This window comes from Coregonus clupeaformis, unplaced genomic scaffold (assembly GCF_020615455.1).
Source record: "Coregonus clupeaformis isolate EN_2021a unplaced genomic scaffold, ASM2061545v1 scaf1540, whole genome shotgun sequence".
Taxonomy (NCBI): Eukaryota; Metazoa; Chordata; class Actinopteri; order Salmoniformes; family Salmonidae; genus Coregonus; species Coregonus clupeaformis.
This window is the reverse complement of record NW_025534994.1, coordinates 7,999-130,046: the sequence shown is the minus strand read 5'-3', so window position 1 is coordinate 130,046 and position 122,048 is coordinate 7,999. Positions and strand designations below refer to the sequence as shown.

Sequence of the window (122,048 nt, the reverse complement as noted above, 5' to 3'; positions counted from 1 at the left end):
ATCTATACATACTTTGAATTGTTTGCGATATCAGACATATCACTATAATCAGTGTTCATTTTCGGAAGTTGCTTTCATTTCAGTGCATCTAATTTGTCAACATTTCAACCGAAGCAAATTATTACTTTTTTTCAATTCCACAAAAATGGACACCCATCAAAATAAAGTGATCTTTCTTCTCTTTCTTGTGATGTAAGTGTTGAGATGATGTGTTACATCCCCGAAGAAGCTTTAGTGTTCTTATATATGCAACAGAAAGACAATGTATTCCATTCAGCCCATTTCAGACGTTACCGGGGTGTGTTTGACAGGTCATTACAAACATTTCTGCGGCTGTAACGTTAATGAATGAAAAAGACAGGCACAAGCAAAGTATGAAAGAGTCGCAGGAGGAAAGTGAAAGCAATCAATCCAACGAGATTTAAGTTACAAGTGGATTTTGCACCCCTCAAACACAGGAAATAGATGGCTGAAAAAGACAGATCCTCAGGTGGGCGCGGGCATGCACGTTTGCTACAGACGGGTGTTAGCCTTTTGTGTGTCTGAGGGGGCGAACGACAGGAGGGAGTGATGAGTATGATAGACAGGAAGTTCCTTGGTCAGGACACTTTCTGATTTGTACAGTTTGTATACTTAATTTATAGTCCAAACTACCTGGTTTCTGTGGGTGACTCTGCTGTTTTTCTACCTCTATGTAACTGCTGTAGTATGTGACAGTGGTTGGTTCACTGTCCTCAACATTTCTTCCGATGTCAAATCTTATTTCAATGCCATAGTCAACAAGAATTCTACAAAGACTAACAGCCCTGGCTAAAGACCTTGAAAAGACACAGAACATTACTTTCTATTTGTTGTTCCCCAGAATATGAGTGATGCTATGGCGGTGCTGCACAAGCTGCAGACGGGGCTGGATGTCAACGTGAAGTTCACAGGGGTGCGGGTCTTTGAGTACACCCCAGAGTGCATCGTCTTTGACCTGCTGGACATCCCTCTCTACCACGGCTGGCTGGTGGACCCGCAGGTGAGAACCCCCCTCTCTCAGCCCCTCTTTAAAAGTAGACTCAGTGTTTCATGTAAATGCACAAAGAAAACAGCAGTAGTGGGTCAATTTCCGCAATAACTCAGAGCGTTTAAGCGCGAGGCTGAACTTCTCCGCTGTTTTGGTCCTGTAGCTACCACATTGTAGCAGCTTGAAGCGAACCCGTGCACATGCCCAGATACTCTGTGTGACTGAAAGCAAAATATTCCTTCGGGCTCATTGCAATAACTGCGGTGCTGCTCACGGCAACATCATAACGCTAAGTCTACCTTTAACCAATGTAGCTATTACTATGATATACAGGCAAATATATTGTTAAAAATCACCTTGTCCTAAAGAGATTTACAAGGTTAACAAAACATCACGCCAGGGTAAGCCTACACGAAACACAGCCCTTATATGAAGTGTTTCTAAAATCCCCTATGGGAATAATGAATGGTGAAAAAACGATTGGAACCATTTCCCTGTTTGACCGCTAGGTTTTATGGGTATTATGACATACTGTGGTACTCTAAAGCCGTTTTGTCATACAGACAATAAACCAACTCCACACATTATTTATGAAAGAAATGACTTCAGAATGACTGATTAGCATGCAGCTCCTCCTGAGTATTTTTCTTTTGAAAACATGACAATATGCTCTAGTCATTTAGCAGACGCTCTTATCCAGAGCGACTTACAGGAGCAATTAGGGTTAAGTGCCTTGCTCAAGGGCACATCGACAGATTTTTCACCTAGTTGACTCGGGGATTAGAACCAGCGACCTTTCGGTTACTGGCACAACGCTCTTAACCACTAAGCTACCTGCCGCCCCTCACTGCATAGTAGAACACAACAATGGTTGATGAATGCTCTCTCTCTCGTCTATGTTCCCTCCAGATGGGCGACATGGAGAAGGCAGTGGGTAACTGCAGCTACAACCAGCTGGTGGAGAAGATAATCTCCTGCAAACAGTCGGACAGCAGCGAGCTGGCTGGGGAAGGTGGGTGGACCGACCGACTGGGGGGATGTATTGCTTTCTTTCTTTCTCTCCGCTGCTTCCTCCCTCGACTACACATCCCGGGCTGCTTGATAAGACCGACATTTCACTCCATTTCCTCCTTTTGCGCTGAGCAGATAAACGGAGGGAGCGCCTGGGCTAAACATTCCTTTGGACAACAGACTTTAGTTGAGCTCTTTTCCTTTTCGTCTCTCTCACGCTGCTCGTATTGCTCACCCTGGGCAGGTCACATGTATTCCTGTCAGAGGCACGTTTTCTTCTGGTTGGAATGTTTTATGCTTTTAGCATCAAGTTTATTTTAAATTTTTTATATATACAGGATACGCATGGTATACATCGTCCAACGAAATGCTTACTTGCAGGTTCCTTCTCGTTCCTACGAACATAAAGTAAATGGCTCAGTAGAATAGAATAAACATTTTAGCATCATCACATAAATAACCAAATAACGAAAGAGTGAGTCAGTTAGCGGGGCGGAGAGCTGCATCTCAGTTTCTCTCATCCTCTCCAGTGCTTCTCCACCGTCTGTCTAGTTGTCTCCTTGTCTTATTTAGAATATCACCCTGCCTCTCCCTGTCACAATACAACTCTGTCTATATCTCTCTCTCTCTCTCTCTCTGTGTCTCAGTCTATAGGTCAGTGTGTCTATCTCCTGGTCCGTCTGTACATCACTTTGTATCAGTCTCTAAGTCTTTGTCTGTATGTCAGCCTGTCTATCATTGTCGGTCTTGTGTGTCTGTCTGTCTCTCACTGACTCACTCTATCTCCTGACTTCTCTCTCTCTCTCCCCCTCTCTCTCTATGCCTGCAGGCTTTGTAGCGGAGCAGTTTCTGCACAGCACGGCCACCCAGCTGACGTACCACGGCCTGTGTGAGCTAACGTCCACCGTGCAGGAAGGAGAGCTCTGTGTGTTCTTCAGGAACAACCACTTCAGCACCATGATCAAGTTCAAGGTGACTGACCACTCAAATCATTGCCGCCTTTATCCACTGGTTATGACAAATGGGGCCTTGAAATACTGTTTACTGTGAATGGTTCTTCCTTACTTTCCTCTACTACAGCGTCCCCTAACCACCATCCATTATGAACAAAACAAGTCAAGTCTGCCTTGTCCTCTTAGTAGTGGGAAAGGGTGTTTTATAAATTAATTGCACAATGTTACTGAATTCATATCACTCAGTCCCAGATAAGCCTTTATTTCAAATGTATAGCTAACTTCCGGATCAGATCACCCCATTGTATGTATGGTGGGTTGTTGACACATGGGACTTTCTTTCATCCAAGTCTTTCCAACCATCTGTTAACAGCTGAGCACTGGTAGTGCATTCCCCTCTCCCCGTCCTCCCCCTCCCAATAGAGCTCCCCACACCCCAGTCCCAGGTTATGCAATGTTCAGTACACAGGGTTCTGTGGCTGGGGTGAGGGCATAAATACAAATGCCCCTAGGAGCATGGCAGACACGTGATGGGGACCTATTCAGCACCTAGAGAGTTTGAATCCTATCTACGATGGTTTCATCCGCCTTGTGCTCCCTCCCCTTATCACTGCAGCTGGGACAGGCTCTTCCTGTTATCTATAGCAGCGCAAGTGGAGCAGGCCTGTCTGTGTGTGTGAGAGTGTGTGTGTGTGTGTGTGTGTGTGTGTGTGTGTGTGTGTGTGTGTGTGTGTGTGAGCATGCTTGCCAAGTGAAGCAAGCTGTGTGTAGCATGCATGACCCCAAGAGAAATGCTTACCAGTACCAAAGCCACCCTCCTTTAAACACACACACACAGAGAGAGACTCATTATTCCGGGTGTAACCTACTACAGGAATAAGAGGGTGTGTAGATGTGTTTGCTGGCAGTGATAAGACGTGTGTGTGTGTATAACGTGTGTGTCTCTGTGTGCTCAGGGCCAGCTGTACCTCCTGGTGACAGACCAGGGCTTCCTGACGGAGGAGAAGGTGGTGTGGGAGAGCCTACACAACGTGGACGGGGATGGCAACTTCTGTGACTCTGAGTTCCGCCTGCGACCCCCGTCAGACCCAGAGACGGTGTACCGCGGACAGCAGGACCAGATAGACCAGGTCAGACCACTAGACCACTACCCTAATTGGGCTCTCTGATCCAATTCCACTTCATTAATGGGAGCAATGACAAACAATGCTGAACACCCATCTAGCTTAATCATGGCAGCCATTTAGCACTATTGGGTTCACCACATATCTCTTGCAGAGGATGTATACCAGTCACAGTGCAGTCCCTATATTGTTATTTATTTTGCTCATTTGTACCCCAGTATCTCTATTTGCACATCATCTCTTGCACATCTATCATTCCAGTGTTAATACTAATTGTAATTATTTTGCACTATAGCCTATTTATTGCCTTACCTCCATAACTTGCTACATTTGCACACACTGTATATATATTTTCTGTTGTATTTTTGACTTTGTTTTGTTTTACCCCATATGTAACTCTGTGTTGTTGTTTTTATCGCACTGCTTTGCTTTATCTTGGCCAGGTCGCAGTTGTAAATGAGAACTTGTTCTCAACTGGTTTACCTGGTTAAATAAAGGTGAAATAAAATAAAAATAAAATAAAATAATTATAAACACACTAGGTCAGGGTGAGTCACAATGACAGAGTGTACCTGAAGATAAACAGAGTGGATTGTATAAAGGGTACAGTAAATATTACACACATCCTCTCTATATGGGCTCTGTTTTCCCCGTGGCTTCCTAGCCTGCTCCATCTGCACTCAGCTCTACCCTGGAGAAGTAGCAGGGGAAAGATGTCCAAAGCTCCCCTGCTCCCCTGCTCTCCCGTTAACCCCCCACACACACTCAGGGTTTTGATGTCTGAATGCCTGATCAGGAGATGACCGTGACATGTGGCGCCTCTCTCTGTACTGTGCTGCGTCACGCTGCACTTCGATTGGCTGTTTAATAATGCATGATGTGGTTTGTGTCCCCTGTGCAGCCGACAGCTGATTGGCTGTCCCGTTAGGCCTGGTGGCAGGGCTGCCCAGCAGCTTGTTCCTCTGCCAGGGTCCACATCACCACCCTCACCCAGTACAGAGAGGGAGGGAGTCATCACTACTCACACTCTCATCCACTCAGACCCAGACACTCTTATGCTTGAGAGGGCATATCATAGCGCCAACAATTAAGACAATCTGCTGCTGCACTCAGGAAAAGATTGGTTTCACTCTACATGAGGGTTATAAATGAATAAAGAGGTGTTTAGCCCTGACTTTAAAATGGGTGGTGTTTTGTAGCTTACAACTAGGCTTACTTAACCACTTGGCAGTGGCACATCACTCTGGTAACAGTGTAAACACCATGAAGTGAAACGCATTGACCTGGTCCTATTTTCTCTCTCTCTCTCTCTCTCTCTCTCTCTCTCTCTCTCTGTATGCAGGACTACCTGATGGCGTTGTCGCTGCAGCAGAGTCAGGACCTGCAGTGGGAGCAGCTCCCCGAGGGCATCAGTGACCTGGAGCTGGCAAAGAAGCTGCAGGAGGAGGAGGACCGCCGAGCCTCCCAGTACTACCAGGAACAGGAGCAGGAGCAGGCTGCCGCAGCACGAGCACAGGTCAGGGAAGGAGCCACGAAGGAAAGAAGGAAGGGAGGGAGGGAGGGAGGGAGGGAGGGAGGGAGGGGGAGCTTGTGAGAAGGAGGGAGGGAAGATGGGAGGAGTGGAATTGAATGAGCAACATGATGAGAGAAAGATGCGTAGGGAAAAATGAGGAATGAGAATGAGAAAAAGGGTAAGGGTTGTCAGTTTATATAGATATAGCAGAGTCAGGGGTTTAGTCAGATAGAAATGAAATCTATAGCTGACATGAATCTGTTGGACACAGTACATGTTCTATCTGAATGTATCTCTATGTTTAATGTAATGTTGTTGTGATGTAATGTTGCTTATTCACCCGCTTGAATGAGCCACAGGTAGGTATTATGGTTGAGCCACAGGTAGGTATTATGAATGAGCCACAGGTAGGTATTATGGATGAGCCACAGGTAGGTATTATGGATGAGCCACAGGTAGGTATTATGAATGAGCCACAGGTAGGTATTATGGTTGACGCTCCTGTCTGTTGTGCAGCAGCCAGCAGAGGGCAGTGACGAAGCAGACAGAGCAGCAGCAGAAGCAGCATCATCATCATCGGCAGCAGCATCATCAAGAGCAGCTGGAGCCACGCCCAGCCCTGGGAAGCAGCCCTCTGCCGGGGAGCGCAAACCCAAAAAAGAGCCCAAGGATAAAGACAAATGTGTTATATTGTAACAGAGGATGGGTGTGTGTTTGTGTGAGAGAGAGAGAGAAAGAGGGGGGCCGCATTTCTTTTCACATTGACCTGACACCTACGCACAGCCCCTTTTTAAGAGCGAGAGATAGCGACGAGACAAACTGAGGAGTAGCCGTTCCCAAGCCACTGGTGCCTGCCATCCTCTACCCTCAGTGGGCCCGGACAACAGAGGAAGGGACGCTATGACAACTACCACTAATATTTCGTACAGTTGGCCAAACTTTGTTACAAGTCGCACAGTGCACTATATTTGTGATCTGAGGGTCAAGGTTATTGGGGGTGATTTTATAGCAAAATGAGAAATCCCAGAAACAGGATTCTGGGACGGAAAGCATTCAGAATCTGAAATATCTCCTCTCATAGCACCAACTTTTTTCAAGGAAACCATTTTTCATTTTCATTATTCTTGCAGTTGATAAGCTATTTTTTTTTTTTTTACAGCACATATGTGTAGATATGCCTGCTTTGATTCAGTTCCGTTTTTGAGCATTATACTTTTTACTGAAAACACGTAACATTTGCTGGTTTGTTGGTTGGTGGGGGTCAATTAGCTCCTTCCAATTGGAGATAATCAACAGTTTGGTCAGAGTCCTATTGGGATAGAGATGAGGTGATGGGGACATCAGTGAGTGTAATATCTAAGCACACCTGTCTCTTCGCCACATTAATGGATGCCAAATTACTACTTTAAGTGTGTTTTTGCGTGTGTGAGAGTATTTTAGAGATTTTATTTAGGTATATACTTAAATTGAAAGGGATTCATTTATGTTTTTGCCAGTTAGAAATTAATGTAAGACCCTGTTGTGACAAGCCTTTTGTATATCCCACTAAACACTAACCACATCCCTGTTCTTCCTGAGAGGCCTGGAAGTCACAGTTCCATACTCTGGTAAGTGCTGTGTCTGCCAACCCTCATCTGCCATTAATACTCGCCCTATCCAGATTGACCGTACCAGAGTATGGCAGTGTTGAATTCTGGTGTGTGTGTGTATGGCATTGGTGTCTACAGCGTGTATGTGTGGCTGATATGCTCAGCTGCATTGATTTATGCTCTTAATTTCAACTTGGAAATAACCTAACATCATCAACAACAAAAAAGTTGTACGATGTATATGAGCAGTTGGATTGAAAGATATGCCATGTATTTAATTTCATATTTCCTTTATATGCTTCACATCCAGTACAATCACACAGACATAACCATGGAAACACAGGACAGTGCACCTGACCTAATTTGACTTCTGTCGCTCACTCTTACGCTGTCCCTGAGAGACTTGGCTGGTTATTGGTTATTGGCTGCAGAGGCAGAGTGATAGTAGGATCCCACACTAATAGTCTGAAGTGCCCAATGTCACACAGCTCTGCCGGCAGTTTAACTGCTGGTCACACACCATAAAAAGTTGACAGAGATGGTGTCAATATGGGAAGCCTCATGACCTCCTAGTTGAGTTATGGAAGTAAGATTTTTCTACTGTAGCCATGTTTGAATCCATGTGCTCCTCCTACAATATCTGACTTTCAGACAAATTTATATACATTGTGTACATACCTAATGCGCATTTATGACAGAGCTAGCTAGTAGTTTGTGCCATTGTCCTACTATGGTACTGCCACCTCCTGAGAAATTAACAGTTTTCTATCTATACATTCCAGCTGGATGCCTTGACTCAAGCCTTGTGTTGTACGTCAGACTTAGAAACACAGTTCCAGGGGAGACTCTTTGCAGTGCTGCTAGTTAAGGGGTCTCCCATTTTTATCTGTTACATTTTGTTCTCATTGTCCAGAAATTGACAACCCCAGCCTTCAAGGACAAGTCCAGTACTTAGTATTTATTTTTGCCTGGCAACTGGCTGCATCTTGGAGCAGTAGGCTACCTGACTAATCAGTAGGAAGGCTTATCTGCTGGCTGGACTTGAGGACTGGGGTTAGCTCAGCCTGTCTATACGGCCCTCACGAGGCCACACTTACTCTGTATATAAAATGCCTTACAACATTTACAATATCTTTTATAAGGATGAACGGAAACAGGTGTATTACCAGAATGAGACAATCTGTAGATTTGAACCTAGACATCAGAAATACTCTCAGGCCTTCTCTGAAGGGACATATCCTTGAGTGTCTTTTGTAAATTGTTTGATGTGTATTTGCTGCCTTGGCAACAGCAATGATTGATATATATACCATTGTAAAGTATTTAATATACCCTGTAGTAACTCCCTCGAGAATGTGTTGTAATGTAAATGTGTAACCACATATAGGTATCAGTAACAACTTATTTCAACACATGGTTAACTAGGTCAACTTCATATTATCAGGCTGTGCATAATTATTGCTAGTTAGTTACATTACCAGTCAAAAGTTTGGACACCTACTCATTCAAGGGTTTTTCTTTATTTTTACTATTTTCTACATTGTAGAATAATAGTGAAGACATCAAAACGATGAAATAACACATATGGAATCATGTAGTAACCAAAAAAGTGTTAAACAAATCAAAATATATTTTATATTTGAGATTCTTCAAATAGCCACCCTTTACCTTGATGACAGCTTTGCACACTCTTGGCATTTCTCTCAAGCAGTTTCACCTGGAATGCTTTTCCAATAGTCTTGAAGGAGTTCCCACATATGCTTAGCACTTTTTGGCTGCTTTTCCTTCCGTCAGACTCATCCCAAACCATCTCAATTGGGTTTAGGTCGGGGGATTGTGGAGGTCAGGTCATCTGATGCAGCACTCCATCACTCTCCTTCTTGGTAAAATAGCCCTTACACAGCCTGGAGGTTTGTTGGGTCATTGTCCTGTTGAAAAACAAATGATAGTCCCACTAAGCCCAAACCAGATGGGAAGGCGTATCGCTGCAGAATGCTGTGGTAGCCATGCTGGTTAAGCGTGCCTTGAATTCTAAATAAATCACACAGTGTCACCAGCAAAGCACCCCCACACCATAACACCTCCTACTCCATGCTTTACGGTGGGAACTGCACATGCGAAGATCATCCGTTCACCCACACCGCGTCTCACAAAGACACGGTGGTTGGAACCAGAAATCTCAGATTTGGACTCCAGACCAAAGGTCAAATTTCCACCGGTCTAATGTCAATTGCTTGTGTTTCTTGGCCCAAGCAGGTCTCTTCTTATTGGTGTACTTTAGTAGTGGTTTATTTGCAGCAATTCGACCATGAAGGCCTGATTCACACAGTCCCTCTGAACAGTTGATGTTGAGATGTGTCTGTTACTTGAACTCTGTGAAGCATTTATTTGGGCTGCAATTTCTGAGGCTGGTAACTAATGAACTTATCCTCTGCAGCAGAGGTAACTCTGGGTCTTCCATTCCTGTGGTGGTCCTCATGAGAGCCAGTTTCATCGTAGCGCTTGATGTTTTTTGTGACTGCACTTGAAGAAACTTTCAAAGTTCTTGAAATGTTCCGTATTGACTGACGTTCATGTCTTAAAGTAATGATGGACTGTCGTTTCTCTTTGCTATTTGAGCTGTTCTTGCCATAATATGGAGTTGGTCTTTTACCAAATAGGACTATCTTCTGTATATCCCCTTACCTTGTCACAACACAACTGATTGGCTCAAACGCATTAAGTTAATTCCACAAATTAACTTAAGGCACACCTGTTAATTGAAATGCATTACAGGTGACTACCTCATGAAGCTGGTTGAGAGAATGCCAAGGTGTGCAAAGCTGTCATCAAGGCAAAGGGTGGCTATTTGAAGAATCTCAAATATAAAATATATTTTGATTTGTTTAACACTTTTTTGGTTACTACATGATTCCATATGTGCTATTTCAGTGTTTGTCTTCACTATTATTGTACAATGTAGAAAATAGTAAAAAGAAAGAAAAACCCTTGAATGAGTAGGTGTGTCCAAACTTTTGACTGGTAGTGTATGTTCATGGATATAATTCTCTCTCAGAAATGGCATAACACGATGGGTTTCTGAGCTTCTTTCAGGCCTACCAAGTCATAGGAATTCACTATGACTTTACACTAGAATAAGTTTGCCCCTTGTAACGGAATTCAAGGCTCCTTTTAGAAAATGAATTAAGCTGCTGCTGCTTTTATGTTCACAATGACTACCCAAAAAGTAATATATGACTGAAATGACAGGGTTTAAAGAGAAACACCTATGTTGAAGCAGCGTGTACATCCTGTGTATGGTGTGCTACAGTATGTCCTTAACATTAATGACTAGAGTGATTTTGTGAAAGTTTGGGGGATAGGCGAAGGACCATGTCCCTTTGAGTGTCAGGGACACAATCCATACTCTGTTGTTTATTTTGTAAAATAACCAATTTAAAGTTACCCGTCACACTACAGCTAGAATTACTTGTTAATGTGGTCAACCTTCCCAATGGCCTAAACCCCATACATAATGACATTCAAAAGGCAACTAGTAGTGAGTATTATGAACAGAACCTCACATAGGGCCACTATCTAATTACTTTGAGGTTTTTTGGGGGAGCAACAAGATGTTTCATGTATGCCACACACACTTTTTTATAGTGCATAAGCTTGCTTTTGGAGTAATTTACATTGCATTATTTGCCAGTATCTAGACATTTTGTTTTGTGTTTCAGCTTCAATGTTGTTCCTCAAATTAATTGATAAGGATTTTGTTTGTGGAATGCCTCAAGTGAATATTTGTAAGCCTTGTTATAGTGCTTGTGGGGTAAATACTGTACAAACAGTCTTAACAAGGTAGTCCTTGAACATAGTCATTGTAATTGGTTTTGCACTGTTACATTGATATGCACTACTAAGGCTGCGTTTGGACAGGCATAATTCTGATATTCTTTCCACTAATCACATCTGATTGGTCAAAAGACATAGTGAAAGAAAATGTTCAGAATTGGTCTGCCTGTGTAAACGCAACCTAAGAGAAGAGAAAATACCTCATTTTATACAGAATTAGAAATTTTGCTCGAGTGCTATTGTTCTTTGGGTACCTTGTAAAAATGGAATACTGTCAATAATGCCTGGAATTGCTATAACAGTAGCTCTTCAACAGTCAGTTGAATATGAAATACTCAATTGTTTCTTTATGGTATGAAAGGGCTGGTTAAATATTTTGGCTAAAAGTACATTAAGTACTGTGTAGCCCCTTTCAATAAAAGTTCATGCAACTTGAACTTCAGGTAGCTGTTCCCCCATTTATCTGCTAAGGCCATAATTGTTTTATTGCATTTGCGTAGCTTTTCACACTAATAAAAATGTCACTAATATGCCGCTAAGGTGTACAGTAAATGCCACTGGCTGGTCATCTAGAGGGAAACTGAAGGGATTTAAAAGTTAAAACTTGGCTATTTTGACATTCATACTGTATAGATTGGAGAAAATTGTTAATTCCCTAGTAGTTTCATATGGGAAATGTGTAAGAGCAGATATTCTACAGAAAATATTCTGGAGCACAGAACATGAATGCAATTTCTCATATTGATTGAATGTTCTGTATAGGTTTCCCTTTGTTCTGTTGAGATTAAATGCAATTGTATTAATCCCAATGTTATTGTGATGCATGTAATGCTGAATGAAACAAAGGCATACTAATGACATTTAGCGGAGTATCATTTCAATTATGTTAATATTTTCACTTATGTTTAACCACATGCACAAAGGAACCACCTGTTAAATTGTGAATATGAAAAAGGTAAATCCTCGTGTTGGAAGGTTCAAATGTTTTTCTATATACATACAGTGGGGAGAACAGAAGTATTTGATACACTGCCGATTTAGCAGGTTTTCCTACTTACAAAGCATGTAGAGGTCTGTCATTTTTATCATAGGTACACTTCAACTGTGAGAGACGGAATCTAAAACAAAAATCCAGAAAATCACATTGTATGATTTTTAAGTAATTAATTTGCTTTTTATTGCATGACATAAGTATGTGATACATCAGAAAAGCAGAACTTAATATTTGGTACAGAAACCTGTTTGCAATTACAGAGATCATACGTTTCCTGTTGGTCTTGACCAGGTTTGCACACACTGCAGCAGGGATTTTGGCCCACTCCTCCATACAGACCTTCTCCAGATCCTTCAGGTTTTGGGGCTGTCGCTGGGCAATACAGACTTTCAGCTCCCTCCAAAGATGTTCTATTGGGTTCAGGTCTGGAGACTGGCTAGGCCACTCCAGGACCTTGAGATGCTTCTTACAGAGCCACTCCTTAGTTGCCCTGGCTGTGTGTTTTGGGTCGTTGTCATGCTGGAAGACCCAGCCACGACCCATCTTCAATGCTCTTACTGAGGGAAGGAGGTTGTTGGCCAAGATCTCACAATACATGGCCCCTTCCATCCTCCCCTCAATACGGTGCAGTCGTCCTGTCCCCTTTGCAGAAAAGCATCCCAAAATAATGATTTTTCCACCTCCATGCTTCACGGTTGGGATGGTGTTCTTGGGGTTGTACTCATCATTCTTCTTCCTCCAAACACGGCGAGTGGAGTTTAGACCAAAAAGCTCAATTTTTGTCTCATCAGACCACATGACCTTCTCCCATTCCTCCTCTGGATCATCCAGATGGTCATTGGCAAACTTCAGACGGGCCTGGACATGCGCTGGCTTGAGCAGGGGGACCTTGCGTGCGCTGCAGGATTTTAATCCATGACGGCGTAGTGTGTTACTAATGGTTTTCTTTGAGACTGTGGTCCCAGCTCTCTTCAGGTCCTGCCGTGTAGTTCTGGGCTGATTCCTCACCTTCCTCATGATCATTGATGCCCCACGAGGTGAGATCTTGCATGGAGCCCCAGACCGATGTTGATTGACCGTCATCTTGAACTTCTTCCATTTTCTAATAATTGCGCCAACAGTTGTTGCCTTCTCACCAAGCTGCTTGCCTATTGTCCTGTAGACCATCCCAGCCTTGTGCAGGTCTACAATTTTATCCCTGATGTCCTTACACAGCTCTCTGGTCTTGGCCATTGTGGAGAGGTTGGAGTCTGTTTGATTGAGTGTGTGGACAGGTGTCTTTTATACAGGTAACGAGTTCAAAACAGGTGCAGTTAATACAGGTAATGAGTGGAGAACAGGAGGGCTTCTTAAAGAAAAACTAACAGGTCTGTGAGAGCCGGAATTCTTACTGGTTGGTAGGTGATCAAATACTTATGTCATGTAATAAAATGCAAATTAATTACTTAAAAATCATACAATGTGATTTTCTGGATTTTTGTTTTAGATTCCGTCTCTCACAGTTGAAGTGTACCTATGATAAAAATTACAGACCTCTACATGCTTTGGAAGTAGGAAAACCTGCAAAATCGGCAGTGTATCAAATACTTGTTCAACCCACTGTATGACCAAATAATGTATGTAGCCTATCACAGTACCGTTGCAAAATGTAGATGGGGTTTCTTCTGAAACAGAATGCCTTAGACAAGGGACATTTAGCCTGATTATTAAAGTACCTGGACAATAAAAAAAAAAAGTGGGTTTTCTTTTCACAACCACTCAATTTGTGTGATGTCTTGTATGTGCACTTCATGAGTCAAATGTAGGCGCGAAGACAAATTAGCAACATGTATAATTTAATAACCTTCAGAAGCACCAGGAGCATAACTAAAAATGATGGTTAAAGAATACATTGATCTGCTGACATTGTACATGAGTTTCAGTTAGGGTTAGAGTTAGGGGAAGAGCAGTTAACATCAAACTTATACAAATAACTAAAGCTGTACAATTCTATCCTAAAGGTAAGTTGAACATTATGTGCACAAGGTTGTTTAAGTCACAGCAGAACTGTTAGGAAACCATACATTGAGGTAATCTATACAAAACAAGTCTATATCAACCTTAAGGCTAGAAACCAGCCTCTTAAAACAATACTCAACTGAAAGAAATGATGTTTTTAAAAAAAATGTATTTTTGAAAAATAAGCTTAAACTGATCTGGGGAGAGGCAGTTAGAACCTTCTAGGTGCTCCTTTGAAGGGCTTGAATCCACCAACACTGGACATGGAACTGTTCGTGATCTGCACGATTCTGTTCATTGCAGACGAAGAGTGGCTGGAGAAACAAAAATAAACATTTCTGCCTAAAACATCCTGTAGCATACAGTAAATGAGTAAAGACTCAAACTCAATATGGCTTCACTATAATCCCAAAACATTTTTCTTTTATTTATTTTTTACATACATTGTACTTTTTTATTTACATAATATCACAACATTTTTATTTGATATACACATTTGGATTCATTGGAATTTTTTACATTTGGTTTCATAGTTGGCTTGGGATAATACCGTATACCGGGGTATATGGAAATAGCCACGGGATGGTTTTTCCATACCGCCAATACAGTTGAATTTTAATATTTGTACCTACTTTAAGTAAATACCTGCAGTCAACTTGTGCAATCAATTATGAGAACGAAGAACGTGGTCATTTCACCTGTCACAATTTTTCATTATGAAGCTTACCGGTAGTCCCCAGTCACGTGGTGTTTGTTTACAAGCACACAACAACGGGAGACCGGAGCCTTATGAGTCACTCACCGTTGTGCAGCACATGCCAAGTGATCTAGTTAGTTATCGTATACCTATTAACTGTCTAAAATGTGCTAAATGCTCTGTAGTTGTGCATTTGGTTTGCTAATTTAGTAGCTAGTTAGCCATCTAGCTAAGTGGTTAGCTTCATCCAAAATCAAGCTTTGCTTGGTAACAGCAGAGAATCCGTTCCTGGATCAAGAGCCTTGCTGTCTAATATTTGTTTTGTGCATGCAGCAAACTGTGAGTAGCATTTTTGAGTTACTTGTATAACTTTAGAGCTGGGATGTCTGTCCTGCAAATACTTTAGGTCAGAGACCGTATAAGATGTTCACAATGTCCTCTTTAGTATTTAGTTAGCGTTCTCTATGGGATGTTAAATGTACTTGTTAGCATTGCTAACCTTAGGATTTCAGAGGATCAGTGGGTTTTGAAAATAGTGCACTTGGTGTTCAGTGCCGGTATTACGGAATATCCAGGCTTGGCACAATGTCGGTATGAAAATCTGGATACTGCCCAAGCCTAATTCATTGTGCTCAGACAAGTCCGGTACACATTATATATATATTAATTTCAGTCACAACTATTACAGATTAAATCCACCCCTCGGCTTCTCTCACCCCATCCCACCGATCTCCATAGACCACCCTCTCTTGATTTCTTGTGCCATTTATTTTTCAACTGTTCTGTGATGTCTTACACAGATTCTCAAACCTTTCTAAATGGGATATTATCAATAGATGTGATTTAAAAATATATATTTTGTTGTTGATTGATTGACTATGGCTTTCCTGATCGCCCAACAGTGCTATTTGTAGGGTCCATTTTGGAACAATGTTATGACCGTTTAGCCACTCCTGAACCTGTGACCAGAAACAGGCTACATAGGAGCAATACCAGAATAAGTGGTCGAATGATTGTCTCTTCGCAGCTAAATCTGCATAGCTGACATGGTTGTATGCCCCATATACATAACATTCTTATTTTGGTGGAAAGAATTTTGTATAATAATTTACATTGAAAAAGTATGTTTTGAGTCAAGCGTTGTTTTGTGTATCTGTTTATAAACCATGTGCCGTGGAATCAGCACATCGAAAATCTCTTCCCAAGTATTTTGCAACCTGTATGGCACCGCATTTTGGTCCTCAAATGAAATTTTTTTCTATTTATCACAATTTTTTTATCTCCAAAGGCCAGACAAACCCCTTCCCCTTTTTCTCCCCCTTCCACTTGCCTCCTCCATTTTTGCGGTAATGCACCAATCAGTTGTCTGTAATTTTGGATAGAGCTAACAATTCCATATATTTATGTTAACTGCACATGTGACATAACTACCTTTCCTATTCATAATTTCATTAACAAATATATTTTCCCCAGATTTTTATTTTATTTTTTAATCAATTAGTATATTTCAGTTTAGCCATAATATGTGTTGTAATATTTGTTCTGTCTTTTCTGGAGGATGAAACTGGAATTGCAACCAGCTTTGTATGGCTTGTTTCAGAAAAGGGTGATATTTAGAAAAAGGTTCCAGTTTCAATTAACTGAAAGTGAGAGGTTGCAATCTGGATGAAGAGAAAAGCACACAGTCAATGCAACTGCAGTGAATACCTTGCGTGTGGGGCCATCATGCTGCCACGGCTGTCTCCCATCCTGCGGCTGTCTGGGAAGCCCCCTCCCTGGGATCCAGCCCCACCGTGCCACTCCTTCCTGGGGGCCGGCTGGTCCCGGCCATGCCGCTCCACCACCACCTGGCGGCCAGAGCTGAAATGCTGGGTAGAGAACAGGGGAGATTGTAGTTATGAATTCCCTATCTGAAATGTAACAAAAATAGAGGAAATGGAGGGTATTGCATGTGTAGATTTAGTTATGGGGGATTTGTGAGGTGCTGACCTGGTCTGCTATGACCATGGGTCTTCCTCCATCTCGGCCACTGAAGTTGGATCTTCCTCGGCTGGCTGTGGAGCCTCCTCTGAGGGCAGGCCCCTGGCCATCTCTGCCTGAACGCTCTGGACGCATACCCCCAGTACGCACAGCTCCACTACACACCACAACCACAGAGACAGGATTATTACCACACGGATTACAACAAAAGGCCGTTGTCTACAACCTTAATCAAACAAGCACACTAGGCATCCATCCATTCTCACCGTATGTCCCCCTTAGGTGCACTCATGCCGCCGTCATTCTTCCATCCTGCATGCCCAGTATGAGTAGCATGACCAGCGTGCCCGGTGCCTCTGGGGGAGCGGCCGGTATGAGACATGCCAGGCATGGGTGCTCTGCCCCCGGCTGGGCGCTCGGTCATGGGCACGGCCCGCCGCTCGGTCATGGGCACGGCTCGCCGCTCGGTCATGGGCACGGCTCGCCGCTCGTCCCTGTCTCGGATCGCTCTGCGGTCTGTGTCACGGATGTCTGCGCGTGGAGTTGGAGGAGGCTCGGCCCTGCGGACAGTCTCAAAGTTCTTGGGGTAGCGCTCAAACCCAGAGCTGTCCCTGCGAGCAGCGGGGCGGGCCTTCTTTGCCTCAGGCTCACTGTTGAAGCGGTTACGTCTGAAAAACCCCCCCACCCAAAATGGATTGTCAGATTCTGTCAAGAGCTGACTGTTACTGGGTGGGGGGATAGACTTGCTAAACTGCTATGTGGGCTGTGTGCAGCTTGCCCTTTGCCAGTTTAGGTCCAGGTTGCTGTATTTGCAAAAAGCACTATATAAATAAGAGGGCTTATCAAAGAGGGCCTACCTCTCAATAGTGTTGGGCTCCGCGGCTGCAGCCTCGGGGAAGCCTCTGCCTCTCTCTCGGGGGCTGAACTCAGTGAAACGGTTCTGCTGGCGGTTGTAGTCCGAGCCCTGGTTGAGACGGCCCTCAGACTCAGTCTGAATCTTCTTGTTGCCATTCCAGTAGGGATCATCCCTCCGGCTGAAACATTCAATGGAGAACATGTTTTAACTGGGCAACAAGGAAACTGGCATGGAATACCACTTTTTGAGCTTGGTCAGATATGATACCAAAATGTATCTTTCACTTTTCAGTTGATGGTCAAATTGACATCTGCTGGTCATGTCTGAGACCAAGCATTCCTGCCTGCTATGGGATGCAGACAGACCAGGATAGTATGAGAGACAAGTATCTGTGCATGGGGGACGACAAAGCAGTACTGCACAAGCTGCTCTAACTTATCCTACAACTTCATGGACATAATGGTGGAAGCTGGTTGTCCACGATCAGAGCCTCAACTACACAGAGCAAAACCCAGACAAACATCCCATCCCCATCCACAGTGTGGCCTTGTGTACCTGTGGTCCACATCACGACCTCTCTTCAGGTTGTTTCTCTTCTCCTGCTCGTAGCGGAGCTGCTCTTGCTGCCTCCTCAGCTCCTCCCGCTCACGAGCCATACGCTCTGCCTCTTTACGCCGCTCCTGCATCACAGAGATAACGTTGGCATTACATTATCAATCCACTAAATGGTTTGCTCACCATTAGCTGCTCAAAATGCTCCTGAGATCTTTTGAAAGATCACCAGAACGAACAATGAGTAGACAACTGTCACCTTCCTCCTTTCGTTTTTACAGCAATAAACTAAGGTACAGCCTAGTTGGCTAAACATCCTTAATGATTTGAATCCAAGCACAGCCCAAGTACCTGCTCTATGCGGATCCTTTCTCTCTCCAGCCTTTCCCTCTCCATGCGCTCCCTCTCCAGTTTCTGCCTCTCCATCTCCAGCCTCTGGCGTTCCCTGAGCAGGTTCTCCCTCTCCTCCCGCTCCCGAATCAGACTGATACGCTCACGCTCCCGGCGTTCCCGCTCAGCTATCTCACGCCGCCTGATGGGACAGAAAGTCACAGAAACATTAGTACCCAGCATCCTCACAGTACTACAGAGAACAACAATTACAGTACGAGTTTGTGTTTCAGGCTGACCTGCGAAGCTCCATAGTTCTGCGGACGCGCTCCAGCCGGACCATACGCACACGCAACCTCTGCTCTTTGATAAGATGAAAGGGGAGGATGTCTTTGCTGCCTCCCTTGTTGGGGAAAACGCTCCCTCTATTCATCTCCATCTAGGAGAGACAAGCATGTAGACGTGAACATTGAAAAAAGAAAGTTCCATGATCAAACTTTGTCGGATAGAAAAAACTGCAACAAACCTCTTCGGGAGGCATGAAATATCTGGGTCTCCGCTGCATCATGTTGTTGTTGGTGAAACCCGGCTTGTCAAATCTCCCCCTCCTGAAAGGCGGTCTCACTTTGTTGAGGTCTCCTTTGGCATGATCAATCACCACCATCTTGCCAGGACTCTTGGTCCCTACACAACAGGACAGATATTTTAATTTTTACTACCCTACAACACAATACAGAAAAAGGAACCTGAGAGAGGGAGCATTCATACTTCCTCCATGCTTTTTATCATCTTTCTTGGAGGCATCTGGGCCTGAGCTGGATGTTGTGCTTTTAGACTCCTGCTTCTTGGATGAATCCTTGCCGTCTTTGTCTGATGGCTTGTCGGACTTCTTCTCCTCTTTTTTGGAGGATGGCTGGGTTCTTTAGGGGGGAAAAGAGCAGGCACATAAATGAACATTTCTTTCAAATTTCCCCATTCTGAAAAAGACAGATTTTGTTTCTTCCTCACTTACTTGCTAGTGCTAGTCTTGCTTGTCGACACAAACGCACTACGTTTGTCACTCGATGATTTGCTGGAGCTGGTTCTGTCATCCGCTTCCTTCTTTGAAGGTTCTTTCTTGAAGGGATCACTTTTAACCTGAAAAGACAACATAAATACTCCGTCACAGTATTTAAAGGCTCCGTCACAATTCTGAAGCAATGTAATTTCAATTAATTGAACAAAAAGGACCCTGAACCTTTTTTCTCTCTACAATGAAAATTACAGAGCGCATGTTGGCTCAATGGTTCAGAGGAGAATCTCAGCCAATGTTGTTCTGCAGAAAACTCTCAAAATGGAATCTTAGAATCGTCAAGAGTTCTGGAGGTTTTATGACGTCACAAAAGATAGACGTCAGAGACAAGATTCTGAACCGTAAAATTGTAATCCTGCTCTGAACATTCTAGCTGAACAATGTGCAAAACAACTGTTTCTTTGTCAGCTTACCCTTTCAACAGATATCTGCTGGCTGTGGAGTTCTGTGCGGTCCAGGTGGGAGATGCACCTTCCCACCTCTGCACTGGAAGACATTGTCACCAAGCCATAACATTTGGCTCCAGGACTGCGAGCATTAGTAACCACTTTGGCACTAAAAACCTGTGGAGACAGGAATTTGTTTAGAGGCGGAGCATCTACATGCTGCTTGTAGTGAACCAGTAAATTGTTTCCAATAAGTCAAAGCAAAACCATGACGCCCATACAGTAAGAAACATCAAACCATTCAAACCCCAGTACCCCACCACAAGAAACAATTTATGGATGCTTTAAGCTCTAGGCTTACCTTCCCATATTTGCCAAAGAGGTTCTTCAAATCAGCTGCTTTGGTGTTGGAGGACAGGCCGCTCACCCATATGTTTCGAGTGGAGCTGCTTGCACTACTACTGCTGATACTTCCTGAAATAGGGTAGTTTCAAAACATACATGCATGCACTGTAGGGGCTTTTACATGAAAAAAATGTCTACACATTGTAACAAACATATCTCTAAGAGCCTAATGTTACTTAACGGTTACATGTTAAAATGCAGGTGCTTTTGAAAAAATGAAATCATTTCAGACACCTTTAAATGCCAAAGAAATGTACTTTTTAGATACGCAGATTACACCAGTGGTACTAATATTTCAAGATCAATTCTATTTTTTCTGATGCTTGAGAAAATAATGCCATTTTGGCTGTCCAGTCAATACTGCACATTGCTTATATGCACTACATAAAGAGCTATGCTTGACCATCATTGTCTGATCATTAGTAGTGACATCTCGAGAAATGCATTTGTAAAATGCTTACCTTTGTCATCTTTTGTGGCCTTTCCATCTCTGTCCTTTGAAGAACTACAAAGCAGATTTCGCAAACAAATAAAAAGAAACAAGAAATGAGTGCCAGTATATGAAAGCCCCTGCGGAATATGACGTACACCAGGTCAAACAACTTTTTTTGCTTTATGTATAACATTTTTTATAAAAAAATCCCCACAGGCAAGGCTTGCATTTGGACAAAACTCCCTTAATGGCTTTTTTCATTGCTTTTCCACGGGTGATATGGGTCATGTTCTCAGCCAATTTACTCCCTGGACCAATGAAATCTTCAGTATTGCGTTCGACTTCACAGCGAACCATTTCATATTTTCTGACAAACTGACATCACAGGGACAACTGCCCTTTTAAAAAGCCCTACATGGAAACTGGAAAAGGCAAACGTGCTGGAAAGGTGAAAGTAACATCTGTTTTCAGCTCCTGGTTAATGACACAAATTACCCAACTTCAGAAAAACAACCAAATGAAAGTAACAAATGGGAGGCTCATTAGGTACATCAACGAACATTTCTCATTAGGGAAAAAAATAAAAAAATTCTTGAGGCTACCCACAATGCTGCGTTCACAGTGAGCTGGAACTTGGTAGTAGTATCTTAAAGAACTGACATAGCTAGAAAGACAAACCTCTTTCCTTGACCTGATGCCCCAGTAGACGAGGGGCCTTTCTTCCCAGAATCCTTGTCTTTGTCTCCCATTTCAGCTTTCTTCGAGGCCTCTCTGCTTTCCTTCTTAGAGGAGTCAACCTTCGTCCCGTCATCCTTCTTACCATCTTTATGGCCTTCCACTTCCATCTTCATGGCATCCTTGGGGCTCGTCTTAGCAGAGGCCTCTGGATCGTCACAGCCCTTGTCTGCCTCTGAATCTGGAAGTTTCACATGTTTACCTGTTTCCAGGAGGTCATCGCCATCAACATCCAGCGTGATCGCATCTTCATTCTGGAGTGTGACGGATATGTTATCGTCCTCGTCTTCTTTAGCGGAGACGGCAACTTCAGTTTCGATCTCCTCCACTTGTTCGGCCTCCGCCTCGGCTTCTGCCTCAATCTCGGCCTCTGGGAGGCCGTCCTCACTGGGTGGAGGTTTAGAATTTTCGCGAGTACCATCATCTGTATCAGTTACATCTGAGGGATTTAATAAGGATAAAACATGGCAAAAAACACAATGTTTAACATTGACATGTCTGTTACTTGACCTAGAAAGTAGAATAGAAAGCAAGTTTAGTATTAGTGGTCATCGAAGGGTTGAAGACCACAGGAACACACAAAACATACATTCCTCATTGAAAAATGGTTGTGCGGTTCAATAATCTTCATGTCATTTTCAACACCAATACTTCTTTTGCGATCCTTACAGTTATGAGTACTGTACAGTGAAGTTACTCTTCAATGCGCCTGTCATTTGGAGCTCCATTCCCGTTCTTCAGTTTGAATAGAGGGCATTTGTTCAAATGAAAGGAAAAGAGCATCTGTCCAACTTCTTCCGTAACCAAAACACATCTGTGCACAAAGCCATGGAGTTCAAATTCAGTCTCATTTTATGGCCGTTCTACTGCCCAGGGCTCTCTCATGTCTTCTTTCCCTTGTAAAAATGTCTTAAGTGACTTGGGATGGTTGGACAAAAAAAATAGATGTCATCTTTAATCGTCCTTGTGACTGTAGTGACTGGCTCAAGTCCTTAGCAAATGTGTCCTCTAGTCTGAACATCATGTCCTGGTTGGTCTTTGAGCATTCTCAGTGATGATTTATTCTCTCCGTCTGAGACATCTGTAATGCAGTTGGGGTGCTACAGGAGGATGGGCCCCGATGGGCAGAAGTCCCCCATGGTCTCCTCAGCACACACTGGATCTCCCTCTCACTCAGCTTTCCATCTTCAGTGCATACCTTTCCCTCACCTTGAAGAAGCCTGTTGATTCCAGAGCTTTTTATCTTGAGGGAATGTACCATGCCGTCTGTATGGTTGATGGAGCCCTCTTGCATCTCAGGCCTGGAAGGGTAGGTAACATCCCACCCTCAAAAAAATACTGTGACAAAAAGAAGCAAGAGTCCTCCACAAACAGGATGTCCCTTCTATGTTGTATTCATGTACTATGAGTCCTGAATAGGTGGCTGGCTGGCTGAGTGTCTAGCCAGCAGACAAAAGAAATGGAAGGCATAAAGGAGAGAGGGGACATAGAAGATTCTTACCTTCACACAAAGGGGGCTACCTGCAAACCCCCCCCCAAAAAAAAGTCATCAATTCAATAGGGTGTGTGCACAAACATACCTTTTTCAACGTCATCCTCGTCGCCCTCCTGAAAAAGAGACCAACAAGAAAAGTAAATACAAATATAAAGATAGTTTTAGTCTAATGCCTTACTAAAACCGGGTTAACCGATCTGAATACCAACATTTAATTTTTAAAACAATATCTGATCATGTTATGGTAACCTAATGATCTCTAGTCTACTGTGAGAGTGGGGTATACACAAACCTAACACAAACGTAAACGTATTCATGTGACTCACCTTGGAAAGAGATTGGTCTTCCTTGGAAAAAGCTTCATCTTTCTTAGTAGCAGATTCCTCTTCCTTGGTGGTAGCGTCCTCTGCCTTGGTTTGAGTGTCTTCTTCCTTGGTAGGAGATTCTTCTTCCTTGGTAGGAGATTCTTCTTCCTTGGTAGGAGATTCTTCTTCCTTGGTAGGAGATTCTTCTTCCTTGGTAGGAGATTCTTCTTCCTTGGTAGGAGATTCTTCTTCCTTTGAGAAGGACTCATCTTCCTTGGAGAAGGACTCATCTTCCATTGGATTGTCAGTGTCAGAGTCCACTTTCTTTCCTAAAGAAGTAATGGTGTCATATCATCCAAACTGGAAACAGAAATATTGAACAGTAATTTAAATATTAGGAATGTCAAATTACCTTTGGTTTTTGCATTTGCATTTTTTCTAGTAGGCGTGTCTGCTGGGAGTGGAATTTCAATGGTCTCTGGATCTCCACCTTCCTCCTCAATGGCCTGAGAAAGTAAAAAATATAAATAAATCACTTGATTGTAGTTAGTCATTTATCTGACTTTCATTTAGCTGCATGTCCAGACCTATTTAGTCTCACAATGAAGTGTTTTACCATTTTATTTTCAGGACAACCAGGGCTACAAGTAGAACACAAAACAAATTGACATAAAACCGTTGCATTCATAAGCTTTACTGACAAATGTCAAAAAATTGGTCCGCCAAAGCATAAACTTGATTAAAATAAATGTATATGAATGCTGTAAGTACAGAAATTGTTTGCTCAATGGGAAATGAATATCCAACTAGTCAGTGACAACTGTGTGGAGTTTGTGACAGCAACTATGTGAGCTTATTACAGTATTATTACACCATGTCACTATGATATTCTAGGTAGGTACCCCTTACCTTTAACGACTCGTGTAGCTTGTGAGCGTCATAGTGCAAAACATGTTACATGTGCATGTTCGTGAGAGTCTCACCTTCTTATAGATAATAGTTTGTAGCTCAAACCATTCGGACTCTACATACGTTTTTGTAAAAAGACCCGGCCCTGGGCACCTTCGGGATCCACCCATGTCTCAAACACCGCTCTACCTCCAATGTAAATCACTCACGTCCCAAGGATCCCGGATAGCACTAACCTTACTGCCATGGACAGGTCGGAAGTCTACATCGGCTCAACACATTGGAGCTGCCGAAGAGGTATTGTTTAGGCCTACATACCTGGTTGTCACTAGTTACCACAGGCACAAAGTCATAAGCCCCGCCTATTTCTACAATTTAACTTATTTAAATCGTATTTAAAACCTAGCAGCTAACCCTAACCACACCGCTAACCTTATGCCTAACCCTAAATCAGTGGTGGTCGGTGCTGTTTAAGGTGAGGGAGGAAAAATGTTTAAATGATCCCGCCCTTAACATTTGTCTCATCTGTGATATTTTTGTTCAAAAATGAAATTAAACAATATAACACTACTTCTTACTAGTAATACATTTATTGTTTTAGAAACATTACAAAGCATGCTCATCCGTTTTGTGTTTTATTTTAGCAGCAAAAATATTTTGCCAGGTAGATTTTTTTGGTGGACCAAAAAATCAATTTGATGCCCTGCTTGGAAGTTTTCTAGTGTTGGATAGCCATAGCCAGCTAAACATAACATCCCTCTGTTTGTGCCGGGTGTTTGAGTAGGCTAAATTAGCTAGCTGCATTCGCTAGCTAAGTTAAAGTGAGAAAAAAACACTACGAAATATAGCTAGCTCTCGCACATCCGTCTCCTTAACTTTAAGAAATTAATTTGTTAACTGTTCAACTGTTGTCGCTCTCTCTGAGTCAACTTCTCACCACATGTTATGCACTGCAAAGCTAGCTAGATGTAGCTTACGCTTTCAGTACTAGATTCATTCTCTGATCCTTTGATTGGATGGACAACATGTCACTTCATGATGTAAGAGCTCTAATAAGTTGGATGACGTGTAGGTTTATGGAAGGGGGTGAGAACCATGAGCCTCCTAGGTTTTGTATTGAAGTCAATGTACCCAGATGAGGACGGAAAGGCAACACCATAGTGCTACCCTACAGAGTGCTGTTGAAGCTACTGTAGACCATTCCAAAACAATGTGTTTTAATAAATTATTTGGTGACATGTGAATATATTTAGTATAGTTTTACTTAAAAATGATAACTAATGTTTCACTATTTTTATGAAATTCACTTTGGATGGCCCTCCCCTTCCTCCTTTGAGGAACCTCCACTGCTCTAAATTAAGACCAAAAATATCATTTTTGTTTTCATTAATGTTTATGATATATACCATTTTGTGGCTGTGCTATCTAGCGGAAACCTACATACCGGCTTATTTCGTGAGTAACTACCGTATTTTGACATCATTTAACTTGAGAAGCTGGTGATTGCAAGTTGAATGGCTGCTTCCTGGGTTTAAAGGAGATTTGCCATATCAACGTCGCCTGTAAAGCCAGATTATAGTTAATTATATGTAAAAAATAATAATACTTTAGTTTATTTAGTAAATATTTTCTTAACTCTTATTTTTCTTAAAACTGAATTGTTGGTTAAGGCCTTCCTTGTAAGTAAGCATTTCACGGTAAGGTCTACACCTGTTTTATTCGGCGCATGTGACAAATACAATTAGATTTTTGATTTGAATTATAAACGTTAGTTAACTCTGATTAAGGTATTTCGCGAAATTAGTTAGCTAGTTAACGTTGGGATGCGCGTGGGCCTAAAGTAACCTAGTTTTCTAAAGGAGACATGTAAGCAGCTAGTTAGCTGTGCACTTCCTGAATGCGATCGATGTCATGGCCAGCTAGCTTGCAACGCCCCCACATCGGCTGCATCGATGCAGGATTGTGGGCTACCTTGTTAACCTGACGAAACAAAGCCAGGCCGCGTGCACGCAGTACCGCAGTTGGAAAACAAGTCAGCAGCCAACGGTAACGTTAGCTAGCAGGCTTACTGTCTTAGTTGGCAACTACGAAAATAGCAAGCTGTTCATAGATACATATTAATTCCATAACAAGTTGAATAGCAAACCAGTAACTAAACTATCTAGCTGGCAGCCGTTGGGGACGGCCTCAATCAAATTCGTACCACAACTGTTTGGTAGCTAACATTAGCTAGCGGTCGTCAGCTTTGAGTTCGCCATGTAAAAATAAATTAAGCTCGTTACCTGTTTCAGTCTGGCAATTAGAACATTCTTCACACCAGCGACATCTAAATTCCTTCGCTTGAGTTCAGATTTGAGATCTATAACTCGTAAATCTGTTATTCTCTTTGACTCCATTGAAATGGCACCCGACGCCATTTTACCTCGCTGCCTGGATGTGTTGTTGTGAACTTGTATGTGCAGAAGGGAAGCACGCAATGCCCCAAAAGATATTCTTCTTAAGATTTGTATTGGCGGATCGCAGCCAACTGAAAGATGCGTACACTGCCACCTACTGTACTGGAGTGTGAGGCTGGTCACCGCCTCCTTATTCATCTTTCTTCTTCTTCTATGATATCTTGGCGGTCCGCAAACAAACGTTTAAAGTGCATGCTGCCACCTTATTCGTCTATTGCTCTTATCTAGCCCTTTGTTTCCACCTACTGTTCTGGAGTGTGAATTCATTACACTTTGTGACACAAAAGGGAAGGGCAAAAGGGAAGAAAAATCGCACTACAAACTAACCCTACACCCATTAAAAACGTACCACTATTCCACTACTTTGCCCTATCTGATCCTACACCAGGCTGGCAGCCTGGGAGGACTGGACACTATCGTTCAACACACCTTGTAACTCCTCTGCAACAAAGTCTTGTACACCCAAGTACTTCTCTGCAGCTGCCACCCCAACATCTATTTTCTGTGATTTACGTTCCATTTCTGCAGTACAGTTTATGTTCCTTTTGATGGCGTAGAAGGCCCTTCTTACCTTGTCTATTAGATTGTTCACAGCCTTGTGGAAGTTACCTGCAGTGTTGATGTTTAGGCCGAGGTAGGTATAGTTATTTGTGTGCTCTAGGGCAACGGTGTCTAGATATAATTTGTATTTGTTGTCCTGGCTATTGGACCTTTTTTGGAGCACCATTATTTTTGTCTTACTGAGATTCACTTTCAGGGCTCAAGTCTGACAAAATCTGTGCAGAAGATTTAGGTGCTGCTTTAGGCCCTCCTTGGTTGGGGACAGAAGTACCACATCATCTGCAAACAGTAGACATTTGATAACCGAGTCCAGTAGGGTGAGGCCAGGTGCTGCAGACTGTTCTAGTGCCCTCGCCAATTCATTGATAAATACACTGTGTGTACAAAACTTTATGAACACCTTCCTAATATTGAGCTGCACTCACTTATGCCCTCAGAACAGCCTCAATTCGTTGGGGCATGGACTCTACAAGGTGCGAAAGCGTTCTACAGGGATGCTGGCCCATGTTGACTCCAATGCTTCCCACAGTTGTGTCAAGTTGGCTGGATGTCCTTTGGGTGGTGGACCATTCTTGATACACACAGGAAACTGTTGAGCAGGAAATATCCAGCAGCGTTGCAGTTCTTGACACATTCAAACCGGTGTGCCTGTCACCTACTACCATACCCCATTCAAAGGCACTTAAATATTTTGTCTTGCCCATTCACCCTCTGAATGGCACACATACACAATCTATGTCTCAAGGCTTAAAAATCCTCCTGTAACCTGTCTCCTCCCGTTCATTTACACTGATTGAAGTGGATTTAACAAGTGACATCAATAAGGGATCATAGCTTTCCCCTGGATTCACCTGGTCAGTCTGTCATGGAAATGTCTAATGTTTTGTACACTGAAGAGGGTGGGGCTCAAGGTGCATCCCTGTCTCACCCCACGGCCCTGAGGAAAGAAATCTGTGTGTATATTGCCAATTTTAACTGCACACTTGTTTGTGTACATTGATTTTATAATGTCCAATTTTTTTCTTCCAACACTGCTTTCTATCCATTTGTATAGCAGAGTCTCATGCCAAATTGAGTCAAAAGCTTTTTTGAAATCAACAAAGCATGAGAAGACTTTGCTTTTGTTTTGTTTGTTTGTCAATAAGGGTGTGCAGGGTGTATACGTGGTCTGTCATACGGTATTTTGGTAAGAATCCAATTTAACATTTGCTCAGGACATTGTTTCACTGAGAAAATGTCTGCTGTTGATGATATTGCAGAGGATTTTTCAGAGATTGCTGTTGACGCAGATTCCACTGTAATTATTGGGGTAAAATCTGTCTCCACTTTTGTGGATTGGGGTGATCAGTCCTTGGTTCCAAATATTGGGGAAGATGCCAGAGCTGAGGATGATGTTAACGAGTTTAAGTATAGCCAGTTGGAATTTGTGGTCTGTATGTTTTATAATTTCATTTAGGATACCATCAACACCACAGGCCTTTTTGGGTTGGAGGGTTTGTATTTTGTCCTGTAAATCATTCCATGTAATTGGAGAATCCAGTGTGTTCTGGTCATCTTTAATAGCTGATTCTAAGATTTGTAGTTGATCATGTACATATGTTTTTGCTGTTTGTTCTTTGGTATAGAGCCAAAAAGATTTGAGAAGTGGTTTATCCATACATCTCCATTTAGGATAGGTAGCTCTTCTTGTTGTTGGTTTAGTGTGTTTCAATTTTCCAAGATGTGGTTAGATTCTATGGATTCTTAAATTACATTGAGCTGATTACTGACGTGCTTTTCCTTATTTTTTTCTTAGTGTATTTCTGTATTGTATGAAAATAAAGAAAAAGGTATGCACTCACTAACTGTAAGTCGCTCTGGATAAGAGCGTCTGCTAAATGACTAAAATGTAAAATGTAAAAATGTATTGTTTTAGTGTTCTGTATTGTTTTAGTGTTTGAAGGCATAGGCTCAGGTTTTCTGGGTCTCTGTGCTTTTGGTTGGATACAGTGGGGGAAAAAATTATTTAGTCAGCCACCAATTGTGCAAGTTCTCCCACTTAAAAAGATGAGAGAGGCCTATACTTTTCATCATAGGTACACGTCAACTATGACAGACAAATTGAGGAAATCAAATCCAGGAAATCACATTGTAGGATTTTTAATGAATTTATTTGCAAATTATGGTGGAAAATAAGTATTTGGTCACCTACAAACAAGCAAGATTTCTGGCTCTCACAGACCTGTAACTTCTTCTTTAAGAGGCTCCTCTGTCCTCCACTCGTTACCTGTATTAATGGCACCTGTTTGAACTTGTTATCAGTATAAAAGACACCTGTCCACAACCTCAAACAGTCACACTCCAAACTCCACTATGGCCAAGACCAAAGAGCTGTCAAAGGACACCAGAAACAAAATTGTAGACCTGCACGAGGCTGGGAAGACTGAATCTGCAATAGGTAAGCAGCTTGGTTTGAAGAAATCAACTCTGGGAGCAATTATTAGGAAAAGGAAGACATACAAGACCACTGATAATCTCCCTCGATCTGGGGCTCCACGCAAGATCTCACCCCGTGGGGTCAAAATGATCACAAGAACGGTGAGCAAAAATCCCAGAACCACACGGGGGGACCTAGTGAATGACCTGCAGAGAGCTGGGACCAAAGTAACAAAGCCTACCATCAGTAACACACTACGCCGCCAGGGACTCAAATCCTGCAGTGCCAGACGTGTCCCCCTGCTTAAGCCAGTACATGTCCAGGCCCGTCTGAAGTTTGCTAGAGTGCATTTGGATGATCCAGAAGAGGATTGGGAGAATGTCATATGGTCAGATGAAACCAAAATAGAATAGTCTTAGCTCTCTCGAATAACACCTGTGACTACTTTATGCCTCTCTCCCATGTCAATATGCCTTGCCTATTGCTGTTTCGGTTAGTTCTAACTGTACTTTTTCAATGTAGAGCCCCCAGTCCTGCTCAACCTGTCTCAGATAGCACACACGCGGAGACCGGGTCAATCGGTGCCTCCAGTGATGCTATCTCTTTCATCTGTACCCAATGCTTAGGTTTACCTCCACTGTACTCATATCCTTCCATATCCTTGTCTGTACATAATGCCCTGAATCTATTCTACAACGCCCGGAAATCTGCCCCTTTTTTTCTCTGTACCCAACGCACTAGAAGACCAGTTCTTAAAGCCTTTAGCCGTATCCTTATTCTACTCCTCCTCTGTTCCTCTGGTGATGTAGAGGCTAACCCAGGCCCTGTAGCCCCCAGTATCACTCCTGCTCCCCAGGCGCTATCATTTGTTGACTTCTGTAACCGCAAAAGCCTTGGTTTCTTGCATGTTAACATCAGAAGCCTCCTCCCTAAGTTTGAGTTATTCACTGCGTTAGCACACTCCGCCAACCCTGATGTTCTAGCAGTGTCTGAATCCTGGCTTAGGAAGGCCACCAAAGATTCTGAAATTTCCATTCCCAACTACAACATTTTCCGTCTAGATAGAACTGCCAAAGGGGGCGGAGTTGTAGAGATAGCCTGCAGAGCGCTATCATACTATCCAGGTCTGTGCCCAAACAGTTTGAGCTTCTACTTCTAAAAATCCACCTTTCCAGAAATAAGTCTCTCACTGTTGCCGCTTGCTACAGCCCCCCCTCAGCCCCCAGCTGTGCCCTGAACACCATATGTGAATTGATTGCCCCCCGTCTATCCTCAGAGTTCGTATTGCTTGGTGACCTAAACTGGGATATGCATAACACCCCGGCCGTCCTACAATCTAAACTAGATGCCCTCAATCTAACACAAATTATCATGGAACCTACCAGGTACACTCCTAAATCCATTAACATGAGCACCCTCATAGATATCATCCTGACTAATTTACCCTCTAAATACACCTCCGCTGTCTTTAACCAGGATCTCAGCGATCACTGCCTCATTGCCTGCGTCCGTAATGGGTCCGCGGTCAAACGACCACCCCTCATCACTGTCAAACGCTCCCTAAAACACTTCAGCGAGCAGGCCTTTCTAATTGACCTGGCCTGGGTATCCTGGATGGATATTGACCTCATTCCGTCAGTAGAGGATGCCTGGTTGTTCTTTAAAAGTGCTTTCCTCTCCATCTTAAATAAGCATGCCCCACTCAAAAAAATCAGAACTAATATCAGATATAGCCCCTGGTTCACCCCAGACTTGACTGCCCTTGACCAGCACAAAAACATCCTGTTGCGTACTGCATTAGCATCGAACATCCCCCGTGATATGCAACTTTTCAGGGAAGTCAGGAACCAATATACACAATCAGTTAGGAAAGCAAAGGCTAATTTTTCTTAACAGAAATGTGCATCCTGTAGCACTAACTCCAAAAAGTTTTGGGACACTGTAAAGTCCATGGAGAATAAGAGCACCTCCTCCCAGCTGCCCACTGCACTGAGGCTAGGAAACACTGTCACTACTGATAAATCTACGATAATCGAAAATTTCAACAAGCATTTTGCTACGGCTGGCCATGCTTTCCACCTGGCTACCCCTACCCTGGCCACCAGCTCTGCACCCTCCGCTGCAAATTGTCCATGCCCCCCCATCCTGCCCTGCCTTTCAAAAGTATTTGAAAGACAAGTTAACAAACAGATCACCGACCATTTCGAATCCCATGTCAAAAATTTTATAAATTGATTAGCATTTTAATGAGGGAAATAAGTATTTGACCCCTCTGCAAAACATTACTTAGTACTTGGTGGCAAAACCCTTGTTGGCAATCACAGACGTCAGACGTTTCTTGTAGTTGGCCACCAGGTTTGCACACATCTCAGGAGGGATTTTGTCCCACTCCTCTTTGCAGATCTTCTCCAAGTCATTAAGTTTCGAGCCTGACGTTTGGCAACTCGAACCTTCAGCTCCCTCCACAGATTTCCTATGGGATTACGGTCTGGAGACTGGCTAGGCCACTCCAGGACCTTAATGTGCTTCTTCTTGAGCCACTCCTTTGTTGCCTTGGCCGTGTGTTTTGGGTCATTGTCATACTGGAATACCCATCCACGACCCATTTTCAATGCCCTGGCTGAGGGAAGGAGGTTCTCACCCAAGATTTGACGGTACATGGCGCCGTCCATCATCCCTTTGATGCGGTGAAGTTGTCCTGTCCCTTTAGCAGAAAAACACCCCCAAAGCATAATGTTTCCACCTCCATGTTTGATGGTGGGATGGTGTTCTTGGGGTCATAGGCAGCATTCCTCCTCCTCCAAACACGGCGAGTTGAGTTGATGCCAAAGAGCTCGATTTTGGTCTCATCTGACCACAACACTTTCACCCAGTTCTCCTCTGAATCATTCAGATGTTCATTGGCAAACTTCAGACGGGCCTGTATATGTGCTTTCTTGAGCAGGGGGAACTTGCGGGCGCTGCAGGATTTCAGTCCTTCACGGCGTAGTGTGTTACCAATTGTTTTCTTGGTGACTATGGTCCCAGCTGCCTTGAGATCATTGACAAGATCCTCCCGTGTAGTTCTGGGTTGATTCCTTGCCGTTCTCATGATCATTGCAACTCCACGAGGTGAGATCTTGCATGGAGCCCCAGGCCGAGGGAGATTGACAGTTATTTTATGTTTCTTCCATTTGCGAATAATCGCACCAACTGTTGTCACCTTCTCACCAAGCTGCTTGGCAATGGTCTTGTAGCCCATTCCAGCCTTGTGTAGGTCTACAATCTTGTCCCTGACATCCTTGGAGAGCTCTTTGGTCTTGGCCATGGTGGAGAGTTTGGAATCTTGATTGATTGCTTCTGTGGACAGGTGTCTTTTATACAGGTAACCAGCTAAGATTAGGAGCAATCCCTTTAAGAGTGTGCTCCTAATCTCAGCTCGTTACCTGTATAAAAGACACCTGGGAGCCAGAAATCTTTCTCATTGAGAGGGGGTCAAATACTTATTTCCCTCATTAAAATGCAAATCAATTCATAACATTTTTGACATGCGTTTTTTTCTGGATTTTTTTGTTGTTATTCTGTCTGTCACTGTTCAAATAAACCTACCATTGAAATTATAGACTGATCATGTCTTTGTCAGTGGGCAAACGTACAAAATCAGCAGGGGATCAAATACTTTTTTCCCTCACTGTATATCTCACTGGTCATCCCCAAAGCCAACACCTCCTTTGGTCGCCATTCCTTCCAGTTCTCTGCTGCAAATGACTGGAACGAACTGCAAAAATCTCTGAAGCTGGAGACACTTATCTCCCTCACTATCTTTAAGCATCAGTTGTCAGAGCAGCTTACCGGTCACTGCACCTGTACACAGCCCATCTGTAATTAGCCCACCCAACTACCTCATCCCCATATTGTTATTTACATTGTTATTTATTTTGCTCATTTGCACCCCAGTATCTCTATTTGCACATCATCTTCTGTACATCTATCACTCCATTGTTAATACTAAATTGTAATTGTAATTATTTTGCACTATGGTCTATTTATTGCCTTACCTCCATAACTTACTACATTTGCACACACTCTATATAGATTTTCTATTGTGTTATTGACTGTACGTTTTGTTTATTCCATATGTAACTCTGTGTTGTTGTTGTTTTTACCGCACTGCTTTGCTTTATCTTGGCCAGGTCGCAGTTGTAAATGAGAACTTGTTCTCAACTGGCTTACCTGGTTAAATAAAGGTGAAATAAAATAAAAATAAAGTATGGGGATTCTAGTGGGGGGATATAGGTAGCACACAGGAGGACATTTTACTCTGTTGAGATAATTTCCTTTAGAATTTCTAGCCAAATGTAAAATGTTCCTGTTTTGATTAATTTAATGGAGTGGGTTAAGTCTGATCTTTACAAAATTAGCATACCACACGAGTCTCTTCCCTGTGTAACACCTGGTAGTTTGGTGGATGGCACTACCAGCTCCCTGTTACCTAGAGGGCAACCTGTGGGTCCATCTCCTCTATACCATGTTTCTTGCAGGATGACAATGTCTGTATTTCTGATTTCTTTGGTGAAGTCTGGGTTCCTGCTCTTTAGGCCAAAAGCAGATTACCTCAGACCTTGTATATTCCAGGATGAGATAGTAAAAGCTTTGTGGTCCATAGTGTCCAGTGTTGTTATTTGTGTGGTTTAGGCTTGGACCAATAGTTGTGAGCAGAGCATGCTGAGCATCTGATACATGCCTCTTAGGTCGCAGGATGGGGCTTGGGTGGGTGTAGGAGTGGGGGTTCTGCCTATCACTCTATTGGGGTCAGCCTACTCACAGGGAGCCTCTTAGGATCCCTTGCGCTGGACCCATCTTCATCTACTACTCTCTTCACTGCCTCAGCATACAACACCTTCTGTACTACCTCGACCTGCCTTTCTCTCACCAGACACTTCTGATCTCCAGCACCATGGGTACCCCTACAGATAACATACAGCTTTTTCCACCGATACTACACATTCCTTTGTCTCATGCCCTCCTGCACACTTTCACATTTAGGAATCTCCCTCCTACATACTGCTGCAACATGACCATAAGCTTGGCACCTAAAACACAGTAATGGGTTTGGGACAAAAGCTCTCACGGGATAACTGACACATCCTAACTTGACTTGGCATCAAAACTCAGCAGGACAGACAGTGTCTTCTCTGTTTCACCACGCTCTCCACCGGGTCTGTGTCGCACCAAACGGCAGTTGTCTCAGACACTGGGAATCTTACATTTCAGTTGGTCCTCCTCAACACTTAACTCCAGTTAGCACTCCTTTCGACGGTACCCTGCTCCAGAGAGCAAAGCAAGTCACAGGTCTTGTCCTGAGGCGCGTGGTGCGGAGGGCCCACTCCCTCTGGACAGAAGACACACAGTAAATCATCACCAGTCCACTTCGAGTTACTTTCACTGATTCAACAGTCTCCAACCTCCTCTCCACCCATCCTGACACCACATATGGTTCAGCCAGAAGGCAAGGATCCATTCGCTCCAAAAATCTCACTCCCACTGGGCCAGAATCATCCTTGTCATCATCGAGAAGAGGCCAGTACTCTGCGTCTTCACCGCACCTGCCACCGCAGGTAATTCATCCTTTCTGAGTTACTGGAGTGCATTTTTTTCTTTTTGTACTTGACGCCAATCTTCCTCACCACACAGCTTCCTTCTACACTCAACTGCTTTCTTTCTTCCTCGCTATCCATTTCCACATCTCCATGCTTTTTCCGCTCCTTCATCCGCTATCATAGCAAACTGTTTAAATGGTTCTTGTATCTTGAATTTGCCGCCATGTCGCTTCGACTCAAAAAGCTCTACCAGCCGCCATTACTCCTCACGGCTCGCAATGTTGACGTAGCTATCGTGCATTATCACCAATATCTGTATATATTACCACGCATAATTGCAGAAAGTTAACCAGAGGCGGTATAGAAACCTTCCTCTAATACAGGGGTATCAAACTCATTTTGCCCCCGGGGGCCAGATTTGGTCTTGAATGAGGTCCGGAAGCCCGCACTGAAAATTGTATATATTTCCTTGCCATCCAAATTTGTAAAAGATAGTCCTCTATCCATCATTTTTGAAAATGTCGATGCTCCCTGACTGTCTAGCTTTCATTTTGGTGAATATTAGCGAGCAGGACAGTCAAACTGTATGAATGTAGACTGTGCTTGACTTGGACTGAAATAGGGACTTCGACACCTACTGTGTATTGACATTCATATTGCTATGTACAGCCTTACCTGTGGATCATCGTCTTGGGTCCATGAAATGGGGTATCAGCCTACTCAGTGACACCCACAGAACACGACTGTGAAGAGTTTACACAAATATTATTGCAGGACTTTGACTGTGTGAAATCACCTCCCCAGTCAGTCTATTGTGCGTATTGGACATTCATATTGCAATGTAGCCTACAGCCTTACCTATGGATCTTGGGTCCATGAAATGGGGTATCAGCCTACTCGGTGACACCAATCAAAACACCACTGTAAAGAGTGTACACATATATTAGAGTCATAGCACTTATTGCGGGACTTTGACACCAGTGTGGACTGAGCCACATTAGCTCACCAGTCAACCTACTATGTGTATTGACATTCATATTGCACGGTACACCCTTACCTAGGGTTCCATTAAATGGGATATCAGCTTACAAAAGACAATAAGTAGTTAATTTTACTACAAAAAAAAAAAGTGTTCTGTGGGTGTCACGAGTAGGCTGATACCCCATTTCATGGACACAAGATCAATAGGTAAGGCTGTGCAGAGCATATACGTATGCACCCAACGCAATTCTGAAGTCTAATACATCCACAGCGCGACTTACATTTTTTTGTGTCAAATTAACTACTTATTGTCTTTTGTTGAATTTAATTAACAACATTCCAACCTTGTTTAGCAGTATCTATTCCAAATATGGAATTATTCCACAATTTTATCAGTTTTCATGTGTCAATTGGGAACTTTTATTTTGAAGGCGAACCGCAAATTCCAGGCACTAGTGTGGCTAATCCTTATTGTGGCTAGCTTCACACAGGTCCAGCAACCCAACCTAGGTGTCAGCGAGAGTAGACGGACGACTCGACCTGGGTAAACAAGAGTGGACGCCTCGAAGAGGCAGGAATGGGGACTTCATCGAGGGCCCTGATGGGGAATGGGATTTGTGTTTTATCGTAGAAAAAACAGTATGTATTGCCTAGCGTGTTAATATGCCACATAAAGCCAAAAAAAATAGTATTATTTTTTTTCTCTCTCGGGTTTTTAGCCAGGCGCTTATTTGTAACGACGTTGGTTATTGCGACGGGCCCACTTCGATTTTGTTCCTGTTGTCAGTTTCACAACCCGGTGACTGTCGGTCGATCGCGATTTACTTGTGTCTATTATTTAAGTTCATCCAGGGCATATGCAATTCAACGGGAGCCAAGAAATAACACAGAAGCCCATTTCCAAGAGAGTACAGGTATGTGTTGAGTCAGTAGAGCTAGCTAGTTAACTGTCTTTGTTTTTCTCTCAACGTTAGCTGGCTAACACGGCCAGGCAGTAGCCAGCGTACTGTAGCTAGCAAGCTATTGTTTGCTCTGAAGATTCAGTAGTTAACGTTAGCTAGCCAAGTTAGCTTGGTACGGTAGTGTGGTGGGAGCTAATCTGTGGTGGTAGCTAATTGTTGTGAGCCATTTTGGGGTTGGCTAACTAACGAACTAGGTAGCTAGCTACATTGGTTATTAACAAATAGGATCTCATCAGCGAGTTCATTAGAAACCCAACCTTTGAATGTGAAGCCTTGCAGCCCTGCCATCTTGCTAACTAAGTAAACTAGTTAGCTAGCTAGTTAGCCAAGGCCATGTAGCTATAGCCGTTTATTTATTACATTTTACGATGAACTCTGACGTAACCCAAATAGCTAAGTTAACCAAATACGACCATTCCATGTTAAACTTACTTAATTAAACGTTAGCTTACTAGTGCTGGCTAACGTTGGGCAACATCAAAATATTTTGAATTTGTGACTGACACATCAGAGAGGGTGATGATGATGATGATGATGATGAATGTTCATCACATTATTTTCAAGTAATGAAACTGCGCTGTCAAATCAGCCTGGGAGCGTGTTGGGTTTGTTGACTTAAGTTAATATTGCTAGAGAAGAAAACAAACTGCTGAAGACACTTGCAGCAGTCTATTTCAAATTTGGTATGGCTTTGGTTACTATCTTTATGCATTGCTAATAAAGATGAAATAGACAGGCTTGGAAAATTAGTAGGGTTACGTACCTAAAAGAGCCAGAGACCAAATGAGGAAATATCTCAGACTGAGGCCTAGTACAAGCCAGAAAACATTAGGCAAATAGGCTTGCTGTCACAATGGTTGTATTTTATTATTTTCTTTCATTAAGGAGAACATTGTCAACCGAATGACTCCTTATTAGGAAACTTAATGTGTACACTTGGGACCAGTCAATCGTTATCCTGCCCTAAATTCTCTGTACTGTTCCAGTATAAGCACCCATAATTCTTCCCTCATGAAATGTTTTGATTTGTGTTCACGATGTTGATGCCACTAATTTTGCGTGGATACCACTCTTTATCTATGATAGAAGACACCCCATCTCATAGTCACAATTTGGAGAACAATAACACATCACTGGATTGATTTAAAGCTGCAATATGTAACTTTTTGGGCGACCCGAACAAATTCACATAGAAATGTGAGTTGTAGATCTGTCATTCTCATTGAAAGCGAGACTAAAGCCCCGTTTCAATTGGCACTTTGAAGTCAACCCAGGCTGGGCTGGCCTTGGTGGGCTAGCTCAAATTGCGTGTCCGCTGCCTCCAGAAATTAGAAATGATGTAATGTTGCTAGGTAGCCAAATGTGACTGCAGCTGGCTTCGCTAATGTTGCTAGCTAGCAAGATGTTGAAGAATTTAATTCACCCTCACCATGCTGTAACTAACATTACCCCATAGTGCCAGCCAGACTCAGAGCCATGTATTTAGCTTGCTGACGTTCGCTAACGTTTAGGCTAGCTAGTTACAGTGGCTTAATTCCTACATTGATTGCCATGGCATTGGCTATTAGCCAGCTAACCTAGCAAACCATACGACAGGTTTGATATAATGTAGCTAGCTTTCAATACGACCGGGCCAGCAAAAATTCCTGCTCGCTTACGTTAGCTAGGATGTTTCAACTCTGATTTGCTAGCTAATGTTAGGTAGCTAGCATTTGAGGGCTAACAGTTCTCATAAAAGTTTATTGTGTAGTGCAAAAATGAATGAAGGATCCAGCTATGGTGGTAATTCGTGTCATGTCTGGCTACTGCAGTACTGCTTGTCTATGTGCTAACTAACAGCAGCAAGCCCAGACAAGCTAGCTAAACGTTGTATCAGCATCCAGCAGTGATCAGCATGGTGGTTGCATAGTAATGGCGTCACCAGCCCCAATTCGAATTGAGCTGACACCAGGTGTGTAACTGGGCTGCGCTTGCCCTGGTTTCTGTCGACCCAGCGCGAATTTGTGAATTCAATTCGAGCCCGCTCAAATTAGGCCCACATTTTAATTGCCAGTGGAAATGTGGCTTTGGATGCAGTAGCTCTGATCTATGTGTTCTATTTCTATGCTTCCCGTTCTTAAATTTAGTTCTTGCATCTTTTATTTTCGGTTTTGTACACCAGCTTCAAGCAGCTGAAAATACTATAGTTTTGGTTATGGAAAATATATTTCACAGCGGTTTAGATAGTACAATGATTCTCTACACTATACTTGCTTGTTTTTTCACATAAACTGAAATTAGGCGAACTATTATAATTTTAGGAAATGTCAGAGCACCTTTAAAATGATATGAGCTAGAAATAAACTTAATTGTAGTTACACACATTCCCTTGTAACTATGGCAGCTTCTACAACCCACAGGATGCCATATTGCAGAGCAGTGGCACAGTTATAGAATGATAATAGTGGGGCCCATTTCAGCATTTCCCCTCAGCACATTAGCATGTTTTTTTGTGGTTTTTGTCAGTTTTAGTTTGACTTGATAAAAACAGTGATATGACTGTTCATCAGAAGTAATCACGTCTGTTCTGCCCACAGAATTGTAGTTGTATTGAAATAGGCCTACATCATGGCACTATTCTCTCAAGCCTGTATTTGAGATGTCAAAACCTTTTTATCAAGGATGTAGTATATAGTACCGAGCGCTAATAGGAAACCAATGCTTAATCCCTCAAAGGTTGTTGTCTAGGTGTTCCATCTTCTTTGTATGCAGAAATTAGTTTAAACAAATGGCCATTCCTGTGAGTGCATTAGGGGATTTTCATCCCCTTTCTAGTATGTAATGCTGTCAATGTTAGCGGTGCTGGTTGGTTCATAAGGCATTAGATTGAAGAATCCCTGTGATGAGGATGACATCTTCGCTTCTCAGAAGGGCCTGTTATCATAGCGGCAATGTATGAAGCACTGTGCTTGCTTACTCAAAGCTGTGAGCTTTTTGGTATCTTGGCTAACATGTTGGATACCTTTTTGTAGAGACAAGAATGTGTAACAGAACACATTGACAAACCTGCACTCAAAATAGAAAAAGCTAAATTAGGTAAAGGTTTGGGATAGGTTAATAGTTAATGTGTGTCCTTGCGTAGGTGGTAGATTTGGTTTTTCTGCAGCCATTGCTGAAACTGTGTGCTGTGAAGCTCAAGATAGGTCTGCGTTGTCCTCCTCAAGGAATGAATTAAAGCAGTTTCCCATAAACGCCCTCTCCTCTTTTGAAATGTCTCCACCTTGGTGCCAGGGGGGATTGATTGCCAAGGTGGCTGTCCTCTGAGGCTGCTTTGTGTCATGGCACTGCTCGCTCTGTGGCACAGGGGCTCATCAGTGGCTCACAGGGGGAGCCCCAGAGGATCATGGGTTGGGGCTTTGATTCCCTGGCAGCAGTTCTACATCGGAACCCAGGGAGGGGGCATCTCAGAACGCCCCCACCCCCTTCCCCCCCTAGCCCCTGTTCCCAGAAGTCTCCACCTGTGGCATCCTCTTCCTTCTCTTTGCTCATGAGATGAAAACACAGACATGATACATTAGTGTTTTCATGAATACTGTATCAGGTATTTGTTCAGTGCTTCTCTCAATGTTTGTTTGCTTTAGTATGGATGTAGGCTAGGCTACACATTGAGGGCTCCTGTTATTCTATTTCTGGTGAGCAGACAATGGCCATGCTCTGTTTTCGTATGAAGTTGTTGATGTCTTGTCGCCAGATACCCTCTCCTGTTGTCTAGTTTGTGAGGTGGATATCATGTTTTCATGGTAGTCAACTCCGGGCTACACTTGTTTTTCGAGCCTAGCTGTGGAGGATTCGTGAGGAAACTTGTCAGTTCGGATTCCAGACCTACCGGCATTAACTGACTTCAGTCCTCAGCCAGCATACATGGCAGTGTTTCTACACCAACCTGTGCTTACTTTGGCTGGAAGGTCTGCTCAGTTTATATTGGGTAAATGCAGGTTTTGAGTGCTTTGCTACCTACTGTGATGATCCCTAGTGATTTTTACCCACTCAGGGTTCAGTTGCAGTTTGAAGACAAGCACCCACACAATCCTTATGTTTCCTGCAGGCCTCAACCTACTTATGGGTCACTGGGGTTTAATATGCATATGGATAATTCCAGCGTAAGGTCAACCTTATAAAACAATTATTTTTTCATTTTAAAGTGATACCAAAATGGCAATATTGTATACTCTCCCCCCAAGGGGTACTATAGACACACACATCAAACATTTAATTTCTATTTTGTTTGTCCAGTCTGTGAGACATTTAAAGTTGTGGTTTTGCATGCAAATGTAACATCCATAGCTCTGGAATCACTCTTGTCCAAGCAATGGGTGGGGGAAGTGGCTTCCACCCCAGGCACTCACTGACTGACTGGGTTTTGCAGTAGGTTTGCATTCTAGTGCATGCTCATGAACACACCAAATTACACACTGCACTACTTCCCTGGTGCAGGCTTTCACACACTTTACGATCATTAAATAAGCTAATAGTGCTGCATGCTCATGTCTTGTGGTGTTGTGTAACATCAAGATCTCAGGGTCAACGAATGGAATGCAACAGACTGGATAGTATTGCAGTATTTGCTATAGCTACGGTGAAAACAGTGTGACCTGACCACAGTTGCTTGGTGCTTTTCTTTTTCTTTGCCTGAGATGTGCTAACATAGGGCCCCATAAAATCAGTTCATGTTTGGGATAAAAAAAATTCTCTACCAAATTCTGTTTTCTCTGAATTTTTCCAGGTTTCTGAGTTTTTCCTGTTTTGTCAGGTTTTCGCTTTCAAAACCACACTTTCTAATAGAAAAACAACAAAATTGGATGTTCTAAGTCCACAACAATGCTTAAATCACACCAGGAGTCTGGGAAAAATCGTAAGATATTTAGATTTTAATTCAAGTGAGCACCTGTCAAGTGAATTTCTATCTCTAATTCAACCTAAGCTTGAATCATTACCAGAGGTTGTAAAGCTCTGGTTTTAATCATCAATGATTCAAGGTCCACAATCCACAAGTAATTATCGGTAAATTTTATTCAAGGAGAGCTCTGCTCAAAAACACAAATATCCTGTTTTTTATACCCCTTGACAAACAAAGACACTATGCTCCTCCCACCTTTAGGTGGCTTTCTTAAACAGTTCCCGCCTTCCCCCTTGAATGGTTAGTAATGCCCCCTCTGTTAGTGGGTTGACACTACATGATAATTCTAACATTTATACTGTGTTTGGGGTGAAATTCTTTAGTCATTATTCTTAAAATCCAAATTAATCTAACAATCCACCCCTTTGACTAAATATTCCCACATTCAGGATAAATGTATTTTTCAAGCATGATTAATCTCAGAGATCACATCAGAACTAATAAACATTTCATCCAATTGCGGTCTTTCAGGGTCCAAATCCTCGTCATCCACCAAGCCTGGAGGATTGTTTTTCACATTCCCCTGGTCAGAGTCCGAGTCAGTCCATCTCTCATCATTGTTTAGATACTGCATTTCACCAACGCCTGACTCACCAATCCTCGGACACAGGGAACAAGACAACAACCACATAATACAAGAATACCCATACAAACACTGATCGCTCCTAAGATGGTGGCTGCTAGGGTTTTCCATTTACCAAATATTTAATCAAACCACCCTATCCACAATGTACTAACTTCTGAGTTCAGTTCATCCTTCACTTAGTGCAGTTAAATCTGTAAGAGCTCTGGTGACTGTCCCATCCAGTGTGGTGTTGTTAGGGATAAATGTGCAACAATGGCTTATCTTTCTATAGACACCGGCCCTTTCTGCCTGATCTAGAACCAACCTCTACTAAGTTATGAGCAGGATGGCGGATAATCGCTCAGAGATCCCCTTTACTGCATCTCTAGTCTGGTCAATAAATCGTTGTTGGTTGTAATAGATATAATTTATCCAATCCATATTTTTGTTTGTCCCCCACCAGAAAAATGTTGTAGTAAAACTCTCCCATATTTGATTTATAGCTTTGTATTCGTCTGGAACACCCCTGGGGATGTCTATACCATCTATCCAAATTGGGCTATTTCCTTCCTGACTTATTTATTTTTCTCCTAATTATTCTTCCTGTCACTGGTCTTTGATGACCAATTCTTACAGGTTGGACCAACAATACTGGTGCACAAGTACCCACGCATCCCTCTGGTAATGTCTGCCGAATGCTCCCTTTTTTAGTGCATGCCCACCACACATCAGTCAAAGGGATGGTTAGGTTCCTAATTTTTTTTCCCTTCCTTCCTTATCTAAATCAGTCACATTAATTATCTCCTTACAGCCATCAAAATCACCCAAGTTACGGGTGCCATTTCTATGTCTGTAACACTGGTATTCGCCAGGAGTTAAAGTGAATCTAGGTGGGCTGGCCGAGTATGTCAATTTTGCCAGCCCAATCCCTGTGCAATTTGGCTCTTTTTGATTGGACCCCAGGTCTAATACACAGGGAAACATTGCCTTTGGCATTGGGGCGGTCAACATTGTTGGTCGCCCAATGGAGCATGCATAACAATTGGTCTCCCCCAAGGCCCTAGCGGTGTATTTCATCCACTTTAACCAGAGATTCTCATCAGGGACCCCCTCCACTTCCCCATTGTTCCATTCTTGGAGGAGAAAATCTTTCATAGTGGACGGGTTAGTTGAATTGACTCCGTCATCCCTTGACTGATTTACTCGGTCTATTGCTGTTAGTGGATTAATGACAGTACCTGCTCCCTCTATATCTTTTGACTCCATCAAATATAATCTTAGACAAGTATCCCGTCCGTATACGTCCGCGCAAGCCCAGTAAGTTCTTCTCATGTCCTCATGTCCTCTTTAGTGACTTTTACTATTGTTACTACCATTTCCGTGGGGATGTCGTTATACCTTCTTATCCTCCATCTTGACGTCCAGCCCCCCCCGTCTCATCTCTCCGTCCCCCAGTATATCTAAATACCTGAGCCCAGGAACAATCTGCCGAGGGAGCTGAACATAAATACAACGGGATCTTATAATCCCCTGTTGCTTGCTTATCCGCTCTGATAAGATCCCTAATCCTAATTTTGAATCTTACTCCCCACCCATCACTCGCCCTTGACGGTCAGTATGTCGGGTCGCTTCCCTTTATTTCTTAAAAATGTTGTAAGGCCATAGCGTAATTGGTGCGAGGTGTTGGTGGATTTTGACCTACCACGACTATTGCCGAGACTATGATGCAGCTCAGGGTCACCCATATTCCCAAAAACCGCCAACCCTCTCCTGTCTTGAGTCCTTCTGCTCGGTACCACCCCATACTCACACCCTAGGAACACACTACAGTGATGATAGGTCTGGGTAGGAGATCTTCGTTGACAGAGATGACCCCCGCACCCTGTGGCGCAGTTCCGCTCGTCAACTCTGCGTGTGCTAAGCGGTGCTTGTATGTGGTCCTACCTTCTTGCAGTGGGTAACATGGACCCAGGTTCCTCTCTCTGCTATTCTAATGGCCAAGGTGGTTACCAACATAACCTGATAGGGCCCTTCCCAACAGGCCCGCTTCCAGTTTTCCTTCTAGTGACTGGATGCTCACCAGTCACCTGGTTAGATAGTGGGTCACCTTCTCCTTTAGTTCACCTGTGGGGCACAAAACCTCTGACATACGGGTGTGGTTAATAAACTATCTTCACACATGTTCAGATTAATGTAACAATTTCTGACTGCATTCTCTTTTTAGACTATCTAAAAAATGTTTTTTTTTTAAAAGTATTTTGTCCTCTCCTTCGTATATTATCTAATACAATTAGCCTCTTCCCCCCTCTTGACACATAGTTCTGCTTATGTGTCAATTTTTTCCACCTTCCTAAACATTCCCTTAGGTTATTTATCAACCAATTGCCATGCCTTTCATTTTTGAGATTGTCTTTTGCTTCTTTATTGCTCCTCCCACTTCCTTTGTCTTTATGGCGGCTAAATTCGACTTTCATTCAGTTCAGAATCAATTAGTAATCCAATCAAACAATCTCTTATCTTGTAAAAACACTTATGTTTAGTTCAACCTCTGTTCTACCCCGGCTCTCCCGGGCTTGACCTGAAGACTGATTGTTGGACATGACAAGTCAAATTTTTTTTTTTTAGGTCACCTAAGTATTCTGCCTAGCAACAAAGAATAAAAACCTCTATGTTCGTGATTAACCCAGTTATCTCTAATAGCCCACCAAAAAAACCCATCATCTTTAAACCACGACCAATGTCATCCCTCTTTACTCTCTACCATTTGGGTAACATCCCTGCTATATTTATGAAAAGCTAAGACTGTTTGGGAAGAGAGCAACAACATAACCTGTTCTTCCTCCTCAGAGTTCCAAATGATTTTACCATGGGCTGCCATTGCCTTCCCATAGATAAGATCACTTGATTTACCCGTATGCAGTACATAATGACGACCCAAGCTTTACAGCAGTCTATCCTTACCAAAAAGCTCATCATTCTTCATCTAATTATTTTTTTTTTTTTCTAGTCCTTATCTACCTGACCCTATTGCTAAATCAATGATCTAGGCAATAGTTGTCTCGCCTTAGATTGTACATTCTTCTGATTACTGCAGCTTATTCCATGAATTTAGTTTCAAATATCACCCAATAAACCGTTCCATCCCACAGCATAGTAAACACCACCTATGAACTGTTGAAAATTCCCTAAATTCAACATAACAACCCTTTATAAACATCATGCTGGGTGTGTTTTTATTTTATTTGAAAAACCCAATTGAAAAATAACAATCAAAGATAGTTAGGCTCAACTTAATTTGGTAGCTCCCTCTTATGACCTAAATACTGCCTAACTTCATAAAATCCCTCAAAATTTCTCGAGTATACAATGATTATTTAATTGATTACTCTAAATCTGCTACATGTGATCTCATTCAAATGATCCATTATCAATTATTTGATCCACCCCCTAGTAAAATCTCTCTCCTCTTCTATCCTGGAGTTCTACCTCTCCCAGCTATTTCCCCTAGTGGCCATTAAATACTCTGCTCTCGTCTGTTCCTTTTCTTACTCTGTTAGTCTCTGCTTTTCAAGCTCCAGAAACTGTTATCTCTGTCTCTCAGCCTGCTTGTTTTTCAATCCTAAACAGTTTCCTTCTCTCTTTTTCTTTTATTCTCTCCCTCTCTAACTTCCTCTGTCTCTCTAAGTCTGTCTCTGCCTCTCCTTTTTCCCGCCAACCAGAGCCACAAATCATTCTCCTTGTCCTTAACTCAACCCTCACAGCTCTATCGCTACTTCCCTCCTATCATTACTGAATCAATGATAATACATTTACATTCTAGTCACCCAGCAGACGCTCCTATCCAGAGAAACCTAGTGAATACATTTTTATTATTTTTATCTTTATCTTTTTTTTTTTACTGGCCTCCCCCCGTGGGAATCGAACCCATAACCCCGGCGTTGCAATCACCATGCTCTATCAACTGAGCTCCATCCCTGCCGGCCATTTTCCCCCCTACCCTGGATGACGCTGGGCCAATTGTGCGCCGCCCATGAGTCTCCCGGTCGCTGTCGGCTGCGACAGAGCCTGGATCCGAACCAGGATCTCTAGTGGCACAGTTAGCCCTGCGATGCAGTGCCTCAGACCACTGCGCCACTCAGGATAATAATAACTGCAATAACTATCAATAATAATTATAATAACTATTACGAATTATATTGTCCTTTTTCTGATGTTCCAATTGTAGTCTATTCATTTTAGTTTAAAATATAAAGTTATTTATAACAAATCCAGAACCCACCACAGGCTGGCGCTATTCCCCCAGCACAACAGCCAATGCCACTTGCTTCCCTGTAACGAAAATAAATTATCGCTTTTAAAATCTTCCAACCATTTGTATTTTCCTGTCTCTCACTCCCCCCCCCTCTCCTGCTCCTTCCTACATTATGGGGGAGGCGCGGGAAACTTCCCTACAATCTACCTTCTTAGGAAATAATGTCATTCGTACTTGTAACATATTTTCATAGATTATTTAGAATACTACTAGTTATCTTATGCAACTTTTAATACACGTAAAAACTCTCTCTCCACCCATTCTCTATTGAATAAGTGCGTCTTCCTAGTTACCCCATAACCACGCCTCAAATCTTTTATTTAGCATTTAACCAACCAAATACTAAGTAGTATCCGGTTATCATTTATACCCGCCGTTGAAATTCCTCATACACACATATTTCACCTTATGCCATTCAAATGCCCAACACAACAGAATAGTTCAATTCAACTCTCTATTGGTTTTTCAAGTCGCTCCGGACCAGAGCGTCTGCCAACTGACCAAAAACGCAAATATTCTCCACCTTCTCACCCATTACGTACGTCTACGTTTGAGTGCGAAAGTTCAGACACATGCATAATAATATGCCATCTAGCAGACGCTTCTATCCAAAGCGACTTACAGTCATGCGTGCATAATTTTTTTATTATGGGTGGTCCCGGGGATCGAACCCACTACCTTGGCGTTACAAGCGCCGTGCTCTACCAGCTGAGCTACAGAGGACCACATCGTTGGACTTTATAGGTACCTCTCAAATAATCGCTTTGTGGTGTTTTTAGCCAATTCTTAATTGACACTAATCATTTTTTCAAACATTTTACCCGTTGAACCAAATATATTGACTGTCATCCTCCTTTTCCCATGCAGTCACGATGGTTAAATATTCCTTTGTCCCCGTTAAAGCATTTTCGCGCTTAAAAAAAAACACACTCGCTGTCTCTAGCCCCTCCTTTCGATGTTTTATTTTTCAAATTCATTTGATATGCATCTGCCTACTAACTTTTTTACTTCGAGATGCCCAATAAATTCATACCTCTTCTCCCAAATGGTTCCATAACACATATTTCTTCGATCTCCTTAGAAGTTTTATTTCCCACGGTGGAGAAATAAAAATCCTCCCTTTAGTAATAATTCCCAGAATTATTGTTCTAGGAGCTATTATTTTAGTGCGTCTTTTGAGCCAACGTATGATTTGCTTTTGTAATTAACCATTTAAAATTATTTAACCCCTAACCCAGAGCTTTTATTTAAAACTCCGGTTTCACGAAAGGGGTCGATAACCATTTTTTCTCACGCGACCTATTTTTTTAGCTCCTTCCTAGAAATAATTATCACGTATACTGATGGATTCTTAAGTCTCACACGTACACAACATTATACAATCATTTGCTAAACCTATTTGTAACCTAGAGGTCGTAACTGCTCTAGTTTCATGAAACACACAGAGTTCTAGCAAATCCCCAGCCGTATACGCGACTTTTGAACCGTCCATCCATAGCACACGACGAAAATCATCCCTTTCCCTGTTTATCGTAGTACTGTACCCAATACAGTCTCAATAAAAAACTAGTTTACATTGGTGATGGCCTTCACCCCTTGTCATTTCGGACTAGATTATTCTGGTAATAGCTATTTACCTAGGGTCAATTGCGGACCCTCCCTGTTTCGTAATAATTATTACTTCCTTTGACTTTGGTAACTAAGTTCAACTCATTTTACCAAAATCCATGAATAAAAATGACTGACCTTTTCCTCGCAGTCTGGATTAAAATGCTTTTTCAAACTTGTTAACGTCTTTATCGTTCATAAAGAGTAATCACCGGCCTGTTTTATAACCTTAACGTCGAAGGCCAGGACTATTCTCCACGGATGTAATCACCCGGCCGTGCACGGACTTCGGTGTCTTTAGAACGATAAAGATGTATTAAGCTCCGCTCAGAAGGACCAATCTGTCAAGTGAATTTCTATCTCTAATTCAACCTAAGCTTGAATCATTACCAGAGGTTGTAAAGCTCTGGTTTTAATCATCAATGATTCAAGGTCCACAATCCACAAGTAATTATCGGTAAATTTTATTCAAGGAGAGCTCTGCTCAAAAACACAAATATCCTGTTTTTTATACCCCTTGACAAACAAAGACACTATGCTCCTCCCACCTTTAGGTGGCTTTCTTAAACAGTTCCCGCCTTCCCCCTTGAATGGTTAGTAACGCCCCCTCTGTTAGTGGGTTGACACTACATGATAATTCTAACATTTATACTGTGTTTGGGGTGAAATTCTTTAGTCATTATTCTTAAAATCCAAATTAATCTAACAGCACCTACCAAGAGAATGTTGTTTTTGTAGTAGACATGATGGTAGAGTTTGCTCAACAAATACTCATGATATCATTCGGCCAGGTAAGCATAGGCTACTTTGTAGTTAACATTAATTGAGAAAGTTTGGGAAAGCCTTTCCATCTATCAGAAGACAGGTTTTCATTAGCATCATCGCTAACGGCAACACAAAGTGGTAGACGCTCGCACCTCACACAGACGGGCATTCTCGTTGCCTCTTCAGAAAGTTGCAGGAAATACAAATCATTGATGCATTCTGTTCATGTCTTATGATAAACTTGGGCAAATGTATTACTTTTCAATACATTTACTTGATTCCCTACTAAATTCAATACGTTTTTGAATATTGTTGAATTGCGTTTTGATGTCTGGATTCGGTGATTCCGCCATCATTCTCCACATCGGGGATTTTATAGGGCCCGACTAACAGCAAATACATGGGTTTGATGCTTAGACAGAACAGAACCTTCACTTACTAGAATGTGTGCTTGTGTGTTGTGGGTGCATTCTTATAGCCTATGCCACTAAAGCCGTGTTCACATTGGCAGTTTGAAGTGATTCAAATCCAATTTATTTTGCATCTCCGATTCGAATCTGTCATTTTCCTGCATTCTGAACAGCCAAAAAGGACATGGAATCTGAAATTACAAGTCACCTTCGTATGTGGTTTGAAATCTGATACAAATCTGATTCCTGGCCTTGCGACTTGTCTGAACGGTCAAATCTGATTTATTTGCCCTCAAGTGGTATTTAGACTGCTATTTGGCATATCTCAAATCAAATCAAATGTTATTGGCCACATGCGCCGAATACAACAGGTGCAGACATTACAGTGAAATGCTTACTTACAGCCCTTAACCAACAGTGCATTTATTTTTAATAAAAAAGTAAAATAAAACAAAAAAGTGTTGAGAAAAAAAGAGCAGAAGTAAAATAAAATAACAGTAGGGAGGCTATATATACAGGGGGTACCGGTGCAGAGTCAATGTGCGGGGGCACCGGCTAGTTGAGGTATTTGAAGTAATATGTACATGTGGGTAGAGTTAAAGTGACTATGCATAAATAATTAACAGAATAGCAGCAGCGTAAAAAGATGGGGGTGGGGGGGGGGCAGTGCAAATAGTCCGGGTAGCCATGATTAGCTGTTCAGGAGTCTTATGGCTTGGGGGTAGAAGCTGTTGAGAAGTCTTTTGGACCTAGACTTGGCACTCCAGTACCGCTTGCCGTGCGGTAGCAGAGAGAACAGTCTATGACTAGGGTGGCTGGAGTCTTTGACAATTTTGAGGGCCTTCTTGTTGCTTGCTAGCTACTCTGACAGTTTGACAAGAACATGTTAGTTTGACAACAACACAAACAAATTAGTGAATGTGCTAGAAAGCTAAATGGCTAGCTAGTTGACTGCTGTGGCGAGCCTAAAAAGACTTGTTTTGAAAGTTGGATCATGTCAGCAAAATAATTTTGACTGAACTCCCACACATCCGATTTGGTCACTTGTAACTTGCTGTTTGGACAGTCAGTATTCCAAAGTGGTTTTGAAAAACAAAACTGATTTGAGCGTTAAGGCCTGCAGTGTGAACAAGGCTTTACAACGTAGAGTTCATTGTTTTCATACTGAGCCTTGTGTCAATACACAGGATATTGCAGGCTGGAGAATGGCAATTAGTATGTCTTTACACATTACTGTTTAATCAGTACGGCTTCATTAGGCCAACCATTATAAGGCTTCTAAAGGATAGCTTACAATGTCCAATTCAGTTCACTTGTGTCAGTAAATAAAATACATCTCATAAAATGGGATTTTATTCAGAATCTTAGTTTGAGGTGTTTACTGGTGGCTCAAGTATAGGAAAACACCACACTGCCAGCTGTGTGTGCACGTTATACCACTCCACCACACCAAGAAGTAGGCTAATGAACGGAGCCAACGTGCCTTTTTAAACAGATGGCTGCTTTCATAATTCAAAGGAAAGGACTTGAAGCAGAAGACATTTTATTTAGTCCTCCCCTTGGTGAAAGGCTTCTTTTTTGAAGTAGAAACAGTGTGATTAGACTAGACCATTTTAGGAAAAGAGGATGTGTGATAAATGGTGAGGGATGGAGAGGGGAAGCATGATAAATGAAGAGGGGGGAAAGCGGTGAGATTAGGCCTATACGATTTTAGGCCTAGAATCTGGCATTTTGGTAAGAGTTTGTGCTAGGCTAGTGCTTTGACGTCAGCATGCTTGTTTTTATTTACAAGATCTATATCAAAGGGATGCATGCTTAGCATTGGTTGCTTGTAACCTGGTACATTCTGAAGATATAGATTAGCGAGTTCTCCGGTCCATTCTGTTCCGGTAATGCCATTATGAAAATGTCTCCTAATCTCCCCACGCAGCCTTCCCATGGTTTTATCATTCTACAATAGAGAGTTGAGCTGGAGACATTAAACTGGTAAAATAGATGCTCTAGTGTTTTTTCCCCCCCTTTTCCATATTGCCAGGCTGCATGACCTTACTCTGCTCATCAGTTTCCTTCATTACAGCATCAAGCCTAGCGAGCGTACTGTGATTAGTCCTAGATTACCATCCAGTCTGAGTCATGCACTGCCAGGAATGGATAATAAAAAAAATGCTACACAACTGACTCAGCCCAAGGCCTCAATTCATTTGCTCTCACAAACAAACCATGGTGCACTGTTTTTGCCTTTCTCCTCGTACACAACGAGATAGCGAGCACCTCTATATTACCACAGCATGTAATTATTATCATAATACATTTAGCCCATCTTTCTGTTTATAAATTGCCTCCATTGAAAAATAATGATTACACTTTGTGATGTGTGTCTAACGTTTATCTTCTCTTGTTTCACAGCACTAGGTTAGTTGCAGTGCAGCCAATGGACCTATAGGAGCTGGTGGAAGTTTACTTGGCGTTGCGTCTGCGTGGACCAGGCAGCATGAAGAGCGAGGTGCCCTCTGAGGCCCAGGGCAGACAGGAGCACCTGAAGGGTCCGCTGGCCAACCCAGAGCCCATGGAGACAGCCAAGAGCTTCCCTGCCAACATGGAGGTGATCGGCAAGGCAGGCAGCGAGTTTGCACCGCTGTGTGCCGAGACCAGGCACCGGCCCCTGAGGGACACAGTGGCCCGCAGAGACCCAGACAGGGGCCTGCCCGGACGCAAAAAGCGCAAGAGCCAACAGCCAGGGCCCTCGGACTGCTCCCTGAAGGAGGGTCGTGTCAGTGAGGGCTCTCTTCCCCTTCAGCGCCACCAGCCAGATCTCTTGGAGCGCCGCAGCGAGGATGAACGCAACCCAGAGTCCTCGTTCAGTGACTGTGCCTCCTCTCCCTCCTCCAGCCTGCGCTTCAGGGACTCGGACACTCTGAGCTCAGAGGAAGAGGTGGAGGCTGGAGGGACGGGATCAGCAGGGGGACCACAGCCCCCACAGCAGGCGCCGGTCTCCACCACAGGGGGCGGGACAGGGGTGGGGCTGCGCACCATTCTGGGTCGGACTCGGGGAAGCCGCTCTCATAAGTGGGCACGGTCAGAGGCGGAGCCGGTGCCGGTGCTGCTGAAGCGGCCATGTCTGAGCGGGCGGCGGCCACTGCATAGGAAGCGGTTTGTGAAGGCTGGGCCCGGCGGCATCCAGCGGACTCAGAAGCAGAAGGAGCGCCTGCTTCTCCAGAGGAAGAAGCGGGAGGTAATCGCTCGCCAGAAGTACGCGCTGCTCCACAGCACAAGCAGCTCCAGTGAGGAGCTGACCAGCGAGTCATCCTCGCCCTCGTCCACAGAGGCAGAGGACGAGCTGTATGTGGACATCAGCAGCAGTAGCAGCAGCCAGCCAAGCAGCGCAGCTGTGGCCACAGGTAAACTCACCATCCGTGCTTCAGACCTTTTCTCTTGCACACACACATTTTAAATACTTTATTTGAATTACGCATTATAGTCGAGATGTAGTCAAACATTTCATAGGTCATGGGTATATGGACACTTATGATGTTGCAGAGACAAACATCTCATACTTTTGTCCACATTAGTAAAAGTCTGTGTTGCATCACACCACAGTAATATGTGTTGTCAAATTCATTCATGTCAAATGAATATAATGCAAGCTAATTTCTGTGAATCCACTTTGCTCAGAATTGAGATCAGTTGATATTTTTAGTCTCAGAGAAAAGACTGAGCAAAGGAATGCATGAATGGCCTTCAGAATGTACATTTACAATGTGTACACAGCCTAGTCCTATAGTTTTATTCAGTCTCACTGTAACTGTATTGGGGGGAATATACACTGCAAAAAAAAGAAAGGGAACACTTAAACAACACAATGTAACTCCAAGTCAATCACACTTCTGTGAAATCAAACTGTCCACTTAGGAAGCAACACTGATTGACAATATATTTCACATGCTGTTGTGCAAATGGAATAGACAACAGGTGGAAATTATAGGCAAATAGCAAGACACCCCCAATAAAGGACTGGTTTTGCAGGTGGTGACCACAGACCACTTCTCAGTTCCTATGCTTCCTGGCTGATGTTTTGGTCACTTTTGAATGCTGGCGGTGCTTTCACTCTAGTGGTAGCACGAGACGGAGTCTACAACCCACACAAGTGGCTCAGGTAGTGCAGCTCATCCAGGATGGCACATCAATGCAAGCTGTGGCAAGAAGGTTTGCTGTGTCTGTTAGCGTAGTGTCCAGAGCATGGAGGCGCTACCAGGAGACAGGCCAGTACATCAGGAGACGTGGAGGAGGCCGTAGGAGGGCAACAACCCAGCAGCACGACTGCTACCTCCGCCTTTGTGCAAGGAGGAGCAGGAGGAGCACTGCCAGAGCCCTGCAAAATGACCTCCAGCAGGCCACAAATGTGCATGTGTCTGCTCAAACGGTCAGAAACAGACTCCATGAGGGTGGTATGAGGGCCCGACGTCCACAGGTGGGGGTTGTGCTTACAGCCCAACACTGTGCAGGACGTTTGGCATTTGCCAGAGAACACCAAGATTGGCAAATTCGCCACTGGCGCCCTGTGCTCTTCACAGATGAAAACAGGTTCACACTGAGCACACGTGACAGAGTCTGGAGACGCCGTGGAGAACGTTCTGCTGCCTGCAACATCCTCCAGCATGACCGGTTTGGCGGTGGGTCAGTCATGGTGTGGGGTGGCATTTCTTTGGGGGGCCGCACAGCCCTCCATGTGCTCGCCAGAGGTAGCCTGACTGCCATTAGGTACCGAGATGAGATCCTCAGACCCCTTGTGAGACCATATGCTGGTGCGGTTGGCCCTGGGTTCCTCCTAATGCAAGACAATGCTAGACCTCATGTGGCTGGAGTGTGTCAGCAGTTCCTGCAAGAGGAAGGCATTGATGCTATGGACTGGCCCGCCCGTTCCCCAGACCTGAATCCAATTGAGCACATCTGGGACATCATGTCTCGCTCCATCCACCAACGCCACGTTGCACCACAGACTGTCCAGGAGTTGGCGGATGCTTTAGTCCAGGTCTGGGAGGAGATCCCTCAGGAGACCATCCGCCACCTCATCAGGAGCATGCCCAGGCGTTGTAGGGAGGTCATACAGGCACGTGGAGGCCACACACACTACTGAGCCTCATTTTGACTTGTTTTAAGGACATTACATCAAAGTTGGATCAGCCTGTAGTGTGGTTTTCCACTTTAATTTTGAGGGTGACTCCAAATCCAGACCTCCATGGGTTGATAAATTTGATTTCCATTGATAATTTTTGTGTGATTTTTGTTGTCAGCACATTCAACTATGTAAAGAAAAAAGTATTTAATAAGATTATTTCATTCATTCAGATCTAGGATGTGTTATTTTAGTGTTCCCTTAATTTTTTTGAGCAGTGTATTTGGCCTTTGTGTTATTATTCTCTGTTATTATTCTCTGGAAGTGAGATGTGTAGCCTGGGGGCCAAGCAACCATTAAAATGTTTTTGTTCCAGCTTGCTGAAAGATGTCCTACCAGGGCTATTTGAAGACACTCAGAATTGGGATTTCGTTTTTAATTTGGTTTCTTTCACCAGGCCAGCAGCACTTTCGCTGTCTCTCTCTCTAGCCAGAACTGTGTTTTGTTTGCTGTCCCCCTCTCCTCCATTATTTGGAAAAACACTTGATTTGGCAGTGAACATCAACCGAATGTTCGTTACACTCTAAAACACATGACTACAGTAAAATGTTACGTTGTTCAGAGAAAATGATCAAAAGATACATTCCTCCTCTGATCGTGGAAGAGACATTTTAATCCCTGAGCCTAGTTTGGGTTGTGCCAGTCCTTCCCTGCTCTGTGTGCTCAACAGCAATGAGAAAAGCTGCCTAAATATTGATTGATTGAATTAGCTCAGTCAGAGTTAGGCTATTTTATGAACAAAGCACAATATCACAGGACTAGGATTGGTGTGGGTATATCTGTGGGTGTATCTGTGAAGATTGAATAATCAGATTTTTTTTTTTTTAATTCTATCCACAGTGTTTGAGCTCTGTGCAGCTTTGTAGGCGCCAGGGGTAGTGGAAAAAGTCCAGCATTTTCCATTATTTTCAAATCAAATCCAATTTTTATTTATCACATGCGCCGAATACAACAGGTGGAGACCTTACAGGTACTGGATTAGATGTTCAGGAGTCTGGATTAGATGTTCAGGAGTCTTATGGCTTGGGGGTAGAAGCTGTTTAGAAGCCTCTTGGACCTAGACTTGGCGCACCGGTACCACTTGCCGTGCGGTAGCAGAGAGAACATTCAATGACTAGGGTGGCTGGAGTCTTTGACAATTTTTAGGGCCTTCCTCTGACACCGCCTGGTATAGAGGTCCTGGATGGCAGGAAGCTTGGCCCCAGTGATGTACTGAGCCGTACGCACTACCCTCTGTAGTGCCTTGTGGTTGGAGGCCGAGCAGTTGCCATACCAGGCAGTGATGCAATCAGTCAGGATGCTCTCGATGGTGCAGCTGTAGAACCTTTTGATGCCAAATCTTTTCAGTCTCCTTAGGGGGAATAGGTTTTGTTGTGCCCTCTTCACGACTATCTTGGTGTGCTTCGACCATGTTAGTTTGTTGGTGATGTGGACACCAAGGCACTTGAAGCTCTCAACCTGCTCCACTACAGCCCTGTCGATGAGAATGGAGGCGTGCTCGGTCCTCTTGTTTTTCCTGTAGTCCACAATCATCTCCTTTGTCTTGATCACGTTGAGGGAGAGGTTGTTGTCCTGGCATCACACGGCCAGTTCTCTGACCTCGTCGTTGTCGGTGATCAGGCCTACCACTGTTGTATCATCAACAAACTTAATGATGGTGTTGGAGTCGTGCCTGGCCATGCAGTCATGAGTGAACAGGGAGTACAGGAGGGGACTGAGCACGCACCCCTGAGGGGCCCCAGTGTTGAGGATCAGCGTGGCGGATGTGTTGTTACCTACCCTTACCACCTGGGGGCGGCCCGTCAGGAAGTCCAGCATCCAGTTACAGAGGGAGGTGTTTAGTCCCAGGGTCCTTAGCTTGGTGATGAGCTTTGAGGGCACTATGGTGTTGAACGCTGAGCTGTAGTCAATGAATAGCACTCTCACATAGGTGTTCCTTTTGTCCAGGTGTGAAAGGGCAGTGTGGAGCGCAATAGAGATTGCATCATCTATGGATCTGTTGGGGCGGTATGCAAATTGGAGTGGGCCTAGGGTTGGTCAGAGCATGCTCTGAGTACACGTCCTGGTAATCCGTCTGACCCTGCGGCCTTGTGAATGTTGACCTGTTTAAAGGTCTTACTCACATCCGCTACGGAGAGCGTGATCACACAGTCGTCCGGAACAGCTGATGCTCTCATGCATGTTTCAGTGTTACTTGCCTCGAAGCGAGCATAGAAGTAATTTAACTCTGGTAGGCTCGTGTCACTGGGCAGCTCGCGGCTGTGCTTCCCTTTGTAGTCTGTAATAGTTTGCAAGCCCTGCCACATCCGACGAGCGTCGGAGCCGGTGTAGTACGATTCGATCTTAGTCCTGTATTGACGCTTTGCCTGTTTGATGGTTCGTCGGAGGGCATAGCGGGATTTCTTATAAGCTTCCGAGTTAGAGTCCCGCTCCTTGAAAGCGGCTGCTCTACCCTTTAGCTCAGTGCGGATGTTGCCTGTAATCCATGGCTTCTGTTTGGGGTATGTACGTACAGTCACTGTGGGGACGACGTGGTGTACTCCTCTATGCCATCGGAAGAATCCGGAACATATTCCAGTCTGTGCTAGCGAAACAGTCTTGTAGCTTAGCATCTGCTTCATAGCTCTTGTGCAGTGGAATACACACAGACAAGTTAAGCCCAAGGGTTTGCTGGAATATGACCCCTGGGCCATGGCCAAGCCTTTTAGGCTGAAAATGCCTGAAACAAAGAGGGCTATGTTCAAGAGACATTTCCGTTTTTTCCTCTCGTATTCATATACCTCTTTATGAACCTCTGAGGCCAGCTCTTCAGCAGTTACCATGAACATACATGCTTTGATGGAGCTCTAATGTATGTGTTTCACTTTGAGACTTACAAATGAGGGCTGTGCGTCGCTCGCTATAGAATGGTCCGGCGCTGCACACGCACATTTCAAGTTTCAGACTATGTATGCACATTTGAATTTCCTGTTGAGTAGCAATAGCACCTTCCCTCCCACATATCTCACTCATTATTATGTAGCACATTCGCTTTGTTCTACCAAGGTCACTCACTGGCTCCTCTCGATCACACCTCTGAGTCACCCTGACCTGTGAATACCTGTGGAAAATAGACTTTGCATGCAAGGTGGGTAGGTATTGCTGATGGGGGATAACCGACCTCGCACCAAAAGGGCAATGTCCACGTCCCCGCTCTGCTACCCGGAGCTCCAACCCAGGCAGCCCAGAAACCTGTGTCTGAGCTGCAGGTGTCTGGGTTTATGCACCCAGCTTGTCTTACCCATATCACACCACAGTACAGCAGAGGAGAGGAGCGCAGCACGCCTCTGACAACCACCTGCTGTTTCCTGAGCTGCACCGCTACAACACTTGACAAAGAATGTACTTTTTCAAGAAACTCTTAATTTTCCATTCCTACTTTCCCCTCTTTCCCCTCTCTCAGTTGAATGTCTTCATGTACCTAAGCTGTAATAGTGTTTCCACTAAGTGGCCCTGGGGAAGGATCGACGGGGTCATGGGGAGAGTCTTTGCTATGGGAAGTAGGTGGGTGGAGAGGACTGACAAGCACTGAGCTCTAAGCCCCACTGTAGCCTGCTTGGAAACAACAAGGGCTCTCAGAGGAGAAACTATGCCAATGTTTATAGCAGAGGAGAGGAGGGAGGCAGTCGGTAGAGATGGCTCTCTATTGGCTAGAGGAGGGGGTGAATGTAATGGACATATAAAGGCCCAATCACAGAGCTGCCTATAGTCATCAGACTTCAAATACATGGACATGACAGGAGTGTTTTAGTACTGTAATTCCTGTATTCATGTCACAATATAGACATATGCCCTGCAGTAGGGTACACAAATCATGACAGTTCTATACATGACATTTCTATCGGCAACTGATCATACTTTGTGTTACGCTAAACTGCATACACCCCTGAGGTCACAATCTGCCTTCTCTCAACTGCAAAATGGAGAATACAAACACTACACACTGAAATAAATCTCTATTCAAAGCAAGCAGCCAGGACATTTCTCTTATTTGTCCATGTCAATAGTCACATCGGCCATTGTTCAGTTTAGATGTGAGGTCATATAGTCTTCTTATTTACATTCCCTGAACCAGGAAGTGTTTGTGTAGAGCTGTATGTTTCATGAGGGAGAGGGGTAGCTAGGCTAGGAGAGGGTTGCTGCACCCACTGGACCACTGCAATAGAACTCACTCAGGGGAGTACTGATGTTCACTAGAGCAACAAAGCACTGCTCACTGCACAGAGACACACAAACAACACAGCATCAATGAGGCAATACATGGCACAGTTGAACCTAATGTAAATAATACACAGTTGACTAGAATTAATTTTTTTAATCTGTAAAGATATGGCTGTAGATCAAACAGACAGCGAGTATAAGGGTCACATTTAGAACTAGCTGTTTGGGGTGGTGTGACAAAAACAACAAGCCTCTTGCCTTCCTGGTTGCAACGTGATGAAATGTTAAGTGTATTGAACACACCCGGGCCTCTTCCTGACAGTGAGGACAGGTCAGGCAGGGCTGGAATGAGAACTGGAACGAGAGATACTGGAATGGGGGACCAATCAAAGTGCAGATGCAGAGATTGCACTGCAAATCCCCAATCCTGCAAACAGTGGAGAGCGGAGCAGCATTTACTGACCTACATTTCACACAGGCCCAGTACACAGACTGTTAGCCTGCACACAGACGCCACAATCACTATTCATTTATACTGATACTGATACTCCTTCCTATTTAGCTTTGGGTGTGTTTCTCCCCTGGTGAGGAAGAAACACCAGAGGATGCTGGTGGAGGTTGTTTATGTTGCTGTGGAACACATGAGCTGATGCGTTGTCAACCAGCCATCTTAGCAACAGAGCCTGCTATATACAGCTACAGACATGTCTAACCTCTCTGGAATTAACTGCATACTAAAACGGCTACAATTTTATTTAAGTGAAGTGAATTTCCGGCCACTTTATATGAATACAGTCCAAGGTTCTCAGGTAGCAAAGAATCTTATTTTTATCAGTTCAAAAATGTCTACATCAGAAGTTACAGGTCAAATTGACGGATCTCTCTCCGCAGTATACTCTTATTATTATCTATCTGGATGCCTAGTCACTTTACCCTGCCTTCATGTAGATACACTACATGACCAAAAGTATGTGGGCTGTGGACACCTGCTCGTCGAACATCTCATTCCAAAATCATGGCCATTAATATGTTGGTCCCCCCTTTGCTGCTATAACAGCCTCCACTCTTCTTTGAAGGCTTTCCACTAGATTGCTGCTGGAGACTTGCTTCCATTCAGCCATGAGCAATAGTGAGGGTGGTCACTGATGTTGGGCGATTAGGCCTGGCTCGCAGTCGGCGTTCCAATTCATCCCAAAGGTGTTTGATAAGGTTGAGGTCAGGGCTTTGTGCAGGCCAGTCAAGTTCTTCTAAACCGATCTCGACAAACCATTTCTGTATGGACCTCGCTTTGTGCACGGGGCATTGTCATGCTGAAACAGGAATGGGCCTTCCCCAAACTGTTGCCACGAATTTGAAAGCACAGAATCGTCTAGAATGTCATTGTATGCTGTAGCGTTAAGATTTCCCTTCACTGGAACTAAGGGGCCTAGCCCAAACTGTGAAAAACCCCAGACCATTATTCCTCCTCCACCAAACTTTACAGTTGGCACTATGCATTCGGGCAGGTAGCGTTCTCCTGGCATCCAGATAGTGAAGCGTAATTCATCACTCCAGAGCCACTCCAGTGGCAGTGAGCTTTACACCACTCTAGCCAGCCGACGCTTGGCATTGCGCATGGTGATCTTAGGCTTGTGTGCGGCTGCTGTGCCATGGAAACCCATTTCATGAAGCTCCCGAATAACAGTTTTTGTGTTGACGTTACGCTTACAGTTGACCGGGGCAGCTCTAGCAGGGCAGAAATTTGACGAACTGACTTGTTGGAAAGGTGGCATTCTATGACGGTAACACGTTGAAAGTCACTGAGCTCTTCAGTAAGGCTATTCTACTGCCAGTGTTTGTCTATGGAGATTGCATGGCTGTGTGCTCGATTTTATACACCTGTCAGCAACGGGTGTGGCTGAAATACCCGAATCCACTAATTTGAAGGGGTGTCCACATACTTTTGTGTATATATAGTGTATCTACCTCAAGTACCTCGTACCCCAGCACATTGATCTGGTACTGGTACTCCCTGTATATAGATCCATTCTTGTGTATTTTATTGTATTCCTCGTGTTAGTTACTGTTTATTTTTCTATTTTACTCTGCCTCGTTGGGAAAGGTTCTTAAGCAAGTGTTTCACTATAAAGTCTACACCAGTTGTATCCGGCGCATGTGATTAATAACATTTGATTTGACTGTGTGTTGTGTTCTAGGTTCTCTGGATGAGGACGTGGTGGTGATCGAGGCGACCCCTGCACCCCCTGTCCCAGCCAGCGAGGAGATCAACGTCACCTCCACCGACAGCGAGGTGGAGATAGTCAACGTAGGAGATGGCTTCAGGTGAGCACCTTCCCCTGTCTCCTCTCTGAGGAGATCAATCTGTACAGAGATAATGAACCACAGTGGAAAATTGAATGTAAGTCGATGGTAAAGTAATTTGGCTGTGAAATCCTCTTTCTCGGGAGAAAAAACATCCATCTCAATATTTCCCCGCTTTTAAGCTGTGAAAGCAGTCAAAATGGCAGCAGCCTTCATTGGTGTCCTGAGACAGCCTGGCCCTGCAGTATTGACAGTACTTTATCACCGTGGCTCTGTCGATATAATCACAGTCAACTGTGGTGGGTCTAGTAGAGGCTCGCTGAGCACTGGCTTCTCATCAAGTGTCATAACATTTACTGAGACTGCTGAATAGGGCTGGGGTAGTGTTTTCCAGGGTACCTCAGAAATGCCGTGTAGGCTCTCAGTGTTGTTTGGCCCCTATGGAGAAGCTGCTTGTATCACTATGGCAGGGGAGATATTGCACATCTGGGATTGGCCGTGAAGCTGGCAGGCTGCATCATTGCGCTGGCATTCCACAGCTCTCCAAGCTGTTGCTATCGGTGTCTTTTTCAAGGGCAAGGCTTCCAGACAGTAATACACAAGCTCTCTCCCCATCCTCCATGAAAAATCTAACGAGAGACCCTCTCTCCCCCCAGGGCATTCTCATCTAACCCTCAGTTCACTCTGATCCAGGCCCAGTTACCTCTGATCCCCCTGTCAGGGAACTCCAGGTCCAGTTCAAGGGTCTCTCTTGTACAGTCTGATCTAGAGAACCAGGACATCAGATCCAGGTGGATTTGCTTTTCTCCTCTCCTCGCGGCACGCTCTCCTGAACCGATATGATTACTAAAACATGGGAAATAAATGCCAGCTGGTTACAGGTTACCAGGGCTTTTGGCAGGCTTTGTGAAGTGGGTACCGTCAGAGGCCTCTAGTCAAATCCCAGAGTGTAGTCTTTCTACATAGACCTTGGCCTACATGATTTCTCTATCTGACTCCTGTGAGATGTCTTCTGAAAATGCTCTCTGCCATGACCTGAGGAGAGTTGATCTCATGCATTGGGACTTTTACAGCAGTGCAAGTGTGAGTGCGCTATGCTACGGTATATCTGTTCTGTTTCACTGTTATAGTGGCATTCCTCTCTGAGTTGTTTCTGTTTATTGTCGTTCCCCGTGTCTTTCTCTCCTTGAACCCCTCTCCTCTCTTTAATTGTTATTGAGGTGCCTTGGTGCATAGCGCTGAGAGTCATTTCCACCAGCTTGATTCCATTATCCCACCCTCTGCTGCCAGAAATAGCAAGGCCTGTGAATTTCACTCCTGCCAGCAAAGTCACTCTGTCAACCCAAATGAATTGCTCTCTGTTTGTGATATGCGTTGTCTCTCGTGAGACAAATGAGCAGAATTCCAATCAAAGGGTCAGTTTCAGTTACTGTAGCGTTTATGTTGTATGTGATGGCTAGATATCAGGGGAGTAAAGTAAACAAATAAACCTGCATAGGTGATTTTCTTTATCCTTTTTAGCCCATTGCTGGTCAAAATACTGTTCTGACACTTAAAAATACTTGAACAAGCAACATCGTGCATGTTTACTGAATAGGCAAATTATCTCAACGCTGTGCCTGTCACGAATCTCTAGATGTCCACAAAGCATACCATAGGCCTAAAGATCAGGAGTGGCCAGTCCACTGAGCCCAGTGCATTTGAATGTGTTTTCCATTGAATCTGAATGGTATTCAGATGTTCAGGGTGGTAGTAAGGCCTATTGATGAGGGGAATGGATGGCTGACTGGAGAGGAGAGAGAGAGAGAGAGAGAGGCTGCTAGTAATCCCAGGTGAGCCTCCAAGCTGCTGTGTCCTTGACTGAGACACTAATTTGCTTCAGTAAATACTCAGCTAACTACATTAATGCTAACTTAATGAGGCTGTCATTCACTTGCATGTTAGGGGATTGGTTGGTTCCTGTCGCTGTATAGTGTGTTAACTTGCTAGCTAATCCACCTTGTGTAATTATGCTCCTAACTAATGTAATCCATGGCATAGCATACTAGCATTGTTAGCCATAAGCTTATGTTATGTTTTGTTAAGCCCCGTCATTATGCTTTCAGGAAGACAATCATCCAAATATGGCCTCCTCTCTGCTGGCTAGAGAGGAGATACACAGCACAGCCATGTCATGGAGTGTTCTGTGTAAACAGGCCCGTTGGGGCCAGAGAAGGTTCTAGAAGCCTCTCAGTCTCTCTGGTATGACCATTCATGTGGCATCACTCCCCATTATTTTCAGGATGAGGAGCCCCCTCCTCACTCTACAGACAACACTAAAATATAATATAATACATTGTGTCTGCAAGGAAAGTGATCATGTTGTTTTCGAGGGTAGGTTTTTAGATGTAGGATATTTGTGCTGTGAGTGGAATGCAGGGAGTGGGTGAAAGTGGGGTGGGGGGGAACCAGAGCAGGAAGACAAGAAGAGTAATAACATACTGTTGATTAGTAGTGTTGAGGAAGTGTGAGGCCTTCTGAATGAGCAGTTAAAGAACAGGTTTAGAGACTAGTTAAGGCTGCTGTGGAGTGGAATAACAGGGGGCCATGCAGGGTCTCTCCATAGCTCTACATAGTGCATAGCATACCCAGAGAAGAGCAGCACTGGGGAGCAGACCACATGCCTCCGGTTGTTTTTAGCAGTGAAGCCAAGTACCCCCCCCTTCCAGAGGCCAGCTCATCTGACCACTCTCTGGGCCCACCATCTCAGTGAGCCCATTCTGCAGGTCTGGAACCCCAATGGAGAATTTCACCCACTTGGCTTGACTGACTGGAGTGGCCCTGTTAATTTCTCCCATTCTCTCTCTCCTCTCTCTCTTCATTCTCTCTCTCCCCATGTTCCCTCTGTCCCACAGACACGCGATTAGCTTGCCCGTGATTGATTGTTCCCTGACAGTGCTCCTCTGTAGATTCATTCAGGTTGTGCAGAGTGACTTATTTTAAACGTCGTTATCCAGGAGTTGATAAGGCAAAACGTGCCTGGCCTTTTCAGAAATATTCAGGGGGGAAGAGATCAGTAAGGGCCTTCAAGAAATTAAAAAAGTATGTCTCTTTCTGAGAACTTCTAAATATTTGGAGTGTGATACAGATGGGTTTACGTAAGCATTGCTCTCTCTCTCCCTCAATATCTTGGTCTTCCCTGGCACCCCATCCCTCTCTCTCAATCTCCATCCTCCCTCTTTGGTGCTTCCTCACTTGCTCTATCACTCTTCCTCCCTCACCCTCTCGCTCTCCCTTAATCTCCCTCCCTCCGCTCTCTATTTCTCTCTTTCTCTCTCCCTTTATCTCCCTCCCTCCCATGGCTCTCTCTCGCCACTTCTCTCGCTCTCTCCCTCCTCTATCTTCCTTCTCTCCCTCTCTCTTCATGCTAGGTTGACCATATTCTCCCTAGGTATTTCCGGGAAGTGAATGAGCAGAGTGTAGTTAGGGGAGGTTGTGTGTGTGTGTTTTTATCTCCCCATCTCTGCCTGCACCTCCCAGAGATGCTCTGGCTTGCAGGAGAATGCAGAGAAGGGCCGTTTCTGAAGGGGGAGGGCTAGCGAGGAGCACTAGGTGTGGGGGTCAAAGGGCAGCAGGATGAGCAATGACGGTTTTCCGCTGAAAGATTCTTTGTTTACAGTGCAGAGGCCAATGGGTGGGATAGAGGGTGTGTGTATGTGTCTGTATGCCTGCGTGCCATATTCAGTATCAGCGAATGCTTTGGATTTTGGTGCAGAACATGCAGCTCACTCTTCCGTCTTGCTGCGATGTAGTGCCAGATGTTTCCTATTGTTTATGGTTTCCACACAGTCCATTTAGTTCCCTTAATTGTGTTGCCCCTCCCCCTCCCCCCACTACCATAGCCTTTGTACACAGTCCATAGATCCCGTCCCTGCAGTTAGCCCAACATTAGCGCACTGTCGAGCGTTCTTTAAGCCCCCAGGCATTTGGCAGAGAGTGCGTGGAGATGTCAAAAACCTGGTCCTGCCAAGCCCCCAGTTCCCACAGTGTTCATGTTTACTGTGTTCTGTTTTCCCCTCGCCTCCACCCCTCAGAGGCCACGGTGGTAAACAGGTATTTACAAAATAATCCCAGGTCTACGTTGTGGGTAATTAGGTGCTTGTCCCTGGTGGGCTGGCCTGCTCCCTAGGCCCCGAGGAGGGAGACAGGAGGAGGTGGGCTGGCCTGTTCCCTGGGCCCAGAGGTGGGAGAGAGGAGGAGCAGGTGCCAATTACACTGCAATCAAGCCACATCTCTACTGGTTCTCTGTGTGTACCACCCTCACTGCTCCACATGGTGTGTGTGCGAGTGTGAACTGCCCCATGGGACATGCCGTCAGAAGTTGCACTAATAGGTTTTTGTTGCCTTCCGTTCCTTTTCCTTTGTTGTGAAGCTTGTCCGTCTGACAGGAAATGGAATGGGCTGCAGTATGAGCTAATGGGAATCCCCCCACAGCACAGCACCGATGCAGCCCACAGCAGTGAGAATGGCATTTCCTCTGCTGAATGGTGTGAGTGGACACTCTCACAGCACTCTCTCCCATGCCTGCTTATTATAAGGACTTCTTAGGCCTACATGGCCTTTGTGTGTGTGTATGGCCTTGCTATTGTTGTGTGCACACACACACTGGTCTCACTGGAATATCAGCAGCCCACCATGCTTGTCTGTAATCGTATTGTTTGGCGGTTTTAATGACGCAACCTGTGGTTAAGGGGTTCCAGCAGCAGCCCTGTGTTGAGAGGATCTCTTGGCACTCCCCTTCCCTTAGCCTGGTTTACTGCTCTCTCTCTGGGAAAAACACTGCTGTTCCCCAGCCTCGTCTCTCCATGTCTCCATGACGGGCTGCTTTACGGCAGGCACTCTATCCCCTAGGCTCCTCCCCCCCATCCTGCTTTACGGCACACTGATACTCTCTGGACTCCCACATCACTCCGAGAGAGAGAGGGAGGAGGAAAGAGTGAGGCAGTGAGATGGGGGGAGAGAGGAAGACTGCAAAAGGGAGAGGAGAGAGAAAGAGAGAGCACAGTCAATTATGCACAATGGTTGTGACTTGAGCAAATGTGCGTGGTAGATGAGGCTAAACGAGGTAGATGTGTTGGATGTTGAATTGTGTTTTCCACAAGGTTGTTTTGCAGTTTGTTAGTGGGTGTGGTGGATGAAACCACGTGTTTAAAACAAACGTGATATTTCTGTGTGGTTCTCAAAGGTGTGCACAGCTGTGTGTGTGTCTCTCTCATGCACACGGCTGTGTGTAACCTATGTCTTTTTGAATTAGCTGCAGCTCCAGCTCTCATGTCAGCTGGCTCTTATTTACATTCCAGCCGAGCATTCCAGCAGCTCCCAAAGTGAGCCTGATTGTGCTCAACACACAGAAAGAGCAGTGTGGCCCATCCCCCACCTCCAAATGACAACGCTTCAACTTTCATTTTACTACATGATAAATGACATCATAAAATGATCCGTTCTTCATATATTTATTTATACAAGAGATTGCTTCGGGAGGAAAAACGGGCTGAATTGTCTGGATTTTCACACTTCTCCATGAAGTCCTATGGACTGGATCTCATCCACTGTGTGGTCATCAATATCATAGAATTGTTACAATATCATAGCCCAAGCCCAGGGTCCATATAACCTGGCATTATCAGCTTGATCCCAGTCAGTCTGAAAACTAAAGCCTTGTTTAATCTGGTTGTTTGCCCCCCTCATCTCTCCTCTCCTCCATCTCTAACTGGCTGTGTTTGTGTCCACAGGCCTCGCTCGGTGGGAGGCCATGGCAGGATGTACTGGGGCCCCAGCTGCTCCCAGAACCGGCCCCAGGAGTCACGCGGCCGCCACCGCCTCTCTACCGTCATCCAGCCGCTGCGCCAGAGCGCCGGGGAGGTGGTGGACCTCACAGTGGACGAGGATGGTGAGCATGATGATGCGCCGACCCCCAATACCACTCTGAGATGGACTATATGATATAACAGCCACATAGAGCTCCTAGACTTAGACTCAGGCCTCTGTTTTTCCACTGTCTTTTCTTTCAAAGCTAGGCTCATTCGTCTTTCAACACAAAGGCGAGTTTACTGTAGTCCTTTGAGGCATTTGTCCTCTTAAGAAGGACAAAGTCATTTTCCTGTGAACAACATACAAAGGGTTGCATATACTGTGTGTGTGTGTGTGTCTCACACACACACACACACACACACACACACACACACACACACACACACACACACACACACACAGATACAGAGAAGCAAGTTTACTCTTGAGGCAGAAAGAAAATAGATCTGGTGATTATATGTGTAAAAACTCAATTACATTGGGAACAGCTTTTTCATAGATGCTGCATACGATAGCCGGCCTGTCGCACAGCATATGAATGTGGCCATCCAATACTAGGATTTAGATGAGTTTAATGCTTTCTTACATGATCTGGCTCAACACTGCGTAGGGGGTTGGGAAATATTACATGTCAAATTTAAATACTCTCATTTACACGCTATTGTTTAATAGGATTATCTAGCTTCTTCCACACATCTCTCCAAACTTGGGAGCGAGTGGGTGTCGCTAACTTGAATAAGAATTGTCCGGTCATCACAATTCAATTTGAAATGTTCCCGTAAGCGAGCACCGTTAATAATGATGAATCTATCTTTTCATCAAATGGAGGAATATTAATAGCGACCGTGCCCCTTAGAGCGACTTCTCTTTCATTGGTTGGTTTTACACATCAACCCAATGTCGTTTCATACTGTAAATCCTATCACGTTTGTTACTTGATAAAATGTCCCAGTAATGCCAGCCACCTGGAGCAGTAGCCATAAGCATGCTCTTCATTGTAACTGTATAGGCATTAGGCACAATGAATGAAATACACCTGGCAGTATTAAAGCTTATGTGGGTTAAGGGTTTCACTCTGGATTCAGGGGAACTACAGCCGACTCCTGATGAGTATAGCCTACATTGAATACAAAGTCCATTGAAGAGCTGTGTATTTAATCATCCCCAATTCAAATACGTACATTATTCTCACCAGACGTATAGGCCTACTCCAGTGCAGTTCATTCATTCATGACAGCCCCAAGCCATTGCATATAGGTGCTGTTCAATAAATTAGAATATTGTGGAAAGGTTAAATATTTTCAATAATTAAATTGACAAAGTGAAACTCATATATATCGTGGATTAATTACACAAAAAGTGAAATAGTTCAAGGCTGTATTTGTTTTAATCTTGATGATTATGGCTTACAGCTCATGAAAACCCAAAATTCAGTATCTCAGAAAATTAGAATATTGTGAAAAAGTTCAATATTGTAGACTCAAGGTGTCACACTCTAATCAGCTAACTAACTCAAAACACCTGCAAAGGTTTCCTGAGCCTTTAAATGGTCTCTCAGTCCAGTTCAGTAGGCTTCACAATCATGGGGAAGACTGCTGACTTGACAGTTGTGCAGAAGACAGTCATCAACACCCTCCACAAGGAGGGAAAGGCTGAAAAGATCATTGCTAAAGAAGCTGGCTGTTCACAGAGTGCTGTATCCAAGCATATTCATGGAAAGTCGAGTGGAAGGAAGAAGTGTGGTAGGAAAAGGTGCACAAGCAACAGGGATAACCGGAGCCTTGAGAGGATTGTCAAGCAAAGGCCATTCAAAAATGTGGGGGAGCTTCACAAGGAGTGGACTGAGGCAGGAGTCAGTGCATCAAGACGTATCCAGGAAATGGGCTACAACTGTCGCATTCCTCGTGTCAAGCCACTCCTGAACCAGAGGCAACGGCAGAAGCGTCTTACCTGGGCTAAGGAGAAAAAGAACTGGTCTGTCGCTCAGTGGTCCAAAGTCCTCTTTTCAGATGAAAGTACATTTTGCAATTCATTTGCCAATCAAGGTCCCAGAGTCTGGAGGAAGAGTGGAGAGGCACAGAATCCAAGTTGCTTGAAGTCCAGTGTGAAGTTTCTACAGTCAGTGATGATTTGGGGAGCCATGTCATCTTCTGGTGTTGGTCCACTGTGTTTCATCAAGTCCAAAGTCAACTCAGCCGTCTACCAGGAAATGTTAGAGCACTTCATGCTTCCTTCTGCTGACAAGCTTTATGGAGATGCTGATCTAATTTTCCAGCAGGACTTGGCACCTGCCCACACTGCCAAAGGTACCAATACCTGGTTCAATGACCATGGGATTACTGTGCTTGATTGGCCAGCAAACTCGCCTGATCTGAACCCCATAGAGAATTTATGGGGTGTTGTCAAGAGGAAGATGAGAGACACGAGATCCAACAATGCAGACGAGCTGAAGGCCGCTATCGAAGCAACCTGGGCTTCCATAACACCACAGCAGTGCCACAGGCTGATCGACTCCATGCCACGCCGCATAGATGCAGTGATTCATGCAAAAGGAGCCCCAACCAAGTACTGCCTGCATGTACAAGAACATACTTTTCAGAAGGCTGACTTGTCTGTATTACTTTTCCTTTTTTCACTGGTCTTATGTCATATTCTAATTTTCGGAGATACTGAATTTGGGGTGTTCATGAGCTGTAAGCCGTAATCATCAAGATTAAAACAAATACAGGCTTAAACTATTTCACTTTTTGTGTAATTAATCCACGATATATATGTGTTTCACTTTGTCAATTGAATTATTTAAATTACTTAACTTTTCCACAATATTCTAATTTATTGAGCTTCACCTATATACACCTTTTAAAAATGACCTATAAACCCTCCACTTTAGGAAGGTCCTCTGTTAGATATAGCTGTGTTCCTTGTTCCTTGTAGTGTCAACTGGGTTCTTTGTTTCAGTTGCCCTGTCTAGTTGTGTTTGTTTTGTGTTTGTGGTCCTCTGTAGCTCAGCTGGTAGAGCACGGCGCTTGTAACGCCAAGGTAGTGGGTTCGATCCCCGGGACCACCCATACACAAAAAAAATGTATGCACGCATGACTGTAAGTCGCTTTGGGTAAAAGCGTCTGCTAAATGGCTTATTATTATTATTATTATTATTATTATTATTTTGATTTATTTCTATGAGATAGTTTTTCAATGAAAAGCGCATTATAAATTCAATGTAGTATTATTATTATGTATCAGGTGTTAACTGACTGTTTTTGTAATGGCTTTAAAATTCCAACATCCTACATATCTCTGGCTAATGGCTATGTTTTGCCGGACCAGTTTGCCCTCTAACCTGAGGCATTAGTAAACCAGACCAAAGCATTCATGTGACTTAAAAGTCCAATTTGGTGCATTCTCTTTATGGTCTCGCGCCGTGTGAATGATAACAGAATAGCAGAGCAATGTGAGATATGAGTGCATTTGCATTTCTTTTGAGGAGGAGGAAAAATTAATTTGTGAGTATTAAAAGCAGATGGAGTGCACACTCTGGAATGCTAATGAGGTCTCTTCTTCTCCCTGGCTGCCAAGCCACTGCAGTCAGTCTACACACCAGGGTTTCCATTAGCTTTTGGCCGATTTTAAAATAAATAAATAGAAAAGCAGATAAATAAAATTGCTGTGTGTATAGAAGGCCTACACTGAGTGTACAAAACATTAGGAACACTCTTAATATTCAGTTGCACCCCCTTTTGCCCTCAGAACAGCCTCAATTCGTCGGGGCATTGACTCTACAAGGTGTCGAAAGCATTCCACAGGGATGCTGGCCCATGTTGACTCCAATGCTTCCCACAGTTGTGTCAAGTTGGCTGGATGTTCTTTGGGTGGTGGACCATTCTTGATACACACAGGAAACTGTTGAGTGTGAAAAACCCAGCAGCGTTGCAGTTCTTGACACACTCAAACCAGTGCGCCTAGCACCTACTACCATATCCTGTTCAATGGCACTTAAATATTTTGTCTTGCCCATTCACCCTCTGAATGGCACACATACACAATCCATGTCTCAATTGTCTCAAGGCTTAAAAATCCTTCTTAAACCTGTCTCCTCCCCATCTACACTGATTTGAAGTGGATTTAACAAGTGCCATCATAGCTTTCACCTGGATTCACCTGGCCAGTCTGTCATGGAAAGAGCATGTTTTGTTCACTCCGTGTATATTTGTTATGTAGGTCTATCTTATTTATCACATGCCTACAGCATACAGATACAGAGCCTTTGAGCTGAAAATCTGTCAGACAGCGCGAGAGCTGCTGCTGCTACAGCATCTCAAACAGCAAATGCATAGTCAGTGGAAGGTAGGCTACATCCGCGCGTCACACACCACTTTGCAAGGAGCTGGAGGCAGTATGCATTTTTAAAACATGTTAATTGTTTGAAACCTGAATGTTAATCTACATATTATCAGGCAAGTCTTACCTTGCTTCAAAGTAGCCTAGCCAAAATCAGACCATATCTGTGGAGGCAATTCTTTTATATCAACTTTCTTTCATTGTCCAGTAGTCGAAGGCACAATCCTATTCATATTAGCAACCCATGCAGGTTGTTGCATGTTAGATCTCCCCTCTTTCTACATTTCCGCAATCAGGTGTGCGGTGCCGTTCTGACAAGTGTTTTCCTGCTAACTGCGTTATGGAACTAGCATTCACACATAGTCTACTTCCTTGTGCACATTGGTGCGCATATAATGTGAAGAAATAATAGTTTATCAACGTTTTAAGCTAAACGTTCTGATCTGTTGCATCAGACTCATTGCTTTTTTTATGTAGCCTCGGCCTACTGGTTGGATGATTTGGGAGTTATCGTCCCACACCTGTCCCAGAGTCAGTTTGGAATAGGCTATTTCTTTCTCTACAAGCTGACCAATAGAATAGGTAGCCTAAACTTTCTACTATACTATAGTAGATTGACATAGGCTAGTGATTTTGCTGTTCGATACTCGTCTTGTTGGCTGAGGAAAAGTAAATGTGGACAGTTATTCGAACATCTTTAAAGTGCACATCAGAATTTGGTAAGATGGACTGCACATCATTGCATCCTCGACTTGCATGTTCTGTTAATATGAATTACCATAATCGAAATGTGAGTTCTGTCATTCTGAGCACCGTGGGTGAACGCCCTAATCAGGTTACGCAACCAATGCATATGGGTCCAGTACATTTCTCAAATGTCCGGTAAATTAAAATGCTGCCTGTCAAATATCCGGAAACCCTGCTACACACACACAGATGGATATGTGTGCTGCGTAATGAATTCCCACCTATTTACTCTGTTTACCGGTCTTTTTTCCCTACCTCAGATCTCTCTGTCGTGCCATCCACCTCTGACAGCCTTCACCCTCAGACTGTCAGCTCCTCCTCTTCATCCTCCACTCATCATGCCTCTACCTCAGAGCCCCACGATGCCCCGGGCCCCTCCACCAGCTGCCCCGGTCAAGGCCCAGCCCCAGACAGCACGCTGGCACAGGGGCCAAGGGGTACCGCAGGCACAGAGGGTAAGACAGACCATAGACTCTCCAGGAAGCCATGATGTCAACCTTGTGTGCCTTTATAAGTTTAGTAATCTTCCCTGTGGGTCATCTATGAATAATGATTGAAGGTGTTTTCCATCTCTCTCTATCAGATGAGAGCAGAAGAGGCTCGTCCGGTGTGGCAGGAGAGAGTGGGGGCACGGCCATGCCCAGGTTACCCTCCTGCTGCCCGCAGCACTCCCCCTGCGGAGGGCCCTCTCCTGGTCACATGACCATGAGCCATTCCAGCTGCCTGCAGGCCCAGCCCTCCCAGCAGCCGGGCTCACAGCAGCACAACCACGCCCACCACTTCCACCACCACCATCACCACGCGCCTCAGCACCCACCTCCACCCACTCTGCCCTTTCCTGAGCCCAGCTGCCCCCTGGAGAGGCCCACCGCCCTGCCTGCACCATGCAGAGGGGGAGGGGTCAGCAGCAGCAGCTCCACCCAGTACCACGACCAGGTAGGCATGAGCAGTAACAGCCCCTCCCCTGTTGTGTTTTTTTACATTGCAGCATTGATGGAGGTTTGGCTGTTACTTCTGCTTCCTGTTTTAGTTTCCACAACTTTAATATATCGACCAGACCAGTAGAGAGAGTTTATGCATTTCTTATAACAGTAACATTTTATAAATCTAGTCCATATTAGAAATTAGATTTTTTAAATCTTTGAAAGTATTTGATCATTTTCTTTTTTTACCCAAAATCTATAAAAGTAGGCTAACTGAATAGAGTCTGGGGAGACATAAGGCTACCTTTTCCTCCCACAATAGCTGGTGATAAATTAGAAATAATTTATAGTTTTAGTTAACTATGCAAGCCATGTTCTCCATGGCAGATGGCACCATCGCATTCAAATGTGTCTTTGACTAAATCTTTGTGTATCTTAACAAAAGGCTCCATCAATATCTGCACCAGCCAATGACTCAGATTCAAGGTGATTAAGAAGGATTAAGAAGGAAAAAACTGAATAGGAACTGATACAGACAAATAACTGGTATCTTAACAAAAACGTTACAAAGGATCTAGCTGGCAGCCTCCCTTGAAGTCAGATTCACCACTGAATAATTCAAATTCTGCTAATTGTTGGGAGCTGCTGAATTGTATTATTTACCATCAAAGTGGAGCAGTGTGTGGTTAAAGTGTAATGAGTGTAGTTGGGTTGAGGTTGAGAGTGCTGTGTCTGCAGGTCAGGTTAGGGGCTCCCTAGACCTCCGTCTCTCTTTGTCTGGATGCTCTGATTCCTACATAATTCATGCAGGGCTGGGGCAAGTATTCAAAACTGGGCCGTCAGGTCTCTACCATGAAAATGAGGAAGTAGTTAACATGTTGCATGGTTTAGGCAAAATGCTGTGCCCTTTGATGATTGGCCTACATGTAGATACTGCCCTCAGCTACAGCTCAGAGAAAGGAGACATACTGCCTGAATAAGGTGAATAAGTCCTGTTTTATTCATCAGTCTAAATATTATAATTTATTTTTATAATTCAACGAGGGAGGGCTGCTGCTATGATTTGAAACTCCATCACTTAGATTTAATTTTCTCCGCCGGTTTACTGCAGTCTAAACTGTGTAGCCCATTGTCTTGTACTTTTATCTTGTGCTTTGTGCTGGCTGGACCATGAAGCCCTGTGGTTTTAGTTGAGTGTTTTACTGGTTAGTTTCTATATTCTGTCACTACAGAGATCAAAGTCAGACAGTAGCACCATAACACCATAGTCTGGTTCTACTCTCTCCATACATCTCTCCCTTATTCTTTCCTTTTCATTCCCCTCCTCTCCTCTCTAACCCTCCTATCTCTGTCTCTCCCCTCCTAAGCAGACTCTGCCGGTGGACCTGAGCAACAGTGGCTTGCGGAGCACCGGGGGCGTGGGGCAGGTAGTTTCCATGGTACCTCAGCCTTTGACCCGTGCTGCCCAGGCTCCACGTCGCGGCCCACAGCCTACAACTCCCAGAATGCAACGGGGCCAGGGCCCAGCCAGTCAAGCGCAGTGGTGGACTCCTTCAGCTCAGCCATGGTGGCCCAGCCTCAGCCACAGCCACAGCTATCCACCTGCAGGCACTTCATGCACCCCTCCTGTGAGTAGAGATACCTCTGCACCAAAAGGGAGATGGCCTTTTATTTTGGTAGATTAAGTTATTTTGTGGTTAGATTTTTGTGTGGTTTCTTTTGTTTAAGTGTTGATTTGATAGGAAAATGAAACGCTGCAGTAGTAACTATAGTGTATTATTCCCATGCAGAACCTGCATACTACTCTACTAAACACGTGATCCTTTAGGCTATATACAGTAACTTACCACCAATGCTTGAATGATTATGCCGACAACGGCAGTCTTGAAACCCAGTGCTAATAGTAATTAAGAGAAACACCTGATGTTTAATGTGCTAAGTGCTGCGGGTGTGCTACCAAACAGGCCCTGTTAATTGCTGATTCTCCTCAGAATAGCTCTGTGTGGAATGAGAATGAGTGTGGCGGGGCTCCCTGGTGGGGCCATATTTAGAGGGATAATTGGAGCTGTTTGGCGCACCAGTGCCTACACTCAGTCACGTCAGACAGTCAGCAATGCTCCGGACCCCTTCTCTCTGCAGTAGGGAGACAGACAGACAGACAGAGGCTGGGTCTGTCTGGGGTCTCAGTTTGGGAGACCTGCTCAGCACAGGGAACAGCCAGCCAGGCAGCATGTTTCAGTGAGGAGAGTCATAACTGATGATGATCAGGTGTCCTCATTAGGAAGGGGACTTAAAGGGGGTCGTTACTAACTACTTCTCAACTTTCTCCCACCACACTCTCTCGCTGTCTCTCTGATACCCAGACGCCCCCCTGGCACGCTCCCTGCACCACCAGCCCTCTAACACCTGCCCCCATTCCCATGGTAACCCTCCTCCCCCTCCTCAGCCCACTCCACAGGTTGACTACGTCAACCCCCACACCGTCCATCCCTTCCACACGCCCCTGCCTTCCCTCCCCCCTGGCCACGCCGTGCCCCCGCCCCCTCCTGCCCCTCTGCCCCACCACCTCACAGGTTCCAGTGCCCCCCAACACCTGCCCGCGGAGCACCAGGCCCTGCAGCACCACATGCCCGCGCTGGGGACCTCTGTGCAGAGGCTGCACCAGCACGAGATGCTGCAGAGGATGGAGGTCCAGAGACGCAGGATGATGCAGCACCCCACGTGAGTGTAGCCTCTGTCCCCTGTCCTGGCAGCAACACAACTGTAGCATCCAATTGTCTGATTACAGGGACAATATTATAGTATTTTCCCTCTAGTGTTTCTGATAAACCTCTCTCTCGCTTTCTCCTCCTTTCTCCAGACGAGCACATGAGCGCCCCCCTCCACACCCCCACAGAATGCACCCCAACTACGGCCATGGCCACCACATCCACGTGCCCCAGACCATGTCGTCCCACCCACGCCAACCTGAGCAGAGGACTGCATGGTCAGTACCATTTAGAGCAGTGGAGAGCCAGGAGTTTATGAACTGACGTATATGTGGCCTGCTGTGCACTATGGATATAGTCAGTCATGTATGCCCTCATCTTCACTGTTGAAATGGCACCTGTGATGTCAATGTCTATGAGTTGATGATGACTGTTGTGTTGGTCTGGTTCTCTTCTGTAGGGAGCTGGGTATCGAGGCTGGAGTGACCGTGGCGCCGTATCCTTCAGGACACCTGCACCCTCACCTGCCCCACTACCACCCTCCGCCAAGACTGCACCACTTCCCTATCCCCTTCATGGTGAGTGCACGACTGGCACCCTCACTCTAAGCACACGTTCCACATTAGCATAAATGAGAAATAAATGCTTTTATTTGAAGCATGGTGTAGATTAATGATTGTAGCCCTCTATTTATAACATCTGTTATTTCAAGGATGGTTTGTTGGGCCACATGAATAATGCATTGGCAATAAGGCATTTCAAGTGCATATTCAACATAACCAGCGGCCTGAAATCAATAGAAGCCCCTTTGAAAAGATGTTAAAAGTTCATGCACAATGTCAGAAAATATGAAGTTGTGAGACTTCTGTGGTTATCAAAAATGCAGTTTTCGGCAATGCTAGCCAGAATTTATACCAAAGTCATATTTTAATGGAATTGTTTTGCCTCCTCCCTCACAGCACACTGGCATGTCTGAAGTAACCTACCCGCACATTCGCTACATCTCATCCAGAATGACTGGATTTGGACGAACTTATGAGGTAACACTTGATTAGTAAAGAGATAGTAACTAGGGCCTGGAGTTTTTCCTGCTCGGGTCATGTGGTGAGGAAACACTCCTGGCCCTGGTAATTAGTTATGATGGAGCTAAGAGCATCTTATGGCTGTGGCTTATGAGCTGTGTGTAAGTGAGTTAGCTCAGTCTCTCATGTTGGGTTTGTTTACCTTCCCTATTTCCTCAGGATCTGCTGCATTTAGAGGAGAGATTGGGGACTGTGAACCGAGGGGCCTCTCAGGGAACCATAGAGAGGTGCACTTACCCACACAAGTACAAAAAGGTGAGAGCACTCCTATAAACGTGTGTGTGTGTTTCAGAACATATCCTATTTAATGTAGTTTGCTGTGATGTATTTTGTGCATGTCTGCACAATATCTTATTCTGGGACAGAGTGCACATTCACAGTGGTTATTTTGTGCTCCTTTCAAAATATGAATGTATTGCTATCCTTAAGCCAGATGCTGTAGAAACTAGAAAGTGTCCCTTTCAACAAAAGTTGCAGCCTTAGAAAACATTGTAGGGAAAGATTCCATCTAGTTTTCCAAATGTATTTAAATAAGTAACCTAATAACCTGCTGCCCAATACAGAAGGTGTTGGAGACTGAGAGAGACATTGACGAACAGTTAACCCCTGAAGCATGGGCAACTATTGGGAAAAATATGCACGCAACCTCAGACTCGGTGAGAAAAAAATGAACTAATTCAATTTGGAAACGTGTCTCTGCTCATTTATAGTTGTTAACGGTAGTCGTGTTGGGGGCAAGGGGAATTCGGCAGTAGAAACATTTGATAGATTTTTAGCAATATTGATTTAAATATATTTTTTCAAATCCATATTACCTTGATCCATAGGGATGACATGTTTTCCAGGACAAAATGACCATTCTCTCTGTCCTCATAGGGATATGTGTTCACCCTCATAATGCTTGTACTGTATACAGTAAGCCTTCTAGCATTCATAAAGGATAGTTTATTCACAAGTTGGTCTGTACCTGTAATGTTAACACCCTGTGAACACTGAATACATTTCTTGTGTTTGACAGTAACCCCCATAAAATGGACTCAGCCTTCCATGTTTGTAATACATCTTTTATAATGTGAATAAGAGTTGTCTTTGTGCAAACTTGTTTTTGGTGCGGTGTATCTATAATGGTGTTTTCCAATGTTTCCATGAACAGAGAAAGCTGCATGGTAAGCAAGATGAAGATGAGGGGGCGGACGAAGACACAGAGGAGAAATGCACCATCTGTCTGTCAATACTGGAGGAAGGGGAGGACGTCAGGTACAGTTATACTGTGGCGTGCAAGTGTGTTTTAATGTGGGGCTGTTTTTGTGTGAGAACGACCGCTCCTTTCCCACATTTTCTGTTGATATGCCGTAGCGATTTTCTCAACACCCAAAAGTATAGTAATCAGTAGAAAAGCCAATCCTCTGAGTGCCTGAAAACGACTGGTCTCAGAGGACGTTTCTGGAGCTCAGCATATGTGCTCATGTGATCAAGTGAGTTTTAGAGTTTCTGCCCTCTGTTGGTGTAATGTGAGAACTGTAATGTGTGAATGTTAATTTTCCATCTTTCAACAAACCAAATTGAAATCATTTTATTCATTGTCATTTCATTCCATACGGGATCTTTTTTCATTATGAAGTGGGAATTCAAATGTCTAACAATATATTCTCTCTTCCACAGACGTCTACCTTGTATGCATCTCTTCCATCAACTGTGTGTGGACCAATGGCTCCTCACCAATAAGAAGTGCCCCATCTGCAGAGTGGACATCGAGGCGCAGTTGTCTGCCGTTGAGAGTTGATGCTGTTTTTCTAACAACCCTTTGTTGGAATTTTCTTTCATTGTTGTTTATTGTTTTAAGTTTTCTTCAGTACTGCAGTCAACCAAAGAGGGCATGAAATTACCTGCGCAGATCCACTATGAGAAAAAAAAACATCAGGCTAAAAAAGCATTGAGCCTAGAGTGCCAGCTATCACATAGTACAATACTGCTAGAATTGACATCTCCATTAAGGATTTAAAATGTTATTGTATTTATAAAGCTTTATGTAGCTTTTGATTGTTTCCTCGTGTCATACTTTTTTTATTTTTTTTTGCATGGCTCCTCGCAATGCATTTCTTTGCACATATATTGTGGGCTTCTCATGGCCTAACAACTTGCAGGTGAGGATAGCTGCTCTAGTAAAGAAGCATTTCTATATACCTAATGCCTTGCTTTACTGGAATAGAATGTCAACCTCCATTTAAAAACATTGCAGGACTCATTTTACCGATCATTGTATTGATTAGTTTATGTTTAGACAATGTGGTTTGCTAGTGGAAGACGTTTAGTTTCTAAGAAGGTAAATCAAGACATTCCTTAATTAGGAAAATATCATGTTAAACAGATCAGCTGCTGTATTCGTGTTCACCCAGTATTTCTAGATTGGGAATAAACTCAAACTGCACCTCACCTCCCAGAAAATGCAGATGCGTGTCTGCCATCTTACACCTCCCCTGCACCACCTTGATTTGACTAAACACCATTCACACGTCATCTAATGTATTTTAGAGAAAATGAATGAATGTCACATTTGTCTCTTGGCTGTTCTTTTTCATTGGAGTGATTGTTGAGGTCTGCTGAGGATACAGTCTCTGTGTTCTGTTTGGATTTCTCCCTCAGACAGGCCCCAGATGGTAAACTGGGTTCTATAAGGGGATCTCAGGCCCACAGATGCAACCAGTTTCACATGAGCCTGCAACCTGGGGAAATCTGTTGTTTGGAAGCTGGGAATGGCATTGGTTTATCCTTGCTTTTTGTTTATCCCTGTTTTTCTTCAGAGGGAAATACACAGCGCTCAGCTCAGAATAATAAAAAAGTAACTGATTATTCTTACAACCCAGATCATTGTTCTTACCCACTCTCTCTCTCTCTCTTTCTCTTTCTGTAGCTGTGCAGCAGCAATCCCTCTTTGCTGCCATTGAAAAGATAACACTAATATTATTCTCGCCTAGCTAACTTGCATATACTTGCACAGGAGAGAAAAGACAGGAGTGTTGTAAAGAGAGTGTGCTGAGGCCATGTATTTCCACTCTGATTGCTGAATTTTGGAAAAAGATAAATAATTTTGAATGGAGTGTTGGAATGCAGTACTTATGGCAGGTATCCATGCATTCATAGACTTAATGGCACCAGGATGATATTCCATGGGATTTATATTAGTTTTAAAATAATATTAATAAAGTTAGACTACTCTTTCCTGTGTCTGTTTATTTGTGTCCTCTTACCATTCACTTATGCATGTTGGTCCATATTTCACAACCGCACGTTCAGAGGTACAGTGAGGGAAAAAAGTATTTGATCCCCTGCTGATTTTGTACGTTTTGCCCACTGACAAAGAAATGATCAGTCTATAATGTTAATGGTAGGTTTATTTGAACAGTGAGAGACAGAATAACAACAACAAAATTCCAGAAAAATGCATGTAAAAATTTTATAAATTGATTTGCATTTTAATGAGGGAAATAAGTATTTGACCCCCTCTCAATCAGAAAGAGTACTGGCTCCCAGGTGTATTTTATACAGGTAACGAGCTGAGATTAGGAGCACACTCTTAAAGGGAGTGCTCCTAATCTCAGTTTGTTACCTGTATAAAAGACACCTGTCCACAGAAGCAATCAATCAATCAGATTCCAAACTCTCCACCATGGCCAAGACCAAAGAGCTTTCAAAGGATGTCAGGCACAAGATTGTAGACCTACACAAGGCTGGAATGGGCTACAAGACCATCGCCAAGCAGCTTGGTGAGAAGGTGACAACAGTTGGTGCGATTATTCGCAAATGGAAGAAACACGAAAGAACTGTCAATCTCCCTCAGCCTGGGGCTCCATGCAAGATCTCACCTTGTGGAGTTGCAATGATCATGAGAACGGTGAGGAATCAGCCCAGAACTACACGGGAGGATCTTGTCAATGATCTCAAGGCAGCTGGGACCATAGTCCAAGAAAACAATTGGTAACACACTATGCCGTGAAGGACTGAAATCCTGCAGTGCCCGCAAGGTCCCCCTGCTCAAGAAAGCACATATACAGGCCCATCTGAAGGTTGCCAATGAACATCTGAATGATTCAGAGGAGAACTGGGTGAAAGTGTTGTGGTCAGATGAGACCAAATTCGAGCTCTTTGGCATCAACTCAACTCGCCGTGTTTGGAGGAGGAGGAATACTGCCTATGACCCCAAGAACACCATCCCCACCGTCAAACATGGAGGTGGAAACATTATGCTTTGGGGGGGTTCTGCTAAGGGGACAGGACAACTTCACTGCATCAAAGGGACGATGGACGGGGCAATGTACCGTCAAATCTTGGGTGAGAACCTCCTTCCCTCAGCCAGGGCATTGATAATTGGTCGTGGATGGGTATTCCAGCATGACAATGACCCAAAACACACGGCCAAGTAACAAAGGAGTGGCTCAAGAAGAAGCACATTAAGGTCCTGGAGTGGCCTAGCCAGTCTCCAGACCTTAATCCTATAGAAAATCTGTGGAGGGAGCTGAAGGTTCAAGTTGCCAAACGTCAGCCTCGAAACCTTAATGACTTAGAGAAGATCTGCAAAGAGGAGTGGGACCAAATCCCTCCTGAGATGTGTGCAAACTACAAGAAACGTCTGACCTCTGTGATTGCCAACAAGGGTTTTGCCACCAAGTACTAAGTCATGTTTTGCAGAGGGGTCAAATACTTATTTCCCTCATTAAAATGCAAATCAATTTATAACATTTTAGACATGTGTTTTTCTGGATTTTTTTGTTGTTATTCTGTCTCTCACTGTTCAAATAAACATACCATTAAAATTATAGACTGATCATGTCTTTGTCAGTGGGCAAACGTACAAAATCAGCAGGGGATCAAATACTTTTTTCCCTCACTGTATCTACTACTGACAAAAAATATTGGTAACACTTGATATTCACACCCCTAGACTTTTTCCTAATTTTGTTGTTACAGCCTGAATTTAAAATGGATTAAATTTAGATTTTTTTGTCACTGGCCTACTACACACAATACCCCATAATATCAAAGTGGAATCACATTTATTGACATTTTTACAATTTAATTAAAAATGAAAAGCTGAAATGTCTTGAGTCAATAAGTATTCAACCCTTTTGTTATGGCAAGCCTAAAGTTCAGGAGTAAAAATGTACTTAATTCACATAAGTTGCATGGACTCTGTGCAATAATAGTGTTTAATGTGATTTTTGAATGACTACCTCATCTCTGTACCCCACACATACAATTATCTGTAAGGTCCCTCAGTCGAGCAGTGGATTTCAAACACTAATTCAACCACAAAGACCAGGAAGGTTTTCCAATGCCTTGCTAAGAAGGGCACCTATTGGTAGATGGGTAAAATTAAAAAGAGCAGACATTGAATATCCCTTTGAGCATGGTGAAGATATGAATTACACTTTGGATGGTGTATCAATACACCCAGTCACTACAAAGATACAGGCGTCCTTCCTAACTCAGTTGCTGGAGAGGAAGGAAACGGCTCAGGAATTTCACCATGAGGCCAATGGTGACTTTAAAACAGTTACAGAGTTTAATGGCTGTGATAGGAGAAAACTGAGGATGGATCAACAATGTAGTTACTCCACAATACTAACCTAATTGGCAGAGTGAAAAGAAGGAAGCCTGTACAGAATACAAATATTCCAAAACATGCATCCTGTTTGCAGCAAGGCACTAAAGTAATACTGCAAAAGATGTGACAAAGCAATTCACTTTGATGTCCTGAATACAAAGTGTTATGTTTGGGGCAAATCCAATACAACACATTACTGAGTACCACTCTCCATATTTTCAAGCATGGTGGCGGCTGCATCATGTTATGGGTATGCTTGTAATCGTTAAGGACTGTGGAGTTTTTCAGGATAAAAAATAAACGGAATGGAGCTAAGCACAGGCAAAATACTACAGGAAAACCTGGTTAAGTCTCCTATCCACCAGACACTGGGAGATTAATTCACCTTTCAGCAGGACAATAACCTAAAACACAGTTGCTTACAAAGAAGACAGTAAATGTTCCTGAGTGGGCGAGTCACAGTTTTGACTTAAATCTGCTTGAAAATCTATGGCAAGACTTGAAAATGGTTGTTTAGCATTGATCAACAACCAATTTGACAGTTTGAAGAATTCAGAAAATAACAATGGGCAAATATTGTACACTCCAGTTGTGCAAAGCTCTTAGAGACTTACCCAGAAAGACACCGTAATTGCTGCCTTAAAGGCTGCCAAAGGTGACTGTAACGTATTGACAGGGTGTGAATAGTTATATAAATTAGATATTTATGTATTTCATTTTCAGTAAACTAGCAAAAAATTATAAAAAATATGTTTTCACTAGATGGGTGAGAGAAAAACAATCTACTTAATCCATTTGGAATTCAGGCTGTAACACAACAAAATGTGGAATAAGTCAAGGGGTATGAATACTTTCTGAAGGCACTGTAGATGTGATATAGCAGTAGTAAAATGCCTATAAATAGTAAAGTAAAGTACAGATACCCCAACAAACTACTTAAGTAGTACTTTAAAGTATGTTTACTTAAGTACTTTACACCACTGCTTAAAATATAATTTGAAACATAACCTTAACCCTAACTTTAACCACACTCCTAACCGTATGCCTAACCCTAACCTTAAATTAACACCAAAAATCTAATTTTTGTATTCATTAATTTTTACTGTATAGCCAATGTTGACCTTGTGGCTGTGGTAACTAGTGGAAACCCATTTGATTGGGGTTCTTATCATAGAGATCCATTCTGATTGTGACTGTGCGACGTCATTCGTGATTCCTCTTTGGCAACCAATGAAAGAGGTGCATTCTATGAAGTGGTATCCAATTAGAATCAACAGAGCGGTATTTGAATGACTGCGGAATTGTCCTTGGAAGTTTGTTTACTTGGGCCTTATGTCTGTGAAGTTAGCGAGCAAACAACACATCGAAAAGCGGCATTTTGCCGATTATAGCTGGCTATTTAGCTGCCTTGTTTTTAACAAAGCTTGAAGATGGCATTAGAAGTTCGTGCTGCGGTGAGTTTTTACAATATTGACTAGCTAATGTGTTTTTTGTGTGCATGTTACTCACACAGCTAACGTTACCGGAGCTAGTTAGCTTCCCTAGCTGTCTGCTTTCACCTTGCTTTCTTTAGTTACCTAGCCAATTTACTAGCTTGTAGGTAAGCAACTAGAAAATAAAACACAGGCAAACGAGCATGTGCTTTGCCTAAAATAGTTACTTAACCGGCGTATACTTAACGTTAGCTACCTAATGTAATTTCGCATGGCTAAATTGAACCTTTTGCCATTAGCTGACGTTAGCCATCGCTTGCTAGCTACCCAGCTAACATAGCAAAGAAACAGCCGACTAACTTAATTAGCTATGTTTTTTTTTGTTCAAATGGTTGGTTTGTTGAAGGCTAATTTTGTCTTCAACAGTTAAGGAACGCAGAGAACCCAGCACTAATGGGAAAAGCAAACGTAACTGGCGCAAGAAGGGCTGTGCTTGGAGAGCTGTCCAACTTTCCCAATGCCAGCAAAGCCGTGCCGTCCAAGGTATGTTGTCTTGCACGGCATTGTTTGGTCCATTGTCTGTGATTTCACTAGCTACTCATCCAGATCTTTCTCAAACATGCTTCTCTATACTCTCTACAGAAGACTGTTCCTGCCAAGGCTTCAACCAAACAATCTATGAACCAAAAAGGCCAGCCAGCAGCTGTTCGGCCTAAACGTTCCCCAGTGCCTCAAGTTCCTCAGCCTGAAGAGTCTGCTAACGTGTCCATGAAAGAAGAGGAATTGTGCCATGCGTTCTCAGAAGCTCTGCTTGCTGTAGAAGACATTGACGAAGGGGATTCAGGCATGCCACAACTGTGCTCTGAATATATAAAGGATATCTATGGATATCTGCGGCGCCTTGAGGTTACTTGTGCTTTCTCTCTATGCTAACATGGTGCTGACGCGTTAAATATTTTGTAATGGGTCTCACTCTACATCACATCAATCTTGAAATGTCTTCCTTTCTCAACAGACCCAGCAGTCTGTCCGGCCCAAGTACATGGAGGGCTATGAGATCAATGAACGCATGCGTGCTCTCCTGATTGACTGGCTGATTCAGGTGCACTCCAGGTTCCAGCTACTGCAGGAGACTCTGTATCTGACTGTGGCCATCCTGGATCGCTTTCTTCAGGTAAGCCTCGTAAAATTTATATTTATTACCGTTCAAAAGATTGGGGTCACTTAGAAATACAATTTTATTTGTCACATACGTGTTTAGCAGATGATATAGCGGGTGTAGCAAAATGCTTGTGCTTCTAGCTCCGACAGTGCAGTAATATCTAACAATTTCTCAACATATACCCAATCCACACACAACTAGTAAGGAATGGGATTTAAGAAATATATATGGACAAGCAATGACAGAGCGGCATTGACTAAGATGCAGTATAATATTATAGAATACAGTATATACATGGCCTCCCGAGTGGCGCAGTGGTCTAAGGCATATACGCTGTGCACTTTATATCATACGGAGACCCACAATTCCTGTAGGAAATGACCGGCAGGGCTGTAGCTCAGTTTGCAACGCCAGGGTTGTGGATTCGAATCCCACGGGGGGTATGAAAAAAATAAATAAACTAGTCGCTCTGGATAAGAGCGTCTGCTAAATGACTAAAATGTAAATGTACATGAGATGAGTAGTGCAAGATATGTAAACATAATGAGTGATTTCAATAGGCAGCAGCCTCTAATGTGCTAGTGATGGCTATTTAACAGTCTGATGGCCTTGAGATAGAAGCTGTTTTTTATTCTCAGTCCCAGCTTTAATGCACCTGTACTGACCTCGCCTTCTGGATGATAGCGGGGTGAACAGGCAGTGGCTCGGGTGGTTGCTTTGATCTTTTTGGCCTTCCTGTGACATCGGGTGCTGTATTTGTCTTAGAGGCGGGTAGTTTGCCCCCGGTAATGCGTTCGGCAGACCGCACCACCCTCTGGAGAGCCCTGCGGTTGCGGGGGGTGCAGGCGGCGATGCAGCCTGAAAGGACGCTCTCAATTGTGCATCTGTAAAGTTTTTTTAGGTGCTAGGCCAAATTTCTTCAGCATCCTGAGGTTGAAGAGGCTCTGTTGCGCCTGCTTCACCACACTGTCTGCGTGGGTGGACCATTTCAGTTTGTCGGTGACGTGTACACCAAGGAACTTGAAGCTTTCCACCTTCTCCACTGTGGTCCCGTCGATGTGGATAGGGGGGTGCACCTCTGCTGTTTCCTGAAGTCCACAATCATCTCCTTTGTTTTGTTGATGTTGAGTGAGAGTTATCACCTCCTCCCTGTAGGCAGTCTCGTCATTGTTGGTAATCAAGCCTACTACTGTTGTGTCGTCTGCAAACTTTATTGATTTGGATGTGTGCCTGGCCACACAGTCATGGGAGGGAGTACAGGAGGGGGCTGAGCACGCACCCTTGTGGGGTCCCAGTGTTGAGGGTCAGCGAAGTGGAGATGTTGTTTCCTACCATCAGCCAGTTTACGCTGTTCTGTGACGGGAGTAGTACACAGCGTTGTACAAGATCTTCAGTTTCTTGGCAGTTTCTCGCATGGAATAGCTTTAATTTCTCAGAACAAGAATAGACTGACGAGTTTCACAATAGTTTTTTTTTGTTTCTGGCCATTTTGAGCCTGTAATCGAACCCACAACTGTTGATGCTCCAGATACTCCAACTAGTCTCAAGAAGGCCAGTTTTTTCATTTTATTTTTTATTGCTGCTTTAATCAGCACAACCGTTTTCAGCTGTCCTAACATAATTGCAAAAGGGTTTTCTAATGATCAAGTAGCCTTTTTTTAAATGATAAACTTGGATTAGCAAACACAACGTGCCATTGGAACACAGGACTGATGGTTGCTGATAATGGGCCTCTGTACGCCTATGTAGATATTCCATTTAAAAATCAGCCGTTTCCAGCTACAATAGCCATTTACAACATTAACAATGTATTTCTGATCTATTTGAATGGACAAAAATTGCTTTTCAAAAACAAGAATTTCTAATTGACCCCAAACTTTTGAACGGTAGTGTGTTTGTGTGTATATATATATATTTTTTTTTTTGTTGCCCCTTTCTACTATCTAGGTGCAACCTATCGGCCGCAAGAAGCTCCAGCTGGTTGGGGTGACTGCCATGTTGGTGGCGTCAAAGTACGAAGAGATGTATTCCCCGGAGATTGGCGATTTTGTTTACATCACAGACAATACATTCACCAAGGCCCATATTCGGGAGATGGAGCAGCTGATTCTGCGGAGTCTGAACTTTGAGCTTGGACGGCCTCTACCCCTACACTTTCTCAGGAGAGCCTCCAAGGCTGGCAATGTAGGTTACTCAATGACATGCACGTTTTCATACTATTGTAGTTATTCAAATTGACCCATCAACATGAACTGCAATTATTAAATTGTTAGATGGAAAAGCCATCAACAACTGATGGGTTACCAGAAGGTTAGTGTTACTTGCATGCAGTGACTCAACCAGTGGTTGTATTTTCAGGCTGATGTTGAGAAGCACACCCTAGCCAAGTACCTCATGGAACTGACCCTCCTTGACTATGACATGGTGCACTACCACCCTTCTGAGATTGCTGCTGCTGCCTTGTGCCTCTCCCAGCTGCTGATTGATGAGCTCAACTGGGTAAGCTGCTGTCTCTTGGCAATTATTGGGATGTGTATGGGATATGTCCACTCAAAGTGTATCAGAAAGAAATTACAAAATTCAACCTAGTTTGTCAAACTGATTTGGCGCTAGCAACACATGGTCAATGTTTTTACAATTGTTTCCACTCCCTGTGCAGACTCCAACACAGCAGCATTACTCTACCTATGATGAGAACCACCTCAAGCCAATCATGCAGCACATTGCCAAAAATGTTGTGTCTGTCAATGAAGGGCGAACAAAGCTTCAGGTAATTTGTCCTCTGATAGCTTGACCTTGCTGTAGTGATCTAATCTTGTACCATTGGATTTGGGTTAAATGTCAGATCTTGGAAAGAACCAGTAACATTGATTAATTTTGTTCCAGGCTGTCAAGAACAAGTATGCAAGCAGCAGACTAATGCGGATCAGCCTCATCCCTCAGCTGAAGTCTGCTGTTGTAGATGGCATGGCTGCCGCTCTGCTCCCGGGACCTAAACCTTGATCTCACATGTTGTGAATATGGACAGAATTTTAATCTGCTGCACTTTATTTTTTTTAAACGTTATTTTCTTTGTCTTTAAGAATCTGTCATGAGGTGGCCTTCTTGGCCTGCTGCTTTTTAGTACATGTAAATATTTCGCTTTGTACAAATAAACGTGGTTTTGAACCATTTTAAATATGGTCTTCACAAAATTATACTTTATATGCTTTAAAACATGGCTGTGTATCAATTATTTGCTACATTTGTCTGGATGTTGCAGTCATCAAAATCCAAAGAAGCCACACAGCCTGGTTGTTTCAATTTTATTTTTCCTAATGGAATATCGAAGGGTGAAACGCCACCTGTAGTCAAAGTACCAATTCTTATTCCACAAACCTAAACAGAAGTAGAATGCATTTCATACACCACTAATAGTTCTGCTTGTGCTGCAGTAACCGTATGGGCCAGCCATTTTTATTCTTTAAGGCACTATACATTTCATAACTTGACCTCTACTCAGCTAAATTAAGTACAGTATAATCAGCTTGTTAATTGATCATACTGTAGGATTCACAGCCCAGTGTTCCTGAACACTGAAACGGCTGCACCTTTTTATATCAAGCTGCCCTGGGATGTTGTATGGTCATTAGACGGTCTTGCCTATGACCAACTGGAACCAGGCTATGGGTAACTAGTAGGGACAGGAGTATTTCCTGACCAGCTAGGGCACAAGCAGAACAGGAGAAAGAGGCCAGTTTTGTGCATTTATGCGAAAATCACTAACATGTCTTTAATTTCATGAAATACAATGCACAGGAACTACATAGTACATGCTTTAAGACTCCTGCCACTTTTGATATTGCACATGTCTTTTACACCATACAGGACCAAACAATTAACTATGCCACAGTTCAAGCCCGTGAAAGAAATCCCAGCTGTCTTAGGGCTCTATTCAATCCATAGCGCTGAAGATCTGCTATAGCGCGATCAATTAAAGGCAATGAGACCATATTCACGGTAAACGCTTTGTCGGCTCAATCGGAAATTACCTTTATTTTAACGCGGATCTTCCACGATACTTCGATATGGATTGAATCCAGCCCTTAATGATTTGAAGATAATGTATAAAAAGTAGAGTTGATACAAAACTGGTAAAAATGCAAAGGAATGTGTGAATGCAAAAACTTGTGGAAACCAGCGAGAACATGAAAAAGATCCTTCATAGTGCCAAAAGTGTGAAGTCAATGGAATTCTTCCTTTACTTTCACCTGAAATAACTAAAACGCCATAGTCTAATGACCCATACTGTGCACTTAAATCTGCATAAAATGGAATGGAAAAAAAAAAATCAAAAGCAGAACATTTTGAATACAAATTAAATCCTGCAGAGAAAATACACTACAAAATTAAGTTAAATTGTAACAGACTTCATTCTGAAATGTTGAGATGTACATACAGTATGCATAGATCTAAAATACAGCCATTTTAGATCTACGTAAACAAATTATCCTCTTCAGTAACTAGGCCCATCACTAGTTTGGCAATCTTTCATTACATCCAAGGATTACTAGCTGTGGCAGGAGTGACCAGTCTGTCCAAGTTAGTACCTATAGCTACTGATAAAGTGCTTATAAAACCACAGACAATACACTCAGAGTACAGTACACTGTGTGGCCCTAGAGTTCTGGGGATATCACTCGCATTTTGGAAATAAAAAGAGGGGGGGAGGGATTCCTGAAGACATTTACCTATTGAAAGTCACACTGTGCATTTCCTTTTCCCAAAAGTGATTGCATCTGTTTAGCTGACCAATAAGAATTGGCATTGTTTTGAACACTTGGTTATCAAACCCATTCAATCATTGTTTTTCTAGTGAAATGCATTGCCGAAGTTTATAAAATCACAGTGCAATGAACTATTAAATGTCTATTTTATGTAAATATTTTATGTGTCAACATAAAGATTTCTAAAGCCAATACTATCTGTAAATTCAGCTTAGCAGCACAAATCCCCATTGAAAACTATATTGAACAACTCTACAGGCTATTTAAAACGATCTAAAACAGAGAGACAGTGGCTTCTTGGCAACAACCCCGAATTCATGTTAAAACCCTTTCATTTCCAAAATGAGAAATATGAAACATTTAATTACAACCTGGTTCCACATATCAGGCATATATCATTTATATGCATACAAAATATCACCTTAAAACCATAGCGAGGTGAAAAAGACAGAGGGAGAATATAAAAAGCTATATAAATACAATAAATAGTTTTGTTCAGTGCTCACAGGGATTGTGTAGCGATTTGCCCCTGGACAACAAAATACAACTTCATTGCAAGCCTGACGCTCTCTTGTCTGTCCAGAATAAAAGGAAGTTACATCCAGAAGAAGGCTACAATGCAGGAGTGGAGAAAAAATGTCAGATTCTCTCTTCTCTGTCTCACAAAATCTCTTTTGTTTTGTTTGGTAGCACTATCTCCTCCCTTCAGTCAGTAGAGGTGTGTACTTCTCTCCTGGTGATTGACAGTCAGGTCTTCTTCATGCAGCTCCTAGATCTTGCTGACGTAGTTGTTGGGGAACAGGCCTTGCTTTGCCCGTAGCCTCCCCATCCACCAGCCAGAAGCGTCTGATCAAGAAAGAAGAAGACTTGGCTTACAGTGGGACCAGAGTGTTACATTTTCAAGAATGTGAAAGCGTTAAAGTGCAAATGTTTTGTGCACCCCACACCAAACAAAATCCAAACATTTTCCCTGTGCGATGATGGTGTGATTTCTGCCTCCTGTGTATTACCTTCCTTGATGATGTCGATGACGTCGTCTGCATTGAAGCTGAGCTCGTCTGTGTCCTGAGCATCATAGGCATAAAGGGCTTTGCACTGAGGCACCTGGGGCTTGGGTTGGGGCTTGGGTTTGGGGGCAGGTTTGGGTCGCCCCCCTCCTGGGGGTGGTCTACTGACAGACTGTCTTTGGACACTGAGGAATAAAGACACATACACAGGAGTGAGCCTTAGTCATCAAAGAAAAGAAAGTCTCCTATCCTTCATTAGTGTGGAACTATTCTACTGGCCGGCTAGAACACTACAGTCAGTCATTAGGAAAGCTTCTGGTGATTGTGTGGCTTTAGCAAAGGATGTGAAGTTAGACTACAGCTGTATCGATATTGGGATAAAATAACATACCATGTGAGTTTGTGTGGTAGTTATTATTGGATAGGTATGTGCTTACTCCATTGTTTCTTTCAAAGACACCTGACTGAATTGAATTTGATATACACAGTTCTACCACAAGATGGCGAGCCATCCCTTAGATTTGTCTCAGTACAACTATGTCCAACACTACCGGTGCATGTCCATTTAGGATTTACCCCAGTGTTTTACCCAGAAGGCTCAGACTTTTCTGTTTCCGATCTACGCAGGCCGGCACCCGTGTCTCACTGGGCCATGGCTCCGGCGGACCTGCTCTGACTTGGAGCCAAGGCAAGGCCCTGGGTACTTTTCAGCTGGCACTTACAGTACATAACAATGGCTAACAGTGAACTTTAACACCTTCTCACAAAGCAACAGTTTTGATATTATGCAGAGGTGGTTGATTATGCTCACCACGTCTTTAGTGTCACACTAAAGACTTGTTATTGTGGAAACACTATAACACTAGAGCTAAGGGGTAAGTCTCATTGGAAATCACCATATGGTATTATCGGGTGTAAAACACTGGAAAGTTGTTTGTAAATTCAGTGAATTAACTTGAGAAGGCTAGAGATGAAAAACACGCACACACAACCCTTCACGAAGTAACCAATAAGCAAACTATCACACCAAAGGAATCACCAATGAAGAAGTAATATCTTGCTTCCCCAAGATTTGTATCCAGGATATCTCAAAACAATTGAGACGTACCCAATGGATGTTTTCCGTGTTAATTGACACCAGACCCAATTTTGGGAGAAAAATTAAGCCCAGTAATTTGCAAGCAGTGGGATCTAGAGATATTTTATGAGAATAGATTCCATATCAGGAATCCATATCATGCCTTCGAAGGTATAATTCTGGAGCAAAAGGACTCTTCAACAACAGAATGATTGACATCATGTTACTGGGCTCAGACTTTTTTCCCGTAGTTTCGTCCAATCAGATGATAGGTTTCAACATCAGCTGTTAGAGAGATGTCTACAAGCAAGAAGGAGAGCATCTAGCTACAGGAGAGCCAGGGAGAGATATACACATCATGCCAGTGAGCTGCGCCTGGCTTGGCTAAGGCCTGAACCATCACCACAACACACCGCAAACACTCAGACTCACATTCCTCCATTCGAAGCTGTCCGGGCTCCTCCGTTACTATAAAGGAATACATCATCCAAGTTACAGCAGGACACTGTGTGTGTGTGTGTGTGTGGCTCACACACTGAAACAGCACTGCACCATACTGACACAAACACATCCTCATACACACCATGTTACACACCATTCTTATCCTCAGTATTTACATGTTTATGTAAGAGCAAACCTATCTGTATAGTAAGTCATTGTAGTTATCAATCCTTAGGGCTCTGTATTGGGAGGTAATCAGGGCTATTGGTGCCAGTACTCACCCTGCCGCCCCCTGGTCAGGAACCTTCAGACAGTCCAGGTTTGGCTGGTTGGGCTTAGGCTTGCTGCTGCCCCTCTCCTTCAGATTGACGTTGTTGGGAAGGAAGGGGCGGGACCCATTGCCTGTTGACGGAGGCCTCTGATTGGAATGCTGTGAGGCGTTCCTCTGATTGGCCATGTGGTTGGCGTTTTTTGGACCACCATTCTGATGGGCAACTGTGACAAAGAGGAAGATGGTTGTTAACATCAAGTGGAAACAGCTAACTGTTGCTAACTGCTTTATTATTTACAGGGATGATAAGGCCTACATCAGCTAATGATTATTTTACCTGGAGGCCCAGGTGCAGCCCGTGTGGGAGTGTTGTGATGGGTTCTGGACACGCTGGAGCGACTCTGAGTGAAGCTCTTCTTGGTGGGACCTACAAAGGGGACTCTAAGTCAGTAAACAGCATGTTTCAGACAGCACTTAGAAAACCCCATGTCTATTGAATCCTGATGCGGAGGGATGGTACACACTACTCCTGTAATACTCACGTGTGTTCTTGGGCAGGCCAGCTCCAATGCTGACCTGCAGCGCCTTACTGGAGGGCTTCATGACAGCCACGTCCCCCTGGCCCAGGACAAACATCACCTGTCTGGAGCCACCTCCACTCAGGAAACCCCAGTTCTCCTTCTTCAGCTTCAGCTCCAGTCTGAGAGACAGAGCAGAGAGATCTCCCTTACAACCACTTACTTAAACCATCCACTGGAAACTGCCAGAGAAATGTCATCTGTTATTTCTCTACCAAATCAAAAGCAGTATTTCCAGAACAACCCCAGAGTATTGTAAAGCATGTTGACCAAAGCTTTGTCTACTTCCGCTCCACCCATATATCACAATGTATGTTTAAAGGCATGTTTGTGTTTACAGTACGTACGTGGTGCCAAACTTGAGCGGCAGCTTCCTCTGGGTCCTCTCCTCGAACCTGCGGGTCAGCAGGCTGATGAACTCGGTCTTAAAGGTGCACTCCAGCAGGCTGTCATACTCCTGCTCATGGAGGATCAGCAGGTCGTCCTGCATCGTGCTGAGGGACAGGGACAGACCAATCAGTGGGGACTGGGGAGCAACTTTGTACATGCACTGTAATGTGACAGATATGAATAAAGTTTGATTTGAAGTTTGATCTGATATTGATTTCAGAAGAGAGTGATTGTGAATTCGACATTCTATTCTATCGTCAGAACTCAGAGCGGAGTGCAATACCTGAATGGCCTAGATATTGTAGGTACAGGTAAACATAGTACATCTGCATGTAAAAGCCAAACGCTTCAGAGTAATTATTTTACTTTAACTTGATTTTACCAGGCAGGTCAATTAAGAACAAATTCTTATTTACAATGACAGCCATTTGTTTTGTTGAAGTCGCCAGTAAAGACAAATAATACTGACAGCGTCAGCCCAGAGGTCAGGTCAGGTAAATTATTACAACCCACATTATTCTATGACCCACTAAGCTTTACATTTGCATTTAACCGGCGAGAGACACAAAGCAGCAGGTAACTAAGGAGAGGGAAACCTGTTCCTGTGACTCACACAGCGATGCACTGTTCCCCCCAATGAACTAAAGTCCTCTCCAATGAGCTTTTTACAATGCCTGCTTTCCCTCCCAGCACCACCTGGTTCATATTACCCACAAACCCCCACTCACTCACAGACTCAAAAGCCACATGTCTATGCCTCTACAAAGTCTTCTACAATGTCCCCACCAAAAACAAAGCCCCCTGCAACTCATGTGCAACATTCAAACAGGTAAGTACTGGACAACAAGCTGGAGGATAATACAAGTCCTACAGTTACACTCTTAATCTAGTTGAGTGTTAAAACACGGCTTTGACCAGTCAAATTTATTTTCTTATTTTTTTCCCTCGCTGGTTATATGCAAATGTAGCTTAGTGGGTCATAGAATACTGTGGGTCGTAATAATTTACCTGACCTGACCTCTGGGCTGACGCTGTCAGTATTATTTGTCTTTACTGGTGACTTCAACAAAACAAATGGCTGTCATTGTAAATAAGAATTTGTTCTTAATTGACCTGCCTGGTAAAATAAAGGTCGAATAAAATAATTACTCAGAAGCGTTTGGCGTTTACATGCAAATGTACTATCTAGGTGAAAACTTGTATTCATATAGCCTTTACACACCCAGGAGCAGACATATACCAGAGGAGGTTTGAATCTTTTCCATGTTTTTAATATCTCATGTGTGACATTTAAAGGAACAAGGGGACTTGAGTGATCGTATATCCAGACTTTGTAGCTTTTGCATTTCTGCAGATAGCTGTAGCTTAACATGGTGGGTTTCTGTGAGCTGAAAGAATAATCTAATGTGTAATGGGAGGCTGATTCCGGAGCTGTTTATCAAGTTTCTTATTGAGACCCAGTGAGTAGTATCTTTTGTACTTGAAAATATCAAACCTATTTTCACCGAAACCCAGATACCATGAACGTACAACTGTTTGGATTGTAAGTCACAGATAATGACATCACTGACAAGACCAAGAGTATCTATGTACAGTACATTGTGCAACTATCTATTTGTGACCGCTGGTGAAAAGTGTTACACTTTAACTAGCTGACTTTGTGAGGCCTTGAGTCTGCTGGTCATGTGTGTTCTTACTGCCTAAGGGGAATAAACATTAAACACTCAGTATGGGGCTAGGCAGACCCTGCCAGCCTCTCCTGGAGCCCAGGACCTGGGTCATAATATCTGGGTCTTACCTGAGAGACACAGCCAGGATCTTCTCCACATCAATCCGCCTCTTCAGCACCTCGGTCACCTGACCTTTCTCAGGGCCCTGCTTCACCTTTTCTCTCCCGATCAGGTACATACACTTCGGGGTCAGGATCAAGTCTCTCTTAATGCCCTGGAAACACATATGGACAGAGAGGAAACAAATGGTCATTGGACTAACAATATCAAAAACAAACAAACAGAGAAGTCTGCTGTTCAAGACACCCACTTTGAAGCGACGGTCGTATTTTGTGACTTTGTCAGCGAAGTCAATCTTTTCCCTCTTGGCCAGGAACTGTCGTAGCTCAGGCCTGTCGTCCATACCCAGGTAGTCCCCCACAAAGTTCCTGTTGAGGCTGTGTCTCCTCCTCTCCTTCCTGTTCACCAGCAGGTCAGAGGCTGGGGACGGACACACAGGGACAAGCAGTCAGACAAGAATGCATACATACAATCTCAATTCAGTTCATTTTTAGAAGCATTAGACCAGAACCTTGATACTGTTTGACATCTAAGCTTGAACATTAGTCATGATGATTAGGCTATTTTGTTTTTTTCAAAACGTGAGTGTCACTCACCTTCCTCCCTCATCTGTACGTACTTCTTGCGGGCCACATACTTGCGCCAGGCTTTCTGGATGGCCCTGGCGTGGCTGTCAAACTTACGTTCCCTTGTCTCCTCCAACAGGAAGAGCTGTAGAGAGAGGCACAGATATGAAAACATTTATACCTGAACATAACATACTGGGCATACCTCAGTATACAGACACACCCAAATACAATGACAGGAATGACTGAACAGACACACTGTTAATGCCTGAAGAAATCTGAATATACAAACACAATTCCAAGTTGTCAGGTTTTTTCAGATTCCTATGAGTATATAATAGCATAACACTATAATATTTTCTCTCCTAAGCGAAAAGTGGACTGTTTTGATAACACTTTGATTAAATTCATTGGTTATGGCTAATGACCCATCCAGTGCAAGGAGCCTTGCCTAATATGCTATTTTCTCCAATGTCCAGGCCCATATGCCCATAGCAGTGCTATGGGTGGGTGGGCCATCAAGCCCTAAGCCCACCCTGGCTCTGCTCCCTCCCCCTCATTTCCTGATGGCCCCCCAGACACCCAGCATCAAATCTCCCCCTGCCCTGTCCCAGACTAAACATCATGCCCACTCACACGCGCCTGATGCAGCCCTGGCACTGCCACACCCCTGGCACAGGCCACACAGGCTCGGTCTTGTCCCATCACTTTACATCAAATGACTCTTTACTTACTAAACACATTCAAACTAGATCCGTCACATATTTCACCAATGCCAAATCAAAGTTTATTGGTCACATGCACACAGTGCAGTGAAATGCTTGCCTGTTAACTCTCCTCAACAATGCAGTAAAATAACAATAACAATATAAATCAAAAATAAAAAGTTTAAGAAAAAAATTGCAATAAAATCAAGTATGAGTAGTATGTTCATAATAGAATATAAAGTATGATTGATTTATCAAAATGAAGAATGTTTTATACATGTTAAAATAAAATGGGGAAAAAACAATACTGATTATAAGAATGACTATGAAAGGAACAAGATAATTGTTCAAGAGACTGTGGAGCCAGTGGGCTGGGAGTGTTTTAAGTCGCCAGACCTTTAACTCTGAGCAGCACCTGACAGTGTGACACCTCTGACAGACAGTACCTCACAGGGCTACCCATTAGCACCTTGTGAGACAGTCTACTCTGAAGAGAGAGTGATTCTACTCTTGGCCTGGACTCAAACTATGTCATCTAATTGCATGAAGAGAAAAAAATGCTTTAGCCATGAACTAATGACTTTGTGTCAGCGCCTTATCAGAGAGGGAGGTTTGTTTTGAGAAGCCTGGCGGCTGGGTAATCGCAGGGGCCGCCCCTGTGTGATATTTGTGTTTCATAAGCACACCTCAGTCACATGGGCTCAGGAGGGCAATGTGGGGGGAGGGGGGATGGGGAGCTTGGCAGTCTGCTGCTGCAATCACACAAGGCCTGATTCAGGACTATGTAATGTATCTTCATGTATGCGTGTACAGATGTCAATAAGTGATCTCACAGGCTAGCCACAAGCACGGCTTTCATTGGAGCAGTGAAAAAAAGTGCAGTTATGGTGGAAAAAACACCTTCCAATGTCCCACCACCTCCTTGACCACAGCCTCGCACTTGTGTATGAGTTTCAGTGTAGTGTTGACTCAACAGCTCCGACATGGGCACCAGAGCTGGGTCTAACCCCCTCCTTCCTGCTCCCCAATCACAGACATCCTGACATGTTCCTGCATACTAGTACCTTTTATGGTGTTGAGTCTTGGATTTTTCTCTCCCTGACAACAGAATTATTGCATGCCAACGCACATGTCAACGACACCATGGCAGCCTGTAGCCTATGAGAGGTCTAATTCTACGCCTGTTCTAACCTATTAGAAAAAAGTTAGGTAGGTGGTATTTTCATTGGACGAAGGCAGGTTGGTGGTACAGTTTCATGGAATGGGTTACTTGAATGTATACTTACTGGAAGAGGCTGGCGTACAGTACATATTCACAGTACGTGGGCAGGTCAGAGAGAGGGGTGGTCTAACTGTATGTGGGCAGGTCAGAGAGAGGGGTGGTCTAACTGTATGTGGGCAGGTCAGAGAGAGGGGTGGTCTAACTGTATGTAGGCAGGTCAGAGAGAGGGGTGGTCTAACTGTATGTGGGCAGGTCAGAGGGGGGTGGTCTAACTGTATGTAGGCAGGTCAGAGGGGGGGTGGTCTAACTGTATGTAGGCAGGTCAGAGAGGGGGGTGGTCTAACTGTATGTAGGCAGGTCAGAGGGGGGTGGTCTAACTGTATGTAGGCAGGTCAGAGAGGGGGTGGTCTAACTGTATGTAGGCAGGTCAGAGGGGGGTGGTCTAACTGTATGTAGGCAGGTCAGAGAGGGGGGTGGTCTAACTGTATGTAGGCAGGTCAGAGAGAGGGGTGGTCTAACTGTATGTAGGCAGGTCAGAGAGAGGGGTGGTCTAACTGTATGTAGGCAGGTCAGAGAGAGGGGTGGTCTAACTGTATGTAGGCAGGTCAGAGAGAGGGGTGGTCTAACTGTATGTAGGCAGGTCAGAGAGAGGGGTGGTCTAACTGTATGTAGGCAGGTCAGAGAGAGGGGTGGTCTAACTGTATGTAGGCAGGTCAGAGGGGGGTGGTCTAACTGTATGCAGGCAGGTTGGTTAGAGGGGGGTGGTCTAACTGTATGTAGGCAGGTCAGAGAGAGGGGTGGTCTAACTGTATGTAGGCAGGTCAGAGAGAGGGGTGGTCTAACTGTATGTAGGCAGGTCAGAGAGAGGGGGTGGTCTAACTGTATGTAGGCAGGTCAGAGAGAGGGGTGGTCTAACTGTATGTAGGCAGGTCAGAGAGAGGGGTGGTCTAACTGTATGTAGGCAGGTCAGAGAGAGGGGTGGTCTAACTGTATGTAGGCAGGTCAGAGGGGGGTGGTCTAACTGTATGTAGGCAGGTCAGAGGGGGGTGGTCTAACTGTATGTAGGCAGGTCAGAGGGGGTGGTCTAACTGTATGTAGGCAGGTCAGAGAGGGGGTGGTCTAACTGTATGTGGGCAGGTCAGAGGGGGTGGTCTAACTGTATGTGGGCAGGTCAGAGGGGGTGGTCTAACTGTATGTAGGCAGGTCAGAGGGGGGTGGTCTAACTGTATGTAGGCAGGTCAGAGGGGGGTGGTCTAACTGTATGCAGGCAGGTCAGAGGGGGGTGGTCTAACTGTATGCAGGCAGGTCAGAGGGGGGTGGTCTAACTGTATGTAGGCAGGTCAGAGAGAGGGGTGGTCTAACTGTATGTAGGCAGGTCAGAGAGAGGGGGTGGTCTAACTGTTTGTAGGCAGGTCAGAGGGGGGTGGTCTAACTGTATGCAGGCAGGTCAGAGGGGGGTGGTCTAACTGTATGCAGGCAGGTCAGAGGGGGGTGGTCTAACTGTATGCAGGCAGGTCAGAGGGGGGTGGTCTAACTGTATGCAGGCAGGTCAGAGGGGGGGTGGTCTAACTGTATGTAAGCAGGTCAGAGAGAGGGGTGGTCTAACTGTATGTAGGCAGGTCAGAGAGAGGGGTGGTCTAACTGTATGTAGGCAGGTCAGAGGGGGGTGGTCTAACTGTATGCAGGCAGGTCAGAGGGGGGTGGTCTAACTGTATGCAGGCAGGTCAGAGGGGGGTGGTCTAACTGTATGCAGGCAGGTCAGAGGGGGGTGGTCTAACTGTATGTAGGCAGGTCAGAGGGGGGTGGTCTAACTGTATGCAGGCAGGTCAGAGGGGGGTGGTCTAACTGTATGCAGGCAGGTCAGAGGGGGGTGGTCTAACTGTTTGTAGGCAGGTCAGAGGGGGGTGGTCTAACTGTATGCAGGCAGGTCAGAGGGGGGTGGTCTAACTGTATGCAGGCAGGTCAGAGGGGGGGTGGTCTAACTGTATGCAGGCAGGTCAGAGGGGGGTGGTCTAACTGTATGTAGGCAGGTCAGAGGGGGGTGGTCTAACTGTATGCAGGCAGGTCAGAGGGGGGTGGTCTAACTGTATGTAGGCAGGTCAGAGAGGGGTAGTCTAACTGTATGCAGGCAGGTCAGAGAGGGGTGGTCTAACTGTATGTAGGCAGGTCAGAGGGGGGGTGGTCTAACTGTATGTAGGCAGGTCACGAGGGGGGTGGTCTAACTGTATGCAGGCAGGTCAGAGGGGGGTGGTCTAACTGTATGCAGGCAGGTCAGAGGGGGGTGGTCTAACTGTATGCAGGCAGGTCAGAGGGGGGTGGTCTAACTGTATGCAGGCAGGTCAGAGGGGGGTGGTCTAACTGTATGCAGGCAGGTCAGAGGGGGGTGGTCTAACTGTATGCAGGCAGGTCAGAGGGGGGTGGTCTTACCGACTCAGGTGCTTTGATGAAGACCTTTGTGCGTCCAAGCTGGAACTGGTCCTGGTCCATGTTGACCGCACGTAGGAGATGAAGAACACCCTGCTTCTCATCTCCACACCATGTAGGCCACGACTCCTTAGTCAGGATGGCATACCTGAGGAACATAATGAGGGGGAGAGAGATAATTACATGAAGACAAAGAGGGCAGGAGAGAGAGGGCAGGAGAGAGAGAGAGAGAGAGAATATCCACAACCAAACCCTCATTTTGAATTTTGGAAATGTTGTTGCAGCATTTGCGAGGGATTGTATATGTTAAGCGTATGAGCAATGTAAGGCCTATGCTAGGCATTAAGGAGCGGTATGCTATTGCTATACCTGCCCTATATGATGCAAGGGAGGGGGAAAGAGGCCTGGGGCGCATTAAGAAAATACATTCACCACACCACAAGTCTAACAACAGAATAACCAAACTCTAAACTCAGCAGTGCTTTTTTGACGACTCTCATATGCGTATGATACAGTAAAGCCTACAACAGAAGCCCTGAGCTCTCCCTGTGTTCTATAGCAGTGGTTCTCATCAGCAGGCCCTCGACCCTGCCAAAACTAACATTAGCAAAGTGAGCACTTCCTGATTGCCTGCATATCCCTTTCCTGAGAGAGATGAGAGAGAGGCCGCCCTACCCTATGCTGCTGACTGGGATAGGGGTCATACAAAACTAACCGCTGTCCTTATTCTGGGAGGGCAGGGCAGATAGTGTCACATGAAAGTGACTCATACACTGAAAGTGTAGAATTAATTCATTCCTTTATGCCACTCTTCCCCCAGAAGGAAGGGCCTTACCTGTTGAGGAACTTCCTGAAGACTCTGCGATAGGCGTAGCCAGCACGCCTCACCCTGATGTTCTCCTTCAGGCCCAGGTACTCCACTTGGTGCTTTACCCTGAGGAAAGAAGAGAGAGAGGGGAATACAGGGTCAGTCTGGCTGGGATGTAGGAAGAAGGTTGGTCAGATGCCTCAACCAACCCTTCACCACAAAAGATATATTGGTGAAAACGTTCATCTGTCAGCACATCTATCTACTTCCATTTCTAAGATACATCTAAATAGATCAATTATATTTTATATTGAAACTTATGGTGGGGCTATAAAATAAGGAACTAAGGAATCTCTTTATGCACCCAGGCTTCCTGTGAAAACGGCAGTTCCGGTGCTAATTAGGCATTCCAACCTGAGCCTGAGCCCAGCTCACTGCTGCTCACAACAGGAAGGCCATTAGGCCTGAACAATACAGCCCCCTGCATCAGTACATCTCGTACCCAGCCAGGGAAAAAAGAGCGGGAAGGAAAAACAGAGGGAGTTAGAGTAAGAGTGTCTCAGAGACTTCCTCCATCACACAGTCTTAAAGAGGCCAGAACAGGGACTAAATACAATACCAGTGAGTGATTCAACAAGCAGACCTAACAACATTGAGTTGAGTAATGTGATATCCTGCTCAATATCATTTGACAATCTCCAGAACGGACTGTAAATTATGTAATAAAAACCAGTTTAGTTTGACACTTTCACACACTATGTATTTTGCAGTTCCCTGACATTTCAGTGTTCAGACACTCACCGGCTCTCCTCCCAGTCCTTGGGCTTCTTGGTCTCATTGGGTTTGATGCAGCGGATGTAGTGAGGGGTGCACTTCATCAGCGTCTGGACCAGGTCATTCGCTTGTTTCTGAACGGAGAAGGAAGAAGAGGAGGAAGAATAGTTTGTGTTTAAAACATATCAACTGTATCTAGATGTTGTTGTTGAATCACTGTTTGTACTCCAAGCTGTAGTGTTCAGGGACACAGCACTGACGAGACTGATTACAAGGTGGTATCTTTGTGCTTGAGAGATACTGATGGGTGTCAGAGAGAGAAACCTGGCACCACGTCCCTGATTAAATCTGTCATCACTAGAACTACATAGAGACGACACTCAAAACAACACTGGAGTGAATGAGCTTTTCATCCGCAGGCTCTGGATTTGCACCTGACAGAGAGTGATAAGGGCAGGTAGGCGCGTGGCCCATTGATATACCCATGTCACAGATGTACGGCGTACAAACACACGTCTCACAGCTGCTCAACACACCTTGATTTTACTGCCCGCTGTCGTCGGCCGGCCTTTCTTTTCGGTGTTGAGGTTATCTGGAAACAGGGCCCTGATGAAAGCTCTGTAGAGGAGAACCAGACACAGGGTATAATAAGGACTGATAGACAACATTGGCAACGTGTATAGAAGACCAGGCTAGGACTGTTTTCCACTTTTCTTAGAAGCAGCAAACTCTGGTCTGTGGAATCTCTGAGCTGGCTGCCACTGACTCAATTCACATTGTTGTTTAGCTTCAAGGGACTGAGCTGGAGTTTGAATAACTGTGGTTTTTATCTGCTCTCCTGCCAAACTGACTTTCACTTCCTCGAAAATGTGCATTTTTATTGAACTGTGACTGGAAAGTTATACCAGCAAATATGGTATTTTCTCATTCGTTTTAAATCATGCTAGTCAATGTCCTCACTCACAACATGGTCTCTAAACCCATGATGGATGTGTGCTGGTCAGAATGTAGCACATAGTTGCCAGCATTCCAGAACCTCAGGAACCTCTCAACAGTTCTGATCTCAACCTTTCTGTTTATCACTTGAAGTACTCAAAGTGCTCATTTTACAGTTCTCAAATAAACCTGTTGTAAATAACAACTAACAAGGTTCAAGTTCAAGAAATCTGCTGCTTGAGGAATTATTTATTTGTTGTTGACAAACTTACTAGTCAAGTAGAAACAAATACAGGGCCTTTCAGGACAAAAACATTTGCAAACGTTTACACATAAGAGCTACCATCTTCCCTGCATGAGTATTTGTCTGGTCTTAAACGTTTTAATCAAGGCCATGGGGACATAAGGGTGGATCAGTGGGCTTTGTGTGTGCAGATGGACCAGCAGCACGCTAACAATGTCCAGCTGACTATAATTATATTTTCTTTCTTCTCTGAGCAGACCTGCTGAGCTAAGGAATGAGGCTTCTTTCCCTCCACACGTTTGTGTCTGTGTGTCTATAAGTGTGTGTGTGTGTGTGTGTGGGGGGGGGTGTCTGAGAGCACGTGTCTGAATGGGGTCTTGGGGTCTTTGCGTGGCCCACCCTGCAGCCCCCCTGCAGGCTACACACAAAAGGGCTTTAGAGGCTGTTGGGGCTGTTTGCACAGATGGCCACTGGCGGCTCAAAGGAGGCCCAGGAACGCACAAGACGGGCAGGGGAGTCTACTCCTCAATGTGGCTCTCTAGCGAGACTGTGAGACACTCTCCAGACCTGAAAAGTCATGAGCAAACCCCCAAAACACAGCTATAGAGAGGGGCAGACAGACAGGGGAGAGCACCCCCAGCACACTCCTATTGTACTGCCTTTTCCAGCTGCACTAGTAATCTGCAAGTCTCATTCAGATACATCCATTCATATACATCATAATAGAAGATCTCTCTTTGTGGATTTCTAAACAAAATGCTCAGCCCGGTCTCAGAAAGAACAGGCAGCCGCATATGCTCTCTAATGCTTGCATAAGTGATGAGTGACTTACATTTCACTGCTTTGCATCAACTCGATGAGGTCACTGAAGAGGACGTCACGGTTCCTCTCACAGAAGCCCTCTGCATCGTAGGACACCTGGAGGAGAGATGTTAGAGGGTTAGTGATGATCACAGCACACAGTTAACCCATTCAGATAGCAGTTAGTACCCTCAGCTCAGTCCAGGTGCCCAATCAAAATGAACTGAGAGAATGTTAATAACAAATAATTAATTGACAAAAGAGAATCGGTTGATGACATGTTCTCTGCAAGACATTTACATGTTTACACTTTTTTCATACTGGTACGCCATGGGAATCGAACCCACAACCCTGGCATTGCAAGCACCATGCTCTACCAACTGAGCTACACGGGGAAACAAGTCAGGGCACCAAGACCACTAATCAATGTTCAACTTTTAAGCTTGCTTCCCAACTACAGCTTCATATACATAGAGTGTGTATAGATCATCGTTATTGCCACTGGGGTGGTACTGTAGGACTGTTCTAAGCCATGATGGCTTGGGACCCCTCCAAGCCTTTATGCCATGGCTCATTAGGCCTGTGGCATGTAGAGTGTACCAGGCTGAGACCCAAACACATCTGAAGCAGTAGATGGAACAAACACAGCACAGACCATGAGAATGAAAGGGTGAGAGAAATGGATAAAGGCAGTGAGAAAAGGACTGGAAAAAGAGAGAGACGGTATGAGAAGAAGAGAGCACAACGGTGTGAAAGACAGAATGAGAGAAAGATAGGGGGAGAGACAAGGCAAGAGAGGAGAGAGGGATAAGGAGAGGAGAGGAGAGGGAGAGAGAGGTATACTGCAGTGTTGCCGACCTTGCCAGCGTAGTGGTGGATGATGAAGCCTTGGTTCCAGCTGTTGAAGTGTTCATGGGAGTTGATGGCCACCCTTAGCTTCTGCAGCATGGTCTGGTCTGCCCCCTCGCCCACCGCATGCATGGTGGCACACACGTCATCCAGGATGCTCATGATGCCAGGGGGGTTCTGGGAGTAGAACCAAAGAGATGAGCACAGAGAACAACCTCAGCCAAGATATTAGATCTAAAACATTAACATGCCCCCTATGACCATCTTGATTATAACTGACAATGCCAACTTTCTATCCATCAATGTCACGGATAGACTAAAGTGATGAACATGGTTTATTTGTTTGTGTCCTCGACCAGCTCGAAGCATAACAGCAGAGCCAATTCAGAATTAGCTACCACATTGCATCCCAGAACATCACACACCCACACACTGAATGATGTCATCACAACACACACACACACTGCTGCCCTATCTGGCTCCACACGGTGTCCATGGACACGGCGGCCAGTGGCCTTCACTGGGGACAGTAGTTGCAGTGTCTCTGGCTCTTTAGATGTGGCAAAGTCACAAAGAGAGAACACAGGTTTCTGTCACCAGTGGAAATGCAGCTCTTGTAAATTATTATTATTATTTTTTGTTTTTTTCCAGGGGGTAGATCAGCTTTAATATTGCAGATAGATTGTAACTTCCATCAATGTAATTGTCTGCATCACTTCCAATCCCCCATATGTTTTTTTCTCTCATATATATATATATATATATATACATACATACACACACACACACACACACATACATATATATACACACATCCTTTAAAAATATATATTTCCCTTTAGCTCTTGTAAAGTTGCCATAGTCACAGATGTAGCCAACTGGGCCTGGTCTACAAACAGAGGAGTCAGAGACTGACAGACTCCCTGCTTGGCTGCCTCAGATCTCAGCTTGTTTAAGGGCCGCCCTTGTTGTGGATTTCATGGATTAAGCCCCTCAGCAGGACGGATAAATCAAATTAAGAGGCATGTCGGCACGTTTGAGGATGTTAGACTGCCGGTCATGGGAAGAGTGGGGAGGCTTCTGTGGCCCTACTGTAACTCAATTTACAGAGTGTTTGTGCTTATTTGGTGCATAAAGAGGGCACAACAAATGACAGACCTATCTAAAGCAGTCTTGCAACTGTTCCGTGTTATACCATTTATATGTGACTTCAAGGTGTGCATTACATGAATAGTGGGCACTGGGGACTCTGTGCTTACCAGTTTGCTCTCAATGAGATCGCAGACGATCTTGTTGTTAAAGTATTCGATAGGAGTCCACCGGATGCCTTCTTGTACATACTCCTCCTAGAGAGAGAGGGGGGAGGAGAGTGATTGGTCAGACGATGATTCGCTACTTAAACATGAGAAAAGTAGCTTCTGCTGGTGAAAAGGTGTGAGAACAATGAGTGAAAAGCCCAAAATATTACCTGCTCAGCTTTAAGTGTGAGCTCAATGAAGATCTGTTGCAGTTTCTCATTCACAAAGTTGATGCAAAACTGCTCAAAGCCATTTTTCTACACAAGAAGAGATGATGTATTAGTGATAAACCAGAGAGGCTGTGAGAGTTAAGTCATCCATATGGCCACAGAGAGACCGGGATATCCTCTGGGCTTCCTGAATGGGCCCTGTTTATGAGGAGAGGTTATTTACCAGTCAGCCTGGCATGGCTGGAGGAAACATCTACATAAAACTTTACACCACAATGGACCTGGGACTATGGTGTTATCTAAAGAAACACGCTGTTTCCCTTGTCAGGCCCTCTGAGCACTAACACAGGAGGTTTCATTTCTCTGTGCTTCGTTAATAATATGCCTGTGTATTAACATAAGGACTGTGGATGGACAAACTGGACCTCACCCAACCAAACTGTTTAGATAACAGTTGTATGCGATCTAAACATACAACTTAACATTAGCTCCTGTTAGGTATCAGAGGACACGTTCATCATGGTTTAACACTGGAGCCACGCTATGATACTGAAGCTGTCCCATTTCATTATTTAATCAAGGACAGTCCTTTTCAGGGGGCATCACTGAGACCCCCAATAATGCAACCTAAACAAACAGCTAATCAGATTAGAAAGGTCCATTAAAGACTGTTGTCCCAATCAAGAGATGGGACATAATCCGGACACTTTACAAAATCAGTCTGATCCTCTGTCTTTAAGCTGTTTAACTACCCAAACTTTACTATGATTATTGAGATGTAGTGACCATGTATCACCTTATGTTATGATTTCCATATGTAAATCACAAAACATAAAAGGGCAAATGTACATAAAACTTACTTGGAATATTTCAAATCCATAGATATCCAACACGCCAATATTAAACTCCTGATGAACCTTCACGATGGCTTTGTTGATGGACTGAAACAAACAAAAAAATGCTTTGTTACATTTGGCCATTTAAGAGGGGAGAGGACCGGGTATTATTCTAAAGGTCAACAGGTCATGGAGAAGGAGTATCCATTCATACCTCCACTAGGAAGTCAAAGACTCGTGAGTGCAGGGCCTTGGACAGGGCGTCCCGTGTGTAACACGCCTGCTCCACATTCAGTGTCACATCGATGGACTCCATGGAACTGCCCCACTTGCTGTCCATCTTCCTGCTGGTCAACTTCTCCTTCAGCCGCTTCTGGTCAATCCCCAGCAGAAACGCAGGGAAGGCCAGGACTGCAGAGAGAGAGACGAGAGAGAATGAAGAAAGAGAGACTAAGAGACATTCTACAGACGTGTGGCACACACCCTCCTCATGAAACAAAACACCAGTACATTCTGAAGACGTTGGATACAACAAAACAAAGGGTTCAATAACAAAACGGAACGCAATCAAGTCTGGTGATGACTCATTGCTCCCTCCTCCCTGCCATAGCCACAACAAATGGGTTCTCCTAGCAGAGGCCTGAGCATGAAGAGGGCCATTAGGGCTCTCCTGAGAGCCCCTCCCTGCCTCATTACACTGAGTCACTTCCCAAGAAGGAAACTGCTCTCAGCCTCTTGGTCTGACTCTGGCCTGACGGTGTCTGAGAATGCATCAGATGGATCAAATAGCCCCCATTTGGGAAATGAGGGTGCGACCGACTGTACTCCATACCACAGCACAGGCCAAGTCTATCCTCAGGACCGTGCTGCATCTCCTATTGTAGCCTGCCAATGCACTCTTCCTCAAAGAGGATATAGATAGCATCAATGACAAGCAGCCAGTTCATCTATACCCAAAATAACGATCCATACCAGTCTGATGGATGGTTAGAGGTTCATATGTACAGTACAAGGGAGTGTTCTTTCTCGTGGATCTGAGGCAGGGATTTGTTTGGCTGAGCGTGAGCAGATGTTTATGTGGACTTGTGTTGGTGTGGTTTTATATGGGGCACCAGGGGTCTTGATATGTGAAACACATTGCAGTCAGACAGGAAGTGAGATAGGGGGGGAGAGGAAACGCAGAGACTCTACACAACGTCTGACTCTATACAACGCCGCTTTGTACCCTGGCTAACCAGAGGGGCTACATTGCATCATTCAGCCTGGATGGGTGGCTGTGAGGCGGGCAAGGAGATGTCGAGAAGGAGGGAGGGAGGAAAGGGAAGAGAGGTGCAGGGGGAGAGAAGGGGTGGGGCAGGAATAGGCTGCATTTCTCTGAGTAATTTTAGTCTGTGATGTAATACGCTCTGGTAATTCAGCGTGGCCTGGAGCTTGGCTGCAGCCCTGCATTAACACAATGAAGCTTTGGGGAGTGAAAACAGTCAGCGCAGCGTGCTGAGAAATGTGCTTCCTAACCTAACCGTCCCATAAAGGGCAGCCCAGGACATTGGAGAGGAACGCCAGCAGGACATGCCAATCTGCAGGCTGGAGACACACAGAGACAGTCTAACTGCATTTCAACATGACCACTTTCTCCCTTCCCACTCCCTGTTGACTCCCCTCACAGACGTGAAAGGACTGGATTGGTGCAAGCAACAAGCTCTACCTAGCCCTCTACATAAACAAAGCTACGAGGGTAGGTACGTACACTCCTCGCTCTCAACGGCGGCGTAGTTCCCTGCTTCCCTGAAGTTGATGTTCCCAAGGTGCAGGACTCCGGCTACGATCTGCAGCACCAGGCCGCGGTCCTCCCCTGAGATGCCAATCACCTCCATGGCATGCTGGTAGAGAACAGAGACAGAACAGGAGACATGAACCCAGGGCTGAAACGTGTGTTTACTTACTGCTGTGGTACCCAAACCACGTCCTCTAATTACTCCTGTTGTGGTTTCACTGGTAAAACAAAAACATGTGGAGTACAGGGTACAGAATGCAAACACAGAGGAGAATGGAAGAGAGACTGAGAAAAAGAGAAAGAAAGGGAAAGAGAGAGAGAGAGAACCATAACAATGATCCCAAGTAAACGTACCACAGTTTCCTGAAAATCGCTTTTGTCGTTGATGTCATCCACTTTGTAGGACCCAGACTGATTGAGGTAATTGTAGTAATCTAGGCTTGTGATTCCGAGGCTGCTCTTCTGTTCTCCAGTGGCTCCCTCTATCAACTGCACAAACAGAAGACAGTGTTAGATGATTACACTACTTTCAAGTAAGAGTAAGAACCTGTATACAGTCATTCTAGACTCAAAGGTCTACAGGAGCTTTCAACCTGTGAACTCGCATTGCCTTTCCTCACATTTCTACATGTCAGAAGTCTTTTAGACAGTCAGCACCATACACGCATGCTCATTAAGTGACCAGCACCACACGTTTTCCACCCAATTTAGAGTTATCTGCTTTATTCTCCTTTCATGTGTCAAGAAAGTGGCATTATGGGACCTCTCTTCCAGAGACCTCAAGCGGTACACAGTGAGAACAACTCAACCTGCTTTCACGAGCCAAATGGCACTTGTTACTGTTAGTGTCCTGAAGGCTGAATTTCACTCATGGACACTGTAAGACAATTCCTGTCCACATTTCCCCAGTTCTAAAATGCGCATAAACACTCTTATTAAACAGGAAAATTATAAAAACACACCATGTTACCAGAGTCCCTCACCTGATAGAATATATGGAAGCTCCTCTCTCCAGGATTCCTCATGACGACGCGCGATTTCTCCAACAGGAAGTTGGAGATTTTCCCTCCATCTGGCTCGCCGCCGGAGCTGAACTGGATCTCAAAGTATTTCCCCTGAAGGAGGAGAGTGTGGCGCTTTAGTATCAGCTGAAACCCAGAGCTCCCCGAGCAGGAAATAACAACCATCACACAGGTTGTACTTAGGGTGCACACCTGCAGCCCAGTGGTGTGTGTCCTGAGGCTTGACCCCTTTCTCTCTCTCCCTCGCTCTTTCCCTCTTTTCTCCAGACAGGTCTGTCCTCTGTAATGTCTATCCCATTCCTAGCCTGTCTGAAGCCCCAGAGTGCACTGAGACACAGACACTATTCATACAGGGAGACTACCTCAACCATTTCTCAGACCATGTGTCAAACCTCATTTACTTTCCCCAAACTAAACCAGGAAAACTAAGAACAGAGACAATACTGCCTTTTCTGTCAACCTGAATACAATACTTACCACTAAGCTCTGTTGTGAATGCTGTAAGTGGGTAAACTGGCTTTAGAGAGCACTAAAGTCTGCCTTTAAACCTCTTTCCAAGCTAACTAACTGTCTTTAAAGTATAGTATGTGTCTTTCTATCTGCATCTTTACTGGCAGTGGAGTGCCCACTCTTTCTGTCCAGTGTGTCCCCACAGCCCACACTTGAGGCCACACTTGAGGCTAGCATCCCCAGCCAAGAGGAGACGGGAGAAGGCAGTAACACGGCTTATAAAAAGTGGAGCACACTGTAATTCACTATCTCCTTTTTTTCTCTTCTCTATTTGCACTGGACGTCCTTGTGTTTTCTTTGGTTCCGGAAACGACTGTGAAGCAGTTTCAAATCAATCCAGGGCAGAACACAGTGCCAACCATATGATGTTAGGCGCCCCCATTCCGCTAATAAAAAAAGAGATTTGGAAAGACGTGGGACCCTTACAAATCTGCTGGAGTTGTTGTTCCTCACTGTCTTGGCGTTCCCGAAGGCCTCCAGGAGGGGGTTGGACTGGAGGATGATGTCTTTGACGTGCTGTGAGGGAGCAGACAGACAGTAGGCTCGTTTTAGTGACTGACAGGTAGGGTATAGAGATAGTGGGTAGGGAGACACTACTACACTCTGCAGTTATCCACATCCATGCTGGCAGAGCAACATGCACCGTCTTTGGCACTTTCCACCGTTGCTCCGCTCTCATAGCGTCTGGAGCACATTATCTTTCCCATGAGCCATCTGCATATCAGGAGACCATGAGTTTTAAATCAGCACAGCGTCGTGGAGACATAACTATTTATCCCCTCTATTACTGAATGCTGAAGTGGAGTGGTAGGATTTCTTGGAATCCTTTTGCGTCCCTGAACTATTGTCCTCTATGAAGAAAAAACCTTAGTGCATGGCGGTTCTACTATAACAGATTTTGTACTTACCCCAGGGCTCAGTTAAACCTTACATATTTATGACACTAATCAAACAGCTCTGTGAGAGCCACCTGAGACTTCAAAACACTTACAATTCCCAGGTTAAAAACACATACTGTGTCTGTCACTAACATCGATTTTCATGCATATGATTCTGGGGCATGGTAATCTGATTTGCATCCTTCCGTCAGAAACTGATACAGGGTGATGATAATCTGAGACAACAACTCTGCTGTTCAGTCAGGTGAGAAGTATGTCTGTTTGAGTAGACAGGGGTGGTGAAGTGACAGTCACTCACAAAACATTACCCCCCCCACCCCCCACCCACACACATTCCACAAGCACTTACACATCCCACATGCACACAGGAGTTGGGGACCATGTGAATGAGACATGGGGACAGAGGGATTGGCCAAAGCTAAATGGGGCAGGAAGGGTATTGAGAGAGGTAGGGGGTTTCCAACACAATGGAGACCTTATTCAATAAAACAATAGAAATTCGAAGGGCAATTTTCTGTAATATACTACATAGACCGCACATAGACGTATTCTAAGTCCATAGTGATACTTTCCACATTCTTCAACAAACATCACAAGCACACATCTTAAAATGATTTAAAAGATGCAAGGCACATAAGACTCATAGCCAGTAACAATGCAGAACCATGTACAGTACACTCAGAAAGTATTCAGAACCCTTCACTTTGTTACGTTATTCTAAAATGTCTATTATTAATTATAAAAAAACAGAAATACCTTATTTACATAAGTATTCAGACCCTTTGCTATGAGACTTGAAATTGAGCTCCGGTGCATCCTGTTTCCATTGATCATCCTTGAGATGTTTCTACAACTTGATTGGAGTCCACCTGTGGTAAATTCAATTGATTGGACATGATTTGGAAAGGCACACACCTGTCTATATAAGGTCCCACAGTTGACAGTGCATGTCAGAGCAAAAACGTAGAGCTCAGAGACAGGATTGTGTCGAGGCACAGATCTGGGGAAGGGTACCAAAACATGTCTGCAGCATTGAAGGTCCCAAGAACACAGTGGCCTCCATCATTCTTAAATGGAAGAAGCATGGAACCACCAAGACTCTTCCTAGAGCTGGCTGCCCGGCCAAACTGAGCAATCGGGGGAGAAGGGCCTTGGTCAGGAGGTGACCAAGAACCCAATAGTCACGCTGACAGAGTTCCTCTGTGGAGATGGGAGAACCTTCCAGAAGGACAACCATCTCTGCAGCACTCCACCAATCAGGTCTTTATGGTAGAGTGGCCCGCTTGGAGTTTGCCAAAAGGCACCTAAAGGATTCTCAGACCATGAGAAACAAGATTTAACTCTTTGGCCTGAATGCCAAACGTCACTTCTGGAGGAAACCAGGCACCGCTCATCACCTGGCCAATACCATCCCTACGATGAAGCATGGTGGTGGCAGCATCATGCTGTGGGGATGTTTTTCAGCGTTAGAGACTGGGAGACTAGTCAGGATCGAGGGAAAGATGAACAAAGTGCAGAGAGATCCTTGATGAAAACCTGCTCCAGAGTGCTCAGGACCTCAGACTGGGGCAAAGGTTCACCTTCCAACAGGACAATGACCCTAAGCACACAGCCAAGACAATGCAGGAGTGACTTCGGGACAAGTGGAGCCCGGACTTGAACCTGATCGAACATCTCTGGAGAGACCTGAAAATAGCTGTGCAGCAACGCTCCCCATCCAACCTGACAGAGCTTGAGAGGATCTGCAGAGAAGAATGGGAGAAACTCCCCAAATACAGGTGTGCCAAGCTTGTAGCATCATACCCAAGAAGACGAGGCTGTAATCGCTGTCAAATGTATATTATTTGTAATAAATTAGCAAAATATTCCAAAAACCTGTTTTTGCTTTGTCATTATGGGGTATCGTGTGTAGATTGATGAGAAAAAAATATAATTTAATCAATTTTAGAATAAGGCTGTAACATAACAAAATGTGGAAAAAGGGAAGGGGTCTGAATACTTTCCAAATGCACTGTACATGGAAAATGTGCAGTAAATAGTCATACACCCTTTTACACAAGACTCACTGAGAGCGTGATAGCTAACATTAGCTTTGAACTTGAAACCTTGACCAAAGTACAATAATTCCTGGGTGGAAAAAGCACTATACTAATCAGACTGAAAAAATGACTACCATCACAATCGCGTCTGAGTGGAAGCATCTTGTGATCCAGCTTATATTCCTACAGACTGGAAATTCCAAGCCCTTTTGAGTGGGCCAATAATACCAGGGAGGCTGGTGGAGAGGGGTGGCTTGGGGACAGGACATCTGCTGAGTAGTGTGGGGGCCAGATGGCTGCTGGGGGTGGGGTTGGGAAGGAGGGTATATGGGGGTTGGATGGGCTGCTGATGGACTGATAATGATAATAGGAGATTGGAGGGAGGGAGGGATAACAGGAGATGGATTGGGTGGTGCGGAAAAGGGAGGTTTAGACAGGAAACAGCAACCGGTCATTAGGAAGGACTGATGTCATAAGGTACATTGTAAATGACGGTGGATGTGTGTGTGATCGTCTGAGATGAATCACATGTTCACAACTGTAGTTGAGCTGTGTTTCACAGTGTAAAATGAAAGTAGCTTCTCTGGACTCACCTGTACTCTGGGTCCTCCTCCAGACACTCTGGAGATATAGCCCATGATGTATTTGGCTGCAACAGTCTTCCCTGCACCACTCTCTCCACTGAAACACAAAGTAGAGGGGTCAGAACGGTGCATATAACAGGGCACTCCTCTGAAACACAATGTACAATTCAAGGATGCCCACGTTTTTGTCAACTGTATCAGTTGACAGTTAAAAGCTGCCAGTAACAAGATGCTATAATTACTCTGCTTGCCTTGCCTTGTTATTCAAGAGGACGTCCCTCTTAGCACACTTGGCAACACACAATTCTGGAAATAAGTTAATGAGTATACATTTTCTCTGTGGAAATTCAACTGAACTGCGAAGCTGAAAAGGCAGTTGTAGGTTTATGGTACCAGACAGTAGCATGTTAAATAACACACCATGAAAATCTCCTCTAAGCCTGGTTTTAAGAGGTCAGTGGGGGTTTACCAAAATGCTCCTTTATTGCCTCTTCTTATCCCCAATTAGCATGAAGGTGGCCTACTACTGAAGGAGGGGATTTCTCAATTTGACAAATGGCTTTTTTTCTTGTCACATCAATGTGCGTTGTAGGAACAGAAGTTTGGAACCAGTCTAAATGCTCTTCCTCTTATTCTCCCAAGCTGAGCCAAACTCTTCACTTCAAAGCAAACTTTTTTCAAACATCCAGAATTACCAGGTGAAACACCATCTTTTCACTTCCTGTCCACAGAGACTCCAAGTCCTGTGTTCACTCAGCTCTCCTTCTCTGTGGTTTATGCCAACCAAAATCAGACTCAGCTCAGCAGTAAACCTCGCACTCTAGAAGGGTAATCCTGTTTTGTCACATTTCCTTTTTCTTCCTTCTCTTTCCTCAACCTCTCCTTGTATTTTTCCTCCTGTCCTTCCACTTCGCCAGGGTCATACTTATTTTGACATATGTGGTTTGGCAGTGGATGAGAGGAGTCTGTTTTTTATTTCATTTTTTGAAGGGGAGTCATGTCGGTAATGCCCTTCTGAGACGACCCAGCTGCGGACCGTTAGAGGAAGCCAAAATAAGTCACCGAAGCAACTCTATATGCTTATTCATCTCACTTAGGCCGATACTAGACTCCTCTATAGTATTCAGTCTAGCTTGTTACACAGCTATTCAAAACCAAAACAACTTTAACAGTTCTAGATGTAATGGTCACTACAATGCACTCAAAATACAGTCAGTACAGTGACCAAATGTGATCCAATGTTCCCTCTAATCTTTGCCAATAAGCATTTGTAGGACCTTCACCCTCAAGAGAACATCTGTAAACGGTGGACTTATAGGCATGTTCCTTTCAGCTGGAGCAGGCTAGGGGCTGAATTTTGACTCACGTCCTATTTTTACCCTCCTGAGGGGTGTGCCCCATTGTTGTAATTACACAGCACTCAGATGCTAAACACATTGTTGACTTCCTCCCCCATTTATTGGCCAAACAAGAACAGAAGGAGAGTCATGTCGTGGGCTATATAGACGGCTTACTGTAAAGTGCTACACTCAGCGCTGAATCACTGGGCTCACTGATGTCACTCACAGCTCAGCTTGACAAAGAAAGCACCTGAAGTAATCATTACAGACATCAGCTATGAGTGAAATGGAATGCATGCAGAGTCTGATGTGGAACATTGGATACCAGTTATGGCATATTTGTATGATTAGGCACATTGTGTTCCCAAGCCACTACCGTATGACACAAACAAATGGGCCGGCACGCATGCACACACACACAGAGATGAGGTGTGACTGAAGTCTGGCTTCTTTTCGACTTGTTGCATAGCATCATTTCCTCCAACTGAAGGGTCCATCCATTAACAGTGACAAACTGGAAAACTAGATGGATTCTCCATTTCCCATGTCATTGTTTCCATTAAACAATGATCCATTAGCAAGCCTTTCATATCAGTGGGGGAGAAAACACACTTCCTTGCAGAACTAGACCCAAGGGACTACTCTACTCAGTATGATGGTAACATTAATAAGCAAAATAAAACTGTTTTATGAGCAGAGGGTAGAATATAGTGTCTCGTTAGACACTACATTTCAGCCACCCTTCCAGGGATAGGGCTGTAAACTCACTGGCCAGAGCCTTGGTAAAAATGGACAGTAAAAACTGTGCACACAAATGGTGCTATGTGATTTGAAATATTGCAGTGTCAGTGTGTGTAGAAGCGCAAGCACTGCAATATTTCATATGGCATCATTTGTGTTTTAACCACTCACGGAGTTAGTTAATAAAAAATACAAATAAACGATTTTAGCGGAGAAAAATAGGCGAAGTCAGACATTGACAGAAATCCCAGTCAACACCACTTGACCACGTCAGATGACTCATGTCATGTTGAATTACTTCTTTAATAAGTGGGAAAGGAAAAGGTCCCACACAGTGCACTGCTGACCACACTGCCTGGACAGCAATTTCATGGAGGGCTTTGTTTGCTGATCTAGTGCATCACAAATCCACTTCCATTCCTTTTATGTGGGAAACTGTACTGGCAGCTGCTGGCTGTCTAAACAACGGGATGAAAGTGCTGAACCAGGGCCATTCGCCATGAGGTAAGCACTACAGTAACCGTCCGGGCCCCGGGCCTCAGGTGACTGGCCCACAGCATAAAGCCCCAACTATGAGACAGCACTTTTCCCTTCGGAGGCCTCCTCCCATGGGAACCCATTGTACAGTAACGTTACCCACTACAGGCTTCAAAAACACGGGGGAAGGATCTCTGGACTACCACTAGCTTCCAGGAATCCAGGGCTGTGACCAAACACATTTTAATGGCCAGTTAGGCCACTTTACATTTCCTTCTTGACCACTGCTGGGTAAGACCGACTTTGGTTTGGTTCAATCATATTGCTTTCAACTGTCTGTCTTTTCAGCTGAGTGGTCTAAAGAGGAAAGGAAGCTGTATTTGGGGCATGGCCAAAGAGTCCATTAAGTTTTCAAACAGTCTTGTGATCCTCTTTCTGTCTGAGGCGAATAATCCATATCCGAGTGTAACTCCCAAATGTGTTAATTGTCACTACTCCTCCGCTCTCAATCCATAACAGCAGAGGAACAGTTCCTCCCCTTTCCGTGAGAGAGGACCCATGCATGGGCCACAAAGTACTATGCAGGTGCAATTCCTGTTTTATAAAAGCAGGAAGCTAATGCATAAATAGATGCTGTGTTTTGTTTTCATTCCACATCCTGATAATTTTTTCTAAAATCAACCAGCTGCCACATGAAAAGAGCCTTGAGGCCATATATTTTGACTTGAAGGTGTATTTTCCCAGTCTGCCTTTCCCAGCAGGCTGTGATATATGGATTAAGACTCTGGTTGAAGAACCCAGACTGAGCAGGGCACTGTCAGTCAGCAGCACTCCTCCCAGTCAGGTGGTGGATCCTGTTGGATCTGTTTGTCCCCTTCCCATCTATTATCATCATATTCAACAGCAGCACTCTTCCACCTGTGTCACCATGCAGTCTCCCCCTACCCCTCCCTCCCTCTCGACTTCTCCCTCATTCACAGGCATTTTCCACATACCAGCTCTGTTGTTATGGTTGTCAGCCTTTCTCCCCATACACAAACACTGAAAGGGAGAGGAGGTGGCTAAGACATCATAACGAGACAAGCAGGCAGGCAGACTCACCTGATGATGACACACTGGTTCTCCCTGTCGATCATCATGTTTCTGTACATGTTGTCTGCCAGGGCGTAGATGTGAGGAGGGTTCTCATACTGGGCCTGGGGGTTCAACAGAGATCAGGATCTAAGAATATCTCGTAAAAAACTGTGTGGGTCGATGTTCTTGGTCCTAAGTGGAAAACTGACTGTAAAGGCAAGACTGTAAAGAATTAGGAGTAATTCATGTAATGAAGTAATAAAGTCAGTGGGCTAACTGTTTTTATCAAGCATAGTTAACGTCTGATTTGGCAGCCAAGGCCACTTTCACTACGCTGGCCAAGAACACTTAAAATAATACAGACTTGAACAGGCTGAACTGAAGGTATTGCCAGGCCTTTTCAATGGGTAAGGCAAGTTTCTACATCTGCTCCAACTAAGGGGTGCTGCCGGAAAAGGTATTTGAACCACACCTAAATCAGTTCATTTCAAACGTTGTTCTTTCTACTGTTATCATCGTAAAAACATGACTTATCTTAACTTTTCCAAGTACAATTACTCTAAGCTGCTATGAGGTAAGAGGTGACGTTGTGCAAACAATTAGGATACAAGTTGAATACATTGATAGCAGAATTGTATTTTTACCCAAATAGAAAAACCTATTGGTACCCTGTCTCAAACTCCTGTCTAAAGAGAAAAGGATACTCACCGCGCCCTGATACATCTCCACTTCCTTGTCCCCAAAGTATGGCATCTGCTTGAACGGGTTAACAGAGATGAGCACAGGGCCAATGTAAGTCTGTAGAGGTTATGGGTTAAGGGTCATACTAATGACACATATGTACCAGTAATATCAACCGTTCAGGTCCCAGTGACTCACATGGTCAAAGGAAAAAATAACATTAAGAATTCCCAGAGCTCACTAGTCATCTGCATTGAGCACCAGTGACAACCCTCCACTCATTTTACTCTTTAAGACAATGCAGTTTCAGAACATATTTATAAATCTTGACGTAGTCCCTCTTGGAGTAGATGGAGAAAAATGACCTAACTGTGAGTAATTGGGCCCATGACGTCATTGCAATATGCATCTGTGTGGTAGCACTGGAGTGTGTGGTGATTGGGCCCAAGCCTTGTAAAGACACAGTGTTCACACATCAGACTGAACAGCCCAGCAGTGTAGTGATGTGAGGTTTTGGCCCTGCAGCCCAAAGCAGCTCCCGGCACATAAAGCTGGTATTGAGGGCGTCCTGCAGTGACCCCAGCCCCAGTACGCCACTGGCTGGAACACTCGGGTGTTGTTGCTATTTTCTGACCACAATCAGAGGATTGACTCAGAGTTTTCAATCTAAAATGGCCAGCATCCGCTCAACTCTATAATCCTAAATACTGCCAAGACACAGATGAGGTTTTAATTAATGAGCTCCTTCGAGAACTTTCAACATCTTCCATCAAAAGGGTTATTCAGAGACCCAAACATTTCAACACTACTTGGATAAATTATATGGGCACAAGAACAAAACTTTAAATCTCAATATATTCTTGAGGTATGTAAGAGTGAAGCTGAATACTCTAGCTAGTCTTCTTAGGGATTGTATTGGCCTACGGGGCCTGGGGCATTTACAGATCTGGCCCTGAATGCTCTCAGCACAGCAGTTGTAGGAAAGTAGCTGCACTGCTCACATTCACTGTGCAAGGCGTACTGTACATCTCTCAGGAACCTTTCCCCCCAACCTCGTTCCATATTGCTGCATGGTGAGATTAAACCAGAGTAAACCTGATTAAGATCCATTCCAGCCTGGAGGAGAAGGAAGCTGAAGGAAGCTGAAGTCAGGGGTCCAGATAGGGGTGCAAAGAGGCCCGTCTCCCCCTCTCCACTGGCGGTACATGGTGGGAGTAGCCCAGTATCTGGAGCCTCAAACACTAGATCATTAATCTGAGTTATTACAGCACTGTGAATGATCACTCAGCTATTCTGGGAACAGTGGGAGCGTGTCAATGGCAGGGCTTAGCCATTCTTCATCTAGGTGTGAACTGTGTGTGAATGTGAAGGATACAAAGATGTAGTCATCCATGTATCTCTTCTTGAGGTTGTCCACAATGGCGTCCTCGTTGATCTTGGAGAGGAGCACCATGTCGTCCACTCCACTCTGCTTGACATTGTGGCTCTGCCAGTGGTACCGGTAGTGGCCCCGGCTCCCCTGGAACACACAGAACACAATACACATCTGTTAGTGCCTTCAGACTAGTGCCTTCAGACTGCTCGCAGCCACATCAAACTATAAAGCACAGAATAATATCTAGGCTCGGAGTTTATCCTGACCACGTGACCTGATCCGGAAAAAATTCTGGTCATAATAATCTCATTGAAACTTCATTAGCATAAGATTTCCTTTACCTAAGATTTTAATTATCACATTTGGTGAGAGTACTGGAGTAGGCAGCCAAAACTTTTAGCCTGCAGAAAACTGTCCAACAACTGAAATGAACTTGGGCTTTCCCCTGAGTATCTCATTTTCACCCATGCAGACAGAGTTTTTTTTAAATTTATTTTTATTTCTAATAGGTGCAAGGTCAGGACAAAAGTGCTTTCAGTGTGTGTTGGCTCTTTGATGTTTGTGTTCTGACTGCTGTCAGATCTTTCCCTTTACCTAGCTCCCTCCCCCCTCTTCCTCTCCTCCCTCCCTCCGTTAATTTTTTTTTGTTGCTGAGAGCGGGTCTCCAGAAAGCTTAGGTCATTCATCATGTGTTGTGAGTCAATGTCATCTGGCTACTGGGGAAAGGATTACAATGTGCTGTGAGGAGTGAGTCTCTTTCTCCTGGATGGAGAACCAATCAAAGCCACAGACCAGATCCAGATCATTAGTCAACACTGGACACATCTCAATGCCATTTAACGCTTTGTTTGCCTCCTGATTCCACTGAGAAAGAGCATTTTAAATTCCTCCTATTCTATATTAGTTTACCTTTCAACTGGAGTGCAGCTTTACAGACAGCTGAACGCTTTGTATTTCTACTCCTGTTTTTTCTCCCTGGTTCTGGAATGCTTTGATTCAACTTTTGAAGAGGTTCAGATTGGAAAGAGCTTGTGCATAGATTAGATGGCAGCAACACTTCCATATTTCAAATTCCATAGGCTACAACAGACTGAATGGTGCAATGTGACAATCACTTGTTAAATGGCAATTTGTGGATGAAGACAAAAAGCACAGTTGCACTAAGATTTTCTCTACCAAAGCAACACAGAGCAAAACCATGGTGAAATTACAGGAAAATAAAGCAACACCACAGTAGATTTAACTGAGCAATGGAAAGCCATGGTAACTTTCAGTAATTGACCTGTACAAAGTCAAGCAGAGAGACTGCTCAAATGAACCCTTAACGTTCTCAGGGGTGGCTCGATTTTCTTACACCAACTAAATAAATACCACAACCTCTCTTTACAGACTCAATCTTAGCATGGAACATAGTGAGTAATGTTAATAGCTTCTCAGACTATTTCTATGTGCATTTTCACTCAGGAGCCAAGACATAAATTACTGCTCCATTAATTTTCCAGACGGTTCCCATTATCATGTTTTTTAAAACAGAAGAAGAAAAGGCTGCTTTCTCCTCTCATTGGCGAGCTGAGCAAGGGTGCATTACATGTGATTCCATACCCTGGGAGCTCATAAACACCTCGATGGAGATGATGTGTGAATGAAGAGAATATTGATGGGACACTGGGAAATTGGTGTCTCAGGAATGTGAAGATATACAGTGCATTCGGAAAGTATGCAGACCCCTTCCCTTTTTCCACATTTTGTTACGTTACAGCCTTATTCTAATATGGAGTACATTATTTTGTAATCATTGATGAAATAGACATCTTACCCACCAATGCCAAAATCTACCCGCATTTGGCAGGTGGCGGGTGTTAATTTTAGGCCCTGCTTCCATGTCAAGGTAAACTTTTGGTTGTATTAATTTATTACCCCCGAGGCCAGCCGGTGTAACTGCTAAACTGCTTGCTGACTGTGCAGTGCTGCTTCAGTGTTATGAGATATTTTTGTCAGATGTTACTATGGTATAGTATAATTACAAGCATTCCATAAGGGTCAAAGGCTTTTATTGACAATTACATTAAGTTTATGCAAAGAGTCAATATTTGCAGTGTTGACCCTTCTTTTTCAAGACCTCTGCAATCCGCCCTGGCATGCTGTCAATTAACTTCTGGGCCACATCCTGACTGATGGCAGCCCATTCTTGCATAATCAATGCTTGGAGTTTGCCAGAATTTGTGGGTTTTTGTTTGTCCACCCGCCTCTTGAGGATCGACCACAAGTTCTCAAAGGGATTAAGGTCTGGGGAGTTTCCTGGCCATGGACCCAAAATGTCAATGTT

General features: G+C 44.1%; 5 protein-coding genes across 6 annotated transcripts; 3 read left to right on the top strand and 2 right to left on the bottom strand.

Moving 5' to 3' along the window:
- Nucleotides 1–862: 862 nt before the first annotated feature.
- On the top strand, nucleotides 863–6,336 carry mindy2 (MINDY lysine 48 deubiquitinase 2; the record flags this gene model as incomplete). Of its 2 annotated transcripts, none has more annotated exon segments than XM_045218386.1 (6): nucleotides 863–1,021; nucleotides 1,919–2,021; nucleotides 2,850–2,992; nucleotides 3,930–4,103; nucleotides 5,440–5,613; nucleotides 6,130–6,336. In XM_045218386.1, coding segments are annotated over 6 exon segments (930 nt in total), but the record flags the coding sequence as incomplete, so codon positions are not given.
- A 7,509-nt stretch (nucleotides 6,337–13,845) lies between these two features.
- Nucleotides 13,846–26,652, bottom strand: sltm (SAFB-like, transcription modulator). The gene is made up of 19 exons (XM_045218387.1): nucleotides 26,463–26,652; nucleotides 23,684–23,777; nucleotides 23,293–23,600; nucleotides 23,052–23,079; nucleotides 21,415–21,910; nucleotides 20,765–20,808; nucleotides 20,260–20,372; nucleotides 19,926–20,075; nucleotides 19,453–19,577; nucleotides 19,209–19,360; nucleotides 18,967–19,124; nucleotides 18,740–18,879; nucleotides 18,462–18,642; nucleotides 18,114–18,238; nucleotides 17,560–17,736; nucleotides 16,969–17,370; nucleotides 16,712–16,859; nucleotides 16,430–16,590; nucleotides 13,846–14,339 (listed from the first exon to the last, which is right to left on the bottom strand). Exons 1-19 carry the CDS (start codon nucleotides 26,595–26,597, stop codon nucleotides 14,237–14,239), a joined length of 3,240 nt encoding a protein of 1,079 aa, XP_045074322.1. The 5' UTR covers nucleotides 26,598–26,652; the 3' UTR covers nucleotides 13,846–14,236.
- Nucleotides 26,653–36,674: 10,022 nt separating this feature from the next.
- Nucleotides 36,675–80,271, top strand: rnf111 (ring finger protein 111). The gene is given in 16 exon segments (XM_045218388.1): nucleotides 36,675–37,087; nucleotides 52,138–53,129; nucleotides 61,300–61,426; nucleotides 67,177–67,334; nucleotides 72,601–72,795; nucleotides 72,924–73,276; nucleotides 74,634–74,681; nucleotides 74,684–74,891; nucleotides 75,627–75,984; nucleotides 76,124–76,249; nucleotides 76,432–76,549; nucleotides 76,931–77,011; nucleotides 77,213–77,308; nucleotides 77,617–77,709; nucleotides 78,207–78,310; nucleotides 78,716–80,271. Coding segments are annotated over 15 exon segments (3,093 nt in total). The 5' UTR covers nucleotides 36,675–37,087; nucleotides 52,138–52,222; the 3' UTR covers nucleotides 78,837–80,271.
- Nucleotides 80,272–83,936: 3,665 nt separating this feature from the next.
- Nucleotides 83,937–88,428, top strand: ccnb2 (cyclin B2). The gene is made up of 8 exons (XM_045218389.1): nucleotides 83,937–84,109; nucleotides 84,515–84,631; nucleotides 84,731–84,994; nucleotides 85,104–85,262; nucleotides 87,198–87,434; nucleotides 87,609–87,749; nucleotides 87,910–88,020; nucleotides 88,137–88,428. Exons 1-8 carry the CDS (start codon nucleotides 84,086–84,088, stop codon nucleotides 88,251–88,253), a joined length of 1,170 nt encoding a protein of 389 aa, XP_045074324.1. The 5' UTR covers nucleotides 83,937–84,085; the 3' UTR covers nucleotides 88,254–88,428.
- A 113-nt stretch (nucleotides 88,429–88,541) lies between these two features.
- On the bottom strand, nucleotides 88,542–119,866 carry myo1ea (myosin IEa; the record flags this gene model as incomplete). The annotated part of the gene is made up of 28 exons (XM_045218384.1): nucleotides 88,542–90,862; nucleotides 91,027–91,208; nucleotides 92,534–92,569; nucleotides 92,824–93,037; nucleotides 93,151–93,240; nucleotides 93,356–93,513; nucleotides 93,739–93,885; nucleotides 95,580–95,725; nucleotides 95,822–95,991; nucleotides 96,168–96,282; nucleotides 100,494–100,638; nucleotides 101,326–101,424; nucleotides 102,100–102,206; nucleotides 102,609–102,690; nucleotides 104,085–104,170; nucleotides 104,912–105,079; nucleotides 106,162–106,248; nucleotides 106,371–106,457; nucleotides 107,231–107,311; nucleotides 107,421–107,617; nucleotides 108,954–109,086; nucleotides 109,335–109,469; nucleotides 109,964–110,095; nucleotides 110,939–111,028; nucleotides 114,044–114,131; nucleotides 117,694–117,788; nucleotides 118,375–118,464; nucleotides 119,723–119,866. Coding segments are annotated over 28 exons (3,381 nt in total), but the record flags the coding sequence as incomplete, so codon positions are not given.
- Between the last annotated feature and the right edge of the window lie 2,182 nt (nucleotides 119,867–122,048).

Coding starts and splice junctions, on each gene's coding strand:
- ccnb2 (XM_045218389.1), top strand. CDS start 84,086: ATGGCATTAGAAGTTCGTGCTGCG. Junction 84,632..84,730: donor GCAAAGCCGTGCCGTCCAAG/GTATGTTGTCTT, acceptor TACTCTCTACAG/AAGACTGTTCCTGCCAAGGC. Junction 87,435..87,608: donor GAGCCTCCAAGGCTGGCAAT/GTAGGTTACTCA, acceptor TTGTATTTTCAG/GCTGATGTTGAGAAGCACAC.
- sltm (XM_045218387.1), bottom strand. CDS start 26,597: ATGGCGTCGGGTGCCATTTCAATGGAGTCAAAGAGAATAACAGATTTA. Junction 19,361..19,452: donor AGCAAGACTAGCACTAGCAA/GTAAGTGAGGAA, acceptor TCCCCCCTAAAG/AACCCAGCCATCCTCCAAAA. Junction 18,239..18,461: donor AAAGGATCCGCATAGAGCAG/GTACTTGGGCTG, acceptor TCTGTGATGCAG/GAGCGGCGTAAAGAGGCAGA.